Source organism: Euprymna scolopes, chromosome 20 (assembly GCF_053919585.1).
Source record: "Euprymna scolopes isolate OS-2025 chromosome 20, ASM5391958v1, whole genome shotgun sequence".
NCBI lineage: Eukaryota > Metazoa > Mollusca > Cephalopoda > Sepiida > Sepiolidae > Euprymna > Euprymna scolopes.
In genome coordinates this window covers 11,069,526-11,213,704 of record NC_136501.1, presented here as the reverse complement: position 1 = coordinate 11,213,704, position 144,179 = coordinate 11,069,526, and the positions used below count along the sequence as shown (strand labels likewise).

Genomic DNA, 144,179 nt, shown 5'->3' with positions numbered 1-144,179 from the left:
CATGTCCAAGGAACCTATATTTCAAATTTCAAATGGCTAGACCCAAAATTCTCGGAGGAGTTTGGTAGAATTCTCAAAGATCAAATCGTTGAACTTTAACCCCTTAACAGCCAAATTTCTGGCCGAAAACCGATCCCATGGATTTTCCTAAATCTCAGTACCCTGTATATCAAATTTCGAGTCTGTAGACTAAAAATTGACAGAGTTATTGCGTAGGGAAATGTACACAGACACACACTTTCACTTTTATAGATGCAACAAAAATATGTACGTATACATAAATATGTATGGAAACAATTTTATGTTTACTATAACCTTTTTATGCAAATATTATGCAATGATAAATCATGTAGAATATCTGCATGAATATAATTACACGTAATAGTTAACTAAAAATGATCATCCCATAAGAAAACCGAAAAAACTAATAGGGAATGTTTAAAAGAATATGCAAATTAGCTAGATCTTTTGCTAGTGACTGCAATTCCACAACCAATATATATATATAAGAGTAGGTAGTAATTTGCTTGAAGCATTGTTGGTAAAGAAATATATAGAATTTTTTTTTTATTTTTATTTTTTTAAAAACCAAAGACAATGCGGGGAAAGACCGGAATTATGAAAGTAAAGAAAGAAAAACAAACAAATGTAGACGGGTGTGCTTGAGTAGAGGAGTGTCTAGCCTTTATTCGTCTATCTTTCCTCACCTCAATGTATAATTATTTATAACCAAGTTGCTGGTATGTCCGGTGTATTTAAAGTCCGTGGGTGGTATGGAACTTTGATTAATTTTGAGAGATTATCGCCCTATTAGCCTCCTCCCACTTTTTGCCAAAATATTTGAGACCTTAATTAACCATGCTCTAGTCCAGCACCTTACAGATGCTAAACTTCTGACCGACCATCAATATGGATTTAGACAAGCCCGTTCCACGGCAGACATCCTCACTGTAATCTCTGAACGCATATACCATTCACTGGACAAAGCGGGAAAGGGCAGAGCGGTAGCTCTAGATATATCTAAGGCTTTTGACAGGGTATGGCATGAGGGTCTCCTCGGGAAGATTAGATCTTACGGTATCACTGGTAGAATACTTAACATAATTAAATCCTTCTTAGATAAGAGAAAAATCCAGGTTGTCCTCGACGGTCGTACGTCTAAACAATATAATATAAATGCCGGAGTGCCCCAGGGATCTATCCTTGGTCCTCTGCTGTTCCTGATATTCATAAATGACCTCCCCGACAAAATTTCCTCTGAGATGGGTATATATGCTGATGACACCACACTCTATAGCAGGCACGACAGGAAAACAAATGAACATATATCTAAAGTAATGGCAGAAACACTAGAGGATGACCTCAAATCAGTAGTGGAATGGGGACAAAAATGGATGGTAACGTTCAATGCCACCAAGACAAAACTGGTTTCATTCAATAATTACAAGAAACCTTCTCTACCACCTATAGCAATGGCCAACAACTCTTTAGCTGAGAGTACGTCTTTCAAGCTCCTTGGCCTAACGTTCACAGGAAACATGAGCTGGAACAATTACATCGAGGGCATTGCCAGGGCCGCTGCGAGGAAGGTGGGCTCTCTCTACCGTGCTAGAAAACTTCTAACACCCGAAAGTATCCTGTACCTCTATAAGGCCACTATTCGCCCATGTATGGAGTATTGCTGTCATATTTGGGCCGGTGCATCGGCTACTAGTCTCTCGCTCCTTGACAGGGTTCAAAAGAGAGTCGCAAATCTGATAGGCCCTAAACTGGCATCTAAACTTCAGCCTCTGTCCCATCGTCGAAACGTTGCATCCCTCTGCCTGTTCTACAAGTATTATAATGGTGAATGCTCTGAAGAACTGCAAGCACTTGTGCCCCCACGACGTGAACACCCTCGACAGACCCGACAAGCTGCAAAATCCCACCCCCACACTGTAGAGATCCCTAGATGTAAAAGATCTTTCTACTCCAGTAGTTTCTTCCCCAGAACTGCTAGACTTTGGAATTCCATTCCAGGTCACTGCTTCCCCAACTGTACTGACATGCATAAGTTCAAGTGCAACGTGAACCAACATCTCGCTGCCCTAATCCCTACATAGTACCCCAGTAGATGTTTCCCCTGATAGTAGCCCCCTACACCAAAGTGGCAATGTGCCTTGTTTGGGGTGAAAATGTAATAAAAAAAAAACAAAAAAAAACAAAAAAAAAAACGATTTTCTTATATACAGCCAAAGATCATCTAATTTCCATGTAATCAGTGAGAAGGTGACAATATTTGGGCATTAGTGCGTGTGACCATTGAAGACAAAATCACTTGGGCGTTGCCATTTTGGTTTCTTCAGCGGCCAAATCTTACAAAACGTACATGGTATTTTTCGCACTCATTACAATTTTCTTTACATTAACTTGAGTGTAAAAGTGTTTAGTTTGTACATGGTGCTGTTTAGTTGATTATTGCATTTTTTATGCATAGAACTCGAATATCATCAGTTTCATCGGTTATCTCCCCTGTTGAAGTTAATATCTCAATTTTGTCACACGTATTAGCAATCTTGCAAGAGAGTGGTGTTTGGCAATTACAACTTGATAAATCAAAATTTGTTCATATTTTGTTGAATTCGTAATGATTTATAATCTTCTATATATATAAAAGGGAAAATGTGTGTATGTATGTATGTATGTATGTTTGTATGTGTGTTTGTGTGTCCGCTAAAAACTTTCGACAGACACAACGAAAATTCACAAACTTTGTATCATATTGAAGCTCCATCCTTCGCCTGAAAAATATTGAAAAATTGGCTACACACGTTCATGTTTTCACCCCGAAATCGACAATTTTCGACAGGGGGGGTCAACAAAAACCGTCCCTTCATGATGACAACCGGTTCTACGCATGCGTCAGATGGCATCATGACCTGATTTACTTTAAATAGTTGAAGAACTGACTAAGTTTCATGTACGTTGCGTTAGCTCAGTTGGTTAGTCTGTTGGTTCATTATCTAAACGTTTTGGGTTCGAATCGTGGTGTGAAATGTTTTTTTGTTTTTTTCGATTTTTTAAATTTAAATATTGAACCAGTGTTATTTAAGCCATTTTTCACGTAATGTTCGTTTTTCTGTTTTTTTTTTTTTACTTCGCTTATCCACCCCCGACCACACACCCCAAAACACCCGGGTACCCACCGATTTTTTTAAATTTTAATATCGAAACAGGCATATTTAAGCCATTTTTCACGTGTTCATTTTTCTGTTTTCTTTTTTGTTTTTTCGATTTTTACATTTAACATCGTTTGTTTGCCTTACGCTAGTTTTTTTTTTGTTTTTTATTTCGATATTTTGATTACCCCCCCTCCCCGCTTAAGTTTTAACGTTCGTTTTTATGTTTTTTTTTTACTTCGCTTATAACAAACAAACCTGGTCATTGACCTAATTTGCTGAATAGCTATTGCTTACGTTGTCGTCGTCGTAATGCTCTACCACTTCCGTACGGGCACCTGTCAATTTGGTTCTTACTTAAATAAATTCAAATATCTTTCAGTAACTCATTCTGGCTGGCTGAACGGTTCATGTTTTTTTCACATTTTATTTTTAAACTTCGCCTCAGGGCTTCGGGTTCGATCCTACTGACATTTTTTGCAAGTCATTCAACTCTTGCATCTACGACGTCACAACTGCGGTAAGCACATTGATAAGACATTAATATACTGAAGAGTATAAGGTGATGTGTGCAAAACAAGAGACTTTGTTGATTTGGTCACATTGAAAGAATGAATAAGAGTAGTTGAATGTTGGCAGAGGGATGAGTAGACAAGATATGGTCAATTTTTCAGAGATACTTTCAAAGATATGGACTTTATCATAATAGGGACGATAGTCGGCAAATATGAATGCAGTACTGTAAGTCTTTAGAGCAAGGGCAGGGCGACAAAGACAGAGCAAAAGAAAAAGAGAGAGGTGTAATTTTTGAAGACTAATGAAAAGGAAAAGCCATAGCAGTCCGCACTAATATTATTTTATTTTATTTATAATAGTATTTTATACCTGCTTATAGGACAGCCTTTTGGCGAGTTAATCCAAGGCTCAGGTCCATGTAAAACGTTTACTGCCAGCACCTTTATTCATGACATGGCAACAATGATAGAAATAGAAAAAGAATTTCTATTTCATGTCAAGGTACTGCTCACAAAAATTTGCCAAGGGCTCGAAAAACCTTACTTGCTAACCATTGATTGACTACCAGAATCAAAGAAAGAAGGTTGGCTGGGGTATGTGTTGACTCCTTCATCTATTTATTTTTTATTTTATTTTTTCACCCCCCCCTCCTCCATCACCTCTTTTGAGGTCCACTCCTTATCTATCTATAAATACCATTACAAAATTAGGAAGGTTGATGCTCATCAATATGGAATTAAAATCCATTATATTTTTTACAGAGCAGGATTAGAAATGTTTTGATGTAGACAGCTACGTATAAATCCATATGTCCGGATAAAAGAGAAAGATTTAAAGAAAATTATTCATTCATCACTTGCATAAATAGAAATCCCTTGTTAAGGTATTTATCCATTGGTGGGAATCCTTAGCATGCATATTTCCTGGTTGATAATTTTTATATCTTGTGATGGAGTTAGGAGGACTGGTTTCTTGCTAAACTGGTTTGATTTTTCTTGTGTACTGTATTTAGAATTCAAATTGCAATACTCCCAGCCTGTTTACACAAACTAACTTTATTGACTGCTTGTCAAGACAAAGAAAAATGAAAGGGTTGTGTTTATGTGCATAAATGGGGTAGGCATGATGATGTATGTGTATATTAGCAGGTGTGTGTAATGAAAAACACATTTTCAGCACTCCTTCTCACTAATGCCACACCAAATCGTACCAACTTTTAACTTAAACTGTAAGTCACAACACCAATCCTCAACATCTATGCTTCCTCTCAGCTGTCAAAAACTCGACTCCCTGTCCTTTCCAGTTCATCCTTCTTATAACTCTTGTATAAATGACTGACTCATATATATAAAAAATCCATCCACAAACTTTTTTCTTTTCTTTTCTTTTTATTTCCCTGATCCTGTCACCTGACAGGTCAAGTAAAAGCACTGCTGATTGTGTGAGTAATATCTTCTATTACCTTCTGTTTTGTCAGTAAGAGAGCGAATGCATGAACTTGTGCATAGTGTGTTTGGTAAACGCTGTATATTTGATTAAGTACATAATATTGTTTTTGCTTAAAACAGCATATTTTTAAACAAATCGATTTGTCGACTATCTTAACAAGCACCATAAAAATCATTGGTGCTTATTCAGATTGGCACTTATGGCGCTAAACAAAAATTAAGAAAATTTTTTATTGCATACCTACTTGTCACGAAATGAAGAGAGTACATTCCAAAAAAATTACAAAAATTGATCAAGCAGTTTAAAAAAAAAAAAAATTTGGCAGTGTTTTTTTTACCGATAAGTGAAGGCCGAAGCCATTTTAATATTCTTCAAATTTTGTTTTTAACTTTTATATAAAATGACCCTTCTAAACTAATGTTTTCATTATTTGAAAATGGTAAAAGGTCAGCATCTTTCTAGGTGCTTGTCTACAAAAAAATCTGTAAAAATCTTTATGATGTACATACCTGTCAGCGCACGAAGATGTCATATTCCAAAAATAACGTAAATCGATCAAGTAGTTTTGTTTTTATTTAAGAAAATCAACTTTTATGACACATTTTATCGAAGGATTAGATGCGCTGACATCTTAATTTCAAATGATCGGCAGGTGACACCTTTTGGGAGTGTAAGATCAACAAGGGCAGACAATCGATTTTGAAAAAAAAAAAAAAATCTTATACCCTCTCGACGTAAATACCCCCGACAAACAGCAAAATCCCACTCCTACATAGTAGAGATCCCTAAATGTAAGAAGGCCTTCTACTCTAATAGTTTCTTCCCCAGAACTGCCAGACTTTGGAACTCTCTTCCGGGTTCCTTCTTTCCCAACTGTACCGACATGCAAAAAGTCCAAGTGTAATATGTCGAGACATCTTGCTGCTCAACCACATCAATGATCTCCCAAAACACATACTTAAATCATTTGTTGACATCTATGCTGATGACGCGACTATCTATGGCAACACATCTAAGGCCATAAATGACAAAGTTCTCTCTGATTTTCTCTCCTCTGATCTTGAGCGTGTGGTACAGTGGGGAAGAGGTGGCTGGTTACTTTTAATGAATCTAAAATCAAGCTCTTATCTTTACATCATCAACGCTCTAATCCCCATCTGGCATCAATTGAAATGGATGGCTCTAGTTTTGGGGAGGCTCCATGTTTTGACAAGCTTTTGTGTTTGACCTTTACTCCTGATCTGAAATGGAACACATACATCAAGTCTGTTGCCCAGGTCGCTGGGAAAATAATAGGATCCTTCTACCGCTCCAGAAGATATCTCACTACTGATGCAATTCTCTATCTGTATAAAAGCCAAGTACGTCCATGGATGGAGTACTGCTGCCACCATCTGGGCTGGAACTACTAAAAACAGCCTATCCTGCCTTGACAGAGTACAAAATTTGTAGCTTAGTGGGGGATGCCCTTTTCTCTTCCCTGCAACCTCTCTCCCACAGAAGAGATGTTGCGAGCCTGTCTTTGTTTTATTGTTATTTCCATAGCAAGTGCTCGTCCGAGCTCCAATCTCTGATCCCCCTCGCCAGTCTTTCACAAAAAACACCTGTCTAGCTGAAACCACTGTCAGTAATTTTTACCACTCTTTATCTGTACCTAAATCAAAATGTAGATTCCATGAACAAAGCTTCTTTCTTAGAAGTGCACGCCTGTGGAATTCTCTTCCGTTTGCCTGTTTTCCACCTGACTACAACTTGGATGTCTTCAAGTCCAACATAAATAAATTCCTGATGAATCGCCCCCTTAAGTAAGACACTTTATCAAATCTCCAATACTAACGATTACTACGATACTATCCCATTGATTACTGTTCACACAATAGCCCTTATCCCCGAGTGGCTTCCGGGCCTTGATAAGTGGTGACCTCCATGTAAAAAAAAAAAAAAAAAAAAAATCCTCCCTACATAGTTATTGCTTGATTTTAAATCGTATGTTTTTTTTCCGACATTATCTAAAAAAAAAAAAAAAAATTGAAACGAAAGTCGGTTGTCTGCCCTTGATTCCTTTATGGACGCTGCTTTTCCGCTGCATGACACGTAATAAAATTTGATTTTCTTGAATAAAAAATATAACTGCTAGAAAGATCAAATTACGTAACTTTTTATCTTCGTTCTGTGACTGGTAAATTACATCATACAGACTTTTCTGTATTTTCTTTACTTTTAATTGCCGCCATAAGTGGAAATCTGAATAAGCCTCAAATCATTAAATAATTTTAGATTGCTAAGAAAATAACAATGCTGAAACGAAAGAAACACCTTTAGTTGCATTCCACTTTATCCAGTTTGAATTTTTGTATTTACCATGAAACCGGAAGTAGATTTGTTTTGATTCTTTCGCATCGCATGTGCAAAGTTAAAAACTATTGTTTGAATTCAACGGACGCGACGTCGTCATTCACACGCTTTTAAGGGATTTTTGGATATAACAGTTTATACAATATTATCTGTCTGTAAAAGAAAGAAAGAAGTGTTTATTTTTAATCAAAAAATGCCGTTAACCAGATTTATTCGCGACACTGTTCACACATTTATGTTTATGTACGCTTGTTTCTGCGCGTTTTATTTACTACAGGAATTGGTACCCCAACATTTTATCGCGATCGAAGCTCTCCCGTTTAAATTGTGGGGTTCTACGCTAAAACCGGTGTGTATGGCTGTCATAGACTTAATCATAGGCCTGTTTCAGGATCACTACAAGGATTTCTTGTGGGTAGTGGAAGCCTTGGACATAAATCATTTCGTGTCCACAATAATCTCTCGCTCTCATATCGTCGCATTAGTCTGGAAACTCGCCGACATCCTCGGACGACTTGCCTCCTATCTATACGGGTGGATAACACTGGAAAAATTCGTTTACATATACCCGGTGGCCTTCTGGGTGTTTTCTTTCATGCATATGCTCATCAATCGATATTGGCGGAGACTGGACAGTGAGGAGATGGACGCCTTCGACGAAGAAGGCGGCGATGACGATAAATCGGGCGATGAAGGTGACGACGAAGACAGCGACCAGGAGGGGGACGACGACGACGGCCCTAGAGACCAACAACAACAAGAGGAAGACTTCGACCGTGGTCAGCAACAAATACACCGGATGAGAAGACCCTGGGTTAGACCAGCTGACCGACGTCGAAGAGGAGGGGAGACCGTCCATCAGGTGAACAACGTTGGTCCGATGTACAATAGTGTTCGATTAGATGACCGATTGTGTTCGATTTGTTGTGAAAACGAAAGGAATGCTGTCCTCCTGCCGTGTGGACACACAAACTTGTGTTTACAATGCGCATATAATTACCATGATATCAATAAGTCATGTCCATTTTGTCAAATGACAGTTGAAACAATGCATCGAATATTTTTATAACAATAAAAATTTAAAAAAGAAAAACGATTGTGTTTGTTAAGATATAGTCGACAAATATATTTTAAAAAATCGTTTTAAGCGAAAACAATATCACGTACTTAATTGTCATATCGAAAATAGTAATATATCCAAAAATTGCGAAAAAAAATTTTCAGTAAAAAAAAAAAAGAAAATGTCTATTGCTCTATAGACAACAAATATTGCAGCCATGAATAAGTAATCTAAAATATTCGTTTCGGAGTTATGCCCCTTGAGTCTAGACGCTTAACGTCCACTTTATAAAGGTATATGCGATTTTACCCAATTTTCTGTAAAAATTACTTTTAACTATAACTTTCTACGCAATGATTTTTCGTAATTTTTGAATATATTACTATTTTCGGCATAACAATTACCTACGCAATACTGTTTTTGCTTACAACATATTTTAAAAATCGATCTGTCGACTATATCTTAACAAAACACAAAAAAGACGTTTTGTTAAAAAAATGGTGCTTATTCGAAATAATAACGAAAATCGAAAAAATGAATTTCAATTAAAAGCAATGTTATTTACTCAACTGTCATTAAAATTAAAACATATTACTACAAAAATATTTACTTTCACTATCCAGTGATCTGCCATGATTATTTTGAAATGACTTCATACAGTTACCTCCCTTGCCATCCTAAAGTAAAACTTGCAAATTTCTTTGAAAACAATTTTCATTAATAATTAACTTTCTACTATATTATTTTTCCGGCTATCTTGACAATCGTAGGCCGTATTTCGAAACTTTAACAACATGGCTGCCAAAAGGTGACGTCACTTGGGGAATGCAAAATGCGACATCTGGATACATGCGACGAAATACGTTTTAATAGTTGACACGTTTTATAAACATTATTACATTAAAAAAAGTGTAACCGCAACATTTCTTTTGTAGTTTTTTTTAAATGTTAACATTTATTAAAAAAAAAAAAAAAGAATCTCTTACGAATCTCTTATTAAAATGTAGTTATCCCCATATTTTTTTTTAAATATATATTTCAAATATACTTTAACAAATGAACGAATCTCTTTTAAAAAAAAAAAAAAAAAAAAAAAAAAAGTAACAACTTCCTTTTCGTTTGTAATGTTTTCATTTTATTTAAATTTTCATATTAAACAAATGAATGAATTTCTTTTTGAAATCATTAAAAAAATTTATAAAATACTCCGGAAAAAAAATTCTGAAAAAGAAAAGACACACAAAAAAGTCGGTGTTGCGACTTTTTTTTTTTTTTTCCCAAAAACTATTAAAACGTACTTCGTTTCATGTTTCTGAATATCGCATTTTGCATTTCCTAAGTGACGTCACCTTTTGGTGGCCATGTTATCAATGTTTCGAAACACAACCTACGATTGTCAAGATTGTCATTATTTTTTGTAATTTTTGGATATGTAAATAATTTTGACATGACAAGTAAGTATATAATATTGTTTTTAATTGAAATCTAATTTTTTTATTTTCATTATTATTCCGAACAAGCACACACCCACACACACACACACACACACACACACACACACACACGCAACACACAAAATTCGCTAATTGTGCAGTATAATTAACAAAAAAAAAAATGGTGAAGAAAGCAAATTTACCAATAACTTTTACCAAATGCAAGAAAAATTCATCTTCCATCGACTTGTATAGGTTTTGATTTTGAAATTTTTTTAATGTTTTTTTTATGTTTAGATTTTTTTGTTGCCTTGGAGTCTTGTAAAAATAGAAAAATAGGTACATGTTAAATATTGCGGTCAGAGAAAAATATGATGAAAAATTCTGTATAAGCTACAAAAGGTTAAGCCTCTCCTCATATAACAAGTCTTTGATTAAAAAACAACTTTGTATATTTATTTATTTTTTTGCAGACTGTTATCCTCATCTTTATAGTTGTTATTTAATCACGTTTCGGCCAACTATTCCTCTGGCCTTCTTCAGGTGGTTAACCGCAACAGGATAGGAGTGCCGAGTCTCTTAACTGTATCCTCAGTAATTACTATAGTTGTTGTTGAGGATAACAGTTCGCAAATGAATAAATAAATAAATATCAAATTACTCATCTCAAAAGACTCAATAAAAAAAAAAAATATATAACTTTGTTGCTCTTTGTTGAGCCCTTTCTATTTTGTCGCTATTGCCAACATATTATAAAATTCTTGTATTAAACTTCTCGGCCTAACATTCACAGACAATATGAACTGGGACTGTTTGACGGCATTACGAAGGCTGCTGCAAAGATGTAAGGTTCCCTCTGTCAAGCTAGAAGACTATTCACACTTGAAAGTATCCTGTACCTCTACAAGGCCACCATTCGCCCATGTATGAAGTATTGCTGCCACATATGGGTTGGTGAATCAACCACTCTTGAATAAGGTCCAAAAAAGAGTCTCCAATTTAATATATCCCACTTTGTCAACTAAGCTCCAACCCCTATCCCATCGCCGCAATGTTGCATCTCTGTGCTTGTTTTACAAATATTTTAGTGGAATGTGCTCTGATGAACTCGTTGCGCTTGTGCCCCCTTGATGTACATATCCCTGACAAACCCACTTAGCAACAAAATCTCACCCCTTCACTGTTGAGACCCGTAAATGCCAGAAAGCTTTCTACTCTAATAGTTTCTTTCCTTGAACAGCTAGACTTTGGAATTCCCTTCTTGCTTCCCTGACTGTACTGAAATGCAGAAGTTTAAATGTAATGTAAACCAACATGTTAATCTTTCCTAGGCATAATCCCAAATAGTAGCCCCTTACGTCAAAGTGATGATATACTTTGTTAGGGGTGAATGTGATTAAAAAAAAAAACAAAAAACAATCGCTCAGTTTTATGTGGCTGACATTAGACTTTTAGACTGCGATACAAAATCGTAAAAATGTTTTAAAACTGGAGAGCTATGCAGATTATAGAAGATGAAATTTTCTTGCGATTGATAAAAGTTATTTGCTGTGAATTTGTTTTCTTCATCTCTTTTTTTCTCCTGTTAACTATACTGCACAATTGCCAAAAAAATCATTTAAACAAAAACTTTGCTGAAAAAAAAAAAAAAAAAATGCTAGCCTGTGAACATACAAAATCTGTGTCGCTTATTATTTACTGTGAAATGGGTTTCAGCATTTCTCCTACACAACTTGTACTATTTGGTTAATTCTCACCTTGTTCTCAATTTTGGATGGTATTCTCATAACGTTTTAGTTGATGTACCTCCCCCGACCTTCACGGAGGTAGATCGTTCTCCTTCTGTCAGCCATGACCAGTTAAGTCTTAATTAATTATTAGTTCTTAATATTGTGATAAAATGTTAAGTAATAATCTCTACTTAAATACAATAGACACTTTTGTCTATGTCTGTGAGTTTGTTTCTTATGGACTCTGAAACAGCGGGGCTGATTTAAAAAAAAAAAATCTTCACACATGTATTTTATGTGTCTAGGAGTGTTCTTAGATAGTTTTTATATCAGAATGCCTCTGATAAGTATCAAAAATCAATAACTGAAAAAATCCAATTAAAGAATAAACAATCTGATTTTGATCAAAGTTAACATTCTTATACAGCCCAACATCGCAATTGCATTTGAGAAATTTTTCACTGCACAAGCAGAAGGGTCTGGGGTATAAAATGAACGGTAGGTTCTTTTGATAAGACAGGAGTATGTTCAAAATTAATATTTCTGTTTAGAGCACAACTGAACCATGATACTTGACTTTCGCTTTTTAAACTTTAATTCAAGCCGTTATGTAAACATTTTATAAAATCAACAGTAGGTTCTCTACAGTGCAATGTAGACTACAATTTATCATGGACTAAGTCACTGTGGGTAGGCATGTGAAGTGTTCTCTCAGTGTGCAGCAGTGGATCCCCGATTAGAGCAGCCACTCAATCGACTTGATTGAAAAATGGGCGATTTTACCGATTTGAATGACAATAAAAGTATTGGAAGTGTGAAACATTTAATCCCAGGCAACGTCGGGTCTCTCTGCTAGTTAGATTTATGTGACAGTCTTCTGGAGGTTGAAGGTTCAATTTTCAGTACAGGTAATACTAAGGATATGATTTAAGACTTCTATTCGATCATGGCTGACAGAACATGGTATATAAAATAATGGATTTAGTTTGAAATTCAGTACAGATTCCCAAGTTTAACATAGTGGACATGGAAAAGGTTGGAGATTACATCAGTTGAAACGTTTTAATCGCATTCAAGATGAGAACAGTAATCTGAATTATATGAATTATATCAATCCTCATCTGAAAATTTCCGAAGCAATTTATTGGTTTATTACAAATCATCTTTTATTAAAACAAAAAAGTGAGGGAAATAAGATAAAAACAATTAATTATAAAAAGTTAAATCGTCTATGCAAAGTTGACTGGAAAAAAAATATAGATGACATAAATGAAAAAAGAAGGGAGATAACTCGAAATTTAACTTAAAAAAAAAATGGTAAAATGTTTTTCGGTGCATTTAAATTGTTGTAATACTGTAAGTTATTGAAACTCGATATGTTCTTAATTTGCAAATATTTTTTTTCAATTTTGCATTTGCATTTTTTTTATGAAAGGTATTTGTAAGGAATGGGTATCCAAGGGATTTTAGTACTTACTGAGGCAGTCCTGAGTACTGAAGTAGAATTTCGATTCAGTTCTAGAAATGACCGAAACAGTTTACTTTCTTTTATTATGCTGCTGTTTTGGATGGGGGTTTGGAGTTGTCTTCCTTAGCAACTTTGATCCCCTTGATGAGACAGAATAGATATGAGAAGTTATTTACCTCGGCAACTGCAAATGTTTACGAAGCCATCAGGAGTGTTTCGTTTCAAACTACTCTTAAACTGGTGAATTGCACCGCTATGGTATGGGGCTATATGGTGCGTGACAAGAAAGAAGTTGTGAAGCATTGAAGTAAGGTTTTGGTTTCATCACTTGATGGAACTAGTCTCATCCTGGCAAACTGTACAAAAGTGTCCCATAATTGGCTCCATCACCCTGACGGGGTTTCCCCAGGTTTTAGATCAGAGTTGTGAACCTCGGGTATAGGCTTTTGAGTTGTGAGGTGATCCATGATACTAGATGTGCCCGCCACAACTGGGTTTCCAAGCGTTTGTCCAGTTTTCTTTGCTGAAAGAGCTATGAGATTCACACTGAGCCTTGAATTCCGATAGCGAGGAACATCCTAAAGCTGGATGTGATTATGGTTCATGGAGCATCTACGTATATGCTGGACATGGCAGTCATCGGCAACAACGACCTGGACCTTGCCGATAGGGGAAAGTTTGCCAAATATAACTTCCCCCTTTTTAACATGGCAGTACATAGCCTTCTACTAGGGGCCGATTCAGACTCTCTGGTGAGGCATGTTTCTGTAGCGCTAACATGTTTCACCCCACAAGTGAGTTCTCAGGACCCTAGGCCTTTTAGTCATGATCTTGGTGAACTTTGTTCTGGTGATGAGACACTCAAGTGTTATGATACATAGTACTTAGTTGCCTGATTATTGCCTGAAAATTCTGCACTGATTTATACTTTGGAAATAAATGTCTTGTTAACTTAGTTTTATAGTTATTCATCCACTATTTCTTGATCAATTTATTTGTTATTTTTGATCCACGTAGCCCTTAAAAGTTAGTAATATGCCCCCCTCCCCAAATGTGAAGATGCCTGGTCTAGATATCTGCATTGGTTTGAGTAAATCCAACCACAATGAAAACGCCTGAAAGTCTTCCCCTCATCATTGGTTCACTAGTCCAGTCCACATGAAAAAAAAAAAAAATATTTAAACAGTAAACAACACTAAGTAGAGATTTAGTTTAGGGTTAAGAAAAACTTAAGCCTCTCAAAAATAAATAAATAAAAAACAACTGAAAACAATTATTAATATTAAGAAAGAGAAAGCAACTAAAAGAAATAAAGTGCCTTTAAAATTGTAAATTGCTTTGAACATTTCCAGAACTGAGTCAAGATTCACCATCGATACTCAGGACTGATTTAGTAAGTCCTGTAATCTTCATGAATTCTCAGTACACTCTTTGCAAATACCACCTAGTATTTTTTTAAACACTTTTTTTTTTTTTTTAATAAAACTTGATACTTCCTTCTTTATTTATACAAGCCATCTCTCCTCACTCAAATGATGAATGGTTTTTAAATTTACTAACTCATTTGAAATTATTGGTTTGCAAATGATACAGGTAATTTGCTTGAGCGAACTTAGTCTCACACTGTACATATGTAAATGACAGCAAACGCGGTGGTGGTATCTATAAAAAATCAGTTAATAAAAATTTAATTGGTTTTAATATTTGAGAAACAAAAAAAGTTATGTTTACTTTTGATTTTTGTGCAAAGTGTGTGTGGATGACAAGCCTCGTTTTGAGAATAGGTGCTAATCATAATGAAAACATGAGACACGGAGAAAAGGATGGCTTTATTTATTTTTTGTTTTCTTGGTACTTATGCAGTAAACAACCCGTTTTTATGTGATGTTGCGTCAGCATATTTCGGAAACTGCTGGAATATGCCAAGCTCTGATAAAGTTTTAAAATACTAGAAAAAAAAAGAAGAAAACTTCATGATAGAAAATATTTACTGTATAGTAATTTTAATAAAGAAAAATGAAAATACAATAGAAACAAAAAAAAAATTGATCTATGATAAGTTTCATGAATAAATATTTTTTTTTTTTTAAATAATGTGTAGCAACAAATGAAACTTTTGTTTTTGTTTCGGCAATCTTGACGATCATAGGTTGAATAGAAAACATAGCTGACGTCACTTAGGAAATGAAAAATGGAAAATCCGGGTATCCGGGGAAACAAAACACATTTTAATAGTTTTTGACGCAACACAAAAAAAAAAAACAATGTTTTTTTTTTTGTGTTTTTTTTTTTTTACCAAAATCTTTGGAAAGATTCATTCATTCAACAAGAATTTGAATAAAACAATGAAATTTAATTTAAAAATAAAATAGAATCATTAAAAACATACTCATAACTTTTTTTCCAATAAAAAAAAATAATACTCGTATGGAGCCCCCCCCCCATATATATATATATATATATATATATATATATATATATATATATCAAGCAGCAATTTAAATTAAAATTCTTGTAAAATATTTTAATTATTAGTTAAAACTCCAAAGTTGATTTATTTATTTCGATATAAGTTGTAACTAATTGTGAACTACAAAAACGAGCACACACATCCCAAAGTACGAAACCGCTAAACTAATCCTAACAATCGATTGTAACCTCAAAACTATATCTAACAACCGAAAACAACAACGTCTTGCAAATAATATTTATGACAATGATTTCATGTGGTCTTGTAAACGTGTTTCTTTTCAAATATCTGGATTGCGAATTTTTCATTTCCCAAGTGATGTCAGCTTTGAGCAGCCATGTTTTCTATTTAGTAGTGTTTTTTTTTTTTTTTTTTTTTTTTTTTTTGGGGAAAAGTTATTTTTTTTGCGGTGGGAGGGGGGAAAGATTTTCAATTATCTGCCAGGGATTCCTAAGGAAGTACTCTTTGCAAATGTCTTGTAGGAAATTTTCCAATTGGTTACGGTGTGTTACAAACCGATGATAACATCTCTGTGAATTTTGAAACATTATAATGTCGTGGGACTGCATGTATTTCTGACTAATTTCCATTCCTGGCAAAATGAAACTTTTTTTTTCCGACGACTGTAGCATAATCTGCAAATCCAAAAGATTCATCGGCTTTACTAAAGTTATTTATCTTTAATGATTTAAATTTTAATTAAAACTAATATTTTCTTCCAATTCATTAATTGTCGTCTGATGCATTGGTTGAGTTTCAGCATATTCTGATGTTTTATGTAAGCTGTCGTAATATGCTGAGGTAACATTCATGGAAAAACGGGTTGTTTACTGTACTGCTTTTTTAATGGAATTATGGTTCATTTAGTTTACTTTATCATTTGGTCTGAAAATGCTGCATGTTGAATTACAAATTTCTAAAGGAAACCGACTCTCAAATTGCTTATGAATCTTATTTGTCTTCTAAAACTGAATTCTCCAAACTTCATTCGATAATGGCTCATAAATTAAAAATCAAACAAATACTGGTAGAAACCCACTCAATAAATGTCATGGGAAGATATTTTTGTGGGTTTCTACCAGTATTTTGTTTTATTTTTTATTTTTGAGTTATTGTCGAGACTTCAAAGATGCAAGAGTCATCGGCCATTTTTTTTGTTCTCACATAGCACTCGACATTATTTACTTTTTGAACCGAATAAACGTTTTAAAGTAAGTAAAAATACTAAAAAATATCGAGGTTGGTAGAAAAGTAACTTATCTTGCCTTCGATAACATTTATTTGTTATATATTTCTTTTTTACCACATTTGTAAACGTTTATTGTAAAACAAACTCATAACCTCATATCTTTTTGTTTTCTCAAAGAATTATATGAAGAACAAAGTATCACATTGAACCTTGCAACTCATCTAGAGTGCCTTTTTTGGGGGAGCTGGATTTTGCCCACATTAAAAACCGACTTTGTGTCTAACTCTCCCCTCGTGGGAAGACGAGTAAATAGGAATACTATGAAGCCCATATTTTGTTTGTCTGGTTTCTCCCAAGTGCTGGGTGCAAGGGAAATAATCCCGTTTACCTTTTTGCTCCTTGTCGGAGCAAGAGTTGCTTCCCTTGACATAAGTACAACTACTTTCTTTAGAGCTGTAAAATATTTCTTTGAGAAATTCTAGTTTTATAATAAACTAGCATGGATACCCGGCGTTGCCCGGCTCCATATGAAGTTCCGTTTGGACACACCTAAGAATATTGAGCAGTTTTTCATTATTATATGTCAACGTCGATACCCTCACAACAAGTGCAAAAATAAAAGATACAGTAATCCTACCTAAAAATAGATAAAAACACAAAAATGTAACCCCCCCCCCCCAAGAAGTATGCGACAACCACCAAACCAGATATTTCAGCAGACGGGATACGAAGAGAAGAAACTATTCTATTTCAGATATTGAGCATTTTTTGATGTCTGTGTGCTGGACCTCTCCCCCAACAAAAAAAAAAAAAAATTTTTTTTCTTTCAATCAAAATAGCAGGGAGTGCTCGTGCGACAAAAAAAAAAAAGAAAAAAGAAGCTGCGGTGGACAGGCTTGAACATGAAATACAAAAGAAGGGAAAAAGGCAAAAACTTATGGACAAGCGCTTTTGTCCACACGACCACGAGTGCTTATGGCATCACCATAACATTGGAAAATAAGCATTTAAACATAGTTTTAGTTTATTACGCTTGCGTGACTTATGTGAAAAATGATCCCCCCCCCTTCCAAAAAGTGATACAGTTGACCGCCAACAGAATGAGTCCTTTTTTTTTTTTTTTTTTCCTAATTTTCACATATTATGCATCCTAGGCATTGCCCTTTTAGATAGTACCAGTTTTGACCCAGTCGGATGTGGATGGAAAAAGTTTTTAGCAGACATAGAAACATACACAAACACACAGACAGGCCCCCTTTTTATAATAGACTAGCAGGGGTGACCGGCGTTGCCTGGGTGTTTGGAGGTATAAAAGAAAAAAAAAGTTTTGGTATGCAGGTAGGCTCGAACCTGAAGCTTTAAGGCGAAGACAGAAAAGAAAGTGTGACACGTTACGGCGACACTGGTTGAAATCCAACGCTTAAAAAAGCAGGTGCTTAAACGAACATCAATGTCTGTTTTTCTGGGTCAAATATCACGCCATAGAGAAATGAAATCACAGCGTGAATTTTGTCATTTTGTAACATAAAAGTCGCTTCGTTTTGTAAATCGGAGATATTATAATCTAGAAAGTATATAAAAAGGTGTAAGAATTAGTGCCCCTCCCCCGAAAAAAGCCTTTGGTGGACATACAAAAAAAATGCACACACAAACACACACATTTTCGCTTTTATGTAATAGATTAGCAGACATTAATTATCAGATATTAAAATACTAGTATAAATTCGACTTCAGACAGATTTCAAATCTCCATTTCTAATAGATAATTTTTAAGGTGAGTGGTTTAACTGCATTGCAAAATTTCTCCAATAACCTGATGGATCTTGTGACTGCCTACTTTGTGTTAATAACGTCTCGCAGTTCACAAGCAAATAAAATATGCAGATGTTTATAAACATACCTCATGTCTCCTATGTTCAACTATAGAAATTGTCCATGACTGACGCAGACATTCCATGTTTGTCTCCAGACATGAATTCTTGCTGAATTAAAGTTAAACACAAAGAAACGAAGAATTTGAAGAAAATGCCTTTTATTGGGATGTTATTATTGCCTTCGCTTTTACTAATTTTGAGAAGGTGTGTCCTGAAACAGATCTTTGGGCTTTTGGTTTCTGAATTTATTGTTGATTAAAATCCATTCCTTACATATGGTGCTTGCTTCACAAACTTCTAATCAACTCCTCTCCCTCTTACACCTTGTCTCTTCTAACCATGTGATGTCACCTCCATTTCCAGTACATGGTAGAGTCGAGATGACATTAAATACAATCGGCTCAATTACCCATGTCCATCCTGTGTATATGTCGATGTTGGCTCATAAATCTAAATCACAAGATTAATACAAGCAAACTATTACTTAGCATTTAACACTTGGGCTAGAGGAGTCAATATTGTATGGCCCGTTATTTTAAAGAGCTTCTTTCTGAGCGAGAAAGCTGAGAGATTTAGATTATTTAGAAAAGAAATGGAAGACAACGAAGACAGTTGAGAACTCAGATGTGGGAGAAGTATATTTGGATTATCCAAAAATTTTGGTATCTTGCTTATACCATGGGAGCACAGGGAGGAGCTGGTGGAATTGCAAGGATTATAAGAGGACTAGCGGGGGTGACTGGGTGTATGGAGGTGGTGTAGTAAGGAACCCCGGAGGGGGGGGATCAAAATAACAGTAGCGGGAGTGCCCATTGCCAGGGTTGTCGTAAGGAACCTTGGGAGAGTGGGTGAAAAAAGTGATAGTAGCGGGGGTGGGGGTGAGGTAATCAAAACAACAGTAGGCAATGGTGTTAAAGAAAACAAAAATGGTAGCAGGCAGGCTTGAACCCCTCCGTAATGTGAAGGAGAAAAAAAAGGTTAAAAAAGGTGAAGTCTTAGCCGATGTCTCCATCACCCAACCGGAAGTTCCAAACATTGAAATTAAGCGTAGTCAATCCAACCGATATGATGACTTGCGAAAATGGTGGAGCAAAAATCGACCCCTCCTTGTAGAAAACTGTTCAGTTGAAGGTGAAGGAATTAATGTTTTTGGCCAATTTTTTTTATATTTGTCGTCCCAGACGTCGAGCTTCAAAACGATACTGATCTCGTCAGAATCTGTCTTGTCTGCTGAAAGTTTTTGGCAGACGTACAAAGATAATACAAACATATTATAAACTAGCCTAGTTGCCTGAGTGTTTGGAGGTGTGTGTTGTAGCAAAAAAAAAAATATTAATAGGCAGGTAGGCTCGAACTCATACCGCAAAAGAGGAAAAGAACATAAAACAAAAAAGTGATGTCTTTGCCATTTCGTCCATCACCAAACTGGAAGTGGCGAAGGTTTAAATTAAGGCTAGTCAATCGAAAAGAGGGGACGACTTTCGAAAATATAGACGAAAAAAGTGACCCCTCCTTGTAGAAAAGTACCCAGCTGAGGGTGAAGGAAATCATGTTTTTAGCCAATTTTTTAATATTTATCGTCCGAAGGTCCGTGCTTCAGAACGATACCGATCTTGTGAAAATCCGTCACCTCTGTCAAAAGTTTTAGGCAGATATACAAACATGCATAATACATACATACATACATACATACATGCATACATACATACATTTAAGCAGATAGGTGAGATTTATATTGTAGATGGAATAAATTCAGAGAACTTCTGCCATTTTTTTTTTTTTTTTTTCTACATGAGTGTCACTACCTATCAAAGCCTGAAAGTCATTTGAAAATAAGAGTTAATGAGTTTATGATAGTTACTGAGACAACAGCGTATTAATAGTTAATGATGGAAATGAGGTAGAAATGGATTATTTAGGAAGGGTGGCTCAACAAGAACTTGTTTACATTGGACTTGAAGATACCATATAGTAGTCAGCTGGAAAGCAGAACAGAGTTCCACAGGTGGACAGTTCTAGGAAAAAAGCTCTGTTCATAGAATTTGTGTTTAGATTTAGCACAGATAGAGAGTGGGGGGGGGAAATTGTTTATAGTTGTTGTAGCTAGATGGGTGTTTTTTGTGAAAGTCTGGCAAGGGAGGGGGGTAACCATAAATTAGAGCTCAGACGAGCACTTGCCATGAAAATAACGATAGAGTAGAGACAGACTTGCAACATCTCTTTGGGCAAGAGGTTGCAAGGAAAAGAAAAGGGCATCACCTACTAGGTTTTGAAGCTGGTTTTGAACTTTGTCAAGGCAGGATAGGGTGCTGTGATCAGTTCCTGTCCAGAAATGGCAACAGTACTTCATTTTAGGATGTATTTGGCTCTTATATAGGTAGAGGATTGTGTTAGGAGTTAAATACTTTCTGGAGCGGTAGAATGATGCAACCATTTTTCCGGTGACCTTAGCAACAGATTTGATGTAAGTTTTCCATTTTAAGTCAGGAGTAAAGGTCAGACCCAGAAGTTTGTCAAAACAGAGAATCTCTTTTAGATGAAAACCATTCATATCAATTTAAACCAAGTAGGGATCAGAGCATTTATGGAAAAAAAGATAAAAAGCTTGGTTGTGGATGTGTGAAAATTAACCAGCCATTGCACCACATGTTCAAAGTTTGAGGAGAGACTCAGACTTAGTCATTGTTGGTCTTTAAAGTGTTGCCATAAATCATAGTGTCATCTGTATAAATGTCAACGAATGAACTTAGAATGCAATTTAGAAGATCATTAATGAAGATAAGGAAGAGAGTTGGGCCCAGGATGGACCTTGATGCATTCTGGGTAGAAATAAGTTAGCTTGAAAATCAAATTTTAAAAACTATCCAGCATATGCTAGCATGTGATATAGACATTAAACAGGTGATGGAGGTGATGATGATTTAAAGTTTTCTGTTATTTCTTCAATGAACTTGTATGCATTCCGTCATTACATTTGAAATATATGAAACTCCAGGGTACTAATGATTAAAATCTCTGAGACTTCAAGGTGCCAAACATTCTCATGTATACCTTTCAATCTCTAATTCATGTAAGTATGAGTGCTAATATCGTAGCAGCAATCTACTGTCTAGATCAGGGGTGTCCAATGTACAGTCAGCAGGACACATTTGGCCTGCCAAGGTCTTTAATCTGACCTGTAAAAGTCTTATGAAAAATATAAAAAAATATTCAGGAAAAATTTTTTAAATGGAAATGTTTGAAAATAATGCGGTGGTTTTTCTTTTTGTTCAGAAAAAAAGAATAAAAGAATGAGGGTTTGGAGCATCAACTATTATATAAATCTCACCTGTCTATTGAAATGTATGTATGTATGTTTGTATGTCTGCCTAAAACTTTCGACAGAGGCGATGGATTTTCATGAGATCAGTATCGTTTTGAAGCTGAACCCTTCAGATGACAAATATCGAAAAATTGGCCAAAAACATTAATTCCTTCATCCTCAACCGAGCACTTTTCTACAAGGAGGGGTCGCTTTTTTAGCCGATATTTTCGAAAGTCATCCCCTCTTTTTGATTGTCTAGCCTAAATTTAAACCTACGTCACTTCCGGTTTGGTAACGGACACAACAGCAAGCACGTCACATTTATTTTCACTTTTCCTCCTTCATGGTACGGGTTCGAGCTTGCCTATCTACTACTACTTTTTTTTTTGTTTTTTTGCTCAACACACACCTCCAAACACACGGGCAATGCCGGGCACCCAGGCTAGTTTTCACTAAAAGTTAAAAGTAATTAGCAAAACAGCATTAAACACGTCCTCTTGTATGGGTTTTCTTCTTCATCTTGATTCTTCGCTGCATCCGAGACATTTAAAAAAAAAAAACGGTTGAGGTTTATTTTATTTTATTTAATTAAGCTGATAAAGTCCATGAACAAAGCTTCTTTTTTTTTAGAACTGTGCACCTGTGGAACTCTGTTCCGTTTTCCTGCTTTCCAACTGACTACAATATGGTCGTCTTCAAGTCCAACGTGAACAAGTTCTTGATAAGCCATCCCCTAAGTAATCCAATTTACCAAATTTTCACTACTAACGATTACTACAACATTTTCCTACTGACTACTGTACACTCATTGATTGGCCTCCAGGCTTTGATAAGTGGTGAATCCTTTGTAAAAAAAACAAAAAACAAAACACTGCAATAGTACATTTGTGACAAACCCCCTCTTCTTTCTCCCATATGATAATGCCAGAAATACACCAAGTTCATGCTTCTAAATTTGATACTAACAAATAAGGACAAAACTGAAAGGATTTTCGAATATTAATTTTTTGACAAAACATTCTGCACAGATTCAGACTTTGGAAATAAGTGGCCCATCAATCCTGTTTTATAGTTATTCATGCCCTGTCAATTTAATTTTTTAATTTTGACCTCCCATAGCACTAACATGTCAGCAATATGGACCCTCCCCCCATTTGAAAACTTTGGAGACGCCTGGTCTAGATATCTGCATTGGTTTGACAAAGTTCTATGTTGTCCTGCTGATTAAGATCCAATTCAATCTACAACATATCAACATAAAACCTGGTGAAATTGACAAGATGGATGAATCAAAGCTTGACTTTAATGGCAAAATCGCAAGTGTTTAGAGATTGTTAAGCCAAATGTTGAATATATATATATGTATATAAAAATAAGAGAAAGAAAATTAAAACTGTAAGTTGAAATTTACAATCAAAGAATAGCATTCTTTGAAACTCCACGGAATAAGGACTTTGTAAATTGTTTTTTGGAGTATTCAGTCGAACAATAAATTTTGATTGTAAAGTTCAACTTAGTTTTAATTTTCTTTCTCTTATAATAAGCTCTACTCTCTATTGTGTATTGAGCTTTTTTATTTGGTTGGAATTAAATTATCTATATATAAATAATGGTATTTATATTAGATTGAAGTTTACCATTGCGTATATCAGGTAAACACTACATCCTTTTGATTTCATTTCATATACATAAAAATAGTATAAACTTTGTAATTTATTAATACAAACATCATTGGCTACATATATGCATACATTTTTCAATTGCAACTTCAACTATTAGCTGGAGACTGAATGTTGAAAACCGTGCAGCACAGCACAAGGTAAGTATGGTAAATAATATGTTAGTATTCCTATCGAAAGGGACAAAGAGATAAAGAGAGAGTGAGAGATTTCGCGTGTGTACATTTTTGAAGGGATGCACAGTTTAATCATTGGTTCAAGATTATCTGAATCATGCTGAATCTCCCCAATGAAAATATGGAATACTTGCTTCCCTTATTTTGTCTTTTAATCCTCATGAGTGATGTTTCTGACAAAGGGGTAGAATTGCTGTTTTCTGGATCGGAATATATCCATCTAACATTTATTATTGTTGGCAAAGTTTCACTATGAAGTAGTATTTTTTTAGCCCCTTACATCAAGTGGCTTCATGCCCTGCCTGGATCGATTTGCATAACAAAAAAGAAGAAACTTTAAAAAGATCAAACATGATTCATTGGACCTTTTGTTTTGATTCCAGTTTAAATTGTTTCTCCATGAGTCAACTAAAGTTATTGAGATGCACCTCTACAGCTTGTGTGCATTTATATATATTTATGTATATATATTAGTGTTGGGATGATTTATCGGAATCAGGAATCAGAAAAATCAGAACTTTGGGGGTATCAGAATAGGAAAAAATTGTGCTTATTTTCCGATGTTAAAAACGATTCTTTTAATTATCTTTTTGTTTAAAGCAAACTCAACTGTTGGTAATAATAATCAAATAATAAATATTTAATGATTTCAAATTATCAGTAAAACTAAAATCTATATATCATTTCCCCCGCCCTAAGTCTATTCTCACATTTCAGAAAATATCTGAACATATGTGTTTTACAGTAATCATTGCTCACAAGAATCGGGAAAAATATTGAAATCGCCCCATCACTAATATATATGTTGTGAATATGGATTATCTCCTCTTTGATAATCCAAGCTTTAAAAGCTGTACATTTCCGCTTGTAGATGAGTAGTAAGATTCTTAATTGAATAAAAGATTACTAGATGGCATCTCATCCTGCTTTCATTACAATTTATTCAATTAGGAATGGAACAATTTATGCGACCAGAACGATTTACCACAGATCCAGAAAGCAATTCAGTTGACAAGTGCTGGAAACATTAGTGGGAGACATTTACAAATTTCATCGAGGTTCTACATTCAGAAAGATCATGACTTCCCATCAATAAGAGTGCGCTCTTAACCAACTACCTGTCTCACACAGTCAACAAAATTATCTCAGATTGTGTTACCTATGAAGACGCAATTGATGTCCTGAACGCTACATACATAAAGCCAAAAAATGAGATATTTTCTAGACAAGAATCAGACAAAACATAAATCATTTCCTTAAGAGCCTTCCTGTTTGAGTAATCCGACCCCTAATCATGGACTGGCGAGGTGGCCACTGCGGGCTTGTAAGGAGCCTGGACATTTAAGGAACTTTCTTCCCTATAAGTGAGAAATTTGGTGGGGGAGAATATTGTGAATATGGATTATCTCCTCTTTGATAATCCAAGCTATAAAAGCCGTACATTTCCACTTGTCAAGTAGACGAGTAGTAAGATTCTTAATTGAATTAAAGATTACTAGATGGAATCTCTTGTCCTGTTTTCATTACAGTATATATTCGGGTGTCACTTTCTGTGGACTTTTTAAAAAGTTCCATTCGCTGCCACCATGAAATATTATTTTTTGTTTAGAAAAAAAAGAACACAGAACACATGATAAAGTGAAAGTGATCATAATAGTGACGTTTCTTTTATATTTCAATATCATGCTCAAGACAAGGGGTTCTTTTTTTAAACTCCCCTTATTTATTTTTTAAAAAATTGTAAATGAAAAGAGAAGATAAGAAAGTTTCTTCTTAATTGAAAGTCTCTGCCTGCGACTGAGGTGATTTAATGTTTTTGTTATGTAATGAAGAACACAGTTCTGCGACTGAAGAATCAAAAGTTTTTCATGATAATGAAAAAGACAGTTCTGCAACTGAGGTACAAAAAGATCTATATGTGATGAAGTAGAAAAGTCCAGCAACCGAGGTAATTCAATGGTTTTTTTATGTATTGAAATAGTCAAAAATTTTCTTCAACTGGGGTAATTTAATGTTTGGAAGGAGAAAAGTAAAAGTTGTTGGTTAACCAGTCTTTTTTTTTAGGAAGAAATAACAATATAACCCTATCCCCCTATCTTCGTTCGAGGGCAGGGCCGCATCCGTCGCTAACCTGGTTCACGGGAGCATACTTGTGATGTACTCTTGGCCGTGTTCGTCGCTCCCAGCCTACAGGACCATAGATGAAACCCAGCAGGGCTACATTCTTACTTGTCTAGTGGTGGACCCCTCAAGAGTGACCAGACTCTCACTGGTCACTGGAAAATATCTCTCTGCTGCTCAGGGCACGCGAAATGTGCATGACCCTAAGTCTGTATGGCAACATTGTCGATTTCGGCCGTCACTCTGGCTTCGTGCTGGATCCAGTCTATCTCTTTCATCATCTGGCGTCAGGGCATACCTGAAATAAACTGCATCTTTATTCAGGCCGGCAATCGAGAAACAAAGAAAAACTCTGGTTCATTTTTGTAAAAACCAACAAAATAATTATAAATCATTTTACACTTGTTTAAAGTTGAGTTCTTTGATCCGAGCTTCGTGATGCAGGTTGTATAATTTAAGTTCATCTAGTTGATTTCCCAGCTAAGAACAAGAGCTTTTCAACTTAGCTCTTATGAGGGTTTCTGCAGGTGGGGCGAGAGCGATGTGGACATCTTGATGCCAGCCAGTAAAAAGACCCTAATTCTTGTCCTGCCTTGATAGAGTTCAAAATAGACTTCGTAGCCTCGTAGGAGATGTCCTTTTCTCCTCCTTGCAACCTCTATCTCACAGAAGAGATGTTGCGAGTTTGTCTCTGATGTATCGTTATTTTCATGGAAAGTGTTCAACTGAGCTTCAATCTATGGTCCCCCCTCGCCAAACTTTCACAAGAAACATTCGTCTAGCTGTAAACACTATCAATAATTTCCCCCACTCTTTATCTGTGCCTAAACCTAAACGTAGATTCCATGAACAAAGCTTCTTTCTTAGAACTGCATGCCTGTGGAATTGTCTTCCGTTTTCCTGCTTTCCGGCTGACTACAATATGGTTGTGTTCAAGTCTAAAGTAAATAAGTTCTTGATGAGCCGTTCCATATAAGTTATCAAATTTACCAAATTTTCATTACTAATGATTACTACTGACCAATTTCTACTGTACACTCTTTAACCCTTATCCTTGAGTGGCCTCTGGGCCTTGATAATGTGGTGATGCCTATGTAAAAAAAAAAAAGACAATCGTTTTTATAAAACTGGCCTCTTCCTCCCTCTGTCATTGGAAGATTACTTTTCTTTCTTTTCCTCTGAACCTCTTTTTTTCTCTATCCCATTATCTTATATTCTTTTTTTCTCTCGTGAACTTCTTTCTCCATCCCCCCCACTCTACATTCCCTTCATTTTCTCTTTTCTTGTGAACCCCATCCCTCTCTTTCGTGACCATATCTCTCCCCAGGTTCAATTTTATTTATCTATTTGTCCAACCAACTTATCACTGGCTTGGTGGCCTGGCAGTTAAATACAACAGGTGGACCCAAATGACAACATCTCCCAGACACCAAAGCAGACATTTTGAACCAAAGTCATTGTTTCCATAATTGTTCTTTCAAAACTAAACCAGAAAACGATCCTGCATAGTTTTTCTGCCAAACTCAAGAATCTCATTATCATATTTATTTATTTTTTTTTTTCCATTGAAATATTTTATTTCTTATGGACATTTTTGCTTCTTCTTATCACTACATAAGTACAAAATAGAAATTAAAACCCTTAAAGAACAATTATTATCTATTATTTTCTTCTTTTCTTGATAAAGTCCTAGGGACATTTTTCTTTTTTCTTGATCAAATATCGGACCCCCTCTCCTACCTTCTCTTCCTCTATTTGTAAAGCAAGACCATCTGGTATCGCCTGGGATCTTGCTACAACAATATAAAAGTTCATTACTTAGTGGAGGGATAGAAAAGGGTAAAAATTAAAAAGTCCATCAGGGTAACAAGTCCATCTCCATGTGGAGGAATTAATTGTCGAGCGTGTGCGCATTTAACGTCCATGCAGACAGAGTCGATAATGATGATATTACAGCATGCTGCCTTGTGGTCGACTGATTCGTTTGGGCGCAAAAATGCCCTTTTTATACATTTCCAACTGGCTCCACGAAGACCTTCAGAAAAAACATTTTTTAAAATTCGTTTTGTAATCCGATTGGATGAAAAGAATAACATTCTTATGATGTAAGATGCTTCTTACGACGTCCGCGTGAACAGGTGAAGTTTTGCTTATAAGTCCATTGAAATTGCATGGGTGGAAAAAGGGAAATGTATGCACAGCTGAAATGATGTTTATACATCCACACGCATGCAACTGGGTTTTACAGTTGGGGCAGCGTGCCATTATTCTGTTTTGAGTAGATTCGACGCAGCGGTGTCAGGGGCTACGATAGATGCACCAAATCCACAGTCTTGTTTTGCACCGACACAAAGCACATTTGATCTCTCACAAAAGACTCTTGAAGTAAACACGCAAGTAATGTTTTTTGTATACCTTTTCGGTAATGAGCTGCTTAACATCATACTTGTATCCATTCTGTAAATAAGTGTACATTGGTTGTAAATATAATTACGGAGAATTTAATGTACTCTTTTCTTGGTAAAAGGGGCCATACGACCCTCTCTTTAAATCCTCTACCTTAACAAAAGCAGGCATCACTTACCCATTACAACTATCACAGAGACCATTCATTCTCTTGCTTTTAGAGTTTCTAAGACATCAGCAGAAGACACGTTAACTGATATCGACGGTTGATCGGGCGGAGACAAGATCCTGTTATGTGGCAGTGATAGAGGATATTTTACTTTCAGCGTCTCTAGCACGTCATCATTCGAACATACACCAGTTTGTGTGTGTTGTGTGTGTGTGGGGGGGGGGAAGGAACATATTTTTTTATATAAAGATATGTTTTTTCTCTGATAAAAGCGTTGTTTAAGTGCAAATTCCAAAATGTAAGTTTAGTAAGCCACTTCAACGCAGATTTAAAAAAAAAATAAACAAACATCTATTTGTTTATAAATCAAAGTACTTTTCGACGTAATCATATCTTCATCAGTATAGACACAGTTTTTTTTGTTTTATAACTTGTGGCATGATGCCATTAAGAGAAACAAGACCCATTCGGTAGGCGTATCAGAAATTTGGAGGAATTTTTGACACCCCTAACAGGAAACTGCGAATAAAATATAAAAAACTTGTAATTTTTCTTTTTAAAGTGGGTTGTTCATTTTCTGTATGGAATATACTTCCAAAAATAAACTATTAAAGTTGTTTAAAAAATAATAGAAATATTATTTTTTATTTTTTAAAAAAGTGTTTACAAAATGCTTACAAAATGCCGGCATGCCTTCATGCAGCCATTTTTTTTACATAATAAAATCAATAGAATTTTACGAGTTAAATTTTTTTCAATTTTTAAGCTTTAAAGTTCTATCAAAATTTTTCTATTCGTTCAATTTTTACAATATTTTCAGGGTCAATGGGAAATTTTATGCTCTTTCCAATAAACCAACAAATAAACCAACAATAATATTTTAGAGAAACGTTTTTTTTAAATTCACCCCCCCCCCTATTTTGAAATGTCTATTAAAATTTTAATAATTAATTTATGTGCCAAAATTTTATATCACAAACTGAAGATAAAAGATCAATGAAGAAAAGATTCTAATTTGAAACAAAAAAAGAATAGTTTTTGGAAATTTACCTGTAAAGTCCAAAGTGTAAAACCTTTTTTTTTTAAACCACGTTGATTTTTTTTTTTTTTTTAAATGAAAGCTCATGTTATGCTTACATCGTCAAGTAAATACCAGACGTTGACGGCAAATTTTTCTATTTTATTCAATGTTTTCTTTTTTTAGGTATTTAAAAAAAAAAAAAATTTAGTCGATAAATAAGTATTAAAATATATCAATCAAAGACTCGTGTATTTCATTAAAAGAATTAAAACAAAAATCGATGAAGCAGATTTTTTGTTCTAGGGGAAAAACTTATAAGTGAATGTGCGTTTCCTTTTTAACTATAGAGGATGAAAAATACTAATTTTGGTAAACACATGCAATAAAAATGAGACATTATTTATGTCCCTTGGACGAATCCGTATTTCATGAATTTCATTTTAGCAGCAGCATCTCTTTACAGCTTCATGCAAAAAAACGTTGCGAAAATGCAATTTTCTACGACCCTCGCTTTAAAAAATCCTTTATTTAAAAAATACATGGAATTTAAGATATAAACATGAATAAATTCTTAACAATGAAGAATGGAACTACCCATTTAATAGTATATTTTTTTAAGTAAGTGATTTTTTGGCATTTATATATATATATACATATATTTATAAGCAAGTCAAAATATGTTGGTTTTCTTTTTATATGTTTTTTTTTAAAGAGAACCGCTTTAAAAAAACAAATATTGCATAATTTGCTATTAAAACTGTTATTTTGAAAAAATTGGTCTTTGCTCCTTTAATTGAAAAAAAAATTAGGGTTTGGATTACATTTTTCAAGTAATTATAAGCTTCGAAAAATAGTAAGTTGAATTATTAAAGTTCTAATCTCACGCAAAAACACACATTCACATCTCAGGCCATATTTCTTGTCATATACATACGTGCACACAAACATAGGCGCGCACGTCCACACACTTACATATATTCACGTTCGCGTATATACACTCACATTCACGTGTATACACACACACGCTAACATATACACATGTACTCACATATGCGCAAAAAAAAAAAAAATATATATATATATATATACACTGCATATTTTTTTTTTCTTGGGAAGGCGAGTATTGCGCGAGCCTTTTCTAGTCTCACACAAAAACATGCGTTCACATCTCAAGCCATATTTCTTGTCATATACATACGCGTGCATGTCCACACACTTACATATATTTACGTTCGCGTATATACACTCACATTCACGTGTATACACACACACGCTAACGTACACATATGCACTCACATATGTGCACACGTACGCACACATGGGCAACGTTACTTCCCCTTTCAAAGGAAATCCACACATGCGCAAAAGACCAGCGGAAACAACTATAAAAGCAAGAGCAATAAGCAGCTTCTTTCTTTTCCAACTCACCTTCCGAGCTGAGTGGTTTATGGACCAGCCGGCTCCGTTTCGGCAGGCGCGCACCCGCGCGCCTCAAGCCACCTGCTACTATGTGGGGCAAAAAAGCTAACAAACAGTATGTACACTTTATATCTCCATAACCTGGATTGACTTTCTCTTTCTCTCTATCAACAACTTGTGCCTGAGAATACCTCCGCGTAGCTGACTGCTAACATGGCGCACAGCTTAACTGATGTCAACCCTCTCTCTCTTTCTACATGCTGGACGGCCATTTCTCGTTCCACTACATTACTCACTCCTTTTTCCACGCGTGAACAAATGATAGTGACCCGAACGTGAGATGAACACACATTTCCTTTTCCTTCTATACTACAAGTCCCGCAACAAACGATGGTGACACCCGCGCGTACATGAACACTTGTTATACCTAAAACATTCATTTTTCACCAGGAAATAAACGACACGTTTATTTTATCCAGCAATTGAGTTTTTGTTTCCTTCTTTCCATTCGTTTCATTATTTTCTTTTGTAACGGGATTAGGATTAATATATCCTAGTCCTCTACACCACTTTCTGATACACCTACCCATTCGGGGTTACTAAATGCCCACGTTAGTTTTGTCGCCTTAAAAAATAAATTAAAACATGCAAATAAATAAAAAAAAATAGGGGAAAATTTATTTTACTTAAAAACAATGAAAAAACTTTAAATCTTTAGATTTTTTTGAGAGTAGGGGATGACTGAAAGTATATCTAACCATAACCTAACTTTAAACTTACCCTACAAAGAAGTTGAAAGAAGCGTCGAAAATGAAGATTGTCTTTTTTATTAACCAGGTAAAATTCAGAATTTTTTTTTTTTAAATATTAAAAAAAAAAGAAAAAAAAAAGACTTCAATTACCACTAATTAATCAAGAATTGGCTACTCATTTCGTGTTAAATTTATAATTTATATAGGAAAATGATTCATCCCTCTTAATTATTTATTTTGTTGGAATTCTTTTTTTTTTTTTTGCTGATAATAAATAAATGTAAAACGGGAGTAAAAAATATCATAATTTTCTTTTTTATTTATTTTTCTGCTTAACTTTGATATTTATATCTTGGTTCAGTATAATTTGAGTTCAAATAAATGCAAGATCACTTGCATATGTGTCATGTCGAAATTAGTAAAACTTTTAAAAATTGCGAGAAATGATCCAGTAGAAGATCTTATGAAAATTAAACAGCTATTAGCGATTTCAATTCGTCATTTTCTACTTTGAAATAGTAACTTTTCAAGAATTATAATTATGTAGCCAAAATTATAGACTGGAATTACCCCCCCCCCCGAACTCTTCAACATTAAATTCGATAAATTTTATAATACGATAAATTTTATTTTTAGTTATAATTATTTTCTACTCGTTCCCTTTTATATTTTTTAGAGCTTTTACTAATTTCCACATGACGCATAAGTACGTAATAGTGTGTTTTTGGCAGATTTGCCGTTTATTTGTACAAATAATCCTGTTAAAAAAAGGTGGGGGACACGTTGGGTCGTCACCGGTATATATCGTAGACAGAAGTTTGTTTATATTTATGTGATTATTGAAAATGTAATCCTTTGATTAAAATTTAATTAAATAAAATGTTTAAATGTGTTTTAGTTTATAATTAAAATAAAAACATCCAACAATATACATAAAATGTTGATTTTGTTCTCGAAAAGAAATAATGAAAGATGAAGTTAAATATTGAATTCTTACGCATGCATCCGAGTACAATATAAAATGTAAAATCAAACCAAAATCTTATTTGTATTGTTCAATGTTTTAAATTTTAAATTATAAAATAAAAATTTTAAATTATAAAATAAAAATTTTAAATTATAAAATAAAAATTTTTAATTATAAAATAAAACACATTTAATCATTTTAAAACTCCATTCTTCTTTTTTATTTGTTAAACAACGCATTATTTGTATTGTTTAATGTTTTAAATTTTAAATTATAAAATTAAACACATTTAATCCTTTTATTTGTTAAACAATGTGGTTAATCTAAAATAAATTATACGTAAACAAACCTCTGGATCTATACCGGTGACGACCCAACGTGTCCCTTTTTTTTTAATAACAGGGTTGGAGGCTATTTATACAACTAAACGGCAAATCTGCCGTTTTTTTTTTTAAATTTTTTTTTTTAATATATAATTATTTTAGTTTTTAAAACCTAAAATGCATTTATTTGAAATCATATTATACTGCACAAACACCTACATTTTTAAAGATAGTTCGATTAAGTGACTATTTTTTTTTTCCATTTTTAAAAATTATTTTGTTTTAATTGGGGATGGGGCATCCTACCGGATGCCAGGTATTCACCCCCACCCACTACTTATATATTCCAAATGAAAATGAAAGATCTTTTGATGAGTGCAGTTGCTTCTATAATTACTAGAATGTTAAAGATCTTCATAAGATTCTAGTTTCTTTTCTTTTCATGTCGTGCAAACGTGCATAAGATTTTGGTATTTCGCTATCGTATGTATGCGTGTGTGTGTGTGTTCGTTCGTGTGTTGAAAGTCCTAAATTCTTTCATAAGAACATGTCAACGACCTCCAGTTCTCTGCCCTGTTTTGTTTATGAACAATGTAAGGGAGACAATTCATGGTTAGTTCTTATGTAAAATGGATAATTTCTCTGAAGAACATGACTTAAAAAAGAAACGCATTTATAGAAAATATTAAAATATAAGAATTTGTTGAAAAACTATTCATTGAAATCGGAAAAATTATTTGAATTTATAATAATATATAATAAAAATGTTGAACACCCAGCAACTTTGGAATTGGCATTGCAAAGGGAGTCCTTATTAATTATTAACAAAAATTACGAAAACAAAACCTTTATTTTGATGCAAAATGCTTTGAATATGAAATTATTAGATTTTATAATAATTAAACAGCATAAAGATATAAAATTCATACAATGTATAAATAAAATTAGATAATGTGTTTTTTATGGCATAATGCAAATAACGACTGCTCCCTTAAACGACTAGTTTTCACACTAAAACATGGCGGTCCGAACAACAGCTCGAGTTATGTTAAATGATTTTTGCTTATTTAAACATTTTGTAAAGAAAGTTTTGACGATGCCGAAACCGTATATGACTTTGCTGATCTCGAAGAAATTGTTTCATTTAAGTAAACCCAAATCTCCGTCTTTGTTTGGAAAATACCAGCCTCTTCTTTCTTGGTCTTGTTCTGAAAGGACGAAGTGGCCGGGAGAAAATTATCCGACTTTTCGGACTTGTTGTTCTTCGCTTCTTAACCCCAAATCTGTCTCGGCTGCTTCGACCCTTCGTTTCCTGCCATCTTACCGTAACAATAACCGAGCTTATCATCATGACAAGAATAACAATAATTCGAACGATCAGTCGCCCTTGAAACTGATGGATTTCCCGGAGATAATTTGGCCAAGTCCTTTGAAATCTTTTCGGAATTGGTGGTTTTCAAAACTCATCAAAGGATATTACGACAATTCCTTCACCATGGAATCCTTTATTACCGGGGCGGAGCAGGTCAGTCAGATTTACAAAAAAAAAAAAAAAAAAAAAAAGAAAATAATAAAAAAAAATAATGGGTGTTTTTTTGTTTTTTTAACTAGTTAACAGAATAAAAAAGTGGTAAACAAGATAACGAATAAAAGTGCTTGTTCAGATAGTCGACAGATTGATTTTTAAACGTTGTTTTAAGCCAAAACAACAGTACTTAATTTTCATGTCGAAAATAATAATATATCCAAAAATTACGAAAATTCATCGTGTAGAACAACTACTATTGTGTTTTTTTGTTGTAAAAAATAAGTCTATCAGCTAAAATAAAAACGTCAACCATTAAAGTCGCGAGAAGGGAGATAATTATGTTTTTTTTTATTTTTATTTTTATTTTTTTTATATTACATTTTCACCCCAAACAAGGCAAATTGCCACTTTGGTGTAGGGGGCTACTATCAGGGGCAACAACTACTGGGGTACTATGTAGGGATTTGGGCAGCAAGGTGTCGGTTCACGTTACACTTGAACTTCTGCACGTCAGTACTGTTGGGGAAGCAGGGACCTGGGATGGAATTCCAGAGTCTTGCGGTTCTGGGGAAGAAACTATTGGAGTAAAAAGATCTTTTACATCTAGGGACCTCTACAGTGTGGGGGTGGGATCTAGTAGCCTGTCGGGTTTGTCGAGGGTGCTCGCGTCGTGGGGGCACAAGTGATTGCAGTTCATCAGAGCATTCACCACTAAAATACTTGTAGAACAGGCAGAGGGATGCAACATTTCGTCGATGGGACAGAGGCTGAAGCTTAGATGCCAGTTCAGGGCCTATCAGATTTGCGACTCTCTTTTGAACCTTGTCAAGGAGCGAGAGACTAGTAGCAGATGCACCAGCCCAGATGTGGCAGCAATACTCCATACATGGGCGAATGGTGGCCTTATAGAGGTACAGGATACTTTCGGGTGTTAGTAGTTTTCTAGCACGGTAGAGAGAGCCTACCTTTCTTGCAGCGGCCCTGGCAATGCCTTCAATGTAATTGTTCCAACTCATGTTTCCTGTGAACGTTAGGCCAAGGAGTTTGAAAGATGGACTCTCAGATAAAGGGTCGTTGGCCATTGCTATTGGTGGTAGAGAGGGTTTCTTGTAATTATTGAATGAAACTAGTTTAGTCTTGGCAGCATTGAACGCGACCAACCACTTTTGTCCCCATTCCACTACAGATTGGAGGTCTTCCTCTAGTGTTTCTGCCATTTCTTTAGAAATGTGTTCATTCGTCTTCCTGTCGTGTCTGCCATAGAGTGTAGTGTCATCAGCATATATACCCATCTCAGAGGCAATGTTGTCGGGGAGGTCATTTATGAATATCAGGAACAATAGAGGTCCAAGGATAGAACCCTGGGGCACTCCCGCATTTATATCATATTGTTTAGATGTGCGACCATCGAGGACTACCTGGATTTTTCTCTTATCTAAGAAGGATTTAATTATGTTAAGTATTCTACCAGTGATACCGTAAGATCTAATCTTCCTGAGGAGACCCTCATGCCATACCCTGTCAAAAGCCTTAGATATATCTAGAGCTACCGCTCTGCCTTCCCCCGCTTTGTCCAGTGATTGGTATATACGTTCAGAGATCACAATAATAGTAACTCACCTTGTACCTCCAACTTTATTCACACCTACTAAAACCAGCCCATATATCTATTTATCAAATTACACATGACTCAAAACTTACTGTTTTACCCGTACTATATTGCACTCGCATCTCATGCCCTGATATCATCTAAAATAGTTTTGGCACAACTCTTAGTTCAATTCTTAACTCCTACTCACACTTAAATATTATACTAGACCCAAGCTCACATGGATAAAAAAAAAAATAAATAAATATAAAAATAAAAAATAAAATAAAATAAAAAAAATAAAAAATAAAAAAGGAATTCACATCTAGGGAAATGCCATTTCCCCCAATTTTCTGTAAAAATTGCCTTTAATTATTAATAATTTTCTACTCAATGTATTTTCATACTTTTTAAAATATATTGCAGAGTGGGAGCGATAAAATTGTCGCCCTAAAAAAAGATGACATGATTCCATTTCCGTTTGATGAAAACTGGTTTTCTTTTTTTTTTGTTGCAGACCATCTACGAGTTGGCCAGTTGTGTACAAATCCCAAGAGCGATTGGAACCTCCTATCATGTCTGAAAGTGACACAATGTTCAACGGGCGAGATTGGAGATGCGCCGCTGTACAACTCGTGCTCTCTACCCATCCAAGTTATAAAAACATGCAGCAGTGCAGCACCCTCAAAATGCAAATCTGGACGATTTAGCTCAACGAAGTTTCCGGTCATGGTTATGGTTTTTGGTGTGGTTTCAAGTGAAGGCCACATCATGCCACCTTGCATCTTTGAAGTCCGCTTGAAAGTCAACACCAAAGTGTACCTGGATGTGCTGAAGAGTGTGGTGATCCCCTAGTGCAATCAGGTGGCCGCTGACAGACCATGGGTGTGGCAGCAGGATTCGGTGCCAGTCCACAAGTCCAAAGAGATCCAGGCTTGGCTTCAGAAGGAGTGCTACAACTTTGTACCCTTCTCTCACTGACTCCCCTTCTCTCACTAATCCCCTCCTCTCTCGATCTGAACCCGTTTGGTCATACGTCGAGAACATCACCAACATGACCTCCCATAACACCAAAGCAAAAGCATGCCTGTTTGCCGCCATCTGTCAAATATTTGCTGAGCTCCTGCTGGGGCTTGTGTAAAAGGAATCCTCCGAGTTCTGGATCTGTATTGGGCATTGATTGAGACTGAAGGCGGCTACATTGATGTCAGCTCAGTTCTTATGCACTTTTGTTACCATGTTATTTTTTTAAAATAGTATTTTCAAGTTAAATTCAATTTTTATATTTTTTTTTATTAAATTGTTAGGTGAAAGTACAGATTACAAAACACCCTCCCCTACCTATGTTAAGAATAGCTTTCAGATAATATTATTTCAGCACGGTAACAAAACTGCATAAGTATCGTCAGCTCTTTAAAATAAAGCTGTAGGTGTTGTTTTCTTTAGGGCGACAAATTTATATCATTCCACCCTGACTATTTTCAACATGACAATTAAGTAAGTACTGTTGTTTTTGCTTAAAACAACGTATTTTAATAAATTGATCTGTCGACTCTATCTTAACAAGCAGCCAAATAAATGCAAGATAAGTTACTCTTCTACCTACCTGCATAAGTGTAAAGTATGCCAAAACACGGTACTTTTTTAACGATTTTTAGCGAATAATGTGTAATCATTAAAATTTTGATCGTCTTGCATATTTCAAATGTCATAAAATGAAATAAGGGGCGAGTAGGTGGACTGGATCACGTAGAAAAATTATTGGTTCTTAAGATATTTGACAGATCGATTTTTTAAATATACCATTTTAAGTAAAACAATACTATTTCAAATTGTCATGTCGAAAATAGTAATATATCCCAAAATTACAAAAGTTCATTGAGTAGAACAACTGCTATTATAGTTTTATTAAAAAAAGTCCATTAAAACAAAACGTCAGCTATTAAAGTGGTGAAAAGGGAGATAAATATGTCCCTTGTATTTAAATAATTTTCTACTCAATGAATTTTCGTAATTTTTGAATATATTTTTATTTTCTGCTTTATATTTAAGTAAGTACTGTAATTTTTGCTTAAAACTATTTCTGGAAAATCTACAACAGTGTAGTAAATAATGGGCAATCAACAATTCTCCCACTAACCAACAATCATGAAGTTGTTTGCAAGATGCCCAAGAAGGCTAACATGCTTGCCAGTCGGTTTGCCTCAAACTACACATTGGACCCAGCAAACCAGGCCCTCCCTGACTTTCCTTTGCGGACTGACGCCACACTAGATGATCTGAAAATGACACCTTCTTAGGTGCATGATATAAAAAACCTAGACTCCTCAAAAGCATGTGGACTCGATCTCATCCCGGCTTTGCTATTAAAAAATGCTCTGCTGAGGTTGCTCCAGTTCTCTCCAAACTTTTCAACAAATGCCTTAACGAATCTTGCTTCCCTGACTGCTGGAAAACTGCTTCTGTGGTACCAGTTTTCAAGAATTTTGACGAAAGAACTGACCTATTAAATTATCGCCCCATAAGCCTCCTCCTGCTTTTCGCCAAAATATTTGTCCATAATTAATCAAGCTCTAGTCCATCACCTTACAGCTGCTAAATTTCTGACTGACCAAAAATATGGATTTAAGCAACCCTGCTCTACTGTAACTACGTTCTAACTGTAATCTCTGAATGTATGTACCATACACCGAACAAAGCAGGGGAGGGTAGAGCAGTAGCCCTAGATATATCTAAGGCTTTTGACAGGTATGGTACGATGGTCTTCTTAGGAAGATCAGATCATGCAATATCACTGGATTAAATCCTTTTTAAATAAGAGAAGAATCCAGGTTGTCCTTGACAGTCGTACATCTAAACAATATGATATAAATGCGGGTGTACCTCAGGGGTTTATTCTTGGACCTTTATTATTCCTAATATTCGTAAATGTCCTCCCTGATAAAATTGTCTCTGAGATGGGTATATTTGCTGATGATACCATGCTCTATAACAGGTATCAGGGGAAAACAAATGAACACATCTAAGGAAATGGCAGAAACACTAGAGGAAGACCTCTATTATGTAGTGGAATGGGGACAAAAAATGGATGGTTACATTCAATGCTGCCAAGACTAAACTTGTTTCCTTCAATAATTACAAGAAACCTTCTCAACCACCAATAGCTATGGCTAAAAATACATTACCTGAAAGTACTTCTTTCAAACTTCTCGGCTTAATACTTACAGGGAACATGGGTTGGAACAGATACATTGAGAGCATTGCCACGGCTGTTGCAAAGAAGGTAGACCCTCCCTACCATGCTAAAATGTTACGCCTAAAAGTATCCTGTACTCTACAAGGCCACCATTTACCCATGTATGGAGCATTGTTGTCACATTTGGGCTGGTGCACCTGCTACTAGTCTCTCGCTCCTAGACAGGGTTCAAAAGAGAGTCGCCAACCTAACAGATCCTGAACTGTCATCCAAGCTTCAACTAATACCCATTGACGAAATGTTGCATCCCTCTGCCTGGTTTTAAAAGTATTTTCCTGGTGGATGCTCTGGCGAACTACAAACCCTTGTACTCCCTCGACGTAAATACTCCCGACAAATTTGACAAGCAACCAAGTCCCATCTCTACACAATAGAAATTCCTAGATGTAAGAAGGCTTTCTGCTCTAACGGTTTGTTCCCCAGAACTGCTAGATTCTGCAACTCCCTTCCTGCTTCATGTTTTTCCAACTGTACTGACATGCAGAAGTTCAAGAGTAATGTGAATAGACAGTGTGCTCCTCGACTCTCTACATAGTAACCCTGCAACTACTGTTCCCGATAGTAGCCCCAACATCAAAGTGGCAGTGTGCCTTGTTTGGGGTGGAAATGGAAAAAAACATATTTTAAGAAAACCATCTGTCGGCTTTATTATTTTCCTTAAAACCTTGGTGCTTGATAAGCTACAGTCGACAGATTGGGTTTTTAAAAAATATGTTGTTTTAAGCAAAACAAGGCCGATAGCCATTAGTTGCGTGCTCTCGTGTAATGAATGAGTGTGTGAATGTAGGATTGACATGAAATTCTTAAAGATAAACTAAAATGACCGAAAAATGGGCTGAAATGACTTAAATAAATAAAAAGTAAATGACTTTAATGAACTTAAGGGTGAATTGAATGACCTTAACAATGACTTGAATGCTTAAAAAATAACTGGAATCCTCCAAAAACAACTTGAATGATCTGGAGAATGACTTGAATGGCTTTGAGACTGACTGGTTGTAAAATGGGTGATCATTTTACATTAAATTAATAGAGAAAAATGATCCCCCACTTTATATCACAAAGTTACAAACATAAGTACAGCATGTAGTAAGAACAGATACTACACTTTGATCTTGGCCAAAAGACCAGGAAAAGGGTATTTATTTGCTCCCCCACCGAGCAAATTAGGCACAAGCCCGATTTTTAATGTGAGGAGTGAAGGAGAAATGGGGACCAACTCCCTGTGGAGTAGGGGAGCTGGATAGTGACACGTGGTATGAAGGGTTGCCCCTACATTGACCAAGGTCTTATATGTGGGGTTGCCCCCACATATGGTCTTTGCTTGCAGTATCTGCCGGAACAGATACTACATATTGAGATATTAAATTTTTTATTCACAGGAAAAAAATACAATTGGGAAAATGAACAAAACACTTAGGCACAAGGCCACTTGGCCAAAAGGCCAAGAAAAGCTTAAAAAGCTAAGAAAAGCGTCTATTAACAACAGACCTTTGATCTTAACCAAAAAGGCCAAGCACAAAAGTGTTACGGACCGACGGAGTGACTTATAGAGTCGCTTGCACGCGACTAAAAATATTACGGACTTAATTGTCATACCGAAAATAGTAATACATTCCAAAACTTAAGAAAAATCAACGAGTACAAATTTATTTTTAGTTAAAAGTAATTTTTACGGAAAATTTGGGTAAAATCGCATTTTTCTTAGACGTTAGCAGTAGGAAGCTAAAACGAGGGGACATAAATCTGAAACGAATATTTTAGATTACTTATTCATGGCTGCTATATCTGTTGTTTTTTTTTTTTTTTTTACTGATAACACAATAGTAATTGTACTCGATGAATTTTCGCAATTTTTGGATATATTACTATTTTCGACATTACTATTAAGTACGTGATATCGTTTTCGCTTAAAACGATAAAAAAAAATCGATTTGTCGACTATAGCTTAACAAGCACCAAAATATTTTACGAAAAAGCATTTTTAAAAATAAATTCACCCACTAGTGAATAAGTATCCAAACTTGTGAAAATCTCACTTGTGACCAACGTAAATACGATTTTATTTTCATCATTTTCGTACGCTATAATTTTTTGTTTAAACCATTAGCAATTTATTTTGTTTCTTCTTTTTTGATTGTTACAAAAGTTATAATGAAATTATTAACCTATATTAAAGTTACATCGGGTATTTAGGGGTGGGGCCCGTTTAAATTGGGTTCGTGTGTAAATAATGCAGGGGAGATAATTAGGTTTCATTAAAAAATAAAGGGAATTTAGGATGTGTTTTACTGTTTTACACTGGAATTATCGAACCTGTTAAATAGCGATACAAAATAAACAAAACAAAACAAAAAAAAAAACAAAACAATAAATGCATTACATGTTAATTAAATATGTTTGTTAATAGAATTAGAAGACATTTGGGTAAATGTTTACTTCAACTATAACAGAACACTAACACTAGGTATCTCAAATGAATGCGCGTTATAGTTTGACCCCCCCCCCCACCGTATGTAACACGATAATGTAATTTAATATTATCATCCTAAATTTTTTACCATTTAAAAGAACAAACTTCAAATAAACTGCTAATATTAAAAAAAAATTTGGTACTGGTCGCGGTAAGAGTTCCCTGCCGAACACCCTCCAAAAACAACGATGTCTCCCGTTTGTCGCGCAGCCGCAAAGGACATGTTTTAGTTGCCATAGTAACAACACTTTTTATCGACATTGTTTTACAACTTTTTTTTTTACTCTTTTTAAATGACAACGTTAATGTTTATGAATATTGAAATAAAACATTATGTTTATGAATATTGAAATAAAACATTACTACACATTTATTAATAATATCTTTTTTTTTTTTTACTGTTTTACTGTTTGTGTCACTTTTATCGACTTTTTCTTTTATGAAACTTATCGGCGGTTCTTGAAATTTACTTACCACAAAACTTGTCGGCGGTTCTTGAAATTTTCTTTTTAAATGACGACGTTTTTACTGTTTATGAATATTAAAAGAAAAATAATTACTAAACATTTATTAATAAGAAAATGGGTGCTAGTGCACTTATGATCCGCGCTATATTTTAAATCGTATTTCTAAGCTTAAAGTTTAATGTTTTTTTATTCACTTGTAAGGTTAAAGTAGAGAATAGGTACAAAACACCCTCCCCGTGTTAATGGCTTTTTAAATAATAACGTTATTTCAGCACGGATCAATAAGTGCACTAGTACCCATTTTCTTATTAATAAATGTTTAGTAATTATTTTTCTTTTAATATTCATAAACAGTAAAAACGTCGTCATTTAAAAAGAAAATGCTATTTAAAAAAGAAAATAACATTGATTAAACGTAAGTAAATTTATTATTCTATCATCATTTTGTGGTAAGTAAATTTCAAGAACCGCCGACAAGTTTTGTGGTAAGTAAATTTCAAGAACCGCCGATAAGTTTCATAAAAGAAAAAGTCGATAAAAGTGACACAAACAGTAAAACAGTAAAAAAAAAAAAAAAAAAGATATTATTAATAAATGTGTAGTAATGTTTTATTTCAATATTCATAAACATAATGTTTTATTTCAATATTCATAAACATTAACGTTGTCATTTAAAAAGAGTAAAAAAAAAAAAGTTTTAAAAAGTCGATAAAAGTACTATGGCAACTAAAACATGTCCTTTGCGGCTGCGCGACAAACGGGAGACATCGTTGTTTTTGGAGGGTGTTCGGCAGGGAACTCTTACCGCGACCAGTACCAAAAATTTTTTTACGGCATACAAAAATAATGAAAATGCGAGACTAAAAGCGTGTTTACATTAACGACGCTTTAAAACAATATTCCTTTGTAGTGAAATCTAGTAAAAATCATATAATAGTCATATCTTCCTGAAATTTTCGATATTTATTCATAATTAAATAAACTTACGTAATAAAAGTAGTTTTTGTTGCATATATTAGAGGAAATATTTTTTTAGATGCCCCCCACCACCATATTTTATGTTACGAAAACTAAAAAAAAAAAAAAATGTAATTATTGTAAAAATAGAATGTGATTCTGAGAGGACAGCTCACTTGCCAGTACCCAAAAGAACTTTCATGGCAATCACACAAGTAGCAGAACCTTTGTTTAGTCTGTTGGGCTAGGAAAGAAAAAAAAAAAAAAGAAAGAAAAGAGTTTGTAGATGGATTCTGGATTCTTTGTATACATGTGACAGTTCTTGGCCTTCGGGACAAGATCAAAGTGTAGTATCTGTTCCGGCAGATACTGCAAGCAAGGACTAGCTATGACTAGCAAAGACCATATGTGGGGTTAACCCCACATATCTGAACTTGGTCAATGTAGGGATCACCCTACAGACCACAGTTACTATCCAGCTCCCATTTCCCACCTCTCGGGAGCTGGATCCCCCTTTCCCTCCCCCCTCCCTCTCTCTCCACATTAAAAAACGGCCTTGTGCCTAATTTGCTCAGTGGGGAAGCAAATAAATCCATCTGTTCTTCAGATGCTGCACTTCTATTTCTTGTTCTCTTTCGGTGGAGGAGAAATCCTTCACGACTGAGACAATTTTTATTTTTGTACCTTTTCTCCACGTTAAAAAACGACCCTGGTGTCTGACTCTGCCCCGTGGGGAGGCATAGTAAATAGGTACATGTGCCATTAACTTGCATATGAGGGGAATAGCAGTTATAAGAAGTACGACTTGGAGAGAACAGGGAATTGAGGCGTTTTTACTACCGAGAAGGGGCATAAATATTGAGAATTATATGTTATTATTTTTTTGTTTATGAGAATCTTTTGAGATGAGTAATTTGTATATTTATTTATTTGCAGACTGTTATCCTCACCTTCATAATTGTTGTCTCACCACATTTTTGGCCAACTAATTCTCTGCCTGCTTTGGGTAGGATTGAAACTGCTATCTTCAGACAATGCTCACCTGGAACCATAGAGATACAACGCCTCTATCCACTGCGCCATGAGCTCTATAAATCCAAGTTTTCGTTCTTATCTGATCATCCATCATCGGGTCCATATTGAATATTATTATATACTAGCAGGGGTACCCGGCGTTGCCCGTGTGTTTGTAAGTGTGTGTGGTGTTAAATAAAAAAGAAACCGGGGGTGGGGTAGGATGGAACCCGAAGCCCTGAGGCAAAGTTTGAAAATAAAATCGGCCAGCCAGAATGAGTTGGTGAAAGATGTTTGAAAGTCGTCGAGCGTTATGACGACGAAGCATTGTTATAAGCGAAGTAAGAAAAGAAAACAACGTTTTAATTAAGCGGGGGGGGGGGGGGGGGGTAATCAAAACAAAAAAAAACACAAAAAAATCTAACGTAAGGCAAACGAACGTTTAAAACAGAAAAACGAACATGTGAAAAATGGCTTAAATGAGCCTGTTTCGATATTAAAATTTAAAAAATCGGTGGATACCCGGGTGTCGCTAAGAATAAGCGAAGTAAAAAAACCAAAAAAAAACCCAGGAAAACGAACGTTACATGAAAAATGGCTTAAATAATACAGGGTTCAATATTTAAATTTAAAAAATCGAAAAAAAACAAAAACATCTCATGCCATGATCGAACCCAAAACGTTTAGATAATGAACAAATGCGTTAACCAACTGCGCTAAAGTGACTGAGATGAAGTTTATCCGGTTTTTCAACTATTTAAAGTAAATCAGGTCACGACGTCATGACGTCATCTGACGCATGCGTAGAATCGAGCATCGTTACGAGAAACCCGTTTCTGTTGACCCCCCCCCTTCCCTGTGGAAAATTGTCGATTTCGGGGTGAAAAAGTTAACGTTTTTGGCCAATTTTTCGATATTTTTCAAGCGAAGGTAGGGCTTCGATATGATACCGAGTTTGTGAATTTTCGTCGCGTGTGTCGAAAGTTTTTAGCAGACACACAAGCATACGCACATACATACACACAAACAAACATACATACATACATTTTCGCTTTTATATATATATAGATTATTATTACTTTTTTTTTTACATGAGATGAGTACTTTTGTATATTTATTCACCACTGGAAAAAAACAGAGGATGAGTTGGCCGAAACGTGGTGAAACAACAGCTATGAAGTTTGTTTTTTAAAATTTTTTATTGCATTTTCACTGCAAACAAGACACAGCGCCACTTTGATGTAAGGGGCTTATATCGGGGACATAATTGCAGGATACTATGTAAAGAGTTGAGCAGCAAGATGTTTAGCAAGTGTAAGGTGGTGGACTAGAGTTTAATTATGGACTCAAATATTTTGGCAAAAAGAGAAATGAGATGATAATTTAATGGATCAGTTCTTTTGTGAGAATTCCATAACACAAGCCTATCTCAGTCAAATCATCATTGGTTTAGATATGTCATGATTCATATAAAATTGATCCCAAAAGATTGCTTGATTTTTTTTTTTTTTCTGGAACATCTCCCTTACCATCAGGCCCTGTCGGTGGGGCATTAGAATACGCCGACTGCCCCCTGCAGAGGGTAAAAGTCCCTCAATGGAGGTCCTGGATATGACCTTAAACTATATCCAGTGGTGAGGCCCCAGCTTGTGGGCTTTAGGGAGTGTGGAGCCACCCTTTAATTACCATTGCTCCCAGGTCTACTCTGACCTGGAGTGGTAGTACCTGTTAGGGTTCCAACTATGGGTTAAATAGAAACCAACGTGAAAACAACAAATATATTCTATTAAAAATTTTTTTCAAAATCTTTGGATTCGGCATTAAATAACCCGGAAAGGGTTGATATGCCGTAAAACAAAAACAACCAACCAACCAATCCTAACCATCAGGCCATTATTGTTAGATATTACAACAATTTTTTTTGGTCCTCCAACAAAAGAGGGATTTGACCTCGTAATTCACTCCTGTTTATCTGTTTACACTTTTCTCAATAACGATGCCTTGGATTTTTTGAAATTTTACACAAACATTAGTCATGGTGAAAGTAAATTTTTGGCCAGAACGAATTTTCCGGGATAATTCTGGTTGTTGGAAGTTGTTACAATTTTCACATTATGATCAATATCTGTGCCCCCCCCCCCTATGCAGTTAAAGTTAAACACCATAATGCTTTTAAATTTGGGGATAATCAGTTCTCTAAAAGAGGCTACTCTTGATTGGGAACAAAAATATCTGTAGAGTGTCATCGTCACTTCCTTAAGAATGAGTGCGTCACACAATGGGCAATAAACCCCTCTGAAAGGAGGAGGTAATGCCTGAGAGGATGACTTTCACAGACTGAACACATACTGCAAAAACAAAAAAAAAAATTACAGAATTAGGCACAAGGCTCTCAAAAGTGTGCGAAAGGCTGCAGGGCTCATCCTCTGTTTATCATACTCTTAACATTGTGATTCTTTTATCCATTTTTATTTTCTTTATCCATCACTTTCATCTCAGCAGTCACCACAATACCACATTTACTCTGTATTATTCTACCACAAATGGCTTAAAATCAATGTTATTTACAAATTTATTGGAAAAAGATGACGTAATATAACAAAAAGCAACCCCAAAAGAAAAGGAGATTATAAAATAGGTAACTGTGACAATTTAATTTCAACTCTTGAAATTCTAAAATATGACTCTGGATCCTCCTCAACCTGCATATAAGAACTTGAATATATTCACTTTCATTCTTATATATAAATTTTGTATATTAAAATATTTTATATATTAAAAGAAACCCTTAAAAAACCTTGTTTTATTTCATGAATGCTGTTTTCGAATTTGCTTTTTATTTTAATCATCAAATACTGCCGTGATCGAGATTAATAATTATCATTGAAGCAGCACCAGAGGTTGTAAATTGGTGAGAAGTTGATTCTTGACCCTTTGTATACGAGTATTCACATTCTTATGCAACACTTCATCTTTTCTGTCCTCTGTAACGGATGAATCCTTCTAGACTGAGGCAAATTTTACTTTTGTCCTAACTCAGAATGACTTGTTTTGGATAATTGGATGTCCTCGGATTTAAAACCGATCTTGTCTTTAACTCTGCCCTCTTGGAAGAGTTAAGTAAACAGGCACTAAGAATAAGAGAATAAACTTTGCTTCTATTTATGAGATTATTTGAAATTACTGAGTTATCTCCCTTGGATTACTCATTGATCTTTTTTTCCGTTAATGTTTTCCTATTTTTCAGTTGAATAATGTTTTTATTTTTTTAACAAATTCTTCCGTGTAGCTTTCTACTTATTTTCGATGATTGATGACTAAAATAAAAAAAAATATATGATCAGCTATGAGAAACTTGCACGAGTAATTGAGTGAAAGTAAATTGTTTATCAAGTTGGAGCAAAAAGTTTCGTTGCAGTATTATAATTGTTACTTTAATGGTATTCACCTGAGATAGGTTGAGTCAGCATCAAATGAGTTCAGCACGTCCTGCATCAAGACTGTTTACACCTGTCAATTGGTAGCTTAGTCCTCAGCATTTTTCAGCCATTCCCAGTTCCACTTATGAATACCAAAAAGCACACATGCTAACTACCAGCTCCTTGCCTGCCTTCATTGTTTGAATCCATATTTTTTTTTCTTTTTTACATGGAAGTCACCACTTATCAAGGCCCAGAAGCCACCCGGGGATAAGGGTTATTGCGTGTACAGTAATCAATGAGATAGTATCGTAGTAATCATTAGTATTAGATATTTGATAGGGTGTCTTAAGAGAGCGGTTTGTCTGAAATTTGTTTATGTTGGACTTGAAGACATCCAAGTTGTAGTCAAGTGGGAAACAGGCAAACGGAAGAGAGTTCCACAGTCGTGCACTTCTGAGAAAAAAGCTCTGCTCATGGAATCTACGTTTGGATTTAGGCACAGATAAAGAGTGGGGAAAATTACTGACAGTAGTTTCAGCTAGACGGGTGTTTTTTGTGAAAGATTGGCAAGGGGGGACCAGAGATTGGAGCTCAGATGAACACTTGCCATAGAAATAACGATAAAACAAAGACAGGCTCGCAACGTCTCTTCTGTGGGAGAGAGGCTGCAGGGAAGAGAAAAAGGCATCCCCCACTAAGCCACGAAGTCTATTTTGTACTCTGTCAAAGCAGGATAGACTGTTTTTAGCAGCTTCTTCCCAGATGTGGCAGCAGTACTTCATCCTTGGACGTACTTGGCTTTTATACAGATAGAGAATTGCATCAGTAGTGAGATATCTTCTGGAGCAGTAAAAGGATTCCATCATATTCCCAGCGTCCTTGGCAACAGACCTGATGTATGTGTTCCATTTAAGATCAGGAGTAAAGGTCAAACCCAGAAGCTTGTCAAAACATGGAGCCTCCCCAAGACGAGAGCCTTCCATTTCAATTGATGCCAGATGGGGATCAGAGTGTTGATGATGTAAAGATAGAAGCTTGGTTTTGGATGCATTAAAAGTAACCAGCCACCTCTTTCCTCAATGTACTACGCACTCAAGATCAGAGGAGAGAGAATCAGAGAGAACTTCGTCATTTACGGCCTTTGATGTGTTGCCATAGATGGTCGTGTCATCAGCATAGATGTCAACGAATGATTTAAGTATATGTTTTGGTAGATTGGGAAAAAAGTTGGGCCCAGGATGGACCCCTGAGGGACTCCAGTATTAATACTGTGCGCCTCTGATTTCTTCCCATTAACTACTACTCTATGAACCTATCGAAGAGAAATGATTTAATAATTGAGAAGACATTTCCAGTGATACCGTAGCTGGAAATCTTGTGAAGTAGGCCCTTATGCCATACCTTATTGAAGGCCTTCGATATGTCAAGAGCCATTGCCCTGGAAAGGAAGCCTGTCAAGACATTCACTAATCCTATGAGATATAACCGTTAGCACATCTGCTGTAGATCTTGCGGAGCGGAAACCATATTGCATGTCACTAAGAAGGTTGTTTCTGCTGAGGTGGTTGACTACTTCTTTATTTAATATGGATTCCAACAACTTACTCATGACACACAGGAGACTTATTGGTCTGTACTGAGAGGGAGATGACTTTTCACCTGAATTCTTAAATACAGGGCATACTGATGAGGTTTTCCAGGGTGTTGGAAAGCACTTCTCCTTAAGGCAACGCTTAAACAGTTTTGTAAGTATGGGGGCAAGTTCTGGTTGGAGCTTTTTCAGCACTATAACTGGAATGCCGTCAGGGCCAGTTGCTTTACTGAAATCAAGGTTTTTAATTAGCTTGGTGACCTCATGCACAGATATTTGTATGTTGCATACAATACATACTGTTATAGGAGGAAATACAGGGAGTTGATGGCCTTTGTCGCATAGGGTAGAATTAGCTGCAAAGTTCTTGGCAAATAGTTTAGCCTTGTCTGATGCTGACGAGATGACCTCAGGTCCATTGATGATGGTTGGGATAGAACGCATGCTTCTGTTCAGGATCCTGTTTGCTATTTGCCAAAATTGGTGGGAACCAAGCTGCTGCTCAGCTACTTTGGATTTAACGGACTGAGCATAGCTCTCTTGCATTTTTATTACTCTTTTACAGTGGTTGCTGGCAGTCATGAAAGAAGCTTTAGTCTCAGTACATCTATTATATTGGTAGCTATGGAAAAAGTGATTCCTGTGCGCGATGGCAGCAGCACATTCTGCGGAGAACCATGGCTGGCTGTTAGGTTTTTGTTGGAATTTTTTGGATGGTATGAATCGGTCTATGCCTACAATTAACCATTCGGTTAGGTCCGATACTATAGAGGACACATCCATTTTAAACATGGTATGCAGAGGTAGATCAGATATGAATGTACGGAAGCTATCCCAGTCAGCCATAAAATATCGATATACAGTACGGTGGAGAGGTACGTCTGAAGACTTATTACATTCCATTTTTATCTTAACTGATACAATGGAGTGGTCGGAGGATCCCAGAAGAGATAGAACGGAACATGAACATAGCTCAGGGGAAGTTGTGAGAAAAAGGTCTAGAAGGCTTGCATACTGACCGGTAGTATCGGGCACACGGGTGGGTTCGTGAACAATCTGAGTGAGGTCACAGGCAATGGCAAAATCATGACAGAACCTCCCCTCGTCATCGGTCTTATTTGAGTGGGTCAGCCATTCCACATTATGGACCTTGAAGTCACCGCAAATGTGAATGTTAGCCAAAGGATGAGCAGACAGTATGTGGTCAATCTTAAAAATAGTAACCCCACTGTTGTGGGGGAAATAGAGGGCAAATATAAATGCAGTGTTGTAAGCTAGTGCAACCCGGAAGCACATATAAGGTAAATTAGGGTCTTCTCTGGAGATCTCCCTACCACATGGAAAATCATCTTTAATGTAGGCACACACTCCATGCCCATGGCGATCTTGGGGGTCAGATTTAGATGTTAAGTTAGAGTATCCTTAAATTATGAACTCATCTAGGGAAGTTTCACTTAGAAAGAATATGTCCGGTTTTGTCTCCTGTAATTGTGTTTCAACCTCTGGAAGGTTGGAACGTAGACTCCTGATGTTGGAGAAGGAGACCTGGTAGTAGGGGTCTACGTTGGAGGATGGGGTTCTAGGTTTATTCATATTTTTTTTCTGGAGATTTGTCATGTTGAGGTTTGGGATTTGTGGCACAGGTCGATAGACTTGGTTGGAGCAGGGCAGAGAGGGAAAGTAAGCGAGAAAAAGACAGGATTTTTTTTTTGTAGCACATGATAAGGTAAAGACGTAACAATTACCCACTAGTATGGCATCGAGAGGCCCCACCAGGAGCTACTGCATGGTCTAGAATCCATTCACCAAATGGCAATACAGCAACCCCAGTACTTTGCACCTGCTGATAGGACAGCCTCCTTAGTGGTTAATCCAAGGTTCGGATCCCTGACTCAGGTGGATAACATCAGCCCAGATAAAACTTTTACCTCCAGCACCCTTACTAGTGACATGACCACAAGGATAGACATAGAAACAGAAAAATTTCCGACATCTCAGACTACTGTTCACAAAGTACTACCGACCTGGAAAACAGCTTTTTCTTCACCCTTTGTCAGAAAAATCACTCATTGTAAATGAGGACTGAAGGACAAAAAAGGAGAAGCAAGAGTTACTGGAGCTGCCGATAACATATCTTCTGCAGTTGGTCGCATCCTCGTTTATTCCAGCCAGTGGCTTTGATTGATATTACCACCTTGTAGATGAATTCCTCCTCAAAGCATCAATGGTGGCCAAACCAACAAAATCTCCTGTTCAGAAAAGTCTCTGTGATGTCGGTGATGTCAATTTCGTAACGCTAATATTCTGACTGCTAAAATTATTTTAAGACTCTAATTCATTTCCAAAAGCTAAGAATATTTAAAAATCTTAAATAGGACCAAACTATGTTTCTGAATTTTTTAGATGAGGATTTATTATTCGTATTATTTGAATTCTTTGGACTACTGTTTTCATCTTGAATGTTATTTGCACATCTTGGTCGATGTAACTGCCAAGCTTCTTCAGGTGTATCTTGTCAAATAAATATTAACAACTAGTAAGATTGTACATCTAAAAGCAAAAAATAAATTTCAAACTCCTAAAATTCATACGAGAATTGTGAGCAAGGACCTGTGGTATAGTGGATAAGGTACTTAGTAAAATTCTGTAAGTTACATTCTTCTGGGGATTAAAGATTCAATTCTCAGTACGCGCAACACCCAAAATACAATTGCAAATTACTTAGGACTTCTACCCAATCATGGGTGATGGAATGAGAGCATGTTATCCCCATGGATTAAATAAATGATTCTGTTCAAAATTCTGTACAGATTCGCAAATTTTACAGTAGTTTGAAGATCTGCAATGCAGGAACATTGTCATTAAGCAGGATTGGAACATTTCATCCAGATTTATGAAGATATAGTAGATAAAAGAAATGTTTTGTTGCCAACGATTTATTTGATTTAAAAGCAATGCAGAAAAAAAATTAAAATTGCTTAGAATATCTCTATAATGGCACACATAAATAAAATATCTCTATAATGGCACACATAAATAAAATATCTCTATAATGGCACACATAAATAAAATATCTCTATAATGGCACACATAAATAAAATATCTCTATAATGGCATACATAAAAAAATCTTGATAATTTAAAAAAGAACATTTCTAATTGTTTTTAATCTGACTAAAAACATAGAAAGTTTATAACTATTTTTGTACCCTGTATGGTTGCATATTTTTTGTACCCTGTATGATTGCATATTTTTGTACCCTGTATGGTTGCATATTTTTTGTACCCTGTATGATTGCATATTTTTTTTACCCTGTATGGTTGCATATTTTTTTTACCCTGTATGGTTGCATATTTTTTGTACCCTGTATGGTTGCATATTTTTTGTACCCTGTATGATTGCATATTTTTTTACCCTGTATGGTTGCATATTTTTGTACCCTGTATGGTTGCATATTTTTTTTACCCTGTATGGTTGCATATTTTTTTTACCCTGTATGGTTGCATATTTTTGTACCCTGTATGGTTGCATATTTTTTTTACCCTGTATGATTGCATATTTTTTTACCCTGTATGGTTGCATATTTTTGTACCCTGTATGGTTGCATATTTTTGTACCCTGTATGGTTGCATATTTTTTTACCTTGTATGGTTGCATATTTTTGTACCCTGTATGATTGCATATTTTTTTACCCTGTATGGTTGCATATTTTTGTACCCTGTATGGTTGCATATTTTTTTACCCTGTATGATTGCATATTTTTGTACCCTGTATGATTGCATATTTTTGTACCCTGTATGATTGCATATTTTTTTACCCTGTATGATTGCATATTTTTTTACCCTGTATGGTTGCATATTTTTTTACCCTGTATCATTCCATATTTTTTTACCCTGTATGGTTGCATATTTTTTTACCCTGTATGATTCCATATTTTTGTACCCTGTATGGTTGCATATTTTTGTACCCTGTATGGTTGCATATTTTTGTACCCTGTATGATTGCATATTTTTGTACCCTGTATGGTTGCATATTTTTGTACCCTGTATGATTGCATATTTTTGTACCCTGTATGATTGCATATTTTTGTACCCTGTATGATTGCATATTTTTTTACCCTGTATGATTGCATATTTTTGTACCCTGTATGATTGCATATTTTTTTACCCTGTATGGTTGCATATTTTTGTACCCTGTATGGTTGCATATTTTTTTACCCTGTATGATTGCATATTTTTGTACCCTGTATGATTGCATATTTTTGTACCCTGTATGATTGCATATTTTTGTACCCTGTATGATTGCATATTTTTTTACCCTGTATGGTTGCATATTTTTTTACCCTGTATCATTCCATATTTTTTTACCCTGTATGGTTGCATATTTTTTTACCCTGTATGATTCCATATTTTTGTACCCTGTATGGTTGCATATTTTTGTACCCTGTATGGTTGCATATTTTTGTACCCTGTAAGATTGCATATTTTTGTACCCTGTATGGTTGCATATTTTTGTACCCTGTATGATTGCATATTTTTTTATATGATTCCATATTTTTGTACCCTGTATGATTGCATATTTTTGTACCCTGTATGATTGCATATTTTTGTACCCTGTATGATTGCATAGTTTTGTACCCTGTATGGTTGCATATTTTTTTACCCTGTATGGTTGCATATTTTTGTACCCTGTATGATTGCATATTTTTGTACCCTGTATGGTTGCATATTTTTTTACCCTGTATGATTGCATATTTTTGTACCCTGTATGGTTGCATATTTTTTTTACCCTGTATGATTCCATATTTTTGTACCCTGTATGGTTGCATATTTGTTTACCCTGTATGATTCCATATTTTTGTACCCTGTATGGTTGCATATTTTTGTACCCTGTATGATTGCATATTTTTGTACCCTGTATGGTTGCATATTTTTTTACCCTGTATGATTGCATATTTTTGTACCCTGTATGATTGCATATTTTTGTACCCTGTATGGTTGCATATTTATTTACCCTGTATTGTTGCATATTTTTTTACCCTGCATGATTCCATATTTTTGTACCCTGTACGGTTGCATATTTTTGTACCCTGTATGATTCCATATTTTTGTACCCTGTATGATTCCATATTTTTGTACCCTGTATGGTTGCATATTTTTTTACCCTGTATGATTGCATATTTTTGTACCCTGTATGGTTGCATATTTTTTTACCCTGTATGATTGCATATTTTTTTACCCTGTATGGTTGCATATTTTTGTACCCTGTATGGTTGCATATTTTTTTACCCTGTATGGTTGCATATTTTTCTCCAAGGCAATATGCATTTATCACATTTTTTTTACACTACTTTTTATTTTATTAAGACCCAAGATTAATCAGTTAAATTTGTCATATAAGTGTATTTTTGTACAAGGAGTCAGAATATGTCACTGAAAATCTACAGAAATTAATGGTTTACAAGTAATTTGAAGTAAATGCACATAAATATGCTGCAATACCATATATCCATTAAAATAAATCAGTTAAGAAAACTCAAAGTTGAATTGTAATGTATTTTACATACAAAATCTGAAATCTAATACTACGATTGCCTTAAAATAAATCCATTGCAAGATTTCTTTGTTATTATTGTAAATTAACACCTTCCTTCTGCTTGATTCTACCTGTGAACACTCTGTAAAAACTTGTCAGAAAAGAAAATTAGAATTTAGAGTGGGCGATTAGTTTTGCATTTTTGGGTCATTCTAGTGTTTTAGAGTAGTTAACCATTTCTGTGCACTTTTTTTGTAGGGGCGGGGAGGTATGCCTTTTTAAATGATTATGTATGGTATGGTTTTTAAGAGGTTTTTGTTGAGGGAGTTGACATTCAGACTGAAGTGTTGAGATTAATGTTTTAACTTGGCGAATAAAAAAAAAATCTGTTGTTCGTATGAACGCGTACAAAAAATAACTTGGATTGCGTAAAGCAATCTTCTCTTCCATTGTCATCGCAATCATCATCGTCGTCGTCACATAATCATGATTATATTTCGATGCTCTTGCAAAAAAAAAAAACGTTTTTATGTACAGACTTTTAATTGTGACAGTACCACGATTTGCATATCTTTCTTTCCTTCTCGTCTTTTCCTTGTACTGGACGGGTTCCGGGTTCCAATGACGGTGGTTCTTGTGCACATCCTATTTTGTAACCTCAGTGTTGTTCTGTTCCGCTACACAGACTTAGTTTAATTGTACAGTAAATCGTTTTTTTTTTCTTTTTAGAGGAAGATTTTTCATTCAGATTTAAGATTAGTGGTATGGTCAAGTGAAAGCATTTTTAGGAGGTGGGCATGTTACTTAAAATTAGTAGTAATTATACATTTTATACTTTCAACATCAAAATATATCAAAAAGTATTTGGAAGGCTAACTGCTCTAAAAAAAAAGGCAAGAATGAGAATCCTATTATGTGTGAGAATTATCCCCCCCTCCTTCTCATTTCTAATTAATTGATGGCGTGTGTTGAACAGTTTTTAGAAATTGATTTCTGTGAGATGAAACACAAGTGCTATGAGTTTATCAGAGCACAGTCTATTAAAGTACTTGTAAAACAGACGCAGGGATGTGACATTGTGGCGATGGGACAGAGATTGGAGCTTGGCTGATAGTGTGGAGCCTATTAGATTTTCAGCTAGAAAACTTAAGGGAAGTGCTCTTTGCTCTTGATTATCTCCTTTTATCTAAAAGAGATTTGGAGAAGAGATGCAGGATTTCAGAGACATTTTGAATAGAGCATGTCGCACAGCTCTCTTCAAGTACTACAAAGTTAACTGAGCATAAATCATTTTTTCTTATGGTATATTTTTTCCTTTTTAACCATATAGTCTAAGAAGAAAACAGCGAATGTAGCCCACCATTACCCTGCCTATTTTCATCCAAGATGATGTATAACATAACCTTATGTTGACATGACATTAAGAATACTTGTCACCAGACTAAATCCTTTCTTCAAATGTAAATGAAGAATATTGTGGATTTATAGTTTTATTCAAATTATTTGGATTTTTCTGACTACTGTTCACATCTTGAGTGTCATTTTCACAACGTATCGGTTGATATAACATTCTTCGGGTGTGTCTTATCAAACTCGAGGAATCTGGCTCCGCAAAAACCCGCGGCACAGTGGTTAAAAATACTTGGAAAAATCCATTGTAAAAATGACCTTCTCCTGAAGGTTGAAGGTTCAATTCTTAGTGTGGGCGGCTGAAAAATACAATTGCAAATTACTTAGGACCTCTATCCAGTCATGGCTGAAGGAACAAGAGCATGCTACCCCCGTGAAGTAAATGAAGGGTTTTGTTCAAAATTCTGTCCAAATTCCCAAGTTTGACAGAAATATTCTAGAGTTTGAAAAGATACACTTGAAGAAGGTCGGAGGTTACATCGACCGAAACATTGTGAAAATGACATTCAAGATGAGAACAGTAGTCCGATGAATTCAAATAATACAAATAACCAATTCTCATCTCAAAAATTCAGAAATGTCAGGTTTATTCAATTCTTTCTTTTAATTCATTTCATTTCTCACAAATACTGTCACTTACACATCAACTTCAAAACTAACATATCACACACCAGATCTTTATTTCTTTCTTTCAAGTTGATTCTTATTACTTGGACTACCTCAACTGTTTTAAATCTACTAACCATAAGAACTTCCATACATTCTTTCAATGTGACCATACCATCAAAGTCTCCTGTTGTGCACACATTTCCATTTAGTTTAGATTTAATTTTACACTGAAATCATCAGAAGTAAGCCTATCTTTAAAATTCAGATTTACGCATCCATCATATCATTTTCATGTCATTTCTTTTTATGCAAATGCCCCCCCCCCTCACCGGGTGGGATGGGGGGGGGATCAGGTTTCACTTGCATACATTATAACACTACCTAAACCCGCCTGATAGACTTTTTTGTTTGGTCAACAATAATAATGCTCTGCTGGTTAGTCAATTGACATCAGAAAAATATAAAATTGCTTTGCACCCGAATGAGTCCATGATTGCAAACATGATAAAGGTTGTACCTATGCAAGAATGAAGCTTTTCTGATATCCAACCTGAAGTCATCTTGTGAGATTTAAAAAATTGGACCTAAATAGCATTTAATCTGACATATCAAACTTGCCAATTTTCATTTGTTATTTTGTTTTTTATTTATTTTTTTTTTTACAGAGTGATCACCACTTATCAAGGCCCGGAAGCCACTCAGAAATAAGGGTTATTGCAAGTACATTACGTTAGTGTGGAGATTTGATGAAGTGTTTAATTAAGGGGGCGGTTCATTAGGAATTTGTTAACATTGGGCCTGAAGACATCCAAGTTGTAGTCCGGAGGGAAGCAGGCAGTATTATTGTTGTAGTATGTTATTAACATCATAAGAACATAATTTGCTACCGTTTATTTAGCAATAATATAGTCAATTATGAGTGACAAATAAAAATCAGCAAGGGGAATAACTCATGCTTTTAATTGAGCAATATAAAGAGTTGTCTCCCTTACAATAAAAAAATTTGTTTTTCTGTATAAGTTTAAAAAATGGAAACAAATAAAAACTAAAATCCTGAGCAACACTGGGTAGATAGAACTAATCTATATAAACCAGTAGATGTATATATGTATGTGTGAAAGTATTTAAACAATAAACTCTTAAACTACTGGTCACATAATACTGAAATTAACATGAAATAGTAATTATACATCAAACATAGTTTATAACGAATAAAATCTTTGTTTGGATGGATGAATAATGCATATAGAAATATGTCAGCAAGTTGAAATGCAAAATGTTCATTTCAACTTGCTTACATATTTCTATTAGTTTTGCATAAATTTATTCATAGCTTGAAGTGGTTTAATTTTAAATCTTTTTATGTCTGTCGATAGCTCAAATGGTAGGGAACGCAGCTGGAACACTAAATGTTTTGGTTTCGATTTAAGTTGATGGTACCCAAGTTATTTATTTTTTAATGTTTTGAAATTCGTACTATATATTAGGTACAATATAATATTCAATAGAAAATTGGATCTGTAATTATAAATATGAAATTCTGCATGAATGAAAATATATCTAAGTATATTTTACAACCCCCCACCCCCACAGTAAATAATAAGAATATTTTAATTATTTTTTATTTTGATAAAATGTCGAGTTTTCTTTACCTTAACATTTATTGTCTGGTAAAGCAACATCAAATTAAAAAAAAAGAAAAAAATACATTAAAAAAAAAGAGAAGCATTAAAAAAAATGGTCTTGAAGTTTTAATACCAATTAATTTTAATGATCATAGAGAAAAACATTTTAAACCAAATTTCGATTGACTAGAATTTGTTTTTCTCAATTTGGTGCCTGTATTACAATATTTCTGGTTGCATTTACAAACTGGATGTTTGGAAAGCATGTTTATAGAAATTCAAGGAAAGAGTCTACCAGGCATGTTGTCACATAACGAGTTGGCAAATTGGGACTTTATAAGCTGAATATCTTTTTTTTATTAATTATACCTTAAACGAATCGAGATCATTTTGTCATATTTATTTTTTTATTTTTTTTTAACCAGACAATCTGAGAGGAAGAAAATGTGCCATTTCCTGTGAACAACCTCACCCCTTTTACCCCATGGCCTTAATTTTTTTAATTTAATTTTCAATGGAAATCGCTCCAGACAAGGTTTGAAGCCACTTGGTGTAAGGAACTAACAAAAATGAAAGATGATTATCATGAAGACAGGAAATGTTGATTGACCTTTAGTCTTGAAAAGTAAAGCTATAGGTAGAAGGAAACAGTGAGCAGGAAGAGAGTTCCACAATGTTGCAGTTCTTGGAAAGAAGCTACTGGAATAAAAAGTTGTATTACAATGAGGTGTCAAAACAGTGAGTTGATGGAGACCACTAGACCAATGAGTCAAACGAGCTGGAATAAAGGAAGCAGAAAATAGATGAAAACGCTTCCTATAATAATATTTATAGAAAAGACTGAAACTAGCAACATCACGTCTGTGAAAGGGATGCTGCAATGAAGAAGAAAGGGTAGGGTCAATCAAATTACAGATACGTTTCTGCATCTTATCAAGAACCCTCAAATGGGACACAGATTCACCAGTATGACAACAGTACTCCATACCGGGCTTAATAGTAGAGTTGTAACATATATAGAATATCCTCATGTGTGAGGAAGTGTTTAGTGACGGCAAGAATTAAGAGTACTTCTCACCTGTTGTGGAGAGTTTGATAACCCTAACCCGATGTTTCCATTGGCCACCTACAGAATCTTTTCACCAGGTTGATTAAGGCTGATGAAAAGGAAAATGAATAAAAGATGAAGAGAGTCTTGCATTCAGGCAAGCATAGAAGGAAATGTCGTTTCCAAATATGATTTCCATTTAATATGGATCTGAATCATATTTTGGATATCTTATCGCTATTGAGAATAATTGTCCGATGTGACAAGCAGCAAAATTTCACCCCTTCTCTTTTTACTCTAATAGTTTCTTTCCTCAATTTGCTTACCTTTTGAATTCCATTTTCCCAACTGTATTAACAAATGTGAACAAACATTTTGCTGCACAACTCCCCACTTAGGATGCCACTATAAATCTGTTCCCTACTCACACTAGATTGTTGTGTCTCAGTGGCAATATTCCTTATTTGTGGTGAAATAAATTAAAAAAAAACAATTAAAAAATCCAATACAAAAAAGATTATTTCTCAACATTTATTAATATGAAAGTAAAAAAATCACTTCAGTTGAAAAGGTGAATTGAACCGGATTTTTATTTCTTAACTGTAGCTCTACCTGGTGTTGTCCGGGAGTCTTTTTACTTCAATTTTTATTTCACTTTTCTCTTTTCTCTTAAGTAAATTCTTTGTAAAAAAATATTTACATTTTCTGGAAAGACTAGCAGGGCTACTTGGCATTGCTCGGAGCAAAAGTGTAACATATTTCTATTAAAAATTTCATCTCTCTACCTCTCTTTATCCATCTCTCTTTCTGCCTTCACTGTTTTATCCCTCCCTCTCCCCAATCCCCTCCGTTTCTGTCCAGCCCATTCCTCTCTAGCTGGACATACACACATGCACACCTCCCTCACTCTCCTTTATATAATAAATTCTTTTAGGAATGACTCAACTTTTTATTTCCAAATTAACACTGAAAAATCTAGCTCAGTGTTGAGACATTATGTTGAACTGAGTGTAATTGCCAGTAACAAAGATGGTGACGTAGAAGCAGTGTAGTTCAGATCAGCTCATGAGTGTAATTGCCAGTAACAAAAATGGTGGCGAACAAATTGAATCCAAAATTTTTATAGTAACTTTAGAAGCTTTTCATTGGTTGCTCACCATGACTTGTGGTTATAAAAACGATTGTCGAAATCATTGGTCTCATACTCTCCATCAGGAGTCAAAAAAATTTCACATTTCTAAATTTTAGATATTATTCATCCAGGGTAAGGCTGATCAAGAATATGCCAACTTTGTGGTTGTTTTATAGTTTTTGACTTTTAACTGGACATACACACAATCAATTGCCATAATTTAACGAATGAATGTATGTTATTTAAAAAGAAAATCTATTTTTCAATAAAATCAATTCAGCATTTTTAAATCCTATAAATACTTTAAAGTTTCTTTCTTTTTTTTTTTATTACAAAATTGTTTGTGAAAGTGAAATTTATTGCAGTATCATTTGGTCGTTAAATTATTAATTGAATTGTTATATTATGATCTGAGATGGAACACATACATCAAACACGTTGCCAAGGCTGCTGGAAAAATGGTGGGATCATTCTACCGCTCCAGTAGATATCTCACTGCTGATGTAATTCTCTACTTGTATAAGAGCCAAGTACGTCCAATATACTTTGTAACCTAGTAGGGGATGCCCTTTTCTCTTCTCTGCAATCTCTTTCCCACGAAAGAGACATTGTGAGCCAGTCTCTGGTTTATCGTTATTTTCATGGCAAGTGCTTGTCTGAATTCCAATCTATGGTCTATAGCTGAAACTTCTATCAATAATTCCCCCCCTCTTTATCTCTGCCTAAACCTAAGCATAGATTCCATGAACAAATCTTCTTTCTTAGAAGTGCACACCTGTGAAACTCTGTTCCATTTTCTTTTTTTCCAACTGACTACAATATGGTTGTCTTTCAAGTCCAACGTGAACAAGTTCTTGATGAGTCGTCCTCTTAAGTAATGTTGTATTGTCATATCATAAAGGATATGAGTGTCTGTTGTGTTATCTCTAATAATGGATTAGAAGAGATGACGTGTTATATTATATATTTATGTTGTATCATAAAGGGAATCGTGTGTGATCGTCTAGTCTGAGTTAATGTCGTGTGTAATGTGTGACATGATTTTTCAGAACTTACCTCTGCTTCTTTGATGTTGGACCATCTGGAATTCTCTCGTCCTGGAGGGGAGACTTGGTACCTGTTTTTGGGGATGAAGATTCAATTACTCCAAGACAAGGAATCGGTTCTATAGCTTATTTCACTTTCCCAGATGTCTTGCAGAAGGTGGACACAGGCCGGATTCACATCCGGCCTATGTGCGTTCTTCTACACACGTCAGCATTCGTCCCCCCCCCCAGTGAAGGGGAGGAGACAACGGTGAAAGCCGTCCGTTCTCTTCTCAACCCAAATCAAGTCTCAACAATTCAGCTAACCTGATCACGTGACTCACACACAATCCAATTAGCTGATCTTGACTTCCGGTCTACGTGTCTAACTATATGATTTAAACACCTCCTTCTCTCTCTCTCTTAACCATTCTCTAACTAGTAATCCAAGTTACCAAATTTCCACTACTAACGATTACTATGATATTTTCCCATGGACCACCATACACTCATTAACCCTTATCCTCGAGCGGCCTCCGGACCTTGATAAGTAAAAAAAAATGGTATGATTAAAATCAGGTTAAATTTTCTTGTCCAAAACGATGGATTCAGTGAAGGTCAAAAAAACCTGTCGTTCAATAAATTGATAGATTCAAACCGATTAAAAGGTTGGAATTTGTTTTGGCAAACCGTTCTGTGTTGGTTTTACCTTGTCCAATGATTCTGCTTGAGAAATGGCAGCCAATTTATGATTCAAATAAAATAAAATCAAAACGAACATAGTTAGGATGTTTATAAAATTAGCAAGCAGGCAGATAGATGAGTGCTGATAAAGTGGTGAATTCATGTGTAGGGAAAATTGACTATTTCCGGTTGATTTGATTTTTGTAGTTAATGTTTTTCAATTTCTGTGAATAATTCATGAATGTTAAATTTTTTTTTCTTGCAGGCTATTCATCATGTTTCCAGTTGTTTAGCGGAAGGTGATTTTGAAGAACTTAGAGATGTTGTTGAACCATCGGTACGTTTACATCTTTTTTTTATCTTCTATATTCTTTTTTTATTTTCATTTTATTATTTTTTTTAAACATTCAAAACAGTCGGGAATCTTTTCACGCATTGCCACATTTATTCACTTTTCTTGGCGAAGTTAATTTTTTATGTGCCGTACTTATACATGATCATGTTCATATATGGGAAATTCCAGACCAAATCGTCTGTCTGAAACGACCCCCTTCAGATTCTTTTTTTTTTTATGTTAACACTATTTCATCTTTACCTAACAACTGAGAGAAATGCGCTATATTGCTCACAATGTAAGAGAAAATCAAAAGATGGCAGCACGCAACTACTTATCAAATGCTTCCAGTACCTACATCTGCAGTTGCTGTGGGTTACAATGCAAATCACTAGTGGGATTGAAATGTCACCAATGATTCAAGCACCACTGAAACAGTGAAGATTTTTATTCTCAAAACCTCGTACGTTGAACACATTTTATACATATACGTAAGATGTTTTTTTTTTTGTTTTTTTTTAGAGGTAGCAAACTTTAAATTAAAATAAATCACAGAAAAATATTTTTATTATACAAATATGTGGTTTATTCCAAAGATTAATGTTGTAGACCCGTGCTAGGGGTCACAAATGAAAGAAACCACACGTAGTGTAAAGTGTATAAAATATAATATGTATTTATCATAAAGAATACAGGAGTCACTAAAGTGGTATGAGAGGAACGTATTCGTAGCATGCAGTTAAACATGGTATGAATGTCTCCATCTAGTCTCTGAAACCAATGGTATTCATAGGACTGGTTGATTCATCTTAGTTCTCAAATAGGGGTGATTTGTACCCCACAACAATTAATTTTTGTCATCTATAATTTAAATATAATTTCAGGCATATGGCCTCTGCAGCTCATGTATAATCTAGAGGTCCAATTTTTACAAACTGCCCATTAATTTAGACTCTATTTTGACAATAGCATGTTAAATATTGTCTTCCAAGTGATCTATTGTATCTGGTTTATCAGCATAGATATGGAACTTTACATATCCCCAAAGAAGATTAAATATTGATATAGCTACTCTATCAAAAACTTGCCTCCCTGAGGAAGACTATTTGATTCAGATAGGATCAGGATACTCTGTGTTCTGTGTTGGAAAGCCAAAGGATAAGCATCCTGATGGTGGGGTGGGTTTCTCGATACAATCAGCTCTGATGGACAAGATTGAAAGACTCTCTGCTGTTACTGATCGAATTATGAAACTTAGAATTCCACTTTCTTGTGGTTGATTCCTCTTGATTTTCTCTATCTATGCTCCAACCATGCAAGCGAGCGAAGAAGTCATCCTGGCTGTCTACAAGGTACTCCATGAGGTGATGCCATTGGTATCTAACAATGAAAAGCTCATAATACCTTGTTGGTAGGACTGGAGGACATGGGATGCTGTGGGCGTCATGGGATTGGAAGAATTAACAGTGGTGATTTGTGATTACTGTAGTTCTGTTCTGAGTGATACTTTCTTCCATCAGAAGAATAAGCACAAAACAACTTGGACTCATCCAAGATGCAAGGACATCTAATTGATTTCATTATCGCAAACGCAATCTTGCAGACACTTCCGATGTTTGAGTTATGTGTAATGCTGAATGTGATTCGAATCACAGGTTGGTTCGAGGAAAGTTAAAGGTGTGTACACGCAAGAAGGTACGCATGACAGGAGTTAGGGTTTGAATGCATTAATGCTGACAAGCTAAAGAATCCTGAGTTACTAGTATGTGTGAAGGAGAGATCGGACAGTGTCACTTTTGATGGATTGTGGAGGAAAACTACAAAGAACAAGTATATTCGATTGGTTCAGATGTATTAAGCTTAAAAAAAAAGAATAAGGATTGGTTTGATGAAAATGATCAGGAAAGGCTGAATAAACTAATTCAAAAGAAACACTGTCTTTATAAGAAGGTCCTTCACCAAAGTGTACAAGGTAATATATCTGTTATTAAGGACTATAAGGAATACAAGGCTACTCTGCAAAGGGAACTGAAGCGGATGAAAAACACATATTGTCAGAAATACAGTCTACCTCTGATAGAAAAGATTAAAAAACAATGGACTTCTTCATCAGGTGTTTGACCCCCTCTTCAAAGTCAAAAGATAATACGTCACTCATCAAGAACTCTTCCAAAATTTTGGAACGCTGGTAGGAACATTTCTGCGACCTCTTCTATAATCCATCTGTTGTTGAAGCTTTAATTGAAGGTTTACCTTGATTAGAGATAAAGCATTCAATTAGATAGGAAAAAGTAGATAAGGTTGTGACCCAAATCAAAACTGGAAAAGCACATACCGGTGGAGCTCATGAAAACCAGCAGTGAGAATGTGCATCATGCGACCTTTTGACCTCATTGTGCAAAACTGGGGTGAAATTTATCCTACCATTTTGTTGTACTCTTAATCCACTTATATAGACTAGTAGGGCTACCTAGTGTTGCCTAAGGCAAAAGCAACTATTTCTATTAAAACTTCTACCGCTCTCTATCCATCTCTATCTTTCTCTATCCATCTCTATCTTTCTTTTTCCAACTGCCTCTTTCTCTTCCATCCAGCCCATTCCTTTCTAGCTGCCCCCCCTCTTCTTTATATAATAGATTCCTCATCCCAAATAGTAGGTCCCTTACATCTATGTCACACTGTGCTGTGTTTAGGGTGAAAAAGGAAAAGAAAAATTTAAATCCTCAGCTGTAGACACACTTGTGCCACCCAGACAAAGGTAGAGGACTACATTTGGAATTACCTCTCTCTCTGAGCAATGAACTGTATGCCCAAACTACCAAAGATGTCGGTGCAACAGGACAGATGGTTAAAATTAAGATGTTAGCAAAGAATGGCAGTTGTAACACAATCAGCTTACCGGCAATGCAAGATGCAGTGGAAGCTTCTACAGATCATCCATTGTCATTGACCATATCTTGCAGCTGTAGAGAAGGATTGACCGAGCAGCAGATTGCTTTAATAGTTGGTGATTTTCATTCGACAAATATAGTTTGGGTTTATGGCATCGTTAAACCTCCTTTCTTGACCAGAGATTGTACTACAGAATTTATGGAAATTCTGTAGTTATATCCTTCTTTTACAGTGTAATGCTGTCATGCTTAAAAATATTTCTATTTTACGGCTGACGGATGTCTGATACAAAAACAGACCTGACAGTATCATTACACCATATTTGGACAGAACCAATACTTCGCCTTGATTCTGCCAAGAAAGTGTATTTTAATTTCAGTTTTCACATTTGCTATCATAGTGACATCAGATGAAATTTTAAAAATTATTATTTTATTTTGTTTTTGCATTCCATTTTGGGTGATCCTATCTTTCAAAAAAAAAAAAGGGTGGAGGGTGATAACATGTGTGTAACATAAAATTGTCTTGGTGTATTGTTATATGAATAATAAATAATAAAAATTTTTCTGAAAGGTTACAATTATTGAACATAACAATTTGCCGTTTTCCTTTTGTATTCTTCAGGCTCTTCAAGAAATTCAGAACAATTATGCAGATTTGAGTATGAGTCAGCGCAATTTCTTGGCAATTAAACCTGAGGATTTATTTTTACGATTTATTTATGAAATAGGAATGATGTTTGATGACTCTGCAAGTAAGTACTCATTTCTCATCCTCACTTTTATTTATTTATAAGTACTTAAAAAAAACTTTCTGATGTTTTGATTAATAGCAAATTTTTTTCTCCATTTTCATGGGTATTTTCTGATGAAATCAATAGAAATAATTTTTTTTTTTTTTACTGGCCCATTTGACATAATGAACTGTGAGACCAAGGTTCAATCCTTGATAGTTATACCAAAAACTTAAAAAATAGTACTTGAGGTCCCTTTACTAAATACGCAGCATTATAAGGAGAGGATAAAAAGCAAGTGGAGTAGTTAGTCCTGGTAATAAAGTGGCTTCCTCTCCTACACCTTAGTGTAGCAGTTAGTGAAAAGGGAGCCTTTGGTTGCCCTTGACAATAGTTGGCCATTCTTTAAACATTGATTTTAGATTTTTTTTCCTAGTCAACTGCTACATTAAGCATTGGTTGATACATGATAAAATGGAACAAATAGAATGTAATAAAAAAAGTGATATTGGTAACTTGAACTAGATGATTGGATGCCGTATAACTAGCAGTGTTTGTGTGGTTCGAGTATCTGTTAGTGTTAGTCTATCACAATTAAAAAATTGTATTTTGGCTTTTTTGGTATTGCAATTCAAAAATCGTATTTTGGCTTTTTTGGTATTGCAATTCAAAAATCGTATTTTTTTGGTATTCATTTTTTTCTTTTTATCCATCAAGCCTGTGTTTGTTCCGTGGAGCTCATAGTCTGCTCTTCTACTGGAAAATACTGACTCTACTTTTTATTTTATATTCTCACCAAACAAAGCTTATTACCACTGAGATGTAAGTAGTTACTACGATTATAACCCAAATTTAAAGAGGGCATCCTAAGTTGGGAGTTGTGCACATTACATTTAAATTTCTACATGTTGATAATGTCGGGGGCAGGGGAGGAAATAAGAAATTCCAAAGGCAAGCAGTTTAATGAAGTGGTGTGATTTTGTTATTCTACTACAACAGATTTTATTCTCATTGTAAACCGTATCTCCTCTGACTTTTAGTCAAATGGCAAAATAAGGTGGACGCATTTGTTGTGGTATCAATGCAATTGACTCTTCCGATGAGAATATAATATTTGACTGTTCACTTGGGTCAGAATTTAGTGGACGAGGACCTTTTCACCTCTCTATTCCTTTTTCTCACAGAAAAGACATAAGTCTATCTCTGCTCTATCATTACTTTCATGGTAGGTGTTCGATTGAGCTCCAATCCATAGTCCTCCCTCCCTGTAAAACGTTTGTAACAAATATTTGTTTAGCTGCAACAACCATCAACAATTTCCTTTACTCTCTATCCGTGTCTAAAACTAAATGAAAATTTCATGAGCAGAGTTTCTTTCTTAGAACTACAAGTTTTTGTTGACTTGTCCTCTTAAATAATCAAATTCCGCCATTACTGATCATCATTGAATTGTCTCACCAATTATCTAACACTTATTAACTCTTATCCTTGAGTGGCTTTGTAGCGGAAAATGCAAAGAAAATAAGCAACGCGCATGTGATTCATGTTATTTACAACTCGTATGATTTTTATTTGTGACGGCAAAGTTACAACAAAAATACATTAATGATTGTCTATCAAAGTTTATATGCTGTTATTGCGTTTTTACCTTCGTAAGTCTTTATGTAAATCTCTGTGGTGAGATAAAAATAGTCAGTTTCAAATGGATGCATGTTGCTTGAAGAGATTTAAAAAAAAATTATTTTTTGATTGCATTTTCACCTCAACTAAGGAATAGTGCCACTTTGATGTAAGGGGCTCTTATCTGGGACATAATTTGTAGGGGGTTATATGTGGGGAGCTGAGCAGCAAGATGTTTGTTTACATTATACTTGAACTTCTACATGTCAGTACAGTCGAGAAACAGAAACCTGGAAGGAAATTCCAAAGTCTAGCAGTCCTAGGGAAGAGACTATTAAAGTAGAAAGTTTTCTTACATTTAGGAATTTCTGCTTTGTAGGGGTGGGATTTTGTTGTTTGTCGGGTTTGTTGGGGGTATTTACATCGAGGTGGTACTAGGACTTGTAGTTCGTCAGAGCATCTACCATTAAAGTACTTGTAAAACAAAGGGATGCAACATTTCGTCGATGGGACAGTGGTTGAAGCTTAGCTGATAGTGTGGGACCTATCAGGTTGGCGACTCTTTTTTAAACTCTGCCTAAGAGGGGAGAGACTAGTAGCAGATGCACTAGCCCAAATGTGGCAATAATACTCCATACATAGGCAAATGGGGGCCTTGTAAAGGTACAGGATACTCTCAGGTGTAAGTAGCTTTCTAGCACAATAGAGAGAGCTTACCTTTGCAGTAGTCTGTGCAATGCATTCAGTTTATCTGTTCCAACTCATGTTCCCTATGAACATTAAGCTGAGGAGTTTGAACAAGCTACTTTCAGATAATGTATCATGGCTATTAGTGGTTGAGAAGGTTTCTTGTGGTTATTAAAAGGAAGGAGCTTAGTCTTGGCAGTATTGAATGTGACCCTCTATTTTTGTCCCCTTTCCACCACAGATCGGAGATCTTCCTTTAGGGTTTCTGTCATTGCCTTGGATACATGTTCATTTGTTTTCCGCTAATGTCTGTTATAGAGCATAGTGTTGTCAGCAAATATACCCCTCTCAGAGACAATTTTATCAGGGAGGTCATTTATGAATATCAGGAATAATAAAGGTTCAAGGATCGACCCATATTTATATCATCTTGTTTTGACATACGACCATCGAGAACAACTTGGATTCTTCTCTTATTTAAGAAGGATTTAATTATGTCAAGTGCTCATTCAGTAATACCATAGGATCTGATTTTCATGAGAAGACCATCGTGTCATACCCTGTCAAAGGCCTTAGATATATCTAGGGCTACTGTTCAGAGATTACAGTTAGGATATCTGCAGTTGAATGGGCTTGTCTAAACCCATACTGTTGGTCAGATAGAAGTTTAGCAGCTGTGAGGTGGTGGACTAGAGCTTGATTAATTATGGACTCAAATTTTTTGGCAAAAAGAGAGAGGAGGCTAATGGGGCAATAATTTAATGGGTTAGTTCTTTCACCAGAATTCTTGTAAACTGGTACCATGGAAGCGGTTTTCTAGCAGTCAGGAAAGCAAGGTTCATTAAGGCATTTGTTGAAAAGTTTGGACAGAACTGAAGCAACCTCAGCGGAGAATTTTAATAGTACAGCCGGGATGAAATCAGGTCCACATGCTTTTGAGGTGTTTAGGTTTTTTATAATATCATGTACTTGAGAAGGGATGATTTTCAGATCATCTAGTGTGGTTTCTGCCTGCAGAGGAAAATTAGGGAGGGAGTGGTTTGATGGGGCCAAAGTAGAGATGCAGGCGAACCGATGGGCAAGTAGGTTAACCTTCTTGGTTGCCGTGCAAACAACCTCATGATTGTTGGATAGTGGGGGAATTGTTGATTGCCCATTATTTACTACACTGTTGTCGATTTTCCAGAAATCACGAGTTCCTAATTTCTGCGCTTCAATAGATTTTCAGTATATTGATGGTTTCAGTATATTCTCTCTTAGCTGTTGCTATTTCTTTCTTACAATTACTTCTAGCTTCTATATATTTTTGTCTTTGGGGGATTGTTATATACATTTGGGGAGCAGACTTAAGCGCATCTACTCATGAAAGAGAAAGGTAAAGAGATATAGAAAAAGCAGATGTTAGTATTGCCACCTGGTATTGGAAAATATAACTGATTAAGTAAGGAGGCTATAACTAAGCCTATTCTTTTATTGCTGAAAGCTGCTAACAAATTGTGTGTGTGTATGTGTGTGCGGCGTACATGAGGATATGCTTGCTAGCAGTCTGACGAGCATAACTCTACAGCCTCTTGACCTTGATAAGTGGTGACTTTCAAGTAAAATAAAAAAAAACAAACGCAGCAGAAACTGTATTGGCGACATTGTATTGCTGTAATTGTAGCAAAGCAAAAAGACAAGTTCTAAAGAGACACAAAGCAAATTTCATCACACGGATTGTATCAAAAAGTCTGACAAGATGCAGAGCACTATTCACTGTCTGAATGCTTCCCCCCAACTCCTCCAAGTGACCTGCTTTTATCGTATCTGGGCATGCCTCATTAGCAGGTGTGTCATGAGACCATGCGAGAACTGTGCAAGATCGAGGAATTTAAAAGATCATGGACGCCATCTTGGATCTTTTTGATTTTTCTTTCTCAGCCTGCAGGACAGACAGACATAAGGACGTTTCCGAGGTGAGTGTTGATTATTTATCGTTTGTATAGCCACACAAGGCACAAACGTGTGGCTGCTTGCTTCTTTGATGAATATCACAGTAATATAGCCTTATACTTTTTTCTTATTTATTATGCCCCTTTGAAGACATAATGTTACAAGGTAAACATTAGAATTTAGTTTTGACAATATATTACGTATGAATGAAAAATTTGATTTAAAAAGAAATATAAAAGTTTTTAAATTAAGGCTGATATTAGTAATAGTAGTATTTATCTTCATTGAGAAAATTAATTTCATTCATGTGACAAAACATATCGTTAGCATCGGTCCACCATAATTTTTTTGCCTAAAATATCTGTAAAGAAAAAGGTTTTGAAGTTAAGATTAAGAAAATGTTTTATTTCAATCACATAATTGTTTTTAATATTTTTTCTATGAAATTAAAATTTTCTTTAAAGTTGATGTTAAAAATGTCTAGAATCAATGAAAACAAAAATCTTAAAAAAATGAAAACAAATTACTTTTCTAAATGATACCCTACTACGTGTTTGTAACATGCAAAAAACAAGCAGCAGTAGTTTAACGTCAAGGTTAAATGTAAAGTTATAGGTAAGATTAAGTCGGAACAATCGTCTGATAAATCAAGACTTTCATGCTTATTGTGATCTTGTAACAAAATCACTGATAGGGTTTTAAGTGCCTGAAAGCATACCAGACATTGTTTATTTGGATGTTAATGTCATCATACTCCTGATGTGTGGTAGTAAATAATGGGCAATCAACAATTCCCCCACTAACCAACAATCATGAGGTTGTTTGCTCAGCAACCAAGAAGGCTAACATGCTTGCCAGTCGATTTGCCTCCAACTCTACACTGGACCCTGTTAACCACCCCCTCCCTGACTTTCCTGTGCGGGCAGACATTACGCTAGATGATATGAAAATCACTCCATCTCAGGTACATGCTATCATAAAAAACCTTGACACTTCAAAAGCATGTGGACCTGATCTCATTCCGACTGTGCTATTAAAAAAATGATCTGCCGAAGTAGCTCCAGTTCTCTCCACACTTTACAACAAATGCCTTAATGAATCTTGCTTTCCGGACACTGGAAAACTGCTTCTGTGGTACCAGTTTTCAAGAATTCTGCCGAAAGAACTGACCCATTAAATTATCGCCCCATTAGCCTCCTCCCACTTTTCGCTAAAATATTTGAGTCCATAATTAACCAAGCTCTAGTCCATCATCTTACAGATGCTAAACTTCTGACCGACCAACAATATGGATTTAGGCAAGTCCGTTCCACAGCAGATATCCTAACTGTAATCTCTGAACTGAAATCCATTCACTGGACAAAGCAGGGAAGGGTAGAGCAGTAGCTCTAGATATATCTAAGGCTTTTGATAGGGTATGGCATGAAGGAGGAAAATCAGATCATACGGTATCACTGGATGAATACTTAACATAATTAAATCCTTCTTAGATAAGAGAAAAATCCAGGTTGTCCTCAAGTTCGTACATCTAAACAATATGATATAAATGCGGGAGTGCCTCAGGAGTATATCCTTGGACCTTTATTATTCCTAATATTTATAAATGACCTCCCCGACAAAACTGCCTCTGAGATGGGTATATATGCTGATGACCCCACGCTCTATAGCAAGCACGACAGGAAAACAAATGAAAACATATCTAAGGAAATGGTAGAAACACTAGAGGATGACCTCCAATCTGTAGTAGAATGGGGACAAAAATGGATGGTCACATTCAATGATGCCAAGACTAAACTTGTTTCCTTCAATAATTACAAGAAACCTTCTCTACCACCAATAGCAATGGCCAAGAACACATTACCCGAAAGTACTTCTTTTAAACTCCTTGGTCTAACGTTCACAGGAAACATGAGTTAGAACAGATACATTGAGAGCATTGCCAGGACCGCTGTGAAGAAGATAGGCTCTCTCTACCGTGCTAGAAAGCTACTAACGCCCGAAAGTATCCTGTACCTCTATAAGGCCACCATTCGCCCATGTATGGAGTATTGTTGTCATATTTGGGCTGGTGCATCTGCTACTAGTCTCTCGCTCCTAGTCAAGATCTAAAAAAGTCTCCAACCTGATAGGTTCTGAACTGTCATCTAAGCTGCAGCTTCTGTCCCACTGATGAAATGCTGCGTCTCTCTGCTTGTTTACAAGTATTTTAATGGTGAATGCTCTGACGAACTGCAAGAACTTGTGCCCCCACAACGTAAATACCCTCGACAAACCCGACAAGCAGCTAAATCCCACCCCTACACAGTGGAGATCCCTAGATGTAGGAGAGCTTTCTACTCCATTAGTTTCTTTCCCAGAACTGCTAGACTTTGGAATTCCATTCTGGCTCCCTGCTTCCCCAACTGTACTGACATGCAGAAGTTCCAGTATAACGTAAACCGACATCTTACTGCCCAACTCCCTACATAATACCCCAGTAGCTTATGTCCCTGATAGTAGCTCCCTACACCAAAGTGGCAATGTGCCTTGTTTGGGGTGAAAATGTAATTAAAAAAAAAGCAAAATAAATAACATTGAGCCCAGATACTTGAAACGATCAGGCTCCACTTATTGAGAAGAATAATAGCTTTCTTGGAGAGTAAGAATTTTTGTTTTCTTAGCATTTACCATCATACCAATCTTAGATCTTAAGTGGTGCATTTTGTTGATGATTGATTGAATATTTGCAAAATTTTCTTCCAGTCTGTGTAGTCAAGGTCAGTCAGGACAAAGTTGCAACTTATGTCTTCTTGACGTACATACTCTCCTAAGTCCCTCAATAAGCATTAAAATTCTATCTCTTCACTGTTGAGATCTGTAAATGCCAGAAAGCCTTCTATTCTAGTAGTTTCTTTCCTTGAGCTGCCAGACTTTGGAATTCCCTTCCTGTTTCTTGCTTCTCTGACTGTATTAACATGCAGAAGTTTAAATGTAATGCAAACAAACATCTTGCTATTCAATTCGCCACATAGTCCCCTGTAGACATAATCTCAATAGCCTCTCTTGTCCAAGTGAGAATACACCTTGCTTTGGGTGAAAAAGAGTAAAAAAAAAATCCTCATATTCATTGTGTGTGTATGCAAGTTTTACAAACATACTATGAAATCGGATGTTTAATATCCACTCTTTTTTTTTTCTTTTGTTCAGCTTCAGAGTATTTTTGTCAACTAAGAGATTTATGAATGTCCAAGTGAGAGTTTTTATTTTGCTTAAATGCAACTAAAATTATCTCCTTTTTCGTATTCATTATAGACTTTATTCATTTACAAAGAAAAAAAAAGAAATAAAAAAAAGAAGAAAGAAATCCAAATAAACTTTGCTTAATTTAAAATCGTTTTAATTGTTTATGAGCTGATTGTTGTGACTTTTATATTGTGTGCTATCTTCTGCAAATGCTCACAAAAGACAGCCCAGGTAACCATTTCACATCCTTTTATTTGAAAGCAAATATTTATCAAGCATTTACTGTCAATAAATCTTGTCACTTCCTCTCTCCCCACCAGTTTCTGTAACTCATGGTTAACTTTGACTAACTGGTCAGATCTATTCCATCTCCTTTTCTTTCTTCCTTCTTTGCTGATAATCTCTTCCAAGTCTCCTATGCTCACTTTATAAGCCAATGTCCACAGTCATAAAAAGAACAGCAACAAATAAAAACCCTCTTAATTCTCTTGGTTTTTATTAGATCGATGTTAGTGTGCATCAGAGTTGTTGTCGTGTAAAAATTACCTTCAGAGTTTTTATTGGAAACTTAAGATGTGCAATTGTAAACCTTTGATGGGTTTTCTTAATTCTGAATCCCCAATCATTTGGTATAACCTCACACTGTCACTCTTTCTCTCTCTTTGTTCTCTTTTCACCCCCCCCCACCCCTGCAAAAAAAAGCATTTTTATAGAAGTTTCTATTTGTCTATAAGTTTGTCATGCTTCAGTTTGAAATCTTTTTTTTGAAATAGTATTTTTAGATTTGATGACGCATGTTTATTGGCCTATCAAATTTAAATTTAAAATAGCATTTCAATTGCTAAACATGCAGATTAAATGAATGGAAGCAATTTTTTTTTAATCTAATTTTGCAGACTTTTTATTTTATTTTTTTTTTGTGTAAATTTTTGAATGAATTTTATTTTGAATATTTTTATTTTTTGTGGTGGTGGAAGGGGGTTATAGAATGTATTAAAATTCAAAAGATGATATAGCAATCAGAATTTTCCAGAGTCAAATATTACGTTTCCAGATGTATACCATGTGGTCTTGTTTTTGGGTAATTTTCAGCAAGATCTAATATCCTGAAAAGTGCTATGTTTGGCAATTTTTACCCCATTTGACCCCCTGGGAACACAACCAGAATTTTTCTAAAAAATCCGAGAATGTTACATTTCCTCCCTTAGGTAGTTGTAACTTCATGCAGAATTTCAGAAAAATATGAGTAGTTATTGAGAATTTTGGGGACGAATAGATGAACGGACGAGGGTGAATTCTAAGGTCCAAATCCGACTAAGTTGGTGGACCAATAGATATGTGATAATTTATTTGAAGATGTTTGCCACATATATTAGCTACTGCTGGAAGCCATTTTTGTTTTCTCATTCATGATACCTCAATTATTTTGTGCTTTTGCCAGTGTTGTTCTTACAGAGGTTAATTTTTTCAATGTCGAATTTCTACAGGGGAATATTTTATGTTACACTGGTGTAACCTTGGCCGGTGTAACGTAAAATATTCCCCCTGTAAAAATCCTTTATTTTTATCTATAAGAGAAGGAAGACTATTTTTAATATCATCAAGCCCAAATATCAACTGACGTGATATTGTAAACAAACACAGATTGAATTTGATGAAAGACCTCGTTATTTTATTTATTTATTTTTTTTGTGAATTAGTCCACCGGCCAAATTATTCTTCGTAACATAAAATAATACATACGCAATCTGCATAAGTTAAAATATGTTTAAGCGTATTGTACGACTGGGCAACACCAGGCGTCCAGCTAGTAGTTAAATAGGTTCATATAATTAGGAGAAGTAGAAAAGAAACTTTTGCATTTATTCATTTAGACTAGAATACCTGTCCCAGGGCAGGTAAAATTAATTTATTTAACAGTTTTGCACCACTTTTATGTTCCTGTATAAAAATAAAGATGTAATGCTATGTTGAGAATCCTTTATTCTAATTTTTATTTAAATTCATTACATGATTTAGATTCTAGAACGTTTAAAATTTAAGGCTTAAGGAGGCATAAGAATAAATTCAAGTTTGACTATAGATTAAATTTAATGCAAATCTGAAAAAATTGAACATCCAATTGGATATTCAAATTTTTCACATTTGCATTAAATTTGATCTTATCAAAAAATAATTATTTGCATAAAATAATTCAATATGTACTTCATACAAAGAATAATAAAAAAAAAGAGATTAGATAATTCGGGGCTTCTCTGAACCATTTGTTTTCTGGATATAGAATTTTTAATAGAATCAAATTATATCAAATAACTTTCACCCACTTAGTAATTTCGAGGGTTAGCTCTCAATAATTCCCTTTTAAATAGTTTACAAGGCGGAGACTTGTATCCTTCTGCCAACCAGAAGGAAAAGACCGATTTTTGCCAGACATCTGGTTCTTATGAAGTCGACTATTTCTCTCTTCAGCTTTCTGAGAGCACTTTTTTCTCTTTTTGTCCCCAACTCTTGCTTCTGAAATCTTTTACTTTGTCTCTTTCCCCCCAAAAAATTGGTTATCGCTTTTTGTATTTTTATAATCCTCTTCCAGCATCATTAAAATTATTTTTTGTTATGTTGCCTTTCTGGGAGTTCTTCCATTGATATGTGTTCACAATCCCTCCATCACGCCAACCCAGAAAAGCAAACATTATTTTGAAATTTTTCTTCTCCCGAAATTCATTATCAACAACAAAAAAAAATAATTTAGCTTTTTCAAATAAAAGACAAATGGCTAGTAGTTGACAATTTCTGTTGATACCAGCTAGATTTGTCTAACAATTGTCAATTCTATTTATCTGTGAGATATTCAGTTTTTTGATATCTCCAAAATAAAAATATCTCATTCCTAGGTCCATCTGGAATTTTTGACAGCATGTCAACCATAACATGACAATACTTGACTCGCTGAGTTTGCTTAGCAAGGTGATCTAGCGTTGCTTGGTACTAGAAATAGCATTGCATGTTAATTGATGTCTCATTTCTATTCAAATTGCACAAAAATCTAAATATCTGAATTTTCATGAAGGGTTTACATCCCGATTTTATCTTTTTTTTTCTGTTTTATGCAGTAAACTAAATTTGACTAAATATAGCCCATATTCTAGCACCTTGTTGCAAAAAATGATAATCAGTTTAGGAGCGAATCTTATACTTACAAAGATACACACTTATCTAAATTTATATAAATAAATATTAAAAACAACAAAAACGCCCCTCCCACTATTAAGTTTAAATTATTATTATACTAGTTTTTAATCATTAAATTATTGGTTGAAACAAATTGGTGTAAAACTATAGCTAATCAATAATGTTGGTTGAATTTCTATTCATGAAATTTATTGGATATAATGAGTTCCTAAAACGCAATCTTGTAATATATGAGGTTTTGATAAAAATTTTGAAGTTTGTTTAAATGACTTTCTGTTCAATAATTTAATTTTTTTTTTCATCTGAAAATTCCAAATGGTTGCAAAGAAATTCATTCCTTTTTTAAATTTTTTTCACTATTAACAAAAGGTTAAAATAAGTGATTTGTTCAGAAACGGAAATCCATTATGGTGCATTTAATTTTGGAACTAGCTGGACGCCCAGCGTTGCCTGGTCGTACAATACACTTAAACATGATATTTTAATTTATGCAGATTTCGTATGTATTATTGTAGAATCAATTCACTATTGAATATTATATATTACGAGAAATAATTTGCCCAGTGGACTAATTTGCAAAAAAAAAAAAATAAATAAAAATAAATGATAATGTTGTTCTTCAAATTCCGTTTGTATTTGTTTACAATATCATGTCAGCTGATATTTGGGCTTGACGATCTTAAAAATGGTCTTTCTTCTCTTCTAGATCACAAAGAAGAATTTTTACAGGGGAATATTTTACATTACACTGGCCAAGCCTACACCGGTGTAGCATAAAATATTTCCTTGTAAAAGAGAAGAAAGTCTATTTTTAAGATTTTTTTTTTTTGATTTTCAATACTTATCGGATTAATTTCTGTACAAAACATGTCTAAGAACACTGCCAGAAATATAAATTACCTTTGTATGACATTTGCAAAAGATAGCCTCAGCCATTTCGGAACCTATGAGGAACTCTCTCTCTCTGTCTCTCTCACACACACACAGTGACTTTTATATAATAGTAAAGATTATTTTGTATTACTAGCTAACACATGTCGCAGCATTGCCTATGAAATTAGATTATAACCCCCCGCCCCCTATTCCGGTGCCCCAACCATGAACTATTGAATTATTTATAGTTATTCATCACGAACGTAGACTGACAATGATAATGTGAAACATTTGGAAATCGGGGCGGGGGTGGACTTTCCATTCAGAATTATGGGAGAAGTTTAATTGTCTATGCAAACCGAAGGTTAGTATGCAATTTAATGAAGAGCTGTTTTTGAAGTGTGACCATTTAAACTAGGGATGTACCGATTATCAAATTGGCTGATTACCGATTAATCAGCTTTTGATAATCGGCCAATTACTGATTAATCTCATTTCTGCTGGCGATTTATCAATAAATTTTGGTTGTCATAAATGATACTAATATTAATTATATTGTAAACTAACAAAAATTAACTCCCTCTTTTGCTTGCTAGTGAAAATTTATAAAAGAGACATGCATCATCTACACCATATTATCAAATAATAGGCATGACAAGCTGTTAACATGTAGACTTTTAAAACTGCATTGAATTTGAGGCAAATAGATGGGAAATTTCCCTCCTTTTTCTTCTTATCGAATTAACATTATTATTTTGAACTTAAAATCATTTGTCAAAGAAAATTATTACTTCATCTTTCAGTTTTCATGTTGAAGAATTTTACAGTAAATTGCAACGATGTGTGAATCGAAAATAAAGCATTCTTCATCAGTCACACTCTTGTTCATTTTCGGACTCTTGTTACCATTATATATATATATATATATATATATATATATATTTTTTTTTTTTTCTGGTTCAGATAATATATATTTTATTGAGATTAATTACTAATTAGATATCAGACATTTAAATACATAAAAATTTAACTAAATATTGGCAACAACCTTTAACCATTATGGCAACCAGTTTCTGCTGGAAGTATTTTGATATCAATCCCAAGAATAAGAATGCAACAATACAGCTGCTACAAGTTATGTCAAACCATTACATCAGAGGATGGCAAATCAGCAAAAATTTTTACAATGACTAATATGTTAAACCATCTTAGAAACATTCATTCAAAAGTTGCAAATAAGAAAAGGAAGCACAACGTATGCTTGGGGACAGACATTCCAAGAACAAATCGCAGCAACTACAAACCTTCAGCAGAACACCAAACTACTATAGAATCAATATTGGCCAAAAAGAAAGTTTGGGATATTAATGATCACAAGAGATCAATTATCTGATAAGATAAATGATTACTGTTGATATTCGACCATATTCTTAACACCTGACATTGGATTTAATCAGCTTATTGCAAACTTTGTTCAAATTACAGCATTCCATCAAAAGAATACTTTACTGCAAAATAATTTTCAATATATTTATCAAAGTAAAACAAAAATTCATTTGTCTCTTGCTGAAATTAGCTGCATTTCATGAACTACAGACATTTGGACAGCTACAACAGATAATGCTCTCTTTCTGAGTTTGACAGGTCATTGGCTTTCAAATGACTTTGGACAGTGCAGAGCTGTGCTTAGAGTTGTTCCATTCCCTGGTGCGCACACAGGTGCAAGAATAAGTGAAGAATTGCACAATGTTCTGGATGAGTTTAAAATCTTCAATAAAGTTTTCTTAGTCTTGCGGAATTCAGGAACAAATATGGTTGCTGGTATCAGGAAATGTGATTTAGAATAACTATAATACATTGTAACTCAGGCTGTGAAGGCAATCATTGCATCTAACAGAAATACAGTCTCTCACTTTAATTGCTTTCTATTAGCAATTAGCAAATTAACTGAAATACAGGATTAGCTTAATTTGGAAAAACTCATTCAAGATGTAACCACATGATGGAATTTAACATATTATATGCTGAAAATAGATTAAGAACAACGAAAAGCATTTGTAATGTAAGCTGTTGATAAGATTCCTACCTTAAGAACTTACCAATGTGTACGTGTTTGAAAAAATATCCAGTTCCTGAGTCATTTGAAGAAATCACTCAAAAAGCAAGTCACAGAGAATCAACCGTATCAATGATACCTCCAAATTTAGTTCTTAGGTTATTTCTTTCAAAAGCTGTCCAATCTAATTCTAGCATTTCTGACTTTAGTGGAATCCTTCTTATCATTGTTGAACAATTCAGGATTCTTCTTATCATTGTTGAACAATTCAGGATTAGTGAATCTCTTGATGCAGGCTTCATTTCTAGGGCGATTGCCCTTGACATATCAAAGGCCTTTGATAGAGTATGGCATAAAGGTCTACTTCACAAGATCTCCAGTTACGGTATAGCTGGAAATGTCTTCTCAATTATTAAATTGTTTCTCTCTGATAGTTTCATAAGAGTAGTGGTTGATGGTCAGAAGTCAGAAGCTCACAATATTAATGCTGGAATCCCTCAGGTTTCCATCCTGGGCCCAACTCTCTTCCTAATCTACATCAATGATCTTCCAAATCATATTCTTAGATCATTCGTAGATATTTATGCTGACCATCTATGGCAGTACATCAAAGACTGTAAACGACCACGTTCTCTCTGATTCTCTCTTTTCTGATCTTGAGCATGTGATACAATGGAGAAAGAGGTGGCTGGTTACTTTTAATGCAGCTAAAAACCAAGCTTCTGTCTTTACATCATCAATGCTCTGATCCCCATCTGGCATCAACTCAAATGAATGGCTTCCATCTTGGGGAGGCTGCATGTTTTGACAAGCTCCTGGTCCTGACCATTATTCCTGATATGAAATGGAACACGTACATCAAATCTGTTGCCAAGGTCACTGGGAAAATAGTGGGATCCTTCTATCGATCCAGTAGATATCTACCTGCTGATGCAATTCTTTACCTATATAAGAGCCAGGTACGTCCAAAGGATGGAGTATTGTTGCCACATCTGGGCAGGAGCTGCTAGAAAACATCATCCTGCCTTGACAAAATAGCCTAGTAGGGGATGCCCCTTTTCTCTTCCCTGCAACCTCTTTCTCACGGAAGAGACATTGTGAGCCTGTCTCTGCTTTATCATTATTTTCATGGCAAGTGCTCGTTTGAGGACCAATCTACGGTCCCCCCTCGCCAAACTTTCACAAGAAACATTCATCTAGCTGAAACCACTATCAATAATTTACCCCACTCTTTATTAGTGCCTAAACCTAAACGTAGATTCCATGAACAAAGCTTCTTTGTTAGAACTGCACACCTGTGGAACTCTCTTCCATTTTCCTGCTTTCCGGCTGACTATAATATGGTCGTCTTCAAGTCCGACGTAAACAAATTCTTGATGAGCTGTTCCCCTTAAGTAATCCAATTTACCAATTTTCTACTAACGATTACTACGTCATTGTCCCATTGACCTCTGTACACTTATTAGCCCTTATCCTCGAGTGACCTCTGGGCCTTGATAAGTGGTGTCACCTTTGTAAAAAAAAACAAACAAGCAAGCAAAAAAACAAACAAAAAAAGAATTTACCAACATTTGAAGGAATATTTTAATTCCACAGAATGTTTCTTTTGTTTTCGGAAATGTTATATATACAGCGCCCCCCCCCCCCCACCTGGTGAAACTCAAGAAGTAAAGATGAAAAATACAAATGTAAATAATTAGCTAATATACCTGATGTGACTCTGGAATGAATTTTTGTTTAATCACATGATGTGACAAATCTGAAATCGTGCAATGAGAAAATAGCTAAAAGCTTGAATAATGTAAGATTGTTCTGAATCGCTATTCCTGTATTCCACCATTCTTAAAAACACTTACAAAGGATCAAGATTACGTGAAAACAGTGGTTTGCACCATAGATTGTCTTGCTTCCTAGATGTGAGAAAGTTTTCTACTCTAATAGCTTTTTTCCTCAGACTACAAGACTTTGGAATTCCTTCCCCGTTTCCTGCATCTCTGACTGTATTAACACGCAGAAGTTTAAATATAATGGGAACAGGCATCTCACTGCTTATTGTTAGACACAATCTCAAATAGCAATCCCTTATGTATTAAGTGGCAATATGCCTTGTTTGTGGTGAAAAAGAGTTTAAAAAAATTGTGTATGTAATTATAAAAGTTACATTAACATTAAAAATATACTCACCCACACATGAGAAGTTGTTACACAATTTTATCATTATAGAGACTACTACTACTACTACTACTACTACTACTACTACTACTACTACTTTCATATGCTGCATTCAGCTGAATGACTGGAAACCTTTTGTGTAACTGCGTTGATGATGAATTATAAGTTGGAACTACCTAACGTACGTTTGGTTACATGCTATTAGCCAAATTCTCTCCACAATATCTCAAATATCTTCCTCCCACTTTTTTTTTTCGTCTATCTATGATTGGTTTAGTTGTAATAAAATAAGAAATAATTGCAGATGGTTCTTTGGTCAAACAATGCGTTTTTTTTTTTTTTAATGTAATTTTTTTTTGTTAATGTATTCTTTTTTTTTTTTTTTAAATTTGTAACAGGAATTCAGTTTTAATTTGTTTACCATTAATATATAAAAAATATGCAAAGATAGTTTAATTTTCATACGTTATCACCTTTCACATGCGTCAGTAATGAGATCGTTCTCTCTGATTCTCTCTCCTCTGATCTTGACAAGTGGTACAATGGGGAAAGAGGTGTCTAGCTACCTTTAATGCATCTAAAACAAAGCTTTTATCTCTACATCATCAACGCTAATCCTCAGCTGGCATGAAATGAAATGAATGGCTCTCGTCTTGAGGAGGTCTCATGTTTTGACAAGCTTCTGGGCTTGACCTTTACTCCTGATCTTAAATGGAACACATACATTAAATCCGTAGCCAAAGCCGCTGGAAAAATGGTGGGATCCTTCTATCGATCCAGTAGATATCTCACTGCTGATGCAATTCTCTATCTATATTAGAGCCAGATACGTCCAAGGATGGAATACTGTTGCCACATCTGGGCAGGAGCTGCTAGAAAGGACTTTTCTTGCCTTGATAGAGTTCAAAATAGACTTCGTAGCCTCGTAGGGGATGTCCTTTTCTCTTCCTTGCAACCTCTTTCTCACAGAAGAGATGTTGTTAGTTTGTCTCTGCTTTATCGTTATTTTCATGGCAAATGCTCTGCTGAGCTCCAATCTATGGTCCCCCACTCGCCAAACTTTCACAAGAAACACCCGTCTAGCAGAAAACACTATCAATAATTTCTCTCACTCTTTATCTGTGCCTAAACCTAAACATAGATTCCATGAGCAAAGCTTCTTTCTTAGAACTGCACGCCTATGGAATTGTCTTCTGTTTTCCTGCTTTCCAGCTGACTACAATATGGTTGTCTTCAAGTCTAACATAAACAAGTTTTTGATGAGCCGTTTCATATAAGTTAAAAAAGTTACCGAATTTCCATTACTAACGAGTACTATATTGTCCAATTTCTACTGTACACTCTTTAACCCTTATCCTCAAGTGGCCTCTTGGCCTTGATAAGTGGTGATGCCTATGTTAAAAAAAAAAAATGATCATCTGATGAGCAAATCTGATGTTTGGTGATTAATTTGATGTTGCTAAGGCAAACAATTATAACTTTACTCATTTTAAAATGAATTGTTCCAAAATCAAATGATCTATTACCATAGACTACAGCAATACGATTTTAAATATTATTACAAAAAGTGAAATTCGTTTTATTGATTTGAAAAGTTTTTAGCTGACAAATATGTTTTATGTTAAAAAGATGAGAAATATTTATTATTTAAAAAAGAATTAAATTGCTATAATCCGAAATAAAGGAAACTTGTTGAAAGAAGAATATTTAGCTGACAACAATTATTTTTTTATGAAAGAAGTCATTGTTTTTGTTTTTAAATAACATTGACCTTGACAGACATTTTTTTTTCCTTTCAAAAGGAATATTATTGTGACCCAATGATCATCTTTGTTATCACACTGTGATCAAACAACACAAGACAAGTGCTTGATGTGAATCAGTTAAGCAATGTATGTATGATACCGTCGCGTAGCATAGAAAAAGGAATCCCAAGCATTGTTCGTTGCTAGCTGTCTGGACATGTCGATCTCTAGCATTTTTTTTTCTTGGCCCAATCTACTCTCGGCCGGCTTCGAATTTAATCTCTCTGATCTCTTTTGGAGGTGAGGGTGGGGGACATCCGAGCCGCCAACTGTTCTCAACTCAAGACTGTCATTAAACTTTTGTAAAATTCACTGCTACCTAAACTGTCCATAAACTAATTCCAATTATTGTCTGATGTTTTGTCTCTGTTGCTGCCACACCTTGATTAACAATACTATTTCAGTTGCCTTTCTGTACCTTGGTAAACAACTTCATTGTCTTTCCACTAACTCTACTTCTATACCTTTGTTCTGCTTATTTCCTCTTTCTTTTCTTTTTTCTTTCTTTTTTTTTTCTTTAAATCATAACACTTTGGTGGTGGTGGGGGGCGGGGGCGTTAATAGTATCTCTTTTCATAGTTCCTGCATGTATTTCTTTCCTATGCTCTTGGACATCTCTTCTTTTAATCAATAATCTCATTTCAACTCTTCATAATCTATTATGAATGGAGAATTGGTATCTGTCTGAAGTCAAACTATCCTACTACTATTTTCAATGCTGAATTCAGGGTTGGGGTGGTAGCGCAGTATTTGTTTTATTGCCATGATACCATTCTCCTAGGTATTACGTTCTCCTCTTTGAGAAGAGTTGTAGCGTTGTATGTTCATTGAGGCAAACACTGTTAAACAAAGCAGAATTCTTGCTTGATTATACCGTTTTTATTTTTTTAAATTTCTTAATGAATTTTAAAAATTAATATTGCATATGTATCATTAGTATTAAGGTCATATCCAGGATCTATGTGTGTGTGTGTGTGTGTATGTGTGTGTGTATATATATATATATATATATATATATATATATATCAGGGAGACTCGACGTTGTCCAAGATTGAATGAGGATCAATGGATGTTCCACACTTCTAATACTATTATTGTCATCGAAATCAGTGAAATCGTACATTTTTTTTCTCAATCAACTCGATTGATTGCCTGCCTGCCTGCTCTAGTCAGGGACCCAGCACGGTGTACCAGAAGGAAACTTCACATGCCCCCTCTCAGTGACTTACTCCACGATAGATACATTGTAGTTTACATTGCACTGTAGAGGACCCACTGTTGATTTTATAAAACTATTTTTATATAATAACTTGAATTAAAGTTTAAAATGCAAGACTAGAGTATCATGCTTACATTCTGCTCTAAACAGAAATATTCATTTTGAACACACCTCGGTCATAAAGAACTTACTGTTGATTTTATATGCCCGACCTTTCTGCTTGTTTGGTAATAAAATTTCTTAAATGCACTTGTGATGATTGGTGTTAACTTTAGTCAAAATCGCCTGTTCCTTGTTTCATCGGATTTTTTTCGATTATCAATACCTATCGAAAATAGTCCAATACAAAACCTATATAATATATAGGCACATAAAGTACATTTATGTGAAATTATAAAAAATCAGGTCAGTCTTTAGGAGTCCATATGGAACTCTCTTTCTCACACACACAAACAAATGGTCTTTATATATATATATACACACACACACCTCATTTAAGTATCCAACACTGCCCCCTTTTAACGAAACTAAGAACTTTTTATATTTATAATTTTTGTTCTTTTATCTTATTTTATATATATATATATATATATATATATATATATATATATATATATATATATATATAATTTTTTTTTATGTCCTTTATACTTTACCCTTCACCCTCTATCCCTTAAATATATTTCATGTGTCTTGGATCTTGCCTTTATCTGGACCCCTTAATTTTACTCAAATTCTAGTTATTATTACCATTATTATTATCACTATTATTATTATTAATACTTTTATTATTGTTAACATTATTATTATTATTTTATTATCGTTGTCATCGCTATTATTATCGCTACTATCATCATCATTTTTATTGTCATCACCATCGTCGTTATTACTGTTGTTATTATTAATATTGTTATGGTTAATAGTAAAATTCCCCCATTACTCCACCACACTAATCATCCATATACAAAATTCTATTTTTGTCTTGTTAGGCACCCCCAAAGAATTTGCCACCCTATCTCTCTACCTTTTCTTTATAAAAAAGAAAACATAGAAATATTGCCACATATTACCTAGCATATAGTATACTTTGAAATCCAGTATTATAGCCTTATAGCATCCCACCCAGACCAACCCCTTTCACCTTAAATAACCACCATAATATCCCTCCCAAAAGTATACACTAATTCATAGTGATGGCATCTTGCTTGCATATGTAAAAAAATGCCCTTCCATAGATAATAGACACCTTACACGCCGTTAAAATAGAACCACCACACATCCAGTTAAGTCCCAACTTTAACCCTAAAACATATACTAAATACACTTAAGACTATGATAAAGACTATACACCTTTCTGCACTACACTATATATAATACACTCCTCCTTTATTTAGAATTCGACTCCCCAACATCATCTATAATTTTAATTTGTTTTGATCTATTTCATTTGTAATGAATCCAACGCTAGACGCCGCATCCCCACTATGTTACCTAGCATCTTCTCTACTCTTCTGATGAGAAGCATTAGGCTTCAAAATGCCTTGGCATAAAGAGTCCCTTCTATCTCCCAACTAATTGATTTTATTCCCTTATTGAATAAATGAACCAATTTATATCCACCAATATATAGTTCTGTGTCTTCATCTCAACTCTCATTGTCTTCATATATATATATATATATATATATATATATATATATATATATATATATATATATATATATATATATATATGTTACAACTATGATGGGGCGGGGGAGATATAATAAAAAGCAAACGACGGGATATGGGAAGGAATTTATGAAAAATTATACGTTTATCGTAGGCAGACAAATCTTCTGCATTAGGGGTATATTCACGGTCCCAGTCAGCTTTTTTGAGGAGTTAATTAAGGTATTTCCATAATAAAGTGTTCCAGCTCACTTTCAGTCGGCATACTTTTTTCTTTTCTGGCATTGCCAAATTTGAAACCGCACCATGCCACCCAAAGGTCCAGAGCAGCAAATGAGACCAGACTTTGGTCGAGCTGCGCATGCGAGAGAGAGTTTTTTTTTCTTTCTTTGTATTGCATCTCGATTCTAAAAATAGAATTGACGAAATCGTCTTTTCTTTCTTTGTTCTGCTTTTTGGCGCTAAAGAGACTCGAAAACCACATGAGGTCACAAAGTATGTTGACCAGATGACCTGTCACTTGCTTTCATAGTGGAGGGGGTGGGAGGTGTTAACGTCTCTCTTTTTTTCTTTCCACACTCTCTCTCTCTCTCTCTCTTTCTGTTCCTCCATACTTCGCCTGTCTTTTCTTTGGTTTCCGAAATCGGATCATAGTGTGATAACTGTTCTGCCATCATATTTCGCTTTTTCTGTCCTCGGTCAGTGGAAGAGAATTTCTTCAGACTAATTTTAATACTAGGTTTTAAAAGGATAAGGAATTAGTGGATTCTTGCTCAGTTTGAACATGCAATCAAATGTTTATCCTATATCGCTAACAGAATAATAAAATAATAATAATTGATGTCGAGGTGGTCGTTTGTAGCATATATATATACATATATATTGTTACAAACCACCTCAACATATATATATATATATATATACTAGCATGGGTGCCCGGGTTGACATGAAGTTCCGTTTAACCACACCTAAGGATATTAATCATTTTCATAATGGGCAACAATTTCAAAAATAAAAACGGATGACAACATGTAAATGTAATCGTCCCAAAAAAGAAGTATGTGATACTCTATTTCGGCGGATATTGAGCACTTTTTGTTGTCCGTGCATTAAAAAGAAAATCCCCTCCACCAAATAAATAACTCAAAACAACTTTTGTTTCAATAAAAATAGCAGCGTGTGCCCAAACAACCCTGGTGTTACCAGATCAGGCTGTCTATTGGCTTCCTGAGACGAACAACCAAAAAAAAAAATTAGCCAAACACGTGCGTATTATGCGTTTTTTTTTTTAATTTTTATATTTTTGTGAAGGCACTTTTTTAACTGGCTTTTTTTTTGTAAATAAACGAAAATCTTTGATATGTTCTTTTTAGGGTGGGGGCTTTTTCAATTTCTTTTTTTTTTGAGGGGGGGCTGTTTTGTTTCTAAAAGTGTGGCTTAAGTTTGAATTCGAAGCTGTCAAAGTTTCTGTATAGCTGTTTCAAGAATATTAAAAACAAAGAAATGAAATTTTTTCAGTTTATTCGTAGGTGTTTTTTTTTTTTGGTTTTTATTTTTATTTTTTTATTATTAAAAAAAAACATTTTTCTGTCCACACGGAATTATTTTTTCAAGCTAGAAACTTATTGAGATAACCAAATTATTTTATGGTGAAGTTTCTAGGGGGAAATAACTCTACATCTTTAAAAAAGTTAATGTTAGAAATAATTTCAAATAAATTACGCATAACTATGTAAGGGAAGATTATTTTCAAATATTCTCCTAAACTGAGAACGGAGTAACGGACTTATATAAGCTAAAATGCTCGAGGTAGTTAAAGCCAACAAAAACAAAATAAAACAAAAGCATTGTTGAATTAAAAATAAAATAAATAAAAATACAGAACCCAAGATGCCACCCCTACCCCTCAACACTACTCCTTAAGTAACCAGTTAGGACGACTAGCTCTTCCCTCTTCCTCGATATGAACTTGAGCCCGCGCGGTCAAAGTTTCCAAAGCTAAGTTACACCATTTTCTAAAAAAAAAAAAAAAAATCTATAATTTGGAAATCTCCCTGTCTTGATATCGCAAAAACTTATGCATTGCAGACATTATTGTCTTTTTTTGATATATTTTTTCCAGGTTTGATTAAATTTCTGAGCATTTCAACTGCACTTATCTTTCTTTTGCTCTTTTTTTCTGTTTTTTTCCAAATTATATCTGCACTATTAACTAAACACTGAAAAATGCTTTTTCTCAGTAGTATGCATTATTTCTTAACCAGTCTAAACTTAGTACCCAAGCCAAATTGCTCTACTCTTAACCAGCTTTTAAACGGGTTGTTCTAAAGTAAATTAATACACCCCCCCCCGACCTCACAAATTGAAAGTTCCATTACGGTATCGTATAAAGGTAAAGCTTGAATGCTCAAATCATTCTCTATCGAGGTTAGATAAAGCCAAAAAAAAAAATATATATATATTTATGCATAACTATGCAAGGGAAGATTATTTTCAAATATTCTCCTAAACTGAGAACGGAGTAACGGACTTATATTAAGTAGATATTAATAAGTCCTTACATTTTTATTTTATTTTTCTCTATTTATTTATTTATTGTTTGTTTCTTTTTTTTAAATGGAGAGTAGATAATACACTGTGGTTGTGTTATCGGCAGCTCCAGTAACTCTTGCTTCTCCTTTTTTGTCCCTCAGTCCTCATTTCCAATGAGTGATTTTTCTGACAAAGGATGAAGAAAAAGTTGCTTTCCAGGTCGGTAATACTTTGTGAACAGTAACCTGAGATGTTGGAAATTTTTCTGTTTCTATGTCTATCCTTGTGGCCACGTCACTAGTAAGGGTGCTGGAGGTAAACGTTTCATCTGGGCTGACGTTACCCGTCTGATAGCCAGGGACCTGAACCTTGGTTAACCACTAAGGAGGCTGTCCTATCAGGAGGTGCAAAGTACTGGGGCTGCTGTATTGCCATTTGGTGAATGGATTCTGGACCACGCAGAAGCTTCTGGTGGGGCCTCTCGATCCCATACTAGTGGATAATTGTTATGGCTTTACCTTATCATGTGCTACAAAAAAAAAAAAAAAAATTCCTCTCTTTCTCTTTCTTACTTTCCCTCTTTGTCCTACTCTAAACAAATCTGTCGACCTGTTCCACAAACCCCCAAAACTCAACATGAAATATCTAAAAAAAAAAAACACAAATTAAACTAGAATCCCATCCTTCAAGATAGACCCCTACTACCATGTCTCCTTCTCCAACATCAGGGGCTACGTTCCAACCTTCTAGAGGTTGAAACCCAATTACAGGAGACAAAATCGGACTTACTCTTTCTAAGCAAAACTGGCATAGGGTTGACCACTTCCCTAGATGAGTTCATAATAAAAGGATACTCTAACTTAACATCTAATTCTGACCCCCAAGATCGCCATGGACATGGAATATGCGCCTACATTAAAGATGGCTTCCCGTGTGGTAAAGATATCTCCAGAGAAGACCCTAATTTACCTTATATGTGCTTCCGGGTTGCACTTGCTTACACCACCGCATTCATATTTGCTCTCTATCGCCCCCACAACAGCGAGGTTACTGTCCTTAAGAGTATATCTGAGAAAAGTGACCTCATCCTGTCTGCTCATCCTTTGGCTACCATTCACATTTGCGGTGACTTCAATGTCCATAATGTGGAATGGCTGACCCACTCAAATAAGACAGATGATGAGGGGAGGTTCGTTCATGATTTTGCCATTGCCTATGACCTCACTCAGATTGTTCATGAACCCACCCGTGTGCCCGATACTACTGGTCAGTATGCAAGCCTTCTAGACCTTTTTCTCACAACTTCCCCTGAGCTATGTTCATGTTCTGTCCTATCTCCCCTGGGATCCTCTGATCACACAGTTGTATCAGTTAAGATAAAAATGAAATGTAATAAGTCTCCAGATATACCTCTCCACCGTACTGTATATTGATACTCTATGGCTGACTGAGATAGCTTCCATACATTCATATCTGACCTACCTCTGCATTCCATGTTTAAAAAGGATGTATCCTCTATAGTATCAGATCTTATCGAATGGTTAATTGTAGGAATAGACTGATTAATACCATCCCAAAAAATCCAACAAAAACCTAACGGCCAACCATGGTTCTCCCCAGAATGTGCCGCTGCCATTGCGCACAGAAATCATTTTTTCCATAGCTACCAATGTAATAGATGTACTGAGACTAAAGCTGCCTTCAGGACTGCCAGCAACCACTGTAAAAGAGTAATAAAAAATGCAAGAGAGCTATATGCTCAGTCCGTCAAATCCAAAGTAGCTGAGCAGCGGCTTGGTTCCCACCAGTTTTGGCAAATAGCAAACAGGATCCTGAACAGAAGCGTGCGTTCTATCCCAACTATCATCAATGGACCTGAGGTCATCTCATCTGCATCAAACAAGGCCAAACTATTCGCCAAGAACTTTGCAGCTAACTCTACCCTCTACGACGAAGGGCATCAACTTCCCGTATTTCCTCCTACAACAGACAACACACTATCCAACATACAAATATCTGTGCATGAGGTCGCCAAACTAATCAAGAATCTTGATTCCAGTAAAGCAACTGGCCCAGACAGCATTCCAATTATAGTGTTGAAAAAGCTTCGACCAGAACTTGCCCCCATACTTACAAAACTGTTTAAGCGTTGGCTTAAGGAGAAGTGCTTTCCAACACCCTGGAAAACCTCATCAGTATACCCTGTATTTAAGAACTCAGGTGATAAATCATCCCCCTCTCAGTACAGACCAATAAGTCTCTTGTGTGTAATGAGTAAGTTACTGGAATCCATATTAAATAAAGAAGTAGTCAACCACCTCAGCAAAAATAACCTCCTTAGTGACATGCAATATAGTTTCCGTTCTGCTAGATCTACTGCTGATGTGCTAACAGTTATATCCCATAGGATTAGTGAATCTCTCGACAAAAGCTTCCTTTCTAGGGCAATTGCTCTTGGCATATCAAAGGCCTTCGATAAGGTTTGGCATAAGGGTCTACTTCACAAGATTTCCAGCTACGGTATAACTGGAAATGTATTCTCAATAATTAAATCATTTCTCTTTGATAGGCTCATAAGAGTAGTGGTTGATGGGCAGAAATCTGAGGCCCACAGTATTAATGCTGGAGTTCCCCAGGGGTCCATCCTGGGCTCAACTCTCTTCCTGATCTACATTAATGATCTCCCAAAACACATACTAAATTCATTCGTTGACATCTATGCTGATGACACGACCATCTATGGCAACACATCGAAGGCCGTAAATGATAAAGCTCTCTCTGATTCCCTGTCCTCTGATCTTGAGCAGGTCATTCAGTGGGGGAAGAGATGGCTGGTTACTTTTAATGCATCTAAAACCGAGCTCCTAACTTTACATCATCAACACTCTGTCCCTCATCTAGCATCAATTGAAATGGATGGCTCTCGTCATATATGTATATAGTGTATTTTATTTTATATATACATACAGTATATTTTATTTAATATATGCACATATTGTATTTTATTTAATACATGTATATAGTGTATTTTATTTAATATATGCATATAGTATATGTATATAGTGTATTTTATTTTATATATACATATAGCATATATTATTTAATATATGCATATATTGTATTTTATTTAATGTATGTATATAGTGTATTTTATTTAATATATGCATATAGTGTATTTTATTTAATATATGTATATAGTGTATTTTACTTAATATATGTATATAGTGTATTTTACTTAATATATGTATATAGTGTATTTTACTTAATATATGTATATAGTGTATTTTACTTAATATATGTATATAGTGTATTTTACTTAATATATGTATATAGTGTATTTTTATTTAATATATGCATATAGTGTATTTTTATTTAATTTCTGGGCTAATATCTCAATGCCAGTTTTTTTTTTTGTATATATAAACCTGAAAATGTTTCTCTTCTGATGAGAAGCATTAGACTTCAAAATGCCATGGCCCGACAAGGTATTTTCATTATTGATTTAATAATTTAATAAAGTTTTATTTAACTTTGAGTGGTCATCCTTCATTTCTTATATATATTATGGACTGGATGATTTCCTGATTCTGATAAAATTACTGATCCTGTTCATAACACCTGATTCCGATTCTTTTTAAATTTCGAAACGTAGAGTTGCTTTATTTTTATTAGTGGAGGGTTACCAAAACATGTAATATGTGCATATATTTTCACACTTGTAAAAATACACTTGTGTGGAATAATCTATAGATTTTGGCTTTACTGCTCGTTTAAAATCAATAAATTGTTATCATTAATATAAATCATGGAAAGTAAGATTTTAAATATACAAATAAAAACAATAAAAGGAATCGTTTTTGGCATCAGAAAATAGGCATAAATTTTTCTGATACCAATACCGTTCTGATTTATTTCAATTTCTATTAATTGGAATCGGAAATCAGAAAACTCAGAACATTTTTGGGTATTGGAATCAGAAAAATTTGTACCAATTTTCCGATGCCAACACGATTCTTTTTTTTTTATTTATTTATTTGATTTTGTTTAAACCAAAATCTATTGCTGGAAATAATGATAAAATAATAAATATTTATTGATTTTAAAATACTAGTAAAACTAAAATCAATAGATCATCTACCAGAAGTGTGCTTTTATGTTTAGGAAAATATCTCCACATTTAACGTGTTTTTATGGTGATTGGGGGAAAAAGTAACAAATCTATAGTTAAATATTTAGAGATTTATAAAGAATCAGAATCGGTAATTGTATCGGAATCGGGGGGGAAAAATATTGGAATTGTCTCACCACTAGTCCCAACACTAATATATATAAGTTGTCTGATTTTTAAAGTCAGAACCAAATAACATTTAAACTAACAAATTAGACTTTGCTTCCAACTAAACCAATTATTTGTTATTTTTGTAACATGTTATTGGCAATACAATATTGTATTTCATTACAATATACTTTCAAAAGTATTACTTAGTCTGGTCCAAACGAGTGGTAATATAAATTATTTTTAAATACGCCAAAAATAAAAATCTGTAAGAATGGATAACTCATATTTTTGAATTGAAGTATATCATAGAAGTTGTCTACCTCACAACTATAAATCTGTCTTTTTTCTGTACAAGTTTAAAAATACAAACAAATAAAAATTTTATATTTGACTTCACAGTATCCCAGGCAACATTAAGTAAGTACAGCTAGTATGTATGTATGGGGAATAGGACGTTTCGGTGTGCCCAATTCGATGGAGGGACAATTCAGCATCGACCACACCAGTCACATTTTTATAAAAATGTTATAACTTAAAACAAATGAAGAAAAACAATGTGAAAATATATCACTTTTAAATGAGTTTTAGAAAAAAAATCATGTTTTTTGCAAAAAACTCTTTTTGGTTAATTATTTTCTCATTAAGTTCTTAAGGATTAAAAACTTAAAAAATATTTTCAAGTCCTTTTGGTACTTATGCACTTATGTTACCGTGCTAAAACAATGTTATTATTTAGAAAACCATTCTTAATATGGGGATGGGAGGATGTTTTGTAACTATTCTGTACTTTTACGATATTTGTTTTGTTAGGTGAAACTTCAGTTGAACTTGAAAATACTATTTTAAAAAAATGGTAACATAAATGCATAAGCACTGTTGTTGTGTTTGAATCAAGAAAAACAATATCAAAATATAATCTCGTTGTTGACGACGAAGTGTTTTTTTTGTTTAAAATTTTTGTTGTTTTAAATAAACACGATTATATTTAAGTTCTTTTTTTCTTTTAATAATTTTTACTTATATTTTATTCAAAGAAAAGAATATCTTCGTTTACTGAATTTTAGAAGCATAAAAATTAATTTGACTATAACAAAGAAGCACTAAATTGATGCCAAATCATCTCTGCTGAAACGTAACAAACCCGTATATATGTGTGTGTAATATATATATATATATATATATATATATATATATATATATATATATATGTATTCTAATTAAACTTCAAATTTGGTTTTGTCTCTTTCTCTTCTGCTAAGATTGATCAGAATCTTCGGATTCATCCAAATTCCTTTTGTCACCTTTGATAATGTCTTCTCCTGATGGATCATACTAGTCGTTAAGTATTAAACACCAACAAAAGTACCCACTTCTCTAGAGGTTTGTCAGTAACATATCTGCCCTCTCCCTCTCCTCATGATGATGCCTATCATCTATCAATCACACAGTTGGTCCGAACAAATTATTCTCTTGATAGACTTGGCCGATTGCAAGATTTGATTGAAATGGCCTGTCATAACCAATCCGTTTGATTCGGGTTGAAACAAAATATTTTTTTTTTTGTTCCTTTTTCTAAAAATGTCTGAGATTATTTTTTTTTTCTGTTAGTTTTTCCTTTGCTGATAAGTTTTTTAATGTAATGAAACCTGGGACACACGGCCAGTTGTTTCCCTGGGAAATTCAGTGTCTCAACTAAATTTTCTCAATAAATTGGTATGGAAATCCAGACAATTTTTTTTTTTTTCTGTTTTTTTTTTTTTGTATAGTTCTCCTGAATTATATTGATAGAACAGTTTTATTTGTGTCAGCTACTATACATGCAACACGATGGAATGTATAAATATCGCCATTGGATTATCTGTAAAAAGTTTAATATCCAATGTAGCAGCAAGTCGTGGGAACATACAGGGTGTCCCAATAAAATGTATACACTCTTTAAATAACCATAGAACAAACATTTATCATAAGAAAGAAAACTTTCATGCATCAAAATACTGTGAACAAATATAGAAACCAGCTAATTATCGAAAGTGTTCAAATTATTGGCCATTGTGGTTCATGAACAGCTGACAACATTCACTGATTGAATCGAAAACGTTCCTAATCAGTTCAATTGGTATGTTGACACATTTTCTTTCAATGGTTGCTTTCAACTCATTCATTGTAGCTCATTTTGTGGTGTGAACCTTGTGTTTAACATGCCCCCATCTATCTCTGCCCCACCCAAAAAAGAGAAAAATCCATGACGAAGTCGAATCTGGTGAGCGTGGACAGTACTCGATACTTCCTCTTCAGCCTAACTATCTTTTTCGCAGGTGACTATCAAGATATGCTCTTACGTCATGATGATGGTGGAGAAGTGCTCTATCCTGCTGGAAGTTCCATTCTTTATTCCTAAACATCTCTTGGGAACGTGGCATAGCGTATTCATGTAGCAAGTTGAGATAATTTAAAGAGTGTATACATTTTATTGTCCCCTTTCCATGTAAATAAGAAGAATATTAGATAAGTGAAAATGAGATTAGGATAAGCCTAGAATCGAACCCTGTAGGGATGGTTAAGAAATGGAATATTATAAATTAAGTCGATTGTCCGATTCGTTTAAAAATCCGAATATTAAAATGTCAGTTAAAAGAATGGACAATGCAAATTAAAAATATATTGTTTAAAAAGTAGGTTGGGTTAAAAAATAGGATTCTTTTGTTTGCCAGAAGTGTGTTTGGACAAATATACGAAAAGCCACGTGAAAATTAGTCATGTTTGAAAACACAATTCTGACGTCATAGACAAAGGACATTTCTCAATATAGGATTCTATGGGTTCGGAATTCAGTCAGTCAGTCAGCCACAGAGAGAGACTCAGTAAGTGAACTTTTTTGTTTTTTTAAATACTTCCATGGGAGCACTCAGATGAACTTATTACATTTGTATCCCTTCAGCATAAATACCCGCGACCACTCAACTAGTAGCAAAATCATATCTCTTTTCTACTGTCTCGCATATAGAATTCTGTCCCTGTTTCCTTGACTGTACCAACATGCAGACATTTAAATCTTATAATTCCCCATCCAAATTGTCCTTCTATAAATCTGGCCCCTATCAGAGTAGCCCCATGCTTCAGTAATCGGTACTGCCACCGCATGTCAGCTTTTCTTCTGCCTCAAGTGGCTATTCTATGGAGGACATCTTGAGAGTATTTTGCTAAAACTTGGTTCTCATCAATGATCTATGACCATTTTGAACAAAATTGGTTCCATCCCACAATTTGACAGAATTGTTGTCATCATTTTTTTCTTCTGCACGTTATAGTAAATATCACCAGTCAGCCTAGTTTAGACTGAAAAACTGGTAGTTATAGTGAAATTCCTTTCAATACTTGCAATAAATAATAAAATAAATGATAAAATTTGAATGTAAAAAGAATTTAACTTATTTTCTTTTATAAATGTAGAATTTTTTTTCTCAGGCTATTACAATTTAAATTACTATTTTTAGTTGTGATTTATTTTTTTAATGTTTGTGTTTTGAAAATTTAGTATGCATGATGGCATATAAAGAGAAAGTCCACTCGTCAAGATGGTGGACTTAATAGAGGGTTTTAAGTTTTCACAAAAAAATTTAAAAAATTTTAGTGAATGAAATGTTCACAAAATTTTGGTTCTATTATCAAACTGTGTTTCTGTTTTTACATGATCATTTTTTTTTTTTATAATTAAAAAATGTAGCTTAATCTCTTATGTACTATGAACCATGTTAAGACAATTCAGTATGTTAGCTGTTGAAATTAATCTTATGACATGAGAGTGCAACTTTGTTTATATATTTGCAAATTTTTTGGAAGAAGTAATGAGATTTTGCCCAATGTTTGGATTGGTTTGATCCAATAATTATTGCTTTTATCATGGTTGTTTTTTTTTTTTTAAATTTTGGTCCCCCCGACAAAGGGGGGATTGGACCTGATAGTTCACTCTCATTCGTCGGTTAGTTTGGCATACTTTTCTCAATAACCATGCCTTAGGTTTTAAAAAATTTTGCACAAATGGTGAAAGTAAATTTTTGCCAGAACGGATTTTCTGGGATAACTCTGGTTGCTCTGCCTTGGGGGCATTATAGGAGTAAAATTGCCCCAAAATCGTTCGTCTGTTTGTTTGCTCACTTTTTTCTCAATAACTATACCTTGAATTTTTTGGAAATTTTGCACAAACATTAGTCATGGTAAAAGTACATTTTTCACTTGTGGAAGGGAACTGCGCATGCTCGGTTTATTTTCTTACATGATATATTTTTTAAAGATTTTTCACTTATTTTTAGTTATACACTGACTTCCATTCCAATAAACACTCGATAGAAAATTTTCTAATTTTGAACTTTTAGTGTAATGTTTTATGAATATGTGTAATGTTTTATAAATATGTGTAATGTTTTATAAGTATGTGTAATGTTTTATAAATATGTGTAATGTTTTATAAATATGTGTAATGTTTTATAAATATGTGGGCCACAGTAAAAGTTTTTAGATATAATGAACATAAAATTTTGATTTTTAGATACCTAATGCTTTTGATCAATTTCATAATGTCAAATAAGTTTTTTAAAAATATTTTAGCGTGGTTAAGATGTTTGTGGTTAGTCATGAACCTCATCATGTGAAAGATTCTGAGTTTCTCACTTAAGGATAAGAAATATATTGCAGAAAAAAAAGTTTGGAAAATATAAGTACTTTTATCATCTATGGATTGAACAAAATTCTTTTGATAAAAAACATTTAGTAAAGCAATAATTTCTTATTTGACTTCTTTAGACTATTGTTTTTATCTGGATTTTCACAATGTTTCGGTTGATATAACCTCCGGCCTTCTTCAGGTGTATCTTGTCAAACTCTGAAATCTGTACAGAATTTTGAACAGAACCCTTTATTTAATCCATGGGGGTAGCATGCTTTCATTCCATCAGCCATGACTGGGCAGAAATCCTAAGCAATTCACATTTGTATTTTGAATGTCGCCTGCTCTGAAGATCGAACTTTCAACCTCCAGGAGAGTGTAACTTACAACTGAATTTTACCAAGTACCTTATCCACTATGCCATGAGTCCTTGCGTTCAAAATACAATTGTGAATTACTTAGGACTTCTACCCAGTCATGTCTGACAAAATGAAAGCATGCCACCCCTGTCGATTAACTAAAGGGGTTCCATTCAAAATTCCCTGCAGATTCTCCAGTTAGACAGAAAGATTCTAGAGTTTAACAAAATAAACCTGAAGAATGTCAGAATTTACATCAACCGAAACTTTTCAAAAATAGCACTCAAGATGAGATAGTCCAAAGAATCCAAATAATACGAATAATCAATCCTCATCTCAAAGAATTCAGAAAAATTATTTCTTAGTCTTCAGTAAAGAGTGATCGTCCTTATGGTGACGTTACACTAATGAATACAAATTGGTCAGCACCAAAGTATAGAAGCGGCTATTAATGGCCACAGATGGCCGGATAACCTGACTGGAATAATTCAAAATGTTCCAAGAGTTGTATGGAATTGTTAGCCAGACTAATAGTGGTGGGAGGTAGTTTTTGGGCAGGAGCAGGAGAGTCAAGTAAGATCAATAGTTGGCCCCTGTCCATTGGGGCCTAATGTTATTATGGTCCAGAAACGTGCAGAGGCATTAATAAAAGAGAAAAGCCAAAATATATCTATGGAAAAGATTTTCTTTTCACTGAGAACTTCTTAGAATTCTCACCATTTTCAGGCATTTAGGAATAAGGATGTCGACCGATTTATTGAGGTGGGTGTAGTTGTGATGGGTGGGTGTGGGGGCAGAGTAGAAACACAATGTGTATAATGCTCTAGAAATGTTGTCTCAAACTTGAATAATGTTAATCAAATGTTGATAACTGACCCAATCTCTATAGTGCATTATTATTGTTTTCCTACATGAGCAAAACTGGCACAAGATCAATCTCAGTTGAGTGATGGAATTCAAAATAGTGATTAATATTCACAGTAAGAATTGTGAGATACTTAAAAAAAAAAAAAAAGCATTCGTATTTCGTTTTTCTTATTGCATTTGAACAACATCTGAGAAGAACAAAGAATGGAAAGACGAAATAGTAACTTTATTTTCACTTGCATTAGAAAATTGAAAGCAAACAAAACTTTCCGAGCTGGACCCATGGAAATTCCATGGTCAATTAACTCTTAACATTTCAGAAGTGGTGTCCGTGTTCCCACACTATAAAACATCAGATGATAAATTTTGGTTAAATTTAGTTTTAAAATACCTTTCAAACATGACAATTAAAGCAAACAGTACAAATCTGTCAGTTTAGCATTCAAAAATGGTTGAATATAATAAAATTTACTTTAACTTAAACTTATGATAACTCATTAATTTTTTTTGTGGTACATTTTAATAAAATTTGGATGCAAACAAAATTTTATATTTTCTCTTCATGAAAATATGATTCTTTTGTATTATTTATTTTTTGTTCAAGTTACTTCAAGTTAGGTAACTATTTTCAGTTCCAGACGATTTATTTTTTGATGTTAATGTTTTTCAACTGAATGCATAGGATGTGCTCATTTGTTTGTGTTATTCCATTGGTTATTGGCACAGCAGAGCTGGAGCTCTACTGCACCCAGGCTGCCCACTTCCTACAGATCCAGCCCACTAAACGATTGAGGTTGGGATTAGGGTAGCCTGGTGTTGGTGACTGGTCAGGTATCTTTTCCAGCCAGATGTCCAGTTGTTTCTTGAAAGTGCCAGAGGACACTCTCCTTATATTTCTTATTGCGGCTGGAATACAGTTGAATGTTCTTGTACCACTGTAGGGGAAGCTGTGCTGGATGAGGGACGATCCACCGTGTAGTCCCAGTTTTATATAGCACAACCTTCTTTGCTGTTGTTGGATTATTTCTACTATCGTTTTGTTTGGGACCCTTTCTTCCAAGATTTTCCATATATAGATGATAATATATCATTCTCTTTGGCATTAATACAGTTGCAGCTCCTTCAGTCTGTCCCAGTAATTCATTTGGTCTACTCCACATATTTTGTTGGTGAATCTTCTCTGGGGTGCTTCTATTTTGCAGATTTGTTACTTTTTGTGGAGACCACAGCCGACAGCAGTATTCCAGCTTTGGGAAGACAAAGGATTTCCATAGTATGAGCGTGCACTCACTGTTACTACTCCTGAAGTTTCTCAGTATCCATCTTGTTAGTTGTCTAACGACTGCTGTGGTGTCATCAATATGTTGTGTGAAGGTGGCATCTTTACTCATATAAACCCCTAAATCCTTCACTACTTCCTTTGGTGTGATTTCCTTGAGTCATGTGCTGTGGAGATCTTTTTCATGATTCGTGTGTCGTCAGTGAAAGATGTTGCTATGGTGTGTTCCAGGTCTATCTCAGTAACCTTTTTAAGAAATAATAGAGGACCTAATACTGAACCTTGTGGTACACCCCTGATGACCCTACATGCCTCTAATAAGCTCCCTTGAATGTTTATTTGTTGTGTCCTGTCTGAGGGGAGCTGTGTATCCATGTCCCGAGTTTTCCACTAATTCCGAGTGAGCGAATTTTATGCAGGAGTATACCGATGTGCCTATGCTTATAAAAAAAAAAAAGCCTCATCTTAAAGACGAACGTCCATGTGTATAGTGGGCTTTTAAAGTTGTCTTTCAAAAACATGTAAGCAGAAAGTTTTAGTGAATGAAACTTTTGCTTTATTATCAAATTGTTTCCGTTTGGTTTAAATTTTTTTTTTTTTAAATTGATTTACTAGAAAGAAAAATTTAGCTTGATCTATTGTGTGATGAATCATATTAAGAAGCTTCAATGTGTTAGCTGTTGAAATGAACTTTATATGAACAAAATTACGTTTCTGTTTGATCCACTGATAGCTGATATGTATGTATCTAAGAGAAAGAAACTCTGAAAATGCAAACCGGATAGAAAGAGTGTATTAGCTCAGTAAGGCAATTTTGATGGTGTCCTAGAACATTCACTTTCAATTTGTCATGAGCCAGTAAAGAAGATTTAAAAAAACTATTGAGAGAATGCTCATGTCGATATGCATTTTGATCTAACTGGAGATAGCAAAATGTGAATATGTTCCATGTGACTGATGAGTTGGTGATTTGTTTTTGGTTGTGCTGAAGAGTGATATGAGATTTATTGACCAACGACAGATTGGTAATGAAACCAACAAAATATCACTCTTAGTAGAATCAAAAACAATGGGAGAATTTGCCGTCAAAATCTTACTTGGTCTCATTACCAATCTGTCATTGGTCAATAAACCAAGTAATGTCTTGACTTCTCGAATCCTCCAAACATTGTTACTTGTTGCAAACTTCAATTGTTGTGGTGGTTCTATTTGAAAGAAAAATCCCTTTGTTATAGTGCTGTGTATAAACCATATAATTGACACTACAGCCAGTATAAAAAACAATTCAACACCAGATTTGGACAAGAGCTGTGACTGGACAATCCTGGCCAGTGCAGTGAAAATGCAAACAAAGATTAAAAAAAAATTATTTGTTGCATTTTTTTTTTTACTTTTTACTTAAAAAAAAAAAAAAAATAAATAAATAACCAGTTGATTGGTTTTTAGTGAAAAATCTAACAAAAACAATATTTGGTCATTTTGAAAACAAAATAGTTTTCTGCTTTTGACAACGTTTTCAAATGAACATGGCGTTTTGTATCCATTAATAGTTGTCTTATGTGGACGGTGGATCCTTTTGGAAGTTTGTAATAAATCTATCATTTATTTTGTGTTACTAGTCATGTTTTATAGCGGCAGTGAGGCAGATCTACTTCAATGAGAAAAGACGTTGATTGGTTGAAGTTGTGCATGATCACGTTGTCATGGGAATCTGATTTTAATGATTGCTTTTACTTTACAGATCTACAATTTGTCTTGCATAAAAAGAGAAGATCGTTTGAAAACAAAATGGGAGGAGAGTATCTGGATGTTTGCTTCTTTTATTGACTCTCTTATTTAATACCAACAAATCTCTCTTTCTCTCTCTTTAAACACCTGCATTTCTCTTTCACTTAATATCACTTTCTCATCAGATTGACCAATTTGGCAAAGATTATCTCCTTCTTTTGTCTTTTTGAGAACATTTGTGTCAAGACAGTATAACAAATGTTACATCTTTTTTTCGTTTCCCCTTTCTCTCTCTCGTTTCCCCTCTCTCTCTTGTTTCCCTTTTTCTCTCTCTCTCTTGTTTCCCTTTTTCTCTCTCTCTCTCGTTTCTCCTTTTCTCTCTCTCTCTTTCCCCTTTTTTCTCTCTCTCTCTCTTTCCCCTTTTCTCTCTCTCTTTCCCCTTTTCTCTCTCTCGTTTCCTCTTTCTCTTTCTCTCGATTCCTCTTTTTTTCTCTCTCTCGTTTCCTCTTTTTTTCTCTCTCTCGTTTCCTCTTTTTTTCTCTCTCTCTCGTTTCCTCTTTTCTCTCTCTCTCTCGTTTCCTCTTTTTCTCTCTCTCTCGTTTCCTCTTTTTCTCTCTCTCTCGTTTTCTCTTTTTCTCTCTCTCTCGTTTCCTCTTTCTCTCTCTCTCTGATTTTCTCATTTTGTCTCTCTCTCATTTCCCCTTTCTCTTTCTCTCTCTCGTTTCCCCTTTTCTCTTTCTCATTTTCCCTTTCTCTCTCATCTTTTTTGTCTTTCTCCTTTCTCTCTCTCTTTTCCCCTTGTTACTGGTGCTACCAGATCAGAGAATCTGAAGATACTTGCTTCCTGACCTAAAATGCACCAAACATTGATGCTATTGTTTCTTTTTCCCTTTGCAAAACTCAATCATGTTCGGCAAAGTCAAAAGCAAAAACAATTTCTCTCTACACAACAACAAACGAAACTACATGAATAAAAATGTGCAAATATAAAGAACTTGAAGTGTAACTTTTACCAAATTAATGGATTTTACATTAAATAACCCAAAACGGTTGATATATCAGAAAACCAAACAATCAAACTCTTTCTTTCTCGCTCTCTTTCTTTCTCTCTTTCTCTGTGTTTGACTCTTTCTTTCTCTCAGTTTCTTTCTCTCTCTGTTTTGCTCTTTCTTTTTCTTTCACTGTTGTTTTGCTGTTTCCTCTCATTATTGTATTCAAATTTCCAAAAGAATTTTCTTTTTTTTCTCTTTATCAAAATTGCTAGCCTGGGTGCCCGGCATTTCCCGGGTGTTTGTAGGTGTGTGTTGAGCAAAAAAAAAAAAAAAAAAGTGGTAGTAGGCAGGCAGGCTCGAACCTGTGACGCAAAGGTGGAAAAGAAAGTGAAAGAAAACCTGACGGCTTACTGCTATGCCATGACGCGGCATCTAAAGCATTCAAATTTAGCAATGACGAAAATTGTTTGCCATTTGATATTTTTGAGAATGCTAAGTGGATATTATTGCAGAAATATGCACCCACAATTCTTCCCATACAGTTATGAATAAAACTTGCACTTGTGTTCAATGAATCGTATACAATACACGTTTTGTTTCTCGCCATAAAACATTTACAACGATAACTTGTCTTACTATCACCACTACAAATAACTTTCCTTTCTCTGTGGGCCTAAAGTGGTATTTCTATAAACAGCATTTCTTTCTCAAAACTTCCCATGTATAGAAAATGTTACTGTGGGATTGCTTCCTTATGGACTATAACATGGTCATCTTCAAATTCAATGCCAGCAAATACATAAAATGTCTTCATAAGTAATGCCATTTTACTCATACCATTCATCATTTTCAATCCTTTCATTATATTCTTCATTGTTCAATCGACAATTTATCCATCTCATTAACTCTTATCCTCAAGTGGTTGTTAGCCTTTATAAATAATAATGTAAAAAAACAGTTCTTTGATATTTCATGCTCAATATTTTTTTTTTTAAAATTTGCAAACTGTTATCCTCATCTTCATAATTGTTGTTGTTTCACCACGCTTCGGCCAACTATTCCTCTGGCCTTCTTCAGGTGGTTAACCGCAACAGGATAGGAATGCTGAGTTTCTTAATTGTATCCTCAGTAATTATTGCCTTCCATAGTTATAACAACAGTCCACAAATAAATATATAAATTACTCATCTCAAACGATTCCAATTAAAAAAAAAAATCATTCCGTACGGACCTGACAATGGAAGACTAGATAAGAATGAAAACTTGGATTTATAAGGCGAAAAAATCAAACCTTGATCATTCTTCGGGGCCCACGGCACAGTGGATAGAGGCGTTTTTTGTGTTTTGGGGCCCCATGGTGCAGTGTATAGAGGCGTTGAATCTCTGCAGTTCCAGGTGAGCATTGTCTGAAGATAGTGGTTTTAATCCTACTTAAAGCAGGTCAGAGGAGTATTTGGCTAAAAACATGGTGAGACAACAACAACTATGGAAGGCAGTAATTACTGAGGATACAGTTAAGAGATTCAACATTCCTATCCCGTCATGGTTAATCACCTGAAGAAAGACAGATGGTGATTTGGCCATAAAATAGTGAAACAACAACTATAAAGATGAGGATAACAGTTTGCAAATAAATAAATAAATAAATATACAAATTACTAATCTCAAAGTATTCTCCCCCCCCCCCAAAAAAAAAATGATAAATAAGAAATCTTTTTTTTTTTCTAATTTTTGAGATGAGGATAATTTGTATTATTTGGACTACTATTCTCATCTTGAATGTTATTCTCACAACGTTTTAGCCGATGTAATCTCCAACTTTAAGTTTTTCTTATCAAAAAATCTGTATGGAATTTCAAATTGAACTTTTTATTTAATCCACATGAGTAGAATACTCTCATTCCGTCAGCCATGACTAGGGAGAAGTCTTAAGTAATTCATAATTGTATTCTTAGTATTGCCCACACTGAGGATTAAACCTTAAATCTCCAGAAATCATCACTTAGAACTGATTATAACATAACTCTTTTATTGTGTTGCGGCACACCTCCATATAGCCATAATCTTTTTTCAGTCCAACTTTAAGCGTTATTCAACCATACAATGAATAGATAATCACAATGACTGTGATATGCAGCATAAGTATTTAAATCTATTTTGAATATTTAATCAAAAAATTGAACTAATTAAAAAAATTAATGCTTTTTTCCATGGGCGTGGTTGTACAAAATCACAAGATGATTATTTATTAGCCTTACCTGATTGTGAAATACGCTTAAACATGTTTTAATTCATGTAGATTTCATATTCATTATTACAGAGCCAATTGTCTATTGAATATTATATTGTACCTAATATATATAGTACTGATTTCAAAAGTAAAAAAAAAAAAATGACTTGGATGCCTTCAGATAGAATCCAAACCAAAACATTTAACACTTTAGCTGTGTTCCCTACCGTTTGAGCTATTGACAAAAAGATAAAAAATATTTAAAATTAAACCACTTCAAGCTATGAATGAATTTGCACATGTGCAAAACTAATAGAAATATGTCAGCAAGTTGAAATGAATATTTTGAATTTCAACTTGCTGACATATTTCTGTACACGTTATTCATCCAAACAAAGATTTTACTCGTTATACACTATCCTTGGTGTATGAATACTATTTCCTGTTAATTTCAGTGTTATGTGACAAGTAGTTTAAGAGTTTATCGGTTAAATATTTTCATATATACACATACATACATACATACATACATACACTGTCTTATTTATATAAATAAACTAAAGTTTATTTTTTTTTATATTTCATAATTTTTTTCTTCTTTTTTTCAGATCAGCGTTTTGTAGAAATTACCGTCGTCTCTCACGGTTTCCATGGTTTTCATGATGCCAAGAAAAAAGACCCAAGAGAATATTATAATTATGTCCGAGAAAACACAAAACTTCTTTATGTATGCAATTATAGGTAAGAAAAAACTGATCCTTATTCATCTCTCTATACCTATCCTTACCACTCCTTTTTTTTTTTTTTTTTTCATCAGGCCTCTTTTTCTATACCCCATTCTTTATCACACTTCTATATTTCCCTTCTACTACTCCTCTCTCTATTCTCTTACGCCCCCCCGTCTCTCCCTTTCTTTTCCATCCCTCTCTTATTTCTTTCTTTATTCTCTCTTACCAGCTCTCTTCCTCCTCTCTTACTATCTATCTTCCTCTATTTTCTATTAACCTTGTGGCTCTATCATGGCATCAAATCTGGACGTATATGGCACCAAACATGTTGCAAGTGAGTTGTGAAAGCCACTCATTTTTGTATTCAAGCTGACTCTGCACTAAATATAGTCTGATGCCACAAAAGATGACATATGCATTGCAACTTGTTTTATGCCCACTTTCTGTTTAAAAGAATTTTGACATCGATATAGTGATTTTTATTTTATTTTATTTTTTTTTGTAACGCGTTATGAGCTTATATTTTGTTAGGCTGAGAAATAAACAAATTTAAGTCAGAAAAACAAATAGATATTTTTAAACAAAATATGAAATAGTTAAAAATGGAATTAAAAATAAACTGTAGTCGAAAATGAAAAGTTTTTAATTTTACTTTACAGAAAAGCTAAACAAACACGCGGAGAATGAGAAATACGGCGAAAATAGCATGTAAAAGTTGTTCAAATAAAAGATAGACGCAACCTCCCGTCGTAAATCGTAAATATTATAATCTAGGGAGCATATAAAAAGTTTTAAGAATGAGTGATCCCACTGAACGCCCCCCCCCTTCCCCAAGCCTTTGTCGGACATACACAAAAAATGCACACTAACACACATTTTGCCTTTATATATATATAGATTTCTAACATTTGAAGGAAGAGGGAACTTTGAGAGTATTACACCAGGATTGACAGCAAATTCTGTGATTCTTCACAGCATGAATAGATTACATTTGTTTGTATTATTCAATTTGTAATTGAAGTAATGGGACTAGACATGCTTTATTTGTTTTTTCTTTTGATTTCATACGCCCCCCCCCCCCCAAAAAAAAATCATGTTTATTTTTTAATTATTTATATTTATTTATTCTTTCAGGTTCATTCGAGAATTTACAAAAGGTGCAACAAGTGATGATTGGATTATTAACAAATTAAACCATTTTGTACCAAATGAACTCACCCTCACGTGAAGGGAATTCACCCACTTTTGTTTTCTCTTGTGCTTCCTTCCCCCACACATCTCCCACTGCTGTTGTTGCTGACTTGCCGCTTCTGCATACAACACCTCCTTTCAACAGTTGGAATGGATTTCGAAATGACCATTCATGCGGCATTCTCCTCCTCCGTTTCTTTTTGCTTTACCTCCTCCATAATTTTTCTCAATTCATTAAATAGAAATCAAATTAATAAATTTAATACACCTTTTTTTTTAGGGGAAACAAAAGAATAAACTTTTCTCAATATTTTTTGGCTTTTATTAATTTTATTAATTTTTTTAACAGAAAAAAAGGCAAAAAAATCTGTTATTAAAATCATTGAATTTGTTTTATTTAATTATTTTAACAGTTTGTGTATTTTACTATTTTTATAAAAATTGAAATATGTATATATGTGTGTACACACACATCTCTCTCTCTCTCTCTCTCTCTCTCTCTCTCTCTATATATATATATATATATATATATATATATATATATATATATATATATATATATATATATCAGGTTAATATTAATTAGATTTAATGAGGTTGATACAAGAGTGCTCAATACCAAAGTAGGGCAAGATATATTTTACATAATATTTATATATCGCTACACATTCATGAGCATGTTTCGGTCAACCAGTAGTAATCTATGGTTAAGGACTCTACTTTTATATAACCAGCATTGTCTGAAGCGGTCTCTAGTTACTTGTGACTACTGGCTGATCGAATCATGTTCATGAATGTATCGTGACATGTAAATACTTATTTTTATTGGATGCAAATGTTAATTTAAATTATTGATTTCACTTGTAAATTTTTATTTTTTTAATTGTGTACATTTTTTATGTTTTTGATTTGTGTACATTAGTTTTCTGGTTCAAGAACTTATTTATGTTATGTTGTTTTTGAGCATAGCATTAAAAAGACCCAACAAGTCTATTATATAAAACAAATAAAATATAATATATATATATATATATATATATATATATATATATATATATATATATATATATATATATATATATTTAACTATAAATTATATAAATATATATATATTTAACTATAAATTAATCCTACTTCTAACTAAAAATGTCCCAAATTTCTGAACAGCTTTAATAAAAAAAAATGGTGAATTATATGATCTGTAATTAGCTTGTTTTAATTATTTATTTCCTACAATATAGTTTTACATTGTAAGTATGCATTATATATATATATATATATATATATATATATATATATTATATGTATGTATGTATAGGTGTATGCAGTGGCGTACCTATGTAAAATGGCGCCCATGGCAAAGTTTGAATGTGCGCCCCTTCTTAATAATTTATACCTTATATATACCTAACGTACATAATATTATAATACAGGCACAATTTTAACGAAAGATAAACCATGAAATGAATGTTTTAATAAAGTAATTATATGGTTATTCTTGCTTTAAGCGCCCATGTCAGAGTGGCGGCCATGGCACGGGCCATGCCTGCCATACCCTAGATACGCCACTGGGTGTATGTATGTTTATGTACATGTGTATGTATATGTGTGTATATCTATGTGTATATGTATGTATGTATATATGCATGTGTATATATGTTTGTGTATGTATGTATGTGTATATATGCGTGTGTATGTGTATTTATGCATATGTATGCATGTGTATATATGTATATATATGTGTATGTATATGTGTATGAGTGCATATTTATGTACGTGTATGTATATGTAGGTAAGTGTATGTATATATATATATGTGCATATGTATGTATATGTGTGTATGTATTTGTATATGTACATGTACGTATGCATATCTCTATGTATGCATGTGTGTCTCTATACGTATGTATGTGTATTATTTATTGTGTATGTATATATGTGTGTATGTTTACAGATATGTATGTGTGTATGTGTATATATGTATATTTGTGTTTATATATATATGTATGTATGTCAATGACCGTCTTGTGTATGTTTATGTATGTATAAGTATGTGTATGTATGCGTATTATGTAATGTGTATGTATGTATGCATATATGTGGATTATATTTATGTGTGTATGTGTATATATGTATGTATGCGTGCATGTATATATATGTATGTATACCAGTGACCGTCTTCAGTGTCATGTCTGCTTGTACGTGTGAATTTTGCCGGCAGGACTAAAGTCATTTTCAGCTCATGGACTTTCAGTGCCTGAGGGAGTGGCACTCGTCTGACAAGACGTTGCAATCAATATATATATATATATATATATATATATATATATATATATATATATATTTTTTTTTTCTTCCTTTGAAGATTGTAATGCTGGGTATGAGGCAGCCAAACCAGCTGCCAACATTGCCCTGCTTTTTTATTGAAACCAACCGAGAGCTCTTTTTAGTATCCTCGCTGTTCCCTTAAGTGCAATTGTCTGAATCTCTTTTGCACTTGGTTCACCAGGAATATTAGTTAGGTAGGACTTCAGGTTCTTCTTCATAAGTCCTGTGGCACTTATGATAACTGGTATATGGCCACCAGCTTGTTGAAGCCCATGTGTGAAATTCTTTTATCATTTGAATGTATTATTTTTTTACTTGATTACTTTTTTACTTACTTGATTGTAGAATCCAGTCAAAATTTATATCTATATATATAAAAGGCAAAATGTGTGTGTGTGTGTGTGTGCATTTTCGTGTATGTCTGCGAAAGGCTTTTTTCGCTGAGCTTCTCGGTCGGCTCCCTCATTCTTAAAACTTTTTATATCATGTGTAAATCATAATATCTACGAGTTAACAACGGGGGTCGCCTATTTAATTTGTCCGAGTTTGAAAAGCTAAATATTCAACATTTTTCGATTGCTGCGTATGGATTGGGCTTTTTTGTATAATAAAAGCGAAACAAAGCTTAGTAAGACATCATTCCCGGCATGATCGCCAGGAACATCCAAAAGTAATCAGCTTTGACCAATGCGGAGTTTCTCCTTATATCAACCAATTGCTATTCAATTTGGACAATCCCCTTTAAATGAGGAGTTTGCCCCCCACCCCCCACCATCATCTTGGGAAAGCCGAAAGTGCCCTGCATTGAAACTAAGTAAACAAACGCCTAAACACAGTAAATAAAAAAAAAAACTGCCACGTCATCGTAACGTTCCCGCGATGACCACATTATGCGGCCACCTGTCAATCAAACCTCTTTGACTTTTATAGCCTTAATTTAACATGCTTCTCAATTCCTCTGCCCTCATGGTCGACGTGGTTTGGTGGTTGGCTTTTCCCCCCTTTCGTTTCCACCTTCGCGTCAAGGCTTTGGGGTTCAATCCTGCCTTCCTACTAAAACTTTTTTTTTCTTTTAACGTTTTTTTTTAACACACACACACCTCCAAACACCCGGGCAACGCCGGGTACTCCCTCCCCCCTGCTAGTATATATAAAGCTCAAATCGTGTTGCTTGGGTGTCGAAACCATCCATCCGCTTCCACTTTACATAGGTACGGGCAAAAATGGGCGGGCAAAAAAGGGGGGCCTACTTTTGAAAGCCGATTTATCATAATTTTTTTGTAGGTTTCCAACTACTTTTTTATTGCATTTGAAAGATTAGAGACTAAACTTAATTTTCTAAAGGAAAAAAAATATTTGTACACGTGAAAAAAGAAATTATAAAACCAATTCAGCTAAATTTTGAATTAAAGAAATTCATTGTAAAAATCCTTTAAAAGATTAATATTAGTTTTCTGGGTCTATTTCAAAGATAATTAGTAAAGTCCTAAGATATTGAATTAAAAAAAAACACCTTGTTTATACAAAATACAGCTTAATTAGCCCTCAAAAAGCAAGTAATTATGCCGTTCGGCAAAACGCAACCGATAAGTTTGTAAACACGAATATACGGAAGCCCAAAATTTTAGCGAATCCAAAAACGCTATTTCAAAGTGAAGTCATGATAGTAAAAGGAGGTAGGGGTGTCAGGTTTCCCATTTTTTTCCCAGACGTGCATCCATACATTTCTATTCTGAAGGTTTGTATCAATTTTTATCATTTTTTAATATAATTATTTTTTATGTTCCTGTTTTTAAATTATTATTTTTTTAATTATTGTTCGAGATTATATAAAAATTATGTTACGGCAAAAGTTTCACATTCTTGCGAGCAAGGAAATTATTAAAATCTTGCATATAAAAATTATGCGAAATCTGTAATTTAAAAAAAAAGTAGAAATATTTTTGCTATTATAATTTTTTTTGTGTGAAAATATTAAATAAACAATGCTTAATTCAATGGTAATATCGGTAGTTCGAGAAATTAATTTTTCTTTGAGTTATATCGAATTCATTAATACGGACTTTAGGGCTTTTTTCGTAATGTTCCTGTAAAAATTATTTTATTTTTTTTTATTGTTATAAATTACGATGCTTTATTTATATAAAAAAGCAAAAATAAATTCTTGCATTTTTTATTTACTACTGAAAATCATAACTTTAGTAAAAGTATTTTTTGTTTAAACAAAATAATACATTTCCACTCAGATGTAAATAAAAATAATTCATTATATTCCGTGATCATTATTTGATAAATGTTGAAAATTTCATTAAAATTGGTTAGTTCCCTGATTTTTGGTGAATTTTTAAGTAAAGGGAGGGGTCAAAATATTTATACGTTTTGAGCATCGGCATTCATATTGCCCGTATCTAACTTTACAAGTTCCGGTTTATGACTTCGGGTTTCAAATATTCTGTGCATGCATAAATAAATAAAAACAAAGAGATAAAAGTTTTTTTTTTTTTAAATCGACGATTTTCGAGATTGTATTCTTATTTTATTTGTTTTAAAATTCATTTATACATTTTATTTTGCTACTCTCCTAACAATATACATAAATGAATAAAACCGAAAATAATAAAAAAAAAAAAATGTATTACAAATAAAAAAAATCGGTAAATTTTAACTCGGTTTCCACCTTAACATTTTCCTTTAAAATAATAACCTTTTTGGGTTTTCGGGTATGCTGAAAACGAATATCGTATATAAATTTTCCATAATTAAGTAGTTCTCCGGATATTAAGCAATGTAATTCCTTATGTTAAAAGTGGTTGCCATTGTTGTATGCGCAAGCATGCATATTTTTGGCATAATTAATATATTCACTATTACATAGCTGGCTATAACATATACTAACACAACGGGTCACGGGTACTCTAGTATATAAATAAAAATGTAATTGTTCACATGTTACTAATATGTAATCTAAAAACTAATTTAATGATTGACTTGAAATTTTGCTATAGAATTTTAATTCGATACATGCGGGTTTTTGTATATCACTTCTTTAGTATAATGTTCTACGAAATTTTCATTTAATAAATTATTTGGTTTTCTTTGTAACGAACTGGTCATCTATAATATACATCTCACCTGTTTGTTTAAATGTATGTATCTATGATTATATATCTGCCTAAGACTTTCGACAGAGGCGACGGATTTTCACGAGATTGGGATCCTTCTGAAACTCGACCCTTCCGACGACAAATCAACTAGGTAATTTTCTACAAGGAGGGTCTTTTTGCGTTAACATTTTTGAAAATCATTGAAACCTCACGTCAACGACAGCGCATAAAAGACATTTTTTCAACGACCTGTGACATCACAATGCAGCAGGCACATTGATAAGACCGTGTTTTTTTTCACGTCTTTCTCCTCTGCCGCCTTACGGGTTCGAGCCTGCTTATTACTCCTATTTTTTATTTTTTTTTATTTTTTGCGCTCGCAGTTTTCCTTTTTTTTTCTCAACCAACACTCTTACACACACCTCTGTCGCGTCACGGGTTCGAGCCTGCCTATTACAACTTTTTTTTTGCTCAACACACACCTACAAACACCCGGTCAACGCCGGGCAACCAGGCTAGTTTTATCATAAGGGAGTTAATCACCAGTCACGTGATAACCTTAGTTCTTCAACCTTTCTCCCCTCCCTTGTTGACTTTGTTCATTGACTAGACATTTTCTTCATTGTCTTTAAAATTTCTTTCTGGATGTGCTTCAACGATAGAACACTAAACTTTCACTTAAATAACAAAAAAAAAAAAAAAAAAAATGACTTCATTTGTTGTTTTAACATTTTTGCCGGGTTCGAATTCTCACTTTCCACAACATTAATTTCGGACACTAACACCGACGCTACTTCACAGTTTATATTTAACATTGTTAGCAAAAACATAATTTTGTTGACTATTCACGGTCAACTTCACCATAATTTTTTTTTTTCTAAATTTAAAAAAAAAAAAAAAAAAATCATAAAGCGGACAATGTGTCACAAATTGCTGAAGAATTTTAATTATTAAACAAAACATTTTATGAATTGTAAGAAAATAAATACGCAACTAGATTTTCTTTCACACAAAATACTTCGGTGGAGTTGTACAACCATCACCCCCATGCGTTATTTCTATACTGATAGATTTTTTGATTTTTTTTTTCACTGGATTATTATTAATTGGACACTAATTAACCAGATTATGGGAAAAAAAAAAAAAAAAAATCATTTCGACATTTGAAAGGGGTGCTCACTTTTTAGTTACAACGTTCTGGTAAATCGGTCACTCATTTTTTTTTTTTTTTTCTAAATACGGAAGTGTCTTCGGGAGATATGAAATGGTCCCATGTCGATAAAGCAATGTATTGTATCGGGAGGTGTACGAGATGAAAATTGACAACGAGATGGAAAATTATGAAACATTTCTTCAGCATGTTAGTGAAATTTATAAAACTTAAAAAATTAAAACAAAACAAAGAACATGCTACATTAAATAAAAACACTAAAACATATCCAGTTAGGTAGAAAAGGAACTTTTTATTGCCATTTATTTGTTATATGTTTGCTTTTTTGACAACTTTTTCGAATCTATGTGTACAGTAATACAAACCCCCAATAAGCACCGCCAAAAATGGCCGCAAAATCAAGTTGTTGTTGTTTTTTAAAACGAAATTACATTTATTAAAATCCATTATTTCTGAGTAACTTTTTTTTCCAGAAAGATAAAACCCTGAATTTTATCATATAGAAAACAGAATAATGTAAAACTTTTTCTACTATTTTTAATTAAATTTTAAATGTTAAATTTTCCCAAAAAGTTAACAATTGACATTTTTTGTCTTGCACAAAAAACGTACATAAATATTTAAAAAAAAAAGGTTTTTGAAATAATTAATTTATTTATTTATTGTCTAACTAAGATTTAGGATGATTTTCTAAAAGAATATGCAAAAATAATATAAGTACCTGGATTTCAAATAATTCCACTTATTCATATAGGTAACCCGTTATTTCGCGTCAATCTAGACTCTAGATCGACACTGTTTACGTTTGCGTTTGATAAGAAGCAAACTATGGAAGACCAAACAGGCCAAAAAAAACTTATTTTTCAGTGACGAAAATTTCAATGTATTATTAAGCTGAGGCTGGCCAGTACCAGATGGGTGACCATTTGTATGAGTTTGGTTTTTAATGTGTATGTGTGTGGGGACCAGGCTCCCCAAAATGGGGGGGGGGGCAATTTAAAGCAGAATAAAAAAAAATTATTTCAGCGCGTTTGGTCCACCGTAGTCGAAAGGTGGCAAACGTTTTCAAACGGGATCGAAAAAAATGATGCTATTTTTAACACAAAGGGCACAATATTTATCGAATTTTTTTTTGTATCGATTCTTCAAAGCATGTCCTGTTTAATAATGGTCATGCATTATTCGGCTCGCTAAAAAATAATTGTTAATTTATTTATCAAAGATTTTAAAATGGCTTTTTTCGTATGAATAATAAAATTTTTTTTTTGTTTTGCTTAACTTAAATTAATTATTTTACTTAACATATTCACCGAATTTCACACTTCAAAACTCAAAAGCGGGATAATTAAACACAATCGAAGTTCTGATATTCAGACGTCAAAATAAGGTATGCAAACAATTTTATTTTTTAATCTATAATTCTGTCCCTTACAATAACACAATATGTTTTGTTCAGTTTCAGATGATTATTTTAAGCATATTTGTTCCCACTTCAAAACAAGGGGGGAGGGTTGTAAGCAAAAATATATATATATATAAATATCGTTTATGAAAAATAAGTACACTGTTATAAAGTTCATTCTTCTCTTAATAATCGCTGAAAATTTCGTATTGATCGGATAATTACCTGATTTTTGGTAGATTTTTAAAAAGACGGTCCGTCAAAAAGTACTGACCTGCCCCCCCCCCCCCAGTTTTGGCGGTGCCTGCAAAACTAAATAAGTTAAAAAAAATAAATAAATAAAAAATAAGTCGAAACTTTATCTTCACAAAAAAAAAACAATAAAAAAAAGTCATGTTTATTCTATCTTTTTTTTTCTTTGAGAAACAAAAATATTTCTGACTTACAAATACGGTAGAGGCTCATGTTATTTTTACTTTCTATGGTTTTGATATACCCGCGTTTTTATTGGTTACAAAATGGGTGACTGATTTACCAGAACGCTGTAACTCAAATGTTGAAATAATGATTTTTTTTTTCAATTCTTTTTTATAATCTGGTTAATCAGTGTCCAATCAATAATAGTCCAGTGAAAAAATTTCAAAAAACCTATCAGTATAGAAATTACGCATGAGGGTTATTCCGCCAATACTTCTTTTTCATCTATTTTATTTAATGTATCAAAATTTATAACATTAAAAACAAAACTGTAGGCAATTACAAAAACATTACAAAAAAAAAAAAATACATAAATAAATAAAATAAAGCAGAAGTATAGACGATCGAATCGGAGTCCGCCAAGACCGGTGTCAGGTGAAAACCTTGAATTGGTATAAAAATGTTCCGTTTATGTCACCGGACTTCCTGTTTTAATATAAATCAGTAACTTGCCTTCGTTTAATACTTGACAGAAATATTTTGCATAAATGTTTTTTTTTTTTTTTTTTTTTTTTTTTTTTTTTTTTTTCCAAGATTTGAATCTTTTTAGAAATATTACAATATATTACTTTATTAAATATTTATTGATTTCTTTGTATTTAAAAAAATAGAATATAATATTTTTGGCGTTGCAGAGTTAAAAACATTACTTTAACTTTACTTTAAGTGACAATCTTTACAACTGTATTGTTTACATAAACACAACGATTGCCTCTGACATGGACAATTATATGTTGCGCGTTCTAGAGTTGGCAAACTATACAATCTTTATAACAACACAAAAATAGAAAAACCAAAAATATTGGGCAATCTCTAACAATTGTGCTCCAAAAACAAAGATGGCGGAAATAGATACCACTGATGCAAATACAGAACGGAAGCCACCAAGCATGAAACGAAACACAAAACCATACAGAAACACTTCATTAAAAAAAAACTATCCCAGTTTCAACACTTCTTGTGTTAATATATTTAATATGTCAAAAGAACTTAATTTATAGAAATTTAAAAAATATAAATTATTTTATTTTTTTATTGTTTCGTAATGATACAAATGTTAAAACAAACATTTAAATGTAAAACAGTAAAAGTTTATTTTTTTATTATTAAAACTAAAAAGAAAAAACAACTTTATTTAAAGAAAGGTAAAAAATAAAAGTTTCTTATTTCTTTATTGTTTCATGATGCACAAGTGTTAAAACGAAAAACACCTCTACATGTTTTTGCACTTTGCAAACTAAACAACAAAAAATAAAGAATATTTTTATTTTTTTACATTTCTATAAATTAAGTCTTTTTCAAAGAATAGATTAAATATATTAACACAAGAAGTGATGAAACTGGGATGTTTTTTTTTTTTTTTTTTTTTTTTTTTTTTGGAAATGGAGTGTTTCTACATGGTTTCGTGATTCGTTCCATGTTTGGTGGCTTCCGTTCTGTATTTGTATCAACTGTATCTATTTCCGCTATTTTTGTTTTGGTAGACCAATTGTAAGAGATTGTCAAATGTTGCATACTCCAAAGTATTGTGAAATTACATATAAGAAACATGCATTTTCTCTTTTTTGTTTTATGTTTTCGTTTAACCAAACTGAGCCACAACAACGCATAGCCTGGTACAGCTAGTATATTGCCATATAATGTTTAGATAACTCTGACAGATGTTAAAAAAGCATTTAAAAAAAAATGTTTGAATTTTAACTCGTGCTTAATGGTAGCCGAATGGATTAGGTCCTTGCTAATGAAGCCAGAGATGGCTTCTTGTGCCGGGTTCGGTGCACTGGCACACTGATGATTCCCAAAAGGATGAAACACTAGTGTCTGTAGGTATTTAATAATTATAATAGTAATTAATATATATACAGGGTGTATACAAAGTCTGGCTACATTTGTGGAAGCATCCTGTAGATTATGTAGCCAGACTTTGTGGGCAATATATATATATACTGGGTGCCCACAATGTCTGGCTACATAATCTACAGGATGCTTCCACAAAGTCTGGCTACATAATGTAGCCAGACTTTGTGGACACCCTATATATATATATATATATATATATATATATAAATAAATTTTTTTCCTTAAAAGAAGAAACAGCTTTAAGGTCCAAATAAACAAATGTTTAGAACTGAGATCGGCAAAATTATCATTAATATTTTTTTAACAGTATATTACTTTGCTAATACATAAATATATTGCCATTTCTTCACTGATGAATTAAAAGTATTGAAAGTGGAACAATACACATTTTCAATAACTTTATTGTCATCGAAATCGTTGAAATCGCTCCTTTTTCAATCAAATCGACTGATTCCCTGCTCTAATCAGGAACTCACTGTGGGATGCTGGGAAGAAGCTTCACATGCTTCTTCACAGCAGTGACTTATTTTATAATATACATGTACATTGCATCGTACTGTTGATTTTATAAAATCATTTTATATCATAGCTTGAATTAAAGTTTAAAATGTAAAGGTCAAGTATCATGGCTTGATTGTGCTCTAAACAGATGCATTCATTTCGAATGTGCCTCTGTTTTATCAAAGCACCTACTGTTGATTTTTTTCGATTTTCGATACTTATCAGAGGGATTCCGATACAAAACCTATTTAAGAACACTCCCAGACACATAAGTACATTTGTGTAAAATTTCAATCGGCCTAACCATTTTGGAGTCCATAGGGAATGAACTCGCACACAAACACACTTCTTTTTATATATAAATAGAGATAGAGATATACATATAAACCCTGCGTATTGCTTTATTGCAGGTCAATATTTTTGAAATTGCTATGAAATGCAGAGACGTGAAATTTGGTATACTGGAAGAACATAACAAGGTGCCTTATTTCCCTGATTTTTGTGGAATTGGAACAAATATTCTCTATTGATTATTATATTGTACCTAATATATAGTAGTCTCTCCTTCTGGCATGGCCCGGTCATTAACGTGTGTGTGTGTATACATATATATATATATATATATACAAATCCTTGAAACAGTGTTTCATGGTAAACAACTGATGATCCCTGAAAACTTAGAACTATTGTGAGTTCGAGAAAGCAAGTTGATTCAGCGATTGCAGGAGATTAAATAACTTACTGAAGAAATAATTTTCCAATGAATGACTAAAAACTTGAAAAAATTGTTTTCATATAATTTTCAAGTTTAAAAAACTTCCAAGACTATATATATACTAGCAGTTCATTCCGGCTTTGTTCAGGCCCCATGTTATGTCCATAACTTTATGTGCATATATATATATATATATATATATATATATATATATTAAAAAGTTTTACTCATGTCCAGGTAACATACATTTAAAATTTTAAGTGTTTAGACCCAAAATTGGCAGAGGAGTTTGGTAGAGTCTGCAAACGTCAACTCTTCTAACTTTGACCCTTTGGATGCCAAAATTTCGCCCCAAAACTGGTTAAAAAGCTTGCTGCATGTCCGAATACCCTTAATATAAAATTAAAATGTTTAGACTGCAAAGGTAAAATCTTTTGAACTTTGACCCCTTGGCAGCCAAACTTTCGTTTAAAAGCCGATTAAAAATCCGTTCTGGCAAAAATTTACTTTTACCATGACTAATGTTTGTAATGCAAAAATCCAAGCCGTGGTTATTAAGAAAAGTGCGAACAGATGAACGGGAGTGAATTACTAGGTCCAATCTCTCCTTCATCGACGGACCAACAAAAAACCCTCATTCCACTTGATAAACACACTACACATTTTAAACTGTAATGGGTTCATTCGAAAAATAATAGAAAAACATTCTTTTCATGTCAGAATTGCACCAGATCTTTTGAATTATTCACATCACAAACGCACCACAAATTCAAATATTGTACTACTATGTTCTTCCTTCAAGAAATCTTTGTATAGGATTTGCTCCCAACTATTCTTAAGAAAGTCTTCAAGTAAAAATGGACGGTTTATAAATATAAATTTTTGTTTGGTATATATTTATATTAAAAGCATACCTGATCATGAAAGTTAATCTCTCGAACAGAACCACTTTTATTTAAACCAAGATTTAATGATACTAAACCTTACGTAAAGAATCCTTATTTAATAAAATCCATTACATGATTTTGATTATAAAAAAATGTCCTTAGCTTAAGGGGGTTTAAGAAAAAATTGAAATTCTAGGAATCTTGCTTAATTTGTGTTTATTGAGTTTGGATCAAATATGCAATGTAGCCATTAAAACCCTTTAATATAGTTTTACACCCCCCTTGAAAATTAGGAAATATTTATTTATTGATGTCTAATACTTAATTGTAAGAATTTCATAAAAATCAAAGATTTTCTTGACAAGCTTCTGTCTCCTGTTTGTCCGCTTTACATGAAACTAAATTAATCTAAATATACTTTTTAATCAATTTCTGGTTTCCATATTTGTATATTTCTGGTAGGATACCACCATTCTCACAATGTTAATTGTTCAATACTATCAATGGTTTCTTTCAGGGAAGGCTCTATAGAAAGTTGTGGTAGTTCTGGACGTTAAGGAATTAATGCAATTGCAGCCTCATCGATGCAGTCAAAATCGCAACATTTCGTTCTTCACAGTCAACAGTATCGAACCACCAGTATTAAGTACTGGGAATTTTTAACTTTCATTCGGGCCACATACTCTCTTTAGCCAATCAGATAGCTTTGGGTTCCTTTTTATCTACTTCTTGCTGTTCTGCTGTCCTTAGTGCATCCTGAACTTTGCTTTACATATTATATATATATATGTATACTATAACGGTGGTCAAAAGTTAGATAAGATGGCTTATAATAGTTTCGACGTAATAAATTTGTATGTGGCATCTATTCTTGCAAACCTTCGGTAATTTGGTCCAAAGGGAAATTTTTGCAATAAAATTATTATATATAGGACTAGCCTGGGTGGCCAGCGTTGCCAGGGTGTTTGGAGGCGTGTGTTGAGCAAAAAAAAAAAAAAAAAAAAAAGTGGTAGTAGGCAGGCAAGCTCGAACCTGTACTGCGAAGGAGGAAAAGAGCATGAACCCCCCCCCCAACAAAACAATAACAATAAAAAAACAAAAACGTGATGTCTTTGCTGTTGCGCCCATCACCAAACCAGAAGTGACGTAGGTTCAAATTAAGGCTAGTTAATCGAAAAGCGGGGATGACTTTCGAAAATATCCGCGATAAAAGCGACCCCTCCTTATAGAAAAGTGCCCAGTTGAGGGTAAAGGAATTAATAATTTTAGCTAATTTTTCGATGGTTGTCGTCCGAAGGATCGAGCTACAAAACGATACTGGTCTCGTGAAAATCCGTCGCCTCTGTCGAAAGTTTTATGTAGACATACATACATACATTTAAACAGACAGGTGAGATTTATATTAGAGAAGATAACATGTAAAGATAAAGTCCATAGCTGACAGAAAGAGAACATTCTACCTTTGTGAATTAAATAAAAGGATTCTGTTCGAAATTCTGTGCAGATTTATGAGTTTGACAGAAAGTTTCCAGAGTTCGACAAGATACACCGAAGAAGGTTGACGGTTACATCAACCTACTCAGCCTGCACCTATCAGCTGTATTAAAAATCTATAAAGATTGATTAATTTAGGAGCGAATGCTACGCAAAGAAATATACACAACTTTATTGTAAATAGATGCATATAAAAGTACGAAACTGTTGTACTTGAAACAATTAAATCCACTCGAACACATCGCAGTGACGCAGTGATAATGAAAGTATGATGCGAGGAGATGATCAATAAAGATCTTTGAAAAGAATCTGACTCAATTTGACATGATTTGAGTGTCCGCCATTGACCGCCATTAGTACCGTTTGTTCATTGCCAATCTGTTGCACCGAGTCTGCATTTCCGGTCTCGAACAAAACGTTTGCAGTTCTCCTCCAATCAAGAAACTCGGATTTGTTTAGTCGGTTCTCTTACTACCGCTCACGTGACAACGCTTTGAGTGAAATGGTGGTGGAGCCAGAAAAATATCTTGGTTGCCAGGGAAGCACTTTTCTTGTAATTTCTTTCTTTTTGTTTTTTTTTTGTTTTTTTCACTTTCGCATCTTCCTGACTGCAAACGACTTGTAAAAATGAAAACATCATAGTCATCAGGCCATATCGACATCAATCAAGAAGGCTAATAAACAATTTAATAATAATAAAACAAATATCTTGTGGATATTCGTATGGGCTGATGTCCCCGTGACTAAAGTGCAGGGCGTTTTTAACTGCTCAGCAAACACGAATTTCTGCGTTGACCTCGGACAACCCGGAAATGTTAGATATAGACTCCATCAGGAAAAGCTACAAACGAGGGCTGACAAGCAAAGATTATCATCGATGGCCAACGAAAAAGGAAGCTTAATCTCTCTCTCTCTCTCTCTCTCTCTCTCTCACACACACTTTCTTTCTTTCTTTTCTTTCTTTTTCTTTCTTTCTTTCTCTCTGTCTGTTTTCTCTCTGTTTTCCTCTATATTTCTATTTCTTTGCCTCTTTCCCTCTGCCTTGTTCTTTTGTATATCCTACTTTTTAACCTTGTTGACTCGTCTCTCTCTCCTTCCCTCTATAAGAGAAATGATCGTCGCATTGGACAGGAAATGAAATGTTTCCGATTGTCCTTAACGATCGGCCTTCTCATGTGGAGAAAAGGTTTGAGACGAGCAAAAGATATAAGTAAAAAAAAAAAAAAAAAAAAAAAAGACAAAAAAAACCCCCTCAATAATACTGGCTGTCAGTGGTGGCGTTGGCCATTGCCTCTTTTTTCCCCATTGTTAAATATCTTCGTTGCTATCCTCTATTTGTTCACTGATTAACGCGGTAACGACACCAAAGAACAAACCAAAGATCAATAAAAACTGGTAATTAACAATCGGATGGGGGCGGTGGCGTTGGTGGACGAATGTAATAGAAACTGAATTTTATTTGGTAATCGGAATTAATAGAGCAAAAACTCGACTATGGATTTTTATCCTCGGACCCTAAAGTCGACAGGGATTTGACCATTCCTGTAATGATCAGGTCCCTGTTAATTTTGCAGTGGGAGTTTAGTTCTGTGCAGTTCTAGGAGGTTCACTCTCTCAGGCTTTGTATTCTCTCTTCGAGAAGAAGTTAGTTTATTGCTAATCGTTTGAGGCGCCCTTACCGGAGAATGCTGACGGGCTGCCCAGGCACTTTTTGCAGGTCAGAGTGACCCTCCTCGGGGGCGCAAACGTCTCAATCCCACTTTCCGACTCTGGTGTTTAATTTATTACAGTGAGAGAGAACTAAACAACATCAATTGGGCTGAGATCCAAGTGTAGTATCTGTTCTGCTGCTATACAGGTTAATTTGTCCTTAATCAATGCAGAAGAAGCTCTTTTATACCAAGGCAATTCATATTTTGCTTACTTCCAGAGTGCTCCTTTTTGGGGAGCTCGCTTTTTCCTTATTTTCAAAACAACCTTATGTCATATATTGCTCTCGTGAGGAAGCGATTAAATACTAAGAAAGCGGCAAATCACATGATTCTGAATTTTTAGACATGAGGATTGATTATTTGTATTATTTGGAATCTGCATACAATTTATAATTAAAGTACTCGTTACTCTCGGTGGCTGTGGTAAAAGTCAGTTGTAAGTTACACTCTTCTGGATGTTGAAAGTTCAGTTCTTAAAATACAATTGCGAATTAGTTAAAACTTCTACCCAGTCATGGCTGACGGGAGGAGAGCATGCTATCCCCATGGATTAAATAAAATGGTTCCGTTTGAAATTCCGTGCAGATTTATGAGGTCAATAGAAAGATTCTTGAGTTCAACAAGATATACATGAAGAAGGTCGGAGGTTACATCGACTAAAACATGAATAACAAAGAATATGACTGCTTAACTAGCAAACAACACCACGTGCATATATAAAACCACGTGATAACAGCAATTTCATCTATTAGTCTGACGAATCCTCACGAGGATGAAACGCAGAAAATTCTGAGTAGCTTATACATTTTCAGAACATATATGCGTGTGATGAGAATAATGGAAATAGTATTCCCCCGAAATAGAGAAATAAAAAGGAACAAACCGAGTTCTATGTTCATAAACGTTTCGTCTTATTTTGAGACTTCCTCTGGATAAATGAAATTAAGAAAACAAATCACCAGTACAAATATTTGAAAAATTTTCAAATATTTGTACTGGTGCTTTGTTTTCTTAATTTCGTGTGCGCATGAGTGTGTAAAGAAGTAGAATGTTCTCTTTCTGTCAGCCATGGACTTTACCTTTACATGTTATCCGAGATATAATAATTTGATTGCAGAAATTTCCCTCTGGACTAAATCATCGTAGGTTTGCAAGAACAGATGCCACATACAAATTTATTATGTCGAAACTATTATCAGCCATCTTATTTAACTTTTGACCGTCGATATAGTATATATATATATATATATATATATATATATATATATATATATATATATATATATATATACTACTCAAAAATTTTTACCCTAAGCAAAATATGATGAAAGTAAAGATAATTTTCGCGAAAATATATTTTTTATATCAACTTTGTTTCCATTTGTAACCAAGAGTGACCAACAAAATTGTTTCCTTACAAAGAGAAAATGTTATATATATATATATATATATATATATATATATATATATATATATATATATATATATATATATATATAAGAAATAAATGTTACCATAGTCAATAAAAGTTACTTTTATGGTAGAAAAGTTTATTTGTTTGTATTTTTAAGTAGTTTGTAAAAATTTTTTTTTTAATTTACAAACCGGTTTTAAAAAAAATCAAAATGGCAGCGACTTTGAAATGGAGAGCCGCGTTTTCAATTTGAAGGAGGGGCATCTGAGCATTCTGTGTTAACAATTTAAGAGAGTTCCGTCAACGTAAGGAATATTTATAAACATATTTTAATGTTTTCCGTTATTTTGTGCTTGAGGAATATTCGATTATGGCATGTGTAGTTTATATAAAAATTCATTTTAGTAGTTATCGCCTAAAATTTCGTTTTAATTTTGGTTTACTGAAATTATTTCAAGTAAAGAGCATTAAAAACTATTTCAAAACACAAAAAAACATGAACTGAACTTTTATTGACTATGGTAACATTTATTTCTTGTATATTTATTTTTTTCGGGTAGTCGTTTGTTGGCTTTTCTGCTAAACCCTCTTACTAAATAATATCGACGAAATATCGAAAAACAAAGAAACAAAAACAGTTTTGAAAAATAATGAAGATTTACTTATTTTTGTAAAATTATCCGAAACAGTAAAATGGGATATTAAAAAAGTAAACACATAATTACTTCATTTTTTTAAAGCAAAGAATCGATATAAATATGAATAAGAAGAAAATAGCACCCTTTTCAAGTAGAACAGCTTCGTTTCAATTTTACAGTATTGAACGGTGTTGTATTGCGCCGTCTGATTCAGGGTTGTACTATTGTAATGTAAAGAACATGCAGAAAGGGTTGTAATCAACTGAATTCCTTCTAGTACACTGACAAAAAAGCTTAAACAGATATATAAATAAAAATAAAAAGGTTATGTAAATGTCTTTAAAAAGACACATAATCACATCAGCAGGATTTTTCCTTCTTTTGACACGATAACAAGTAACGTTCTTATTTATTATTATTTATCTATTTTCGAAAGAGTGCCGCGTGCAAGTGGAGAAGGAAAAAAACAGTTATGCAAAATATGTGTCGAGAATTGTCTAAAGTTCTGACTTTTATTTTTTGCTTTCACTTTAATAAGAACGTGAATTTATAAGGTGAATTTATTCGACACAGTATGATGATTCAACTCAAAAAAATAAATAAAAGCTAACATGAATTAAGATTAAAGTTAAGATGTTATTGTGGACGCTCACCCCTTTTAAAAAACCTTGTTAAACTTTGTGACATATTTACATTCTATGGAGGTCAGGCGTGAATGAACACTCAATGATTTTATTATACCATATTTCTTCAAACTGAAACATAATTATCAAAGTATACTTATGCAAATAGATATGAAAAATCTTTGTCAAAGTTTGTGCCATATTTCCATGGAGTACAGGCGCGAACGCAGACCCGACAATTTTATTATACCATCCCTATTTAAGCTGAAACATACTTATCAAAGTACTCTTATGTACATCTATATCAAAAACCCTTGTAAACGTTTTTTTTTCATTTTTATTTCCATACTTTGGGGGCCAGGCGCGAACGCAGACCCCACAATTTTTATGAACCACCATTCTGCCAGATCAAACATACCCATTCCTGATCCTCGATACATCTTCTATCATTATCCAGTTTTTTTAAAATAGTCAACCATATAGGAGCCTATTCGTGACCACACACACACACACACACACACACACACACACACACACACACACACACACACACACACACACACACACACAGACGTTCAGCTTTATATTATAGATATATATTTATAATATAAAGCTGAACGTCTGTGTGTGTGTCTGGTCACGAATAGGTTCCTATATGGTTGACTATTATAGAAAACTGATCACATATAATGATAGAAGATGTATCGAGACACAGGAAAGGAATGGGTATGTTTGATCTGGCATAATGATGATTCATTAAAATTGTGGGGTCTGCGTACGCACCTGGTCCACAAAGTATGGAAATAAAAAATTAAAAAATTACAAGTTTACAAGTGTTTTTGATATAGATGTACATAATAATACTTTGATAAGTATGTTTTAACTTAAATAGGGATGGTATAATAAAATTGTGGGGTCTGCGTTCGTGCCTGGCCTCCATAGAATGGAAATAGGCACAAACTTTAATAAAGACTTTTCATATCTATCTGCGTAAGTATACTTTGATAATTACGTTTCAGTTTGAAGAAATATGGTATATTAAAATTATGGGGTGTTCGTTCGTACCTAACCTCCATAGAATGGAAATATGTCACAAACTTTAACAAGGATTTTTAATATAGATCCACAGAATATTGTGATAAGTGTTTCAGTGAATAAGTATGGTATAATAAATTATGAGGTTTATCTATTTTATTTTTACTTTCATCATATTTTGCTTTGGTTTTGATACCCCCGAATTCGAAGCTATCTCTTTACAACCCTTCATTTTCATAACCTATCATACTTTCATAAACCAGAGTCCATTTTCTGTAGGCTGTTTTTGAACCCAGTCAACGATGGTTACTTTTGCTAGTATATATATATATATATATATATATATATATATATATATGTATATATATATAAAGGCAAATGGAGAATATCTGGTGGCTTGTCAGGGCAGCAGGACTGAAAGAATCAGTATAAAAATATGCACACAAAAATTTATCTGATGTGTTAAAGAGAGTATATGGTCCCAAGAAAAGTTAAAAATTCCCAGTACTTAGTACTAATGATTCGATACTGTTGACTGCGAAGAACGAAAACATTGTTGCGATGGAAAGATCTTTCCAAGACAGTGCTAAATTCCACTGTCGATGAGGCTGCAATTGCATCGATTCCCAACGTCAAGAACTACCACAACCTGCAGTGAAACCTTCCTTGACAGAAACCATTGAAAGTATTAAGCAATTAACACCAGGTAAAGCCCATAGAAATGATAGTATCCCACTAGAAATGTACTAGTATGGTGACCAGAAGTTTATTAAAAAGCTGCTCCCTTCAAAGTCATTTGGAGAATTGGACAAGTTCTACAAGATTTTAAGGATGCAAACATCAATTATTTTTACAAGCATAAAGGAATTCGATATTGTTGTGATGGCTCTTGTATAAGTTACACTCTTCCGGGGGTTGAAGGTTCACTTCTCGTACGAGCGACACTCAAAATACAATTGCTAATTACTTAGGGCTTCTATCAAGACCACCATACAGCAAGCCCAGTCACACAGAAATGACGTCATGTCTGAGGTACAATCAAGTATTATCGGTCGAACAGTCAGATTATCGCTAATGAATAAGAGCTATTTACAAAAGAATTAGAAAACATAGAAAAAATTAATTGAAAAAACAAATAAAGAAGACAATTTATATTGAAACTGAACTTATTCAATATTCAATAAAAGCAAAAAATGATAATTAATCAAAAATAAAAAACAAACTTCTCAAATGCACTTGTGATGTTAGGCTTTATAACATTTTCACAAGCATAAAGGAACTCGATATTGTTGTGATACCTCTTGTGGGCTATCCTTTCTTTGTATTGCTGGAAAGAATTTTTTTTTTAATTCTCGATATAATTACCAAACATCTGATCGATGACGTATGCGGCTTTAGTTCAATACATGATTTGTTTCCTACGTCAAGTGGCAGAAGAAAGCACGAAAGAAAAGCAGCATTCACTATTGTCAACAGAGATACATTTTGGTAAGATTTGGGATACCTGATGAGATGTTCAGTGTCATTATATCTTTCAAAGAAGGTATGAAGGGTTCTGTAGTCGTAGACGAGAATGCTTCGAATCCTGTTAAGGTTTCAAAAGATACAAAGCAAGAATGTGCTCTTGAACCAGTTCTTTTTGCTTGTACTTTTCCGTTTTGCTAAAACATGCATATAGTGATTTCGATGACGGTGTTAAATTTCAATTTCATATAAGTGGCGACTTGTTGGATACTCAACTCTTTAAGGCCAGCACATTGTTGAGAACCCCAATGATACATATAATACTATTTGTAGAGGATGTTGCTTTAGATGCAATGCCGTATGCTGAAGCACAAGAGCTTGTCAGTAGGTTTTCTGAAGCCAAGCAAAGCGTTTGGAATAACTACGAAAACTGAAGTAGTTTATCAGCATCTCTCCAATCCACAACAGGTCAAAGGCGTGAAACAAAATCCATCAGTCAATTTTTTTGCAAACAATAGAATTACAGTGTAGCAGTTAACAAACTATTTACTATAAGAGAATCAATATCCGGTCCCAAAGTGATTTGGCCACACTGACCAATCGGTTGGCAGGGCGCATTGATTTGAGCTGTCCTCTTAAGGACTATTTTTTTAGCCCTTTGGGATCTCAGATGCGATCGCCAGAGAGACGCCGGCAAGCGACCTATACAGACCTCTCTCACTCACCCTTCCTACTGCTACCGGGTGAGATATATATATAAAAAAAACAAAAAAAAAAAAAACTGAAGAACTTTCTTCCAAAAATATTTATTCATTTATTTTTTAACGGCCAACTACACTGTAAGTACAGTATTCACTTCATTTTTCACACACACACACACACACACACACACACACACACACACACACACACACACACACACACACTTCTTAAATCTTTCCTTTCCCAATCCACACTCTTGCTATTATTTATTTTTATCTTACTTGTAATTCTTCTGAGTTATTTTCCTTCATTTTTCTATCTCTCATTCGTGTCTCTTTGAAGAAGTTTTTTTTTTCACTTTTTGACTTTTGATTTTTTGGTCTGTTCATTTTACTTATTAATCTGATGTCTACCACCTTGCCTGCTTATGCGGGTGACGTCCGAGTTTGGTTCGCTCAGCTTGAGTCGTATTTTTCAGCAAACGACGTTAAAGAGCATCGGCAATTGTCGATATTATTTAGTGCATTTCCTGCGTTGTTGACGCCAGTGGTCAAAGACTTGATTACTGACACCCCTCCTAACTCCACATATGACTCGATAAAACGGGAGGTCCTGCTCCGGACGCCAGTGTCAGCGGAAAAACACTTCCAAATTTGCCTAGTGAGCTACTCCGGCGAATGAGAGAGTTACCGAGTTACCTGAAGACGTCCCCGCTGACAGTGTCCTTATAAAACAGCTTTTCTTTTCGAGGCTGCCGGCACAGGTGAAAACCATTTTAACTCCTATATTGGAAAAAAAAAACTCTGTCAACGTTGTAGCGGCATTGGCAGATAAAGTTATGGACTTTACCAAGGGGCCTACCACCGCAGCTATCCCCCAGACTTCGGCTGAAGTCTCTACGCTCTCAGCCAAAGTTAAAAACACAAGTCAAGAAGCCACTTCCTTGGCTATACTTGACGCTCTCGAGCGGCTTACCAGAGAGGTGAGGAAGCTGTGTGTGGCCAGATCACAATCACCCAGACGCCGCTATAAGAGCCGTTCGCCATCCACACATCACCGCCGTCACTCTAGCAAGCCAGGACTATGCTTTTATCATAGTCGTCTTGGCAAGGATGCACGGTGCTGTACAATGCCCTGTTCGTATTTGAACCAGGGAAACGATTGTCTGGAGAACTGACCACGGCAAATTATCCACAGACCTCCCAAAACCATGCCTATTTTATCACTGACTCCTTATCCCAAGCGCGTTGCTTGGTTGACACAGGAGCAGCTTGCAGCATTTGGCCACTGAAACTCCTCACCAAGAAGCCGCCAGTTTCACCCATCTTGTCTATTCCCACGTACGGTCAAATTTCTCGTTTCCTTGACTTGGAATTACGTAGAAACATTATGTGGGTTTTTACGATAGCTGATTTTCCCTATCCCATTATAAGCGCGGACTTTCTGCATCACTTCAACCTATTAGTTGACATACACAGACAACAGCTGATAGATGCTAATAAAGAACTTTCCGTCACGGGTTCAAAATCGAACTTCACATCTATCAGCCCTGTATTTTTCATCGCTTCTGCCGATGATCCATATCATACATTATTAAACTCCCACTCGGAATTAACTAACTTGAATTTTGTTGTGAGTGAACCACCTCACTCAAAAGCTCACCATATTGAGACCACAGGTGCTCCTGTGTTCTCACGACCTCGACGCCTCCCTGCTGACAAACTTAAAGCAGCGAAGGCAGAGTTCAACCATATGCTGCAACTGGGTATCATATGCCACTCGTCCAGTCCATAAACTTCCCCTTTGCATATGGTCCCTAAATGTTCCGGAGATTGGCGTCCAACTGGGGACTATGGTACCCTATCGTTACCCAATCCCACACATACAGGACTCCACTTCTTCACTGCATGGTTGTAAGATCTTCTCCAAACTAGATTTGGTTAAGGCATACATCAGATTATAGTGAATCCAGCGACATCCCGAAAAATGCTGTAACAACTCCGTTTGGAGCGTTTGAATTTTTAACTATGCCTTTTGGTTTGCGAAACGCGACTAGTACCTTTCAACGCTCAATGGACGAGATAGTGCGTGATTTAAACTTCGTCTATAACTACATAAACTATAACTACATAAACGACATTCTAGTGGCAAGTGCCTCACATGAGGAAGATGTCACTCACCTCCGCCTACTTTGAACGGTTTCAACAGTACCAGGTAAATGTGTTTTTGGTGCTTCAGAGTTAGTTTTCCTGGGCCACATCATCAGCCCAGAGGGTATATCTTCCTTACCTGAAAAGGTTAAGGCTCTACAAGACCTTAAACCACCCACTTCACTTCACCAACTAAGGCACTTCCTCGGCCTGCTAAATTACTACAGACACTTTATCCCACACAGCGGATCTCTTGTCTCCTCTTTCTGACTTGTTATGTAACAGGAAGAAGAAAAATGAGCAGATTTCGCTGAATGATATCCAGCTGAAAGCCTTTAAAGAAGTGAAGGAGAAACTAGCAACACACACATTACTTGCACATCCTGTGCCTGATGCCCAGTTTTCACTGATTGTGGATGCATCGGGCACAGCTGTAGGTGCAGTGTTGCAACAACAGCACCAACAATAACTACAACCCCTCACATATTTTTCGAGGCAGCTGAAACCGGCAGAACAATGTTACAGCACGTTTGGCTGTGAACTCCTGGCTATGTACCTCGCAGTGAAACACTTTCAGCATTCACTCGAGGGCCGACAATTTGTGATCTACACTGATCACCGTCCGCTTACATTCGCACTGCGTGCTAAGCCGGGCAAATATTCACCTCGCGAAACTTGGGGGACAGAACACTATGGCAGATTCCTTATCCCGTTTCCCTATTAATTCTCTATCCTCACCTTCGGATATCGATTTACAACAAATGGCGTTAGACCAGCAAAGTCTGGACACGTTGGATCTGTCGTCACCTGAATTCGCAACTTGCAAATTCGCGTATCTGCCCGTGCCTACTTCGGACATGCAGATCATATGTGACACTTCAGCAGATTCACCTAGACCGTTTGTTCCCATGACTCATCGTAGAGCTGTCTTTGACACACTACACAATCTGGCACACCCAGGATGCAAAGCCACAGTGAAGCTGATTACAGCTAGATTTTTCTGGTCTAATATGAGGCGTGACATCACGGCCTGGACACGTTCCTGCATTTCCTGTCGGAAGTCAAAGGTGCACAACCATATCCGGAACATTCAGCACCCCAGATGCTCGGTTCAGCCATGTTCACATCGATCTAGTTAGACCATGGCCAGTCAGCCAGAGATTTACTTATCTCCTGACCTGCATAGACCGTTTCACACGGTGGCCTGAAGCTATTCCCCTAAAGGACATTTCAGCTGAATCTGTAGCGCGACCCCTTATATCGGGATGGATATCGCGCTATGGAGTCCCCACAACAATTACCACAGACCGTGGAACACAGTTTGAATCCCACCTATTCCAGGAACTTTCCAGAATTTTAGGGATCAAACGTATTCGAACAACAAGCTATCACCCAGCTTCGAACGGAATGATAGAACGCTTTCATCGACAATTGAAAGCTGCTTTACGTGCTTACCCTGACCAACAGCAATGGAGCGAATACATACCTGTCGTCCTTCTTGGCTGTTGTGCAGCTATCAAAGAGGACCTGGGATACTCTCCAGCCGAACTTGTCTATGGAATACCTCTATCGCTGCCAGGTCAGATGCTGATCCCGATAGAACTAGGATTGTCAGATCCAGCTCTGTTTATAAACAGACTGCATGCTTACTTTAGTAAGCTCCCACCCATGAAACCTAGGGAGCAGACCATAAAATCTTCGGTCCCCAAAGACATTTTTTCATGGACACATGTATTTCTTAGAAAAGACTGTGTGAAAGCCCCTCTAACACCGCCTTATACTGGTCCTTATCGCGTGCACTTATAAACTTTTCACCCTGGATATTAAGGGCAAAAAAGAAACAGTATCTATTGACAGAGTGAAAAGAACTTTTCTTGACTCAGAAACACAAGAATATGACAACTATGTCACGACTACACGTAGTGGCCGCCGTGTACATTGGCCCAAAAAATTATGCAAAACATTGTATATTTAAACTCCTGTAAATTCGATTTATTTCAAAAAATTATTTTTTAGCTGGAACTTTCTATTCTCATTACCCTTTTATATATTCTTTCTTCGGCAACATAAACTTCCAGATATTACGTTGTCTTGTGTTCTGTATTTTTCTAAAGACTGCTACCTTTTTATTTTTCTTCATCGGATTTTCGCCTAAGCAGGGGGTGATGTAGCAGTTAACAAACTATTTACTATAAGCGGATCAATGCCTGGTGCCGAAGTGATTTGGCCACACTGACCAATCGGTTGGCAGGGTGTATTGATTTGAGCTGTCCCCTTAAGGACTATTTTTAGCCCTTTGGGATCTCAGCTGCGATCGCCAAAGAGACGCCAGCAAGCGACCTATGCAGACCTCTCTCACTCACCCCTCCCACTGCTACCTGTTGACGACTGCAGTCTGATAGCAGACGACACCTTCAAACAGACATTTACACTTTCTTTCTTTATCTCCAATTTAAGATACAATCTCGCCTTTTTTAAATAAACCCTTTATTATTGTTTTGTTAAGAGCAATGTCGTTTGGCTTGTGTTTATTTAAGTAATTATTAGGAGAGAAATGCACAACATTTCCCTCCTATAACAGTACATGGTAAGAATTTGAACTGCGTCAAATGTTTTACGAAGTTGGGCAGCAAAGTCGACTCAAATGCTAATCTTGATGATGAAATTGTTGATCGTATATTCAAGGCAACAGCAGATTTTGGTAAACTTAGATACCGACAGTGGAATGACAGATATAAAACTGGAAACCAAAATTAAATAGAATGCGCGAGGAAAGAATATCTAAAGCCAGCTTGTACAATCAGCTTTATTCTGAAAAAAAAAAAAACAACAAAAAAAACACGTTAGTCACGTCTTGTCGAGATATAAGAATAAACTTAAGAGCAACACGTATTCCACTGTTCGCATTTGAACAAACTGCTTCTGATAGAAAACTGTGGCGATTAGCATATCGCAATGCACTGATGAGATTTAAACATGAAAAAGTACAAAGACTCAGAGAAACATAAGAAAGAAGGAAGGGATGCCACACAACATCACATCCAATCATTTTTCGTGTTTGTAGCCAAAATTTGCATATCATTGACGGGACTTAAATTCCATAAGAGACATAAACACCGAAACTGAATCTAGTTCTGAGACACTCATAAGTCAATAGTGACGGGAGACTCGATTCTCTCTCTCTCTCTCTCCATCTCTTTCTCTCTCTCTCTCTCTCTCTCTCTCTCTCTCTCTATATATATATATATATATATATATATATATAGGGTGCCCCCAAAAATTTATACACTCTTTAAATGACCATAAAAGCAACATTTATTATAAGAAAAAAAGTTCCATGCATCAAAATACTGTGAACAAATATAGAAACCAGCTAATTATTGAAAGCGTTCAAATTATTGGCCATTGTGGTCCATGAACAGCTGACAACGCTCACTGACTGAATTGAAAACGTTTCTAATCAGTTCAATCGGTATGTTGACACATCTTCTTTAAATGGTTGCTTTCAACTCATTCATTATAGCTCGTTTTGTGGTGCAAATCCTGTGTTTAATATCCCCCCCTTAAAAGAAAAATCTAGGAGGAGGGTCAAATCCGGGGAGCGTGGACAGTACTCGATACTTCCTCTTCCTCCTAACTATCTGTTTCATATGTGACTATCAAGATATGCTCTTACGTCATGATGATAGTGAGGAAGTGCTCCGTCCTGCTTGAAGTGCCATTCTGTATTCCCAAACATCTAGGAACGTAGCATAGCGTATTCTTGTAGGAAGTTGAGATAATTTAAAGTGTGTATACATTTTATTGGGACACCCTATATATATATATATATATATATATATATATATATATATATATATATATATATATATATATATATAAAGCTGAATGTCTGCGCGCGTATGTGTGTGTGTCTCTGGTCACGAATTGGCTCCTATATGGTTGACTATTTAACAAACTGATTACATATAATGATAGAAGAAGTATCGAGACACAGGAATGGGTTTGTTTGATCTAGCAGAACGGCGGTTCATTAAAATTGTGGGGTCTGCGTTCGCGCCTGGTCCACAAAGTATGGAAATAAAAAATTTAAAAAGGTTTGCAAGTGTTTTTGATATAGATGTACATAAGAATACTTTGATAAGTATGTTTTACTTAAATAGGGATGGTATAATAAGATTATGGGGTCTGCATTCGCGCCTGGCCTCCATAGGATGGAAATAGGCACAGACTTTAATAAAGACTTTTCATATCTATCCGCGTAAGTATACTTTGATAATTATGTTTCAGTTTGAAGTAATATGATATAATAAAATTATGGGCTGTTCGTTCGCGCCTGACCTCCATAGAATGGGAATATGTCACAAAGTTTAACAAGGTTTTTTAATATAGATCCACAGAATATTGTGATAAGTGTTTCAGTGTGAACAGGTATGGTATAATAAATTATGGGGTTTAACTATTTTATTTTTTACTTTCATCATATTTTGCTTTGGTTTCGATACCCCCAAATTCGAAGCTATCTCTTTACAACCCGCCCTTTTCATAACCTATCATACTTTCATAAATCAGAGTCCATTTTCTGTAGGCTGTTTTTGAACCCAGTCAACGACGGATACTTTTGCTCGTATATATATATATATATATATATATATATATATATATATATATATATATATATATATATATATAAGTAGATTTTTGGTACAGCAAAATGGAAGGAGAAATTTCAGAGGAAACATAATTTAATTAAATACCAAAAAAAAAAAACACAAGAAATGGGCAGGTGAAATTATTAAAATATCCTTAAGGCCTTATCGTCTGACCCTCTAAGAGGAAACGTCAGAATGATAAATTAAAAACTAAGAAACGAATGAGGGAAGAAGGGAATTTTTGGTTTCAGTTGGAAGAACAGTGAAAAAAAAAAAAATCTCACTGTTCAGGTGGTTTTAAATCAATGAATATCTCCAACTGATGTTTCAGAATCTTTTGTCTACACAGGCTAGGTCGAGAGTTGTTAATAACTAACGCCTCAATAATATTGAGATGATAGTTCGACCTCGCACTGTATAAAACAGAAAACCACCCATCGGAATATTGCTCAGAACACCTATTTATACTCAACAGGTGATTCCCAATGGCGGACTCATGAGCTTGGGAGTGCCCGGATGTTCTCGAAATCTGGTGTAGTCGAATATCCCGAGGGATATGTTGGGATATTCTCATTTCTAATCTTTGGGATGTTTTGCCAACGTCGTCAGCTCCACACTGACAAACAAATTTATAAACAACAGAATTCTTTTGAATGGTTGGCAAAACATCTTTACGAAAAGAAGAGAAAAAGGTTCGAGTTGTGTAAACTACTCTAAGCATAGTAGCTGGAAAACAACGTTGAGTAGCAGAAGAAATCCTTTTAACAATATGAAGGCCAGCAGGACCCAACCATGGTAATTTTAAATAAATGGGACAACGTGATGGACCGATATGTTTAACACTATTAAATGTAGTAATTTTACGTTCAATAGTAGATTTTATTATATTAATGGGATATCCATTACTAAGAAAAATATTAGTGATTTCCCCAAGTTCCGTATCGAGACGGTTTGGTGAACAAATCATAAGTGCACGATGCGTAAGAGCGCTAATGAGGTTTATTTTTCTAATATATATATATATATATATATATATATATATATATATATATATATATATATATATATATGCGTGTGTGTATGTGCGTGCGCGTATGCATGTGAATTCTACGGATGATTAAATAGGGAGTCCACAAGGTTGAGAACCCCTATTTAAAAACTCCTCTTTCTCTCTTTACACACGAATCTTTAGTCATATGAACATGAATCCCCCTCCCGACCCGACTGCCTCCCGTCTCTTATGTACAAACTGTGGCGGCAACTGGTTCAATATAATGAACAAAAATAAAAAAAATAATAAAGTCATCAACAGCTGACTGTTTGATCTAGGTTCAGTGTTATTTTTTGGACAGTTACAAATTGAACAAAATAGAACACTGAAACTCGATAAAAATATGGAATCAAAATGGAAGAAAGTGTGAAGGACGTGATGATCCTAAACCTGACTTGGACAGTGGAAAGGGCCTCGACTTACCCGATACCCCCCATAAGAGGATCAGCCTTTGCCTGGCGTGTAGTTTGAAAATGAAGGCACTGTCGAAATCATAGTATGTTATTGAATTTTTGAGATGAGGATTGATAATTCGTTTTATTTGGATTCAGCGGACTCGTAGCGTAGTAGATAAAGTACTTGGTAAAATTCAGTTATAAGTTACACTCTCCCGGGGGTTGAAGGTTCAATCTTATGTGCGGGCGACACTCAAAATACAATTGCTAATTACTTAGGGCTTCTATCACGGCCACCGTACAGCAGGCCCAGCCACACAGAAATGACGTCATGCCTGAGGTACAAGCAAGTATTATCGATCGAAAAGTCAGATTATCGGTAATGAATAAGAGCTATTTACAAAAGAATTAGAAAACGTAGAAAAAATGCATTGCAAAAAATGAATAAATAAAGAAGACAATTTATATTGAAACTGAACTTATTCAATATTCAATAAAAGGAAAATGATAATTAATTCAAAATAAAAACAAAACTTCTCAAATACACGTGCGATGTTAGGCTTTATAAAGGTATTAACTTTGTTCAAAATCGGATTGTCCCTTCTTTAATCGGATTTTTCGATTATCAATTATCGATTTTCGATATTTATAAAACCTATCTAAGAACACCTCGAAACTTAAATAAATTATATTTGTGTGAAATTTCATAAAAATCGGACTAGCCGTTTTGAAGTTCATAAGGAACACACTCAAACACACGCACGCACGCACACACACACACACACACACACACCCACACACACACACACACACACACACACACACACACACACACACACACACACACACACACACACACACACACACACACACATAGAGTTCCCTTTATATATAAGTAGAAATTTTCTTTCAATCAGTCAATAAATATCTTTAGGAGGCTCGGTTTAACCGTTTGTCGGTAAATAATACTTATGAAATAATATTTTTTATCGTAAATGTACGCATTGAGTACACTATTCCGTCTGTGATTCCGCCACGTGTTTAATGCGAGACGTGTAAGGAGTTTATAATGATCTTTATACGTGGTTACTGTCAGTTGATGGCACTGGCGGGAACGCTCAGTTGTTGCCACATTCAAGCGATTATTTTTAGTACTGAATGCCTTAACAACTCATTGTCACAGTCGTCAAGTGTTGATGAATGGCGGCCATGATGAAGTAGTACTCGTTGCGTTGGTGTAGATGTTATATGTTTTGTAAGTACGTAGAATACGAATCGTGATATATTTTGATTATTATGTTCAAGTAATATTATACTGTATACAGTCTTGTAAGGCCCTCAGTAATTGGGGGCCCTAGGCGAAGTGAATTTGGGACCCCAAATGAATTTGAAAAGTGAAAAATAAACACCAGAAAGAAAATTACACATTTTATTAAAAAACTAGCGGGGGTACCCGGCGTTGCCCGAATGTTTGTTTCCGGAACGGGGGGGGGGGGGAGTTTTAAAAAATGTTATGGTAGGTAAGTAGGAAGGATCAAACCCGGAGTCATGAGTAAAAGTAGGAAAATAAAGTGTGAAAAAAACCAAAAAAAAAACCATCTGCAACGTTAACAGTTCGGCCACCAAGAAAAGTCCATTCCAGTTGTTTAGGAAAAAAAAAAAAAAAAAAAACGACTACGGTAGGTCGGCGCGAACGTGAAAATATAATGTGAATTGTCCAGCACGCTAACCACTACGCCACAGAGCACTGCAGCTTAGTTTAGTGATTTTAAATAACTTCACATGAAAGAACTACGAAGCCAAACCGTTGTTCTCTTCTCAACTGTTCCTTGTGAACGATCCCCAAACGGTGTTAAGTGGTGGCAGGGGTAGGAGGAATTTATGAGAGAGAAAATATTTTACCACTTCCATTGATCTTAACCGATTTTGGCCGTGATTTCTCAGCAGAAAAAGTATAGAAATCTAAGATTATCGAGGAATTTGAGAAATAATAAGCCTATAACACACCTCAGATATTGTTCTGCCGTTTGTGCATATTATATTTGCATGAAATATCTTGATTTTTAATCCTATTAAGGTCAAAATCAGATGCGAAAAAATGAGTTCATTTTATTTATATAGAGATAAATTTATATCTAAATCAACAAATAACCGAAATTTATACAAACACATTCGTGCAGATGTCATAGACCTTTAACAACAGTCAACTTTTCGTGCTTTAATGGCAACACAGTCTCGAATAAATTGTAAATAACCCAGAAACTGGGTGATATCTCGTTCGATAGATATCATTGCTAAACTGTTTGGTGTTCTTGCGTCACTGTCGTTCTCAAATGTTTTTTTTTTCTAAATTAATTTCCTCTTTGGAAAAACTTCTTTCCCCCGATGCAACAGTAATCGGGATTGTCAATGCTATACGAAGGGCTATAGCTATACTCTAAGCATGCAAGTAAATATGTGTTGATGAATCACACACCTATATTAATACGCCTATATTTTGTTTTATGCATGATTAACATTATGTATATATAATTTTTCTTATAATTCCTGTACGAGTGCCCCACTAATCGGAGGTTCTAGGCGACTGCCTAGTTTGCTTATACCTAAGGCCGGCTCTGCTCGTATTCATTTACTGTTGAACAACTGGAATTCTGTTGGAGATCTTCTTTTGATCCCATTCTAACAAATCACAATCGATTGGAATACGGGTCCACAGTGTTAGCCGTTGTGCCATCAGGTATATATACTATATATCTTCTGTTCCATCCTCATTGTTTACTGCTGAAAACTAAATGGAAAATTCTTGTTCAAACTCTTAATTAGCTTATGAAATATTAAGTCTTTTTTTTGTTTTAATTTTCAAGACGCGATCGTGTATGTGCATGTGTGTATGTGCGTCTATGTATGTGTGTGTGGTGTGTGTGTGTACGCGTGTGTGTATGTGCGTGTGTGTATGTGCGTGTGTGTATGCATGTACGTCAGAGCCAATCAAAAGTTTGTAATCGTATATAAATAATTCTTCGCTTTATTTTCAATCACGATTGAAAATAATTATCGATTAATCAATATTTTTTATTTGTCAATCATTTTTATTTTTACTTCCCAGCGGCCATTACACCGCCCCGCCCCGCTTGTGTGAAAAAAAAACAAAAAAAACAAAAAAAAGTTTAAATTCAAGAAACAAAGAAGAATTGGCGAAAATTTTACCCCCCTTTAATAATGAAACAACAATGAAAAAGGATTTTTAAAACTCTTTGTTTTGTTTGAATTCGTATTCGTAAAATGCGTCAATTTATCCTATGCATTTAACGACGAAAAGGTTTAAGTTATCGGACAGACGGAGCTTCTTTAATTAGATACGTAGACGCACGGCAAATGAATCGAATCGTTTATCAATTTGATTCTAATTTGCAGAAATGAAAATTATTACTTGATTTAATCTCGATGTCTTGAAAAAATGAGGATTAAATTCCCTTGATTAGCGACAAGAAATACATATTAATGACTTGGAACTGGTGTTTTGGAAGGCTGATTTTGCATATATATATATATATATATATATATATATATATATATATATATATATATATATATATATATATATATATAAAGTATAATTATGAATTATTATTTCATTATAATTATCGAACCTCTTTCAGAATACTTAAGGATGGTCATTGTCAGGGGGAATAAAAAACCAAGGCAATCAATCAGTGCTTATGTTCAACTTCTGCTTGTTCGAACACTCTAGATTGTCTAATGTTTTCGCCCGAACTCGGAGTTTAATAGTTCTTAATCATGTTCCTTCTCGTATAAATTATTCAGTGCCCCTTAAGTAGAAGCTTAACAAATGGAACAAAAGGTGGCTTCGTGGTTGGGTTCGAATCTCATAACCGGCAGGAATTGTCATCTCTACACTGATGATCACGTAGCATAAAACTCTAGTATCTGTAGGTATAAAGGATATTATTTATCATTTAATCATAATTGTATATCTATCTATCTATATATCTATCTAAATATATATATATATATATATATATATATATATATATATATATATATATATATGCTAACACCAAAAGATGGAGGAAGTGAGGAGGCATGGCTGTGGAAATCTTTTTACCCGAATACGATGTTCAGCATGTTAAAAATACACCTTTTGTTGTAAAAATCTAATGGATAAACATCTGAAGAAGTTGGTGGGGACAGGATATTTTATGGACACATAAATCTAAAATTGCCTACCCACTAATGAAACAGCTGTAATGGAAAAAATTCAGGAAATAAACGAAGGTTATAAAAAGAAAACGTTAGTCTTTGAATTTTCAACAAAATTTTACACAATATATATATATATATATATATATATATATATATATATATATATATATATATATATATATACTAGCAAAAGTATCCGTCGTTGACTGGGTTCAAAAACAGCCTACAGAAAATGGACTCTGATTTATGAAAGTATGATAGGTTATGGAAAGGACAGGTTGTAAAGAGATAGCTTTGAATTGGGGGGGGGTAGCAAAATATGATGAAAGTAAAAATAAAATAGATTAACCCCATAATTTATTACACCATACCTGTTCACACTGAAACACTTATCACAATATTTTGTCGATCTATATTAAAAAAACCTTGTTAAACTTTGTGAACTATTTCCATTCTATGGCGGTCAGGCGCGAACGAACACCCCATAATTTTATTATACCATATTTCTTCAAACTGAAACATAATTATCAAAATATACTTACGCAGATAGATATGAAAAGTCTTTATTAAAGTCTTTTTTTTTAATTTTTAAATTTTTTATTTGAATACCTTGTGGACCAGGCGCGAACGCAGACCCACAATTTTAATGGACCACCGTTCTGCCAAATCAAACATACCCATTCCTGTGTCTCGATACATGTTCTATCATTATATGTAATCAGTTTTTTTTAAAATAGCCAACCATATAGGAGCCTATTCGCGAATCCCCACACACACATTCAGCTTTATATTATATATACTAGACCACCCGTGACCCGTTGGGTCAGTACGTTATATTAGCTATGGAATTCATGTATGAGCGTGACACTTGTGGCATAAAGAAAATAGTTTTTTTTTACATAACAGAAGCATTTCTATGAAAGTATATTAAAATGAAAAAAGAATATAGATAGATTTCTATGAGTCGTTCTGTTTATTATAATTGTTATTTTTTTTTAAATTACAGTTACTGAATTATAAGTGGTTGGTCATACTTATAGGTAAATATGCACTGAACAGGTATCATAATCCTTATTATAGTTAAATTCAAATTTTGATATACTATCTTTTAAATGAAATTGTTAGTTGAAAGTACAGAATAATAAAAAAACACTCTCCATATGTTAATAATGGCTTTTTAAATAGAAAATGAAAATAAAATGTAACTTTTTTCATTTAATTTAAGCAAACATTCAGTACCCATTGTGTAAAATATTTAATTTGTATGTTTATAATAAGGTCAATAAAATTAAGACAATTCTTTTCTATTTACATTTTTTGTACAATTAATTTTTTTAAAGAAAACTTTTGTTATCCTTTTGCTTAATTGAGACTTCTTAGCAGGTTCTAACTCTCTTATATCCAGATTAATTATATTAATCAATTTATTTTATTGAATATGTATCGCTGAAAAGCACGGGTGCTTAAGCACTTATTGTACAGAAAATAAATATTGTATTCATATGCTAATAATAAGGTCACTAAAACTAAGACAATACTTTTCTATTTACAACATTTTTTGTACAATTTGAGTGTTTTAAAAAAACTTTTATGTTTTCCTTTCGCTTAACTATCCAGTTTTACATCGCTCCCTTTTTCTCTCTCTCACACATACACGTAACTATTTCTCGCGTACGTAACGAAAACAGAGGGAGTAGGAGTGTTGAAATCTATGAGAGTGAAAGTGAGAGGTGTTTTCTTTCACCGCCGCTGCTTCTATTAATAATGAGTGTTGTTTTTTAAAAGGGAGAAGTTTTTTTGAAACTGCGACAGACTTTACGAAATTGAATGTTTTTAGCCGTTAAAAAAAAACAAAAAACTGTTTGATCAAATTAAATGAAATTGTTTGTATTAAAAGCGATATAAAAATTCCGGAATTGGAATAACGGATTGAAGACGTTGCTATTTACGCATGCGCAACCTGATATTGAAAACCGGAAATCTGATTGCAAACATACAAGATCCATAGACTTTTAGTATTATATAGATATATATGTTATATAGTTATTATTATTATTATTATTATTATTATTATTATTATTCTTTGTTGTTTTTATTCGTTGTTATTGTTGTTGTTGTTATTGTTGTTTGTTATTGTTCGTTGTTAGGAAGTCTTATTAAAAGTGCTGTCTTAGAGACTTAGAGAATCTTATTAAGAGAGATGTTGTGTTCTTTGTTCGTGTTATGAAGAGATTCATATATATAGTGTTCACATTGTAGATATGAGATGTCGAGACATTGTGTATGTAAAGACATTTTAAAACACATGATATATAAGACATATAATTACAATTTCACTTTACCTCTTTGGTAGAATTACAACACAAAGACGACGTTTATAAAAACCCATGATGGGTTTATTTCTTCTTCGACCGGTCGTGGTTTTCTTAATCAGGAATTCAAAGTTTTACATTCTATGTTTCAAAGGTGACCGTCTCGCTTCCTGACGTTCGACTCCCATCTCTCGTCCTCCGACTCTTTCTCAG

General features: G+C 34.6%; 1 protein-coding gene and 1 pseudogene across 1 annotated transcript; one reads left to right on the top strand and one right to left on the bottom strand.

The window, feature by feature from the left end:
* The first annotated feature begins 34,020 nt into the window (after positions 1-34,020).
* On the top strand, positions 34,021-107,967 carry LOC145241320 (m-AAA protease-interacting protein 1, mitochondrial-like). Its single transcript, XM_080104137.1, has 5 exons — positions 34,021-34,564; positions 62,669-62,740; positions 66,254-66,383; positions 106,345-106,477; positions 107,599-107,967. The coding sequence occupies exons 1-5, from the start codon at positions 34,058-34,060 to the stop codon at positions 107,690-107,692; spliced, it is 936 nt and encodes a 311-aa protein (XP_079960263.1). The 5' UTR covers positions 34,021-34,057; the 3' UTR covers positions 107,693-107,967.
* On the bottom strand, positions 40,342-40,551 carry LOC145241868 (U2 spliceosomal RNA; annotated as a pseudogene).
* Positions 107,968-144,179: the final 36,212 nt, after the last annotated feature.

What these genes read in the sequence shown, in the direction of transcription:
- LOC145241320 (XM_080104137.1), top strand. Translation starts at nt 34,058, where the DNA reads ATGGCGGTCCGAACAACAGCTCGAGTTATGTTAAATGATTTTTGCTTA. An exon ending in TTATTACCGGGGCGGAGCAG is followed by an intron (nt 34,565 to 62,668) that starts GTCAGTCAGATT and finishes TTTTTCTTGCAG; the next exon opens with GCTATTCATCATGTTTCCAG. An exon ending in CTTTATGTATGCAATTATAG is followed by an intron (nt 106,478 to 107,598) that starts GTAAGAAAAAAC and finishes TTATTCTTTCAG; the next exon opens with GTTCATTCGAGAATTTACAA.